Below are 118876 nucleotides of genomic sequence, written 5' to 3'. Positions count from 1 at the left end.
AACCTTCTTGGCCGTCAATCCTAGCTTGGCCACCGTTTCCGACGGCTCACCGCGTTTCGACCACGACCGTTTTCGCTTGACGTTGTCGTAGGTGATCCACTCCTCATCACCAGACACAAAAATGGGTAGATTCAGCAGCGATTCGCAGATCGAAATTCGGTCCATGGGGTTTTTTTGCGTTTACTCGTGTGATACCTATACATCGAGTACGATTGGTTGTTACAGTAAAAGGACCATAAACCCTTTTTTCTTTTTCAGCCTACTGGTCTCCATTTTCGCCTTTATCCAAGAAAAACTGTAAAATATAGAGTATTTTCTCTTTGCTAGTGTCCATCTTTGAAGTGCGCTCAACTAAACTGTAAACATATATACATAAACGATATGAAGATATATGGACAATTTAACTTAAACAATTCAGACGAACATTATGAGCGGGCAAATTTGCATTTCCAGAATTCTTCTTCTCTGCTATAATAAGCTTTTTGTATCAGAAAGCTTTTGAGTATCTTCTTGAGTTCCTCTTTCTTCATTATTTTCAATCGTTCTGGTATGCAGTTGTAAATCAATAGAGCATCGTGGTTGACACTGAGTCAACTAATTACAAGCTGTCTCAAAAATTTGATCTGTTATGGTGAAAATAACAAATGATCTAGAGTCGTATTAGGGTCTTTTTTATCGATGCTTTTACTTCGAAGCACTAGCTGAATTAGAAATATTATCAAATATGTACAGTGGTGTGACTAGAGTTGACTCATGGGAGGAGTTTACCCCTTTCAATTTTTAATTTTTTTTTTCAAATTATTATTTAAATTTTTTTATTTATTCTAACCAATGGGGGGTTGTGTCCCCAAAAACCCTCCCTTCGTTACTCCTATGAATAGTTAGATAGGTACTTTATCAGTAAAAAACTAAAAGCCAGTGGTTGTTTCGATAGAAAAATATATTAATACTTACATGAGTTTCATCACTTTATTGAGAAACGAATAATGAAAATTGACATTTATTTTCATAACATATGAAAAATAATATAAATGATGAAAAAATGTGATTATAATGATTTGGTTAATTTTTTAATCTGATTACTTATTATCTGTCATAACATAAAAATTTTTGAAGTTGATCCTAACCGAACAGCAATTTATATTATTAAACTCTTTAAAATATTATTCCTGAATCCGTTTTTACTTTTATGGCTATTTTGGAAAGATCAACCAGTAACTGAAACATATATTATCATTATTATGAATACAATTGATGAATAATGGGTTCTTCGATTCATGGTTATTCGTCTCTCATCACAAAACAAATCACAATATTCAATCATTTATAGCGCATTGATAAATACAATTATTTTCTTTTTTCCCGCATGAAGTTCTCCTTTTATTCATTTTTTGGTTCTTCTGTTGATGGCTGTGAAGCTATGAAATCTAATGCTTTTTGGATAGCAATTGGTATTGGTGGGGGTGTAGGAATATGATCACCTTGTGGCTGGAAACCATTTTCGTCAGCAATGAAGGTTAATTTTATGACTTGACCATCTGGTGCAGTATATTCAACATTTCCTTGAGCTACTTGAATCTCTTCATCCTCTTTGCCAGCATTTTTGAGAAAACCTTGTTCGTCAGCTTTTATTCCATTGCCAGTTTCGAAACTGAAAAAACATATATTAAATTTCAAACGCTATGTGATTAAACTATAATTTGTGTTCATTAGAAATTTAAACATATTTATTAAGCTCCAATATCACATAAAGTTGTCCATTGTTAATGTAAACTAATGGAAATTTTAACGAAATTTTGCGAGTTAATTTTTGTGTCATACTTAATTCTTTCATTTATTTATTAATTTATCTATGTAATTGTTGATTTATTATATTATATATTTATTTATTTATTTTACTTTGTCCGGCACATGGTTTTCGTTTAAAAAATATAAATCATTTTACTTCCGGAACAATATAATATAATATAATATCATACAGACATTTGGACAAGCATGCAAAGACACAACTTTATACGATTCAATTTCCTATAGACAATGCGATAAAAGTTAAAAAATCTTCAGAATTATCAACAAAATTATTGATCTGAGTCTAGAAAGCATTGTGATCACATTTGAGAGGAAAATTTTTTGAGGTCTCCGATTTCAGAATTGGCACTTGCAAAAAAATTTAATTTCAGATTATTCTGAAAACTTTGGTTTCGTATCTGTCTGTGTGTCCGTACAGTAACTGACTTGACTTCTACAATACTCATTCGATTTTGATGACCTTTATTCGGTTTGAACTGTCGATAAAATTCAGCTTTTCCAGAATAAGGGCGTAAGAATTATAAGTGTTGAAATACTAAAATGACTAAGTGAAGAGTGCTGATTTTTTAGGAGGGAAGAACGAAGATGCATAGTGCTACAGCAATTGACAGAGTTTTTATATTCGGAACAAAAATATTTAATTTGATGATTTCAAATCCTTAATTAATCAATAGGAAAGCTGCACGGATACTAAACTTATTCATTTTGAAGAAAGATTCACCTGTATTTATAAGATCCATCGAAGTTCACTTCCTGTTCCTGTTTGACGATCGGTATTGGTTCAGTTGAAGGAGATCCTTGAGGAGCTGCTACTACATAAGCAGCTAATGTTAACAGGCAGAACTGAATAATAAAAACAAAACGTTAAGACATATTCATCTGTTTTTATTTGGGATATTTAGGTACAAGTTAATTCACCAATTATTTCATTAGATATTTACTGATGATCAGATCGAAATTAGTTTGCAGTTAAGGAATCTTATGTTTCATACCAAAATTATTGGAAAAATACTTCCTATTTTTAGTATGTTCATTGTAAGATGAGAAAGGATGTAGGTACATACTACAAATATTAAGCGCACTTAAATAAACATCCTTTTTTGAAAAGGGTTTTATATCGAAAGAAATAAAAAATATATTCATTCAAAAAACAAAAAAAAACAAAGGTATGTCCCAAAAGGCATCTCTGGCATATAGGACTTGAGTTTGAAATAATAGGACATTTTGAGTAACTTATAGTGGCACATATATACCAGCAAGATCTTGTATTAGGATTACATTAGAAAATTTCCTGGGAAATTCCGATGTTACAACATCTGGAAATATATTTCTTACTTAGGAGAAATTTTAGTTCTTCTTGAACTATTATCAACAATTATAAAGACGAAATATTGAAAGTTGAAGTTGATAAAAATTCGTTTTTAGGAGTTTCTATCATTTAAATACCATTTGCATCTATTTCAAAAAGATATAAAGCAGAAAATTATCTATATCGAAATATTTTCCATGCTTTCATGTGTTCATGAAATAAAAATCAAAGAAAACTCTTTCGTCATGACGAAACGATAGACATTTCTATTTCTTCACCTATTCATGGAAACCTGTGAAAAAAGTATCTAATTCCTGCGTGGATTAGTTACGAATGAAGTAAGTACCAAAATTATTATCTCGCAAATTATCGATGTATCTCAGGATGTCAGCTATTATGATTTGATATTAATATGTAATAACTCGATAATGACCTTGGTATCTACAGAAAATATGACAAGAAATTACAAAATTATAGCATGTGAAATCAAATTTCAATGTCATTCGATCAACTAATAAAATAATATTTTCGAGAAAACACTTTAAGATTTTTTTATGGAAATTAACTGTAAAAGTTTGAAGGAAGTAGAATTATTGAATGGGTTTCTTTAACAATACATATAATATAGTAAATTATGAACACTATCAACATTTGTTATTCAATTCTAGTCCTTTTTTTGGTTTTTCAGAAAATTTTTCGAGAATTTTACAACTTTCTTTCAGTTTGCATTCAGTTTGACACGTTTTTCATAGCAACAATAGAGCGTCTCATAAAAAAATAATAAACAACCTTCATTAGGATAAAATTGAATTTTCAAATTTGTGGATATACAGTAATAAACTAGAGTAGAGAGTTATGATGTTTAATATTATGACCTAAAAATTTGTATGTACCGGGTTTTTCATCATAATTTGACCCCCACTTTAACTTTATTACTAAAAGAGGTACAAAAAAATGTTTTCTACAAAAGTTTCACGAAATCGACTAAGGTTTTTTAAAATGATTTCACAAAACGAAAAATATACAGAGTGGGCAACATTTTGATGGCAACTTCATTTTTTTAAATGGAACAACCTGTATATTTTTCTATATTTGACTAGCTCTCTTTCCCCTGATTTCGAATATATAACATATGTTTGGTCTATCTCTCTTATTCTGAGTACCACAGAGTTTCAAATTTCAAGAAGAATTTTATAGAAAAATATACAGGGTGTTCCATTTGAAAAAATGAAGTTGCCATCAATATGTTTTCCACTCTGTATATTTTTCGTTTTGTGAAATCATTTTAGAAAACCCTAGTCGATTTCGTGAAACTTTGTAGGTTAAAGTTAAAGGGGGGGGGGTCAAATTATGGTGAAAAACCCGGTACCAAGAGTATTAAGAGATGTTGATATCCTGGGGTGATTTACAAACCCTCGAATCTGCAAGTCGTTACCCTCAGATCATTAACACAATATATTAATGCCCTTGTAACTTGTTACATGAAAGCTATTTTAAAACGACATCGTTTTTGAAAATAAGTAATAAGGGTAAAACTATATCTTTGAAATAACTATAATTCAATATCGAAATTCGAATTTTATCTCAATTTCATTCCAGGAAAATAAAAAAATTAATTTATTCATTTATTGGTTAATATTAATTATTTTACTTCAATTTGAAAGCCATAAGTTTTTTTAGAGAAAAAATTACTATTGAGTGATATAATTCAATGATTGTATCATATTGAAAATATACCCTCAGAGGTTCTTCGTTTAAAAATCTGTGAAGATGCCTACCGCAGTTGTAGGTGAAATGAAAAACTAACTATGGATCTAGACTGAAATCTTGGTATTTCTAACTTTGTTAATAAATCCGGCTCAAAAAGCGTTCTGTATTTTATTAATTATACATATTTTGTGTTTTATTGACCAATTCCTAGCATTTTTTTTGACATAGTAGTTTTTGTAGTGTTTTGATTGAAGAAATGAATTATGATAAAAGATTTCTTTTTATGTTATCCTCAACAAAAATATTTTTCAACCAGAGGCCAGAAGTGAGTGCGGAATTTCTATCTAAGTATTTATCAATTGATAAATATCAAATTATTATTTTTTCAATAAACTTTATTTTCGTGATACTTATTTGAAAAAGTAAGTTCCGCATATCGATTCTCCTGCTTTTCTTTAAAAACAATCATTGGGGAATACTTACATATTTAAATGCCATTTTTGTTAAATACTTTCACTGTGATACCTATATGTTAGAAGTGAATGAAAACTACCTAAAAATGATGGGTGAGAATTTGTTTATATAACAATATCAATGAACCCCTTCCTACGACAAAGTTGATTCATCGGATGTCTCCAACAATGATTCTGGATATTTCACTATACCATGATAATCTCTCATCTCAATTAAGGTCAAATATCAAATTTCTTTGTCATTGGCGCTTACTTAACACTCTTGTGAAAAAAATCAGATACTTGCGAAGGGAAATCTGATATACATATATGAATCAAAATAATTATGAACCAAAACCTCATAGTCCAATTGTCATTATTTCGATAAAAAAAAAACAATAACAATTAACATTTTTTTTTATTTTTCCGTAGAAAAAAATGAGGAAAGTACTGACTTGAAGTCAGGAGCTTCTAATCGCTCGTTAATTCGTGCGCAAATTGCACCCTTGGATACAACATATCTGTATATAGGTATATATGTGGTCTTCGAGGGTTGAATTGCTGTATGAATGACGAGCGCTCAAAAGCTCATGACTTCAAGCCAGAGTTACCAAGGGCGTAGATTTTTTTTTTCTTGATGCCTACGTTTACCTATATTTGTAATGTGAGAAGAAGAGGTTTGGTAACGAAGTTTGACCAAATTACTCAAAATAGTAGCATTTTTTGATTACCGATTCGATTGTTCGCACTTCATACAGGGTGTTCCCAAATTGGAGGTACGAAAATGAGAGATTCCTTGGATAATATTAAGAATGAAAAGCCTTATAAACATGGGCCCGCAAACGCTTTGTTTTCGAGATACGGGGTGTTTCTTGTAGTTCTACTTTTTTGTGATGCTTATACAGATTTATCCAACCTTTATTAATCTTCACTGCAGATAGATTGGGTGAACAAGTTCCAAAACTTAAAAATAATTTATTCATCACAGCTTAATTTACTGGAAATTTATTTTTTGTTTTTATATTTGTTTACTAGTACTAGAGAGTAGTCTGAAATTTTTTTCTCGAAATCTGTAGCAGATACGACAAAACTACAAGAAAAAGAAACCAAAAAGTGTAATACTGGACCATAGTTTCTTTTTACATTTTTCTGAACTACCAGTTCTAGAAGAGAGAAGCGGACACACTTTACCCAGAAAAATATCACCCTGCAGATTTGCATTCAAAATCAGCATATCACATGATGAAATCTTTAAGTTGGAATATCTAATGCAAATTGAGTCAAATATCTTATGGAGGAAAGGTCCTATGGGCCAAAAATTGAAAAAAATCAAATTTCAACAACTTCTGTTGGTTCAAAATTTGAAAAAAATTACATCTCTGAAAACATTGGGTCTAGGAAAATAAAATTGATTGTTCCGTGTTTCAACACCCAAATTCCGTTGCTCATTTATTTAAGGGACACCCTGAAAAGTAGATATATTTAATACACCTAAATAATACATAATGACTCACAGTTAAGCCAAATATTTTCAACAGTATGAATTTTTCAGAAAAACCCCGACATCAATTTATGTTTGGTTTTAGTTCTCACAAAAAATATTAATGATTACGATATGGATGGAGCGAAGTATAATTTTGCAAGTTTTGTTATTCGATTTATAAATGTGCTAACAAAATTTTTGTTTGGCGTTCGTTTCGGTGTAAAAATACACTTGATGTGTGAAGAACATTAAGTGATTGAGTTTTTGAACGAATCCTAAATATTGAGATGTAAAAATTGCTGATAATTTGTATCTATATTTTTATCCATATTTTGTAGTACATATGAGATTCAACTTTTGCATAATAACAATATACTTATCAACTTCAAGAAATGCTCTTCATAATGCTACAGAATGTAAGATAAATTGCTGCGCAAGAAATTACTGTTAAGAAATCAATTCGTTCAGAAATTCAGTCCAGAACATTGAATGTTATTCAATTCTTTTAGAATTCCCATTTCTTCATTTCGTTCAAAATTAGTTTTATGATTGAGCTAACAAAATTTCATTTGACTTTTCAATTTAAAAAACTCTTAATAACTCCCGAAACCAGTTACATTGATGAGATGTGGAAGATGAGCACAACTCTCACCAATAAGGGCGACGTGTACTTTAGGGCAATGAAAGTGGCCAAATCAACATACTGCTTTATATGCTCATATCAACTAGCATACTACAGGATCTATTCTAAAGGATTGGTAAGACAATAAATTTCCTCGTGACCCTGTTCCCTAATAAATTTCTGGGAACTAGGAAAAATCTTGAGTTTGAATATACTTTATCTATAAAAAAAAATCAGTTACAGAAAGAATTAAAACAGAGTAAAAATGCTCATTTTATCAATCCACCTACAGACCACTCTGATCCATCCAATTCATCAGAAAGATAAAGAAATAAAAGCTCCAGCCAATGAGAGCAACCAAACCGGCATGCGGTGGAACGTGGACTATATTAGCCAATAGAAACCAAACCAACCAAATGCACATTCTGGTTCCAGACACGATCCCCTACATTACCAGGGTTCATTTAAAAGTACTGTCAGGAAATAAATACTCCTATCGAATAGCTGAAAACTTGGACAGCCCTTTTATAATCGAAGCATTCTGGTTTCCTTCAAGTGACTTTGGATATACTATACAAACTAGACACTAAAGTTTACATTTCTTTCCTACCCTCTGCCATTTCTATAGCTGTCGGGAGGTTAAATGAAGATTTGTCAAGCATTGTGCAGTATTGCAGAAGGAATAATCTGAAAACAAACGTTAAAGAATGTTTCTATATGCCCTTCTTTCCGAGAAAGTTTCATGCGGCGATTGAGGTTATGATAGGTTTTGCGAAGATTTCATCCTCCTGCTGTAGGTACCTTGGAGTATTTTTCCATTGTCGACTGAGATTTAGGGAGCATATCTCGACAGTGTTGAAAATTTTTTTTCTGGCACTACGTTATTTGTATCGCCAGAGACAGTTTTTAGATTTTTATTCACTTAAGTATCTCTGCAAAACACTTGTGTATTCCAAACTGAGCTATATAGATTGCAAAAAGTGCAGAATTCGTGTTGTCGCTACTTTTTAGGTTTGAAAAAGTACGATAGGGCGATCAGTGATGCAATAAATGGGTTAGAGTGGCTCAGGATCGAAAATATTTTTCTACTTCACATGAGTATTGCAGTATATCGAATTTGGAGTACGGATATTCCTCCTTATTTGAAAGCCAAATTGGTCTGCAGACGAGATGTTCACCGTGTTGCTTTAAGGCATGGACAAAGGCTCATGCTGCCTCCATTTTGGTTCAGCCATGTTTCATAATAATAATAATCTTTATTTTTCTTGATTTTTCAATCAAGGTTACATTTAAACGGCATTTCGATACACACAATAACCTGATGATTTGGAAAGTGTTACTGAATTAGCTGAATTCTGTTCATTCTCACCATTTTTATTCAAAATATTATAAAATATTGTGTAATATACATATGGTTAAAATATTTCCAAGCATATTTGATATCTCTTCATTTTCAACCTACCTCTCTATACCTAAAACTTTTGTGTCTGTCGGAATTAAAGTGTAAATTATATTAAACTTAATGCATTTTAATTTCTACCTGCTTCTGTAGACCAGTGGTGAAAGTGAACAAATTGCAACTTAGCTGACCTAGGTTCAAACCTGAATACCTTCAATTCAAAATCTAAAGAAGTATGGTGCGTACAAGTTCAGACAGACCTAGTTTGGCCATAGTATAAGAATTCCTTATACTATGGTGTGGCGAAGGGCTTATTTCAGAACCAAACAAATCGGTCCTTCTCAAGACCAACTCCCCGTAGGCGGCTGGCGAATGCTTGCCGAAACGTCGGGACCTACTAACTGAAAGTTAGTTGACAGTTATGCTGCATGCCAAGTCGCTTCTTTTTATTTTAATAAATTGTGACATCTTCACGTTTCGAGAAGGTTTTATAAATAAATGCTCTCCCTTCGCAAACTTTTGAAAAAAGGAAAGTAGCAGTTGTTCGTCATGGCTCCAATTTTATTTAGGATATAGTACTAGATGTACATGAGCATAGTTGGAAGCGGCCCAAGCAGCCAAAACTTAGAAATTTCTTCGAGACTCACTCCATTCGATAGGAAAATTAATAAATCAAAAATTCATAAAAACAAAATTTTTTTAATGCGATATGAATTTGACAAATTATTACAATAAACAACGATTATAAAATAACATGAAATTATTCGTCTTATAAGTACAGTAACAAAATAATTGAATCAAAAAAAAAATCAATACATGATTTCTAAAAATGAGAAGTATTCGTCATAAATATATTGCAAAAGCGAAAATTTCTGATAGTTTTTCGAATAATATTCAAATTATTGAAATCGATCGGTGAAAAAGAATCTGTGCAGTTTTTCCTATATTAATTAAACTCCTAATAAGCTCAAAACCCTATAAGATATCCTCTAGAGATTCGATTTGAATCGCTTGAATGAAAGATGATCTCAGTTGATTTTAGGAAGTAATTTCTTCTTAACAATCTGAACGATATAACAAAGAAAACCATTTAATTCTTAACATCAATTATCGATTTCAATAATTGCAAATATAAAAGAGATCTGGATACCTCCTTTCTAAAAAACATTGATGACTTTATTGTATATAGTCATCTCAATTTCAACAAATATGCCATATTTCTAGAAATCTGTACTGGTATCACACATTTCCAAGGCACTATTACTAGTTTACATTTTTACACTTTTTGCACAATACGTGGTATAACATATATGATTAACAAAATATAACTACCTCATTTATTTGGTCATCAGGAATTTTCTACTAGTGATGGAGACAGTGTAACATACTAGAGAGATTTTATATTAATCCTTATTTTTTCTGATAGATAGTATTAGTGATTCAATCATCAGCTGGCGCATAGGCTCTGGATTTGGATTTAGCAAACGGTTGGAGAATTTAAATGAATATTATGCAAGCTGAAACTTCTTCAAATAAATATAAATCAAACTTTTCAGTTAAAGTCGTAGAGGAACTGCTGAACTTGCGAAAAGCGACACTAATTGTGTTTAGAATAGTAAAAATATAGTTAATCTAATTCTAAAGAAGAAAAATTAATGCTCTGACAGAGAGCAAACGAAGGTGAATAACAAACCAAATTGAACTAGCAAAAGTCTAGATCAATAGATAACCACGATAAATCGGAGGTATGTAGGTAGTGATAGACCGATTTTGCTCTTCTTAGAACTCATCAGTAACGTTTATTTAGCAACAATATAAGTTAATAACTGTAAGAGTAGATGAGATCAAATTATTAAATGACACAGAACTGATATGGCATAGGCACATTAACCGATTGAGATTGCCAAAACAATTGAAGGTCGAAGAAAAATAAAAAGGAAGCAAGTCAAAATTATATTCAACAGATAGTTGCTTGCGTATTTTCAATAGACTGGAAAATCACAAACATGAATTTCATAGTAAAATTATTCGTTCCATTTTTTTGTTGGTTAGTTTAAGCGAGTAGCTGACATATTTCTTCTTCCTCTTGCAGCTGATGAAAATTTCTTAAAAGCTGCTTGACAATGATTTCATAAAAAGAATTCAGTCGCCATATTATCATCGAATAAATCATTCCAAGCACTTTTACAGCTTTCCATATTCACAGATACTTATGTTGTTGACGATAGATTCGCTAATTATTTGATCAATAAAAAATTTGCCTGTTTATTAACTGCCTTGTTTGCAACACTGCCTCCTGATCTAAAGTTGAATTCAACTAAGTATTTTGAATATATCATGTATAAGACAAGTTATGAAATTGAAATTTTGTTTAGTAATAATGTTTATGTTACATCGATACAAAATCACTAGAAAAAATCGCTTACTTTTTTGTGTGAAAAAGTAATAACTATATTATGAAAAACTATAATATATAAGATTCACTACGGCCCAATAAATTTATGAAGGTTAATCTTTCTTACATACATGGCACAAAAGAGTATACATTATTTACAAAAAAAATATATTGAATACCTATAGCATAACTATACTATAGCTGTTGCATATTCAACTGCTCCATTAAAAAAATAATCTAAAAACAAGAGAAACATATACATTCTTCATTTATGCAAATTTTCACATCCAATTCATTTCAAAGAATATTGAAAAAATGAAAAATGTGTATCATTGCTTTCAAACTCAAAGTTTCATAATATTCCCAAATTTCATATACCTATAGTAGATATAAATTCAATATGTGCGAAAAAATATATGTTATATATTCTTTAAAAATCCATTCCTAGAATAAGAAATATACAGTCTCTCCGACAATCCATAAAATCAGTAATGTTCAAAAGAAAATAAACAAGAATATTCCTATTTGTTTCATCAACTTTCGATTCTGATATGATGAAAAAGAACTGAAACTAATTTATTCAGTGACAGTTAATTGTAATAAATCTATTTTACCATTATGTTTAATGTGATTTTTCTCTCGTGCTTCCATTGAATAATCTGAATGACACTGAGTTTTAATGAAATGTATCATTTTCTTTATCTACGACAAACATATAATGTAAGTTATAATTGGAGTTTTGCTCTTTAATGCATATATAAGTTTTCCTTAGGGGGGAAATGACGAGTAATTAGAAGTTCTCTCTTTTTGCTCAATCACAAATTCTCTCAGATTGATAATACCATTGAAAAGAACTAATTCAACAGTAAGAAGTGTTTAGGTATTTGTTTTGAGATGGATGAAAAATACACTGTAAAAATTGTTCAACTAGATATAGCAACATTTACCCTGATATCAAAAATATCGAAATTTATAATAAAAAAATATGCAAACTTCAATGAACCACATCATCTAAAGAATTCAAACTAATAAAAGTATTCACTAAAAATCTTAGACTAATATATTAGTCGTAGAGTAGAATAATGACATTTATCACCTCACAATGTTACTCCCTCGACGCATACGCGATTCGGTTTGTAACTATCCTTCAGGAATAATAGTTATCATTATTGCATCATGGTGTTATCTGCTATTAAACTGCTGCGATATTCGTACTTTTGACTTAAATGAAGAAAAAAACCACACTAAACATACCTCTGATAACTTCAAATAGGAAATAATCATTGGATCTGTAAGTATCTGCTGATTTTCTTGTCGGAGAACATATGCTACGAAGGATTATTACTTGATGACAAACATAACTGTCTCGCCTCGTCAGGAAGTCTTTCTGGTTCAGAGAGAATTTCAGTTTTTGTGCACAGGTATCTCAAAGAGTTTAAGACAACTGAAAAAAAATGAATAAAGATATATTGAATATAAAATTTCTTAAAAATTTTTTTGAGGACCCGAATTTTGAAAAATTTATATTCACAGAAATTAACTACAAGCAATGATGAAATTTCAAACCCGTCATGTTATCATTGTAATGAATTGTCAATGCACGGTACTTTTAGGTGCTATTACTCTAAGTTTTATTTATTTCAAAAATCGAAACCGGAAATATTGACATTAAAGTAACTTCGGTTGTGGAGCAGTACAGTGCATCCCATTTTGGGTGAGACTGCCAGATTTCTCGCTTGTTATTTAAGATAGAGCCTTGCGGTTTTCACGTTCCTGTCCTACTTTTTCGTGAAACTCAAGTTGGTCTAATCAGATTTTGCATAACTGTTTCCGTTCAAGAGATACAGGGCGATTTTGGAAATTTATACTTTTCGGACCCCTCCTTTATCTCCGAAGTTATTAGAAATAATGCTGAGGTAAAAACTACGTCTGAATCAGAATTTTGCGTAGAATCCAGTGGCGTACTCAATTTTTTTTTTCGGGGTATGGTTTTGAAGATTCAACACAAACCTATATTTTGTTTAATGGAACACCCTATATATCATTACCTCGTTGAATTCGTTATTTTTTTCCCTTCAAAATGATGTATGATACTATATAGGTAGAATGATCAGAAATGTTAAAAAAACACTAAAACATCAAATAATGATGATTTTTTGTTAATGAGTATGGATTTCCCATATAAAAAAAAGGTTCAATTGGATAATTTTAATTTGTGATTTTTATAAATAGTAGAGTAAGCAAACAAAGATAATACACTCATCACTAACATGAAAAACAAAACGTAGGTACCTACCTAATAGCAACAAATAAATACAGTAGACTCGCAATAACGTGAACTTGCGATACCGTGAATGGCTCTATAACGTGAACAGAAATTCTGATCCATTGACTACTCTGTAACGTGAACATCGCAGAAATTCGGTAACATGAACAGAGACAGATAATCTAATTTTTTCGCTTACGAACACGTTCAGACTTGTTTGCATAGTCATAATACATTTAGTATCTCAGATTTATTGAAACAGTGAATATCGTACTTTGCGTTTACGGAATATCAGAGTGTAACGATGCCTCCGAAGTGTTTAACTCTATTTGAGAAAGCGAATATATTAGACGAACACAAAAAAGGTCTAAGTGTAACTGCTTTGTCTGTGAAATATGGCGTAGCAAAATCAACGATTTGTTCCATAAAGAAGAAGGCTGAAAAAATAAAGGACTCTGTCAATAAAACCTTGAAACCTAGCAAGAAGCGAACGTTGAGAAGACCGGAAAATCCAAAAATGGAAAGAAAATTATACAAATGGTTCCTAAATCAGAGGAAACATAATGTTCCTGTCACAGGAGATATGATTAAACACATGGCATCAAAATTACATGAAGAATTTAAAGAAACCAATAATTTCAATGCCAGTGATGGTTGGCTACAGCGATTTAAAATTCGACATGGCGTTAGATTTTTAAAAATTACTGGCGAAAAGCTATCATCGCAGCCAGAATTAGTCGATCCTTTCAAGCAGAAGCTGAAGAATTTAATTCAAGAACATCACCTAAGTAACCATCAAATATACAATGCAGATGAAACAGGCCTTTTTTGGAAACTTCTCCCTGACAAAACATTTGTTGCCCTTTCTGAAAAAGCAGCTCCTGGATTGAAGATGGCTAAGCAACGTATTACTTTATTGGGGTGCGTGAATGCTAATGGTTCGCATAAGTTGACGCCTTTATTAATAGGTAAAGCAGCGAAGCCAAGATGTTTTAAAAATTTTAAAAATCCGTTCATCTACAAGCACTCAAAAAATGCTTGGATGACGATAGACATCTTGAAGACATGGTTTTTTCATCATTTTATTCCAGAGGTGAGTGACATGTAATTTTTTTACGTTTCGTATAACATAATGATATCAAACTCAAATTTCAGGTCAGATCCTTTCTGCGAGGTCAAAAACTGCCTCAAAAAGCAATTCTCATTTTGGATAATGCTCCTTGTCATCCGCCGGCTGAGGAATTACGAAGTTCAGATGGAATAATTTTCACTGTTTATATGCCGCCCAACGTGACTCCTTTGATCCAACCCATGGATCAGAATATCCTACGTTTAACAAAACTACATTACAGAAGGAGCTTATTGAGTCAAATTGTGAGTCAAAAGGAAAACATAACCGATGCTCTGAAACGACTTACTTTAAAAGATTGTGTGGCTCATTTACAAGTTGCATGGATCAAATTGGATGCAGAGATGATTTCAAAGTGTTGGAAAAATTTGTTTGATCGCACTGAAGATTTCACTGATGAGGATAATATACCTTTGAGTACCTATGTTACAAGAAATGCTCAATAGAGAAAAAGTTGTTGTGAAAGATACAATATCACTCTTAATGGAACTTCAACCGGTAAGTAAAATCAGCATACATTTTCATTTCCTTCAAATTTTCTATATTTTAGCATGATTATAATGAAAAAGAAATTGAACGGTGGAATTGCGATGAGCTAGATATGAATGATGAAAATATTCCAGAAAACAGCGACGATGAAGATAACGATGTCGATATTGTAAGGCCCAAAGTTCCACATTTCGAAGCAGTGAAATCAATTTCCACTGTTATTTATTGGGCTGAAGAAAATTTTATGGAAATACAAGACATAATAACTTTGAAACGCCTGCAAGAAAAAGCTGTACTGGAAAATTTGAAGAGTAAACAAATTCAAACCAAAATAACACAATATTTCAAGTGTTAAAATAAATGAATTATTATAAAATACGTCACAAAATTTGCACATTGCCCTACCCCCCTTAAGATGAACACTTCCGATAACTCGAACACCCTTGATACATTTTGTGTTCACAGTATCGCGAGTCTACTGTAATACAAAAATTCATGAACATTGCATGATATCTTACAGCTTAAACTGTCCAAATTACTGTCCATTTTCCTCTAATACATAATTGACAAAACTTTTCAATACGCCTGAGTGCATTTAATATTATAAAAGGGCGGTTTTGTAAATCCTGGAAAACTGCCTCTCTTGATGCACGAAGTTCTTCGAGACTGTTATGTCTTTTACTGTAGTATATTATATGTATTAGGGAAAATGGATAGCAATTTGAACAGTTTAATCTGTAAGATATTATGCAATGTTTATGAATTTTTTTATTATTTATTTGTTGCTATTAGGTAGGTATCTACGTTTTGTTTTTCATATTAGTGATGAGTGTATTATATTTGTTTGCTTACTCTACTATAAATAAAAATCACAAATGAAAATTATCCAATTAATCCTTTTTTTCATATGGAAAATCCATTAACAAAAAATCATCATTATTTGATGTTTTAGTGTTTTTTTAACATTTCTGACCATCCTAGCTATATAGTATCACATATCATTTTGAAGGGAAAAAAATAACGAATTCAACGAGGTAATGATATATAGGGTGTTCCATTGAAAAAATTATAGGTTTGTGTTGAATCTTCAAAACCATACCCAGAAAAAAAAATTGAGTACGCCACTGGATTCTACGCAAAATTCTGATTCAGACGTTTTTACCTCAGCATTATTTCTAATAACTTCGGAGATAAAGGAGGGGTCCGAAAAGTATCAATTTCCAAAATCACCCTGTATCTCTTGAACGGAAACAGTTATGCAAAATCTGATAAGACCAACTTGAGTTTCACGAAAAAGTAGGACAGGAACGTGAAAACCGCAAGGCTCTATCTTAAATAACAAGCGAGAAACCTGGCAGTCTCACCCAAAATGGGATGCACTGTACATTACTAGAAATTTTTGAGGATAATTTTGATGATTATTAAAAAAATCAAAAAACTTCCAATTGAAGTTAGGATGCGGATTCCATTGGATTGTGATAAAAAATCAACGCGTGGATTTAATTTTGAAATATTATGATGGAACCAAAATTGAACATAGGACATTGATTCCGACAATGATGATGAAAAATTCGCTGAACTCTTACCTGGCCTGAGATCTCCTAGAGTGCAATGCTGCTCTACCCATAGGATTGTGGACCTATATAAATCCTCCATACTAGACGTAGATACTACGTTATTGAATGACACTAGAAGGGGCCTGAATATCAGACTAAACTGTGTATTATTAAGAAAAAAGCATTCCAAGATTATTCATGAATGATATTAATTTCATTTCACTAAAAATGAACGTAATTAATGAAAAGGATACGATCCAGTACTTCCAGTTTTCAACAGTCCTATTTCTCACATACTCATCAAACAATTCTTGCATTTTACCATCTCTTCTTATATTGATTGGTGCTATATTCGTGGGCAGCATAGACTGACAATTGCTAAAGAAAAATATTGTATATATAGTCATTTCCAACGTTTGCGATTATTGGGGCACCAAATATTTTTGTTCAAGAGAATTCACTGGATTTTTTGGAATAGTTTCTAACTTTTTTCTTCAATAAGCAAATCATAATAAATATAATATGGATAATAAATATCCAATGTATTAATATCTCATAAAAAATTATGTATATATTTCTACGAATTAAATATTTAACCTGGCGTTACCTATTACCTGTACCCTTATTAAAATTAATATCCATTGTGAATGAAACAAAAAACTAATTCATTGAAATTCTCAAGAACTATTTCTAGTTGCTCTAGATTTCAGGAATCTCTTATTCTGCCAAAATCAAATATTTAACATTTCCTCTATTATTCATTATCTAGAGACAGGAAATTCTGAACTGTACAGTATATTTTTGAATAAATTAGAGAAAAATTGTTCCTTTCACACCAATATGTTAAGAATATTCTACTGCAATAATTCATATAACAATGAAACCATAATCATGCAGAATCTCTAGTCCTGTCACCATGGTGTGAAATTAGCTACAATTATCTGCCTACATACATAATTCATTGTGCATGGACTCTTTAATTTTATTGGGTCGGATGTTAACTCATATATTACGTAAAGAGAAAACGTGAAGAATTTATATTTGTTGGGGACAGAAATGTTGAAAATTCAAACCTGAAGAAATTTAAGTGCGAGCATTGATGACAATTATTCTATTAATATTATATAGTTCTGGCAAGTCAGTAACTTGTGATGTAATATCTAAATATTGGAATGAATAGAGTATCCCTCCCTCTCTTATGTTTCTCTCTCTCTCTCTCTCTCTGCAAATCAGAATCTTGATAAACTAGACCAAATAATTTCGAACACGCCTACCTGTACCGCTTTCTTTCAAAGCCTTTTGGAAAGGGAGTTGTTTAAATACAATAAATATTCGACAATGAATCGTATTAACTAATAATAGAGTAGATTATCAATAACATAAAAACAGAATAATTTCTACAAATATTTAATTCTCTATGACAATTGTTTTATCAACACTATGACTTCGTCTGGCTACATTTTCAAATAACCAGACATGAAGCCTAACGAAGCCACAATGTTGGCGAAACAATTGTCGTAGACAATAAAATATTTGTGGAAATTAATTTATTTTTATTTTATTTATAGCGAATTTCCGTCAAGTACATACATTAACAAAAAAAAAATTGATATTCACCTGATTGAAGTATTCAAGCTTTCTATTTGCTGCCTCAAATTGCTCATTTCTTCTTTCAGCTGTTCCCTTTCTTGTCTCAATTGCCTGATATATTCAGCACCTTTTTGTAACATAGCTGCTTTACTTAACTGAAAAAGGATGTTAAAGAGAAAGGCTAAGACCAACTTAGACATGAAACGTTGCACTAAATACTTACCCTGGCATTTGGATTCTGATTAAGGTGGGGAATCAGAGAGTAGATTACATCGAAACCATTCTTAATGTTGTACCTTCTCTTTTGCTCAGCATGAATATGGCCTACTCTACGTTGATCTCTTGATCCGGAATCTTGTATTGGAGACCCAATAGAACCCTGCGATGATGTTGGAGAATTTAAGCACTGTGCTGCATGGTCCAAGGTTGGGCTATTTGAGCTACTGAAGGAGTTCAGCATCGACTGAAAACAACATTCAAATGAAAAAATATTCAATGGAGTTTCTTGAAATAAGCAGAGTTCAGCCATGCTGTGTCATTTGAAAAAGCCTTTTTCCGCAGTTTTCATGAAAAGAACTAAGTAATATTGTAATAATAAAAGTACAATTAAAAAAAAAAAGAAAAGCTATATGGTTGATTTAATGAATGTAAAATTTTTGTTTATATTCTACTCACATGATCTGTTGAGGGTGATGGCACAGAATTGAAGGTGACAGGAGACGTTATGATAAGTGTAGTTGCTGGTGTATCAGTCAAATATGTGGTCAAACCACTTTCTTCCTTTATTCTAATTGCACTATTCTGTACAGGACTTTGGCTCTGTCTATACAGATTAGAATTTTCAGATGCTGAAAATTATTAACATCAATTCGCATATACCTAATCTATCATATCGATAACAAGAATTTTTTGGAAGTGGGATACGACAGTAATAATCTAAAATAAAATCTCACCATTATTTGTTAACAGTTGTGTCAAAAGAACACTGCTGTTTTGTGGAGCCACCGTTTCTTCATTAGAATCTGAAAAATTAAGAACACATTACTAATCGAAAAAATGATAATAAAAAACTCTTTTTCTCTTTCTCAATAAAATTTTTCTGATGAAATGTAATTAAATTTTCTCCTGCAAAATTTTTTCAACAAAATGCAATATTACCTATTCTATCAACATCACTGATTTTTAATGTAACATTCACTGACTTGGTAAGAACATAAAAAAGATTTTGTCAATATGTTATAAGATTAATCTTTTTTTCAACTTTTAAATTCGAACTGGTTACTCCTTATTACATTAATGATAGCATAAAACTTACTGTTTGTTAGCAACTGAGTTAGTAAGACACTGTTTGTTGGGGTCAGTAACGCTGGATCACTGACTGCCGATAAGAGAGGTGGCCTTTTGATAGGTTCTCTTGTAGAAGATCTTGAGCGATGTTTGGTTCTTGAAGGTCCACTACTTCTTGAATGATGGTTATTCTCATCTTTCTGAAATGGAAATATACCATACTGAATAAAAAAGTCAAAATAAAAAATTTAAGTCATGATTTTTTTTTTAATTATTACTATGGTTGATGTCATGGTTCTTAATACTCAGAATAATTTATTATTAATGAAATTCTGAAGTGAGAATCTATAAAACTAATAAAATGAATAGTTTCTTTGTGCAAATTTTCTGCTGTTGATGAAACAACTCTGTTAAAGCTGTTCAGGGAAATTACAATGGAGAGAATGAAATGATATGAAAATAAATCTTTTTGTGAAAATGACAATGATTTCATTTGGACAACCACATGAATGATTAAAAAAAATGCTAGAAAAGAGGTTAAAGGAAAAATGAAAGGATTCAAAATGATCAATATGATAAAGAAAAAAGTTATATATCTGTAACAACATTTACAAAATATAGAATGAAATATTTGATTAATACATTAATGTAAAGTTGGGAGCTTTTGCACACTTGTTTATCTAGAGACTGACCCCATCCAATAGTAGGGCTTGTAGTAGGCAGAAAATTAAATTATTATGTATCAAATCATTTCAACCAATGTCATTTTCTACAATGATCAAGTACTTAATGAAAAATCTGATTGAAATCAGAGAAAAAGAAAAAAGAAGAAAATTGATTTTCTTCTTTTGAGCTCCTTGAAGAAAACTATTGTTTTAACATGACATTTTTGAGTATTAACTATCAGGCTGTGTCCATGCTTTCTCTGATTAATTCTTACCGATAATTTCTGATTGAAATAAGCAAAACATAAGAGGAAAATAGGTTTTCTCCTCTTGAGCTTCTTGATGAAGACTATAATTTTAACATGACATTTTTGAGTATTGACTATTGAGCTGTTTCCATGCTTTGTCTGGTTAATCCTTACCGATAATTTCTCAAGAATCGGTCTATGGTCTCCAGGAATGTGGTCCTAAAAAGGGCTCTGAGAAGAACCAAGAAGAAGAGAAGAAACTTCATCTATCTAGACTTGCATGTTACATAATTTTTATTCTCGGTCCACAAGTTTACCACCGACAATGTCCAGTATTGCAGATATTATCATTATACCAGAAAATATCTTTCCTAATGAGCAATTTGGGTTCCTAAAGGGTAGATCTTCTATCAATTGTCTTCTGCAGTATGAATAATGACTGGGATCGACATCAAAACACGAGTTGATGTTATTTATCTGGATTTCGCCAGATGCGACAAGTGGCGTCCCACAAGGCTCCGCGTTAAGGCCGATACTTTTCCTCGTCTATGGTGAATTCGTCGAACTTAGATCTTAAAGCGCGCTGATTCCGTCTAGTATTTTTTTTCGCTAGGGATGATAGTGTTTGGAGTGTTCAATGCTAGATCGCCAGAATCTTCTAAATCCACCGGCGCATCACAATCTTGGCGATACAAATACTACCTCGAATACCACCTTTCTAGTATATGGTGCTCTTCTAATCTATTATCAACTCTAGCTCAGCTTAGACATATTTATGATTGTTGAATATTCATTACCAAGAATTTAACACCGTTAAATAAATATATAAGATAGACATATAAACCTTGCAGCTGGCACAACAATTAAAGGTCATTGAAATTGAATAGAGATTTGAGCTTGTTAAGTTCAAAAAGAGAGCACTTAACAGATGTATATTATACAGTATTGGCAAAGATTCAGTAAATAATATTTCGAATTACTTGGCATCGCATTTAATTAATGTAGTTATCCAGAATAGATGTTAATTTTTTTATTAGGAAAAGCATTTGTGACCTCCACATGATTGTAGCAACCCCCCAACATGCTTCAATAGTGAGAAACCTACTTACTACTTTATAGGTAGGAGAATAAGTGTTATAATTTTGAGATTGCACTGAGGGATAGTGCATTGTGGTGTTGTGTACCTGGGAAACTGGTGTTGTAAATTTGATGTTGGGTCTAGCCAGAGGCTGAGAAAATTTGTAACCTTGATTAGAAACAGGTCTTAGATCTGCAGCTGCTTGTGGTAACTTGAACTGAGAGGCTTCACTCATGGTGCTCAGTGATGGTTGAGATTGTTGAGGATTTTTCGTTGCTGAAAAAAAAATCTGTTACATATGATTCATGATTTTTTTTCTACAACAACAGCAATTATTCAAAATACTTGAATTCGAGAAAAAACAGGACATTAAAAAAAATTCAACATATGATTATCATAGAATTTCAATCCATGTAATTGATATGTTGCAAGTTCATTTACAAACTATTCAACTCACTTGTTATATCTTCACAAATTCCTAAAGGTATATTTCGAGGTGGGTCTGAAAAATTTCTATAAATCGTATTATTCTGCATAATCTGATTCTCAACAAATTTGTTGGAACGCTCCGAAGATTTGGTTCTTGAGATAACATCAGTTTGATATGTAGGAGGAGGAGCTGTAAAATAAAATTCCAAATTAACCAATCACGTGAAGTAAGTTTATCTCAAGAGAAAGAACAAATATCTTATGAAATTATATATTTTCTGCACCTTCTAAATATACAGGGGGTTTCAGGAAAAGAATCATTAGGTGTTTATAAGAAAAAAGTTATCAAAAATCTATGTCCTAAACATCGTAACTTTTGAGCTACAGAGTGGTACTTTGAATAAAAAAAAGGTTTTCATAAATATTTTGATGAAATTTAGCAAAATCATCAAATAATTTAGATATAAGTTAACATTGAAAATTACCTGGTGGCGGTTGTCTTTGGGAATAGGTACTCTCTATTGGCAACAGCACTTGATTAAAATTGGATGACTGTATTGTTTGTGGAGTTAACATTTGTGTTTTTTCAACAGGAACTGATTGTATCGTTTGGCTATATTGAGCTTGAGATGAGCTGGATCCCTATAAGAGAAATATTAATCTTACTTCATATAGGATACAAAAAACACTGCAAATTTTACACAATCAATATTATTTCCTACTACTCGAAGAATATTCAAATCCATCTTCCACCTCTTCTCTAATCTATCTCAAATGTTGGGTTTTAGTTTTTCGATATACCGCTTGAATTTTCTATAATTCTGATGACGCACGAAACTATCTGGTCTGATTTCACGAAAATATTTAATATTTATTTTCCAATATCCGCCTTAAATTTGCTATGGTACTAGTTAAGAGATCAACATGAAATGACCACCAGAAATCTGGGTTCGAGTCCCAGGTAGGGTCATTGGTGTTATGATTCCGTCAATATCAATAAAGATCAAACTTTTTCATCAACATGAAATTTTGCACAAAATTAAAACTTTCATTTCATACATCCAAGTGCAAATTTCGAATGGCCATAGAAAACCCTTATGCTTATGGTTTGAGACCATTCCCGGTTCAAAATTCTAGAATTACAGATATTGTAACGAAATGATAAAGAGATCGGTTCAGAGAAGAAGCGCACAAAAAAATTTTTTGCAACTCAATAATAGAGAGAACAAAAAATCAATGAAAACCTATTACAATCATTGAATTAGATACACATCCAAATATGTCAAATAACACTATTGCTAAAAATAAAGTTATAAAGCCCTTACAGAGGGAGTAAATGCCAATGGAATTTTAATTGTAAGAAACAGATCTTAAATAATTTTTTAAATTTTAATTGTATTATTGCCATATTAAGCACTAAGTCCCTCCGATAAAAAGAGTAGATTAAAAATTATTGTAATATAATACCCACTGAGATTGTAGTATTAGACGTAATCAAATCCAATTCAGAATATGGCCATCCAACAGGAGATTTGTATATCGATTCATGTTGTTCTTCAGGTACAGTAGGCAGCTTTGATAACATTAGTTCTAGGAAAGGATGAATAAAATAAAAACAAGGAAAATAATTTGGTATGAAATTTTCACCTTGCTCAAAAGTATCCATATAGTCATCAAGGTTTGGTTGTAAAGGTCCCAAGCTTGGTTGAATGAAATCAGCCAATCCAGCCTTAGCTATAAGATATTTTCATTATAAATGAAATATTATATAAACAAAAAAGAGAAAGCGAAAATAACAGCTTGGAACAAGGAAACGATATTTTGGCTTGTTTCCTCAGAAAATTGCCCATAACACTATTTAATTATAATTCGGTAGTCAATAACATTATCAAATTGTACTCTAGCATTTAGTACCACCCCTTCATAAAATGGGAATGGAATGCTTTCTATTAAAATCTTGAATACCCTTTTCTTGTATTTACTTCATATTCACAAAAAAAGAGACTTTTAGAATTATTAGAAGATATGTTGACCGATTGATTTACGAGTATTTGAGGTTATTAAAAATTAATGCTCAGCCTGATAACCTTGATACTCCAAAGTATTCATACTTTTGAAACTAGTGTTCAAGAGGTCAATAAACTGCAGTGTGTAATAAGTATATGCTATTGATACTTTTGGGTATTGTCGCATCCCAATGTGGGCCTAGAGGTAAACTTGTGAAGATTCCTACTTGGGAGCACATTTAGGAAAAACTAAGACAAACTCTCCAGGATGTAAACTCAGATTATGTCATATCACAATATGTTTAGAAGTGTAGATAGTGGTATCTATGGCATTGACAAAATAATTACCAATTTCCCTAGAATCCGGAAAATGGAAAGGCTGATTTGTAATAGTTGAAAATAAGGTGTCACTCATGAGATCCATATAGTCTTCATCCACAAGCATATGTACACTTTCGTTGCTTTGAGAGTCCCAAAGACCAACTTCGTTCATTATCTGTGAAACATATTAAAACTTTAATATCAGATTATATATCACCTGACAAGAAAAGCTAAATATACACATAAAGGTTTATAAATTTCTAGTCATATAATTTTTCAGGGAATACTCGATTTGTTAAGAATATCCTAGATATAGTATAAATGAAGTTTGAACTTAGTAGGTATCAAATACACTGTCCAAATTTTCATGTGATTTCAAATATTCACTCACCGTGTCTTGGGAGTCTTTTTGATGCGATGAAGAGTGATGTCTGTGGAACATTCGCCATTTTTTGTATTCCGCAGTCACTGCATGCAATTTCCTTTTCCAATATTTCCCTTCCAATACAATTGCCTGGAAATAACATTTTATTCAGGTATCATTTGGAAAGGTATCGAAAATTTGAATATTTCAATATTTTTTCTAGATGAATGCTAGATCAGTTTCGTAATATTAATAGCTGAATTTTTCAAAATGACCAAGTGTTCATGTCAAAAAGTGGACAAAAGATATCAAAAAACTAGTAATGATCAGATGCAGTATGTAGTCTGCCTGTTTAACCAAGGTTATACAGGGTGATTCATTAGGAATGTCTAATCTCTGAATTATATATAAATTCTAGACCTCAAAATAATATAATGATTCTGCCTAACAATTGGATTTTGATGTTCACAAGAATTTTTCATGGTTTTACAATTTCTATTTGAAAACTGCCAATTTTACGACTTCAGGCATGACAATTTCTAAATTGGTCTCTACTTTAGCATTGCTAATAGGGGGCGCTAGTTATACTTAGTTGTTTTGGGGAATCAAAGCAAAATTTTTTTCATGGCTGAACTGAGTCAAAAAAAAATATTTTTTCTGTAGAATTTAACGTTCTTTTATATTTTCGTATTATTTTATTCGTAGTTCCAACGAAAAAAATTTGCTTGATTTACTAAAAACAATCAAGTGTAATTAGCGCCCTCTTTGGGCAATGGTAGTACACATTTTTTTTATACAAGAGCTCTACTATCGATCTAACATTCCACTGCTATGGATTATATTTGGCCGAAAATGGTTTATTTCCAATAATAATTCTTTGGAATCGTTAAAGGAAAATTCTCCCTAAAATTTTCAGTTTACGTTTTGGAATGTGTAGAATCGAATAAAAAAAAATCGTACGTCCACCATCTGGGTCTTTCTCGGAAATTTCAAGAGTTATTTGCATGAACACTATCCCTGTTTTATAATTCCAATTTTTCCATAGCGTGTGTTTTAAAATGTAAGTTTTTGGAGGGATTGTTTTTGTGGAAAGCCAATCATATGATTTCGATGTGTAACGCACATCAAGCAAAAATGGTCAAACTAAGAGGGCTCCCTGAGAATGAGGGACTCATTTCACAGCACCACCTTGTTCTTTAATAACTATGCTACTAGATAATATTTCTCTATGATCTTTTCTATCTTTTGATTATAAATTCCAAATAGTTTTGGATGATAATCCTGTTATTCTTAGTGAAATGTCTAGAAACACTGAAGGCGTTCACTCACTCTTGGAAAAAGTTTTAAATCGGACTAATAACTTGAGTAGTGGCCAGACTTCTTGGATTTAGAGGAGATTGGAGATAATTCAGTCGATTTCCGCATCGTTTCCGATGTCGCTCACATCAAATATTATATAGAGCCACCAAGGAAAGAGAAGATCGCCAAATCCAAGTTCGCTTCGTCTGAATTGTCTAAGCAATGGACACACTAGTAATCCTCAATCGCAACAACTGAATCCTTTGTTTAATTTACAGAGATTTCAAGCTATTTTAGTTCATTACGTAAATATTATGTATTGGAAACCATTACACATTCGGGTAAAAACAACAGTTTTCCCATTTTTTATTCAATACATATCGCATCATAATGTTGCATAAACGATAATAAATAGAGTTATTATTGGCAACTTCACAGAATGCATAAGATAACAAGAACGGACGTCCAAAATATAAATTTTGTTCTACTCATAACAAGTGGTTTTTTGATCACAATCAAATGAGGCAATAACTACCGAAAGTACACAGAGATAAGGGAGGGATATCAAACGAAATATTATTGAGTTTAATTAGGATCGAAACGAAATGAAATAATATATCATATTGGATAATAGACAATCTAATAAAAGCTCTTTATCTATGTAACAAACAGATCTACACATTCAATATTGACTTACCTCTGGCTTGCTGTGGGTGTCTACATCCAAAGGAGAAGCAAACTGGCAAATGTTGATTTGCCAGTTTTTTATAACTGAAACAGAGACCATTGTTAATTATTCCACATAAATGTTAAATGTGGACATCTTCAGATTATGTAACTGAATTTGTTGTCTTCTACCTATTATTCTTTTAAATTTCAAATCTTTAAATTTTAACGCATCTATTTGTTGATGAAAACAAACTATATAATCAATTCAATTCAATTCTTTATTGATCCCTAAGACACAGAATAATGTATAGGACAAGTCAACATCAGGAAAAAAAAATAGCATAGTTACAAACTTTGAGATGCAAAATTTGACATTAACAAGAAACAATATAAAGGATTAAATCAATGAGTCAGAAAGAAACTCCTGAGTGCTGTAAAAGCATTTATCAGCTAATATACATCTGATCTTTTTTTTGAAAGTTTTGATATCTAGCGATTTCAGCTCGTTCGGAAGATGATTGTAAAACTTGATTCCCGCAAAAGTAGGCGAGGTCTCATATTTGCTTGTGTTATGTCGTGGTATGCAGACGATGCTACTATGTCTTGTCTGATATTCGTGAACACTTCATAAGGTTATTAATGTTACATTTTACATGCAGGAGACAGTTCAAGATGTAAAGAGATGGAAATGTCAGGATTCCAAAATTCTTAAATGTCGGTCTACAGGACTCTTGAGGACGCAGATTGAAAATTAATCTAATGATTTTCTTCTGGGCATTGAAAACTCGGTCGCTACCAGAAGACCCTCCCCATAAAACTATATTATAACAAAGGTGACAGTTTACCATACCGTAGTATATACTTATTAATGCATCCATGGGTAGTGAGTGTTTTAGACGATTAATGGCCTAAAAAGACCTGTTCAATTTTTTTGCTAGATGTTCAATATGGGAATTCCATCTCAGAAACTCGTCTACATACAACCCAAGGAATCTGATGCATTCGAGAGATCTCAGAGCTCCCCCCTGAGTACTGAGAACCAACGGTTATCCACATTCATGATGAGTGAATTAGTTCTGCACCACTTATTGAAGAGATGGATCACCATCTCACATTTAGATATTAATTCGATTAGGCTATTAGCCTTGATAGCAAAAGAGGTGTCATCTGCGAAGAGAATCAGAATGCACTCTACAAGATATTCAACCATATATTCAGGCAAGTCATTCATGAACAGAATAAAAATAAGTGGCCCAAGAATTGATCCCTGGAGACACCAAGATTGTCATACTCGGTAGAAACGTGTTTCCCTACATGGACATATATGGAACGATTAGAGAGGTAGCTCAGAATCCAATCCAGGATTATGCCTCTAAAGCCTATTTGGTATAATTTATCAGCGATGAATTTATGTTGAAGACATCTCGTCAGCTCGATTAACCTAGCTGTTAAAATTCAATTAAATACCCATATTCAATACTTTGATACATTTAATTCACGCAAAATAAGTACATACTAGTACGAATATGAGGGTAGGTGATAGCCTTAAATATTGCAACTGCACAAATATCACAACAATTTCTGCCACTTTCATTGGTACGTGAAGTTTAGTCTGTAATTATCAATTGCAGCTTGTATATTTAATTGACAAACACACATACTTCACCTTACCCCAACAAAAGCAACTTAAAGGCAAACAGAAGATGGCATATTAATAACAATAAGGGTAAGGGTAGCAATTCCCAAGTTATCTGAAGGCAGAATTGATTCGAATCCAGACAACAGTTTACAGCTTAAGATTACTCTAATTCATGGAGAGACCCATAAATAATGTTGCAATTTAGGATTAGAAGTATTGAACTGCTTCTTGGGGTTTGTCAAGGTCATAGCTGGCTATGAAAGACTGCGAGATGTCATATAGCTGTTAAATTACTCAGAAGCTTGGCGTCTTATTCACATCACGCTGTTCCCTTTTGCACATTACATTAAAGTTTTTTAGATGTTAAAATTAAAACCTGTTTCAAATCATCAGTTATTTCAATCGTTCAAAATATAAATAAAAGCTTATTTTGTTCTATATCATATTAACGAAGAAGAGGATATATACTCGTTCTAATGTTGCCATAATTTCATCGTGTTGCCGATGTCTCATTCTGATTGTCATTCAAATTTGGCGCTTTCATAAAAAATAATGCTAAATTCATTATTCAAACAATCATAAGAAGATAATAAGAATAGATTGGACTGAATAATGTTTTTTACAGCATCCTTTAATCCTGAAATACGGATACAATTACGAATTTTTTTCATATCAGTTAGTTATTCGATTTCATTGCTAGTTACCAATGTCATTATTGAGTGCATTATGCCTTTGGGCATAGTCTAAATATTTTATGGCCCTCGGACATTATGTACAGGGTGGGCCAAATTGGACGCTTTTGAATGGAAAGTCCTATTTCATTTCATGAAATTTGGCATAAAACCCCAACTCCATAGCTATCGCCGTTACAGTTACCGTGCGTTTTTCGAAAATGTTCATTTTCGAAATATTGCTATGTTCTGTGCACAAACCAGTTAAAATTTTCAAAATCGGTTCACTATTCACGAAATAATGTAATACTGTACTCATCGTCAAAAGGTGATGTTAAACAAACAATTGAACCGCCCAAACTGAAGAATCTGAGAGTTTTGAAGAATTCTAAAATTATTTTCAAGCTCTGGGAGAAAGGGAGAAAGAATTCCTATGACGACTTTGTTCCGACACAACCACCTGAGGGTGTCAACAACCTCCAATATTTTTTTAATAGGAAGGCTATCTAGATGTAGTTTAGTTCAACTAGGATGTTCACAGAACAAAAAAAGCTTTTTAGCTACAATAGATCTGCCATCTCCTTCCTATAAAAAAAAATTCGTTGGGACACCCTGTATGTTTATTATGATAACATTAAATTGAATCTTCAAACCAGTTTTTGTAGTAATTAACTCTTATGACATAAAAGTTTGTATGCCCTGGGGCGATTTCAAACCCTCAGATCAGAAGCCCTCAACTTTGCAAGTACTGCTTTAGGGACATAAACACCTACTCAATGACCTTGATACATAAATAACTATACTGAACAAAATCCACTCATTTTGCAGCAGCAACGGGGCACCTTTTTATAAACACCCTCTATTATCAGAATAATTGAATATTTACATAAATAAATATTTATGCTATTATCATTAGACTATTTACATAAATATCAGATCTCTTTGATATGTAATTTTCACCATACTTTCGGATTATTAATGTCGTAGGTGTAATATTTAAATATACAAGTAATATACAGGCTTTTTTAGATTTATTAATATTGTATTGTTCTCGAACTGAAAACTACACTTTACTAGGAAATATAACAATTGTTTGTTCAGATTCGAATAATGCTTCATAACAATTAAAAGATATGGATTTATGTAATTTTTATTTACTTTTTGTATGGTGTTTTCTGTTTCGCTAATATTTTGAAAAAACAAAATAAATGTGAGTTGAACACTGAATGAAAATGTGTGGATTTCCCATTTTTCTTCTGTTTGTTTTAGGGTTGTAGGGTTTTAGGGTTTTTTTGCACAGATGACTGTAAGAATGATCTTGGATGAATGGTTCTATTCAAAAATACTGAATTCCAAATAAACTTTCGAATTAAATGCACAACAGCTTTAAATTTTTAAGGTGGGTTCAGGGTCCGTATATCTCGGTTGAGTTCGTTAATGGACAAAATCCATTCAATGAAATGTTGTTCTTTCAATAATTCGAAAAAAAAACAAGCCGATCGAACGGACAATCAGAAATGATAATAAGAAATTCGAAATTTCGTGATGATATAATATATTGTTAAATATCCGATAGGTGAAAATTTGTTGAGTAGGTTAAATTAATCGATAAATTTAGTAATGTATGAATAATTTAGCTATGTAGCTTTTACGTATATTAAATAATAATAATAAATTTTTCTCATCTGATAATCTTCGGAACCACAGAATGTATTATGTTTTCGGTTATTTGCAGAAAGTGTTGAAGGGGTGTCAAGATGCAATATATCTTCTTGTACCTTACTTTAAGGTGTAGTAAAAAGAAATACATTATTTTTGCATGAACAACAAGGCATTAATTTCCATAGTTAGAATGATCCGATTTAGGTTTTGTTAAATAATTTATTGCATTTTGTTGTATCATCAAGCCTCCATCATAGAAGCCCTCGTCCCTAATTGGCGAAAAATTGAGAAAGTCGATTTTTTCACCTGCAAAATTGTTCGACATAGACAGGGACAGATAGTTATCACTTGGTGCCAGGTCTAGACTATAAGGTGGGTGCATAAGAACCTTCCAACCAAGCTCCAGGAATTTCTGGCTTGTCACTATCCATGTGTGTGGCCTGGTCCCCAATAGGGCGTGGACTTTTTCGCCTTTTTGTATTCGAATATTCATCCATAAATTTATTCGATTATTCGAATAATTCATTCAAACAACTATTCATGCTTGATTATTCATGAGTAGTCATGAATATTAAACTATTCGTTGATTATTCAATGATTATTCAGTGATTATTCAATAATTATTCAGTGATTATTCAATGAATATTCAGTCAATATTCAGTGATTGAACTCATGTTTTAATGAACCAATAAAATCCGAGCGTTTTGATGAGTGAATATACCCTTTGCGACGTGGTATAATCGTTTTGGTGTTTTGCCTCTAGCCATATACGCTCTATTAGTGTGACGTCACACACCGCCATTTTTGGTTCTCCTATCAGTGTTCGGAATCCAAACAAATAAATTGTCATTCAAATTAGTACGGTCTCGTTGAAGGAATTGGCTTATTTTCATAAATAAGAGTATTTGAGGAACGATTTCAGTATTATTATTATTATTAAGTTTATTGAGCAAAATTTATTGATAGACCGAAAGAACGAGGTTAATACCAGTAACTTTGAATCCTGTATCATTCCCCAGATTTTGTAAAAAGCCGTGTTTATTACTTGAACCTCAAGTTCGAACTTACGGCATTAATCTCGTTTCTTCTGTCTATCAATTAATAGAAAAATCGTTCCTCAAATAATCTTATTTATCAAAATTAGCCAATTTCTCCAACGACAACGTACTAATTTGAATGACAATTTGTTTGTTTGGATTCCGAACATTGACAGGAGTTTATTTATAATTTTAATTCAATTGTATCTATCAATTTCAATATTATGTAATTTCCAGTAATTTTAATATTAATAAAACGATTTGTCCGTAGTGAATCACAAAACCTTGTTAATCATTCCTGGATAGTGAGTCAAGTGATCATTCAAACTTTCATTAGTAACTTCATAAATATCCAATTACTCACTGAATAGAAAACTATTCACTGAATAATCAGTGAATACTCAACTATTCACTGATTATTCATGAATAGAAAGGTAGTCATTGATTATTCAACTAATCAGTGAATATTCATGATTATTCGAATAATTATTCAATGATTATTCGAATATTCAAATCATTCATTCATGATTCCCAGCCCTAGTCCCCAATGGAACACAATTCCTCTCCTATTAGCCAAAGCTGACCGTTTCTGGGCGATTGCTTCCTTCAGATGGTACCATTGTTGATAGTACAGTTCGAGTTAACAGTTGTGCCGAAGGGGAGCAGCTCATAGCAGATAATTCCCTGCCGATCCCACCAAACCCCCCTGGCCATGAATCCTAGCTAGGTTTGCGGCTCACCGTGTTTCTATCTTGACCGTTTTCGCTTGACGTTGTCGTAAGTGATTCACATCTCACCAACCGCTTCAAAAATAAGTCGATTTTATTGCGATTCAGTTGCGATTCGCTATTAGGTTTTATTGAGTTAACTCGTGTGTACCCATACAGCTTCTTCTTGAGACCAGCCTTATACATATGGTTTTTTCTGTAATCTTTAGCTCTTGGACAATCGAAACAGAGCTTAGATGATGATCGGACTCGACATGCCTATGATTTTATCGACAATTGTACTTCCAATTATCGGAACGGAATCGACGAAACCAAATTGCGCTTAATATCTGTTACAGTATTAGGACATTCAGGACCATAAACACCATTTACATTTTCAGCCGCCTGCTTTGCATTTTCGCCTTTACCGAAGAAAAACTGAGTTTCTAAATTCGATTTTCTTCGCCTAAACGTGAATCGTGTGAGGATGAAAAGAAATGTTTTAATACTTACATTGAAGATGCCAGCATCTCCATATTACGTTATTTAATCTAATTTTCTCCTTCCACCGCAGTCTTATACCTCTAAACCTATTCCACTTAGGTGATGTCAATTTTTGTCTGAAAATGAAATCAATAATTAGAAAACGGTAAAACAAGAAATTTTCTAATGACAAATATACCAAGCTATAGTGTTCATATTTGGAATAAACTATCATATCAAAATTGCCAGGAATTGGTTAATGAAAAACAGAACGGGTATTATCCTTCCTAATTTAACGCATCGCCTCCAAAGTAGACCTTCTTTGAAATACATAATGCAAGGAATAATCTAATATTCAAAAAATTCGAAAAATGTTCTTTATCGACTAAAAATAAAAATTCGAGGGGTGAATTTTGGGGATAATTTATCTTCTATGAACACAGATTTATTGTTATGGATTAGAATTTATGAATTTGACCGTAGGTACGTAATACATAAATTCAGAAAATTCTAAATAGCTCATTATTGAATTAAAGACAATAAACATGTTAGAATACCAATATTATTTCTCTTCGCAGAGTCCTCAATCTTATAAATATAGGGGTTATTTGAAAAATAAAAGTTATGGGCGAATTCCTATTACAATTTTTAACACAATATTTGAAACACCCTGTGACGAGTTTTCCAAAATTCAGGTGCAGCACAATATTCCCACAATTTTAACTTCGAATCTGCTTAAAATATTGAGAATAAGAATAACGAACATAATAGTGACTACGCATATTGCCCCCTTTTTTTCGGTTTTTTAAAGATATTTTGAAAATTATTTCAACGAAAGCAACGAGTCGAATAGATAGATATTCTGAATACTCGATCATATCAGAAACGGAAAAATTTTTTTTTTCTATGATTAAAAAGTAAAACACTTTATTTCCGCTTATATTTATTGATTTAACAACAATTGTTTCGTCAAATTACATTGTCCTCTGATCCTATTTTCGAATGCTCTATCTGTTTGGCCAACATATACACATGGGCATGTACCACAGGTTAACTTATATACTCCTGATTTCTTGTTCTTACTTACTGATTCTTTATTATTTTTTATTGATTTGCCTATAGTTTATGGTTTTTTATGAATATAAAACCATAAACTCTAGGCAAATCAATAAAAAATAATAAAGAATCAGTAAGTAAGAACAAGATTTTTTATGAATATAAAACCATAAACTCTAGGCAAATCAATAAAAAATAATAAAGAAAATAAATAAATAAAATATTATTTTTTATTGATTTGCCTATAGTTTATGGTTTTTTATGAATATAAAACCATAAACTCTAGGCAAATCAATAAAAAATAATGAAGAAACAGTAAGTACAAGAAATCAGGAGTATATAAGTTAACGTCAGAAATCAATAAATAAAAGCGGAAATAAAGTGTTTTACTTTTTGATCATATTAATTTCCGTCAAGTAGATACCGAAACAATCAAGAATTTTTTTTTCTTCTTTGTATAACTGAAAGAGCATTTCAGCTCGGTAAAGAATGTCAAACAATATCATATTCCGAAATTTCATTTTTCAAATAGACTCCGTTCTCCAGATACGACTAATAGGAACTCGGAAGTATTTTGAGACACCCTATATATTTTCAATTTCATGATTATGTTTTGTTATGTTTTCGAGAAAGGAATTCTTTTAATTTCCTTGATTTATACTATAAAAATTTATGGATGTAGAATGTAGACTCGAACTAGAAGAATCAATAGAATAGAATTTTATTGAACCAATCTAATATTTACATAGTAACTTAAAAACAACTCAAATGTGAAATATCGCACCTAACTCCTAGTGAAGTTGTATTGTGCCTGAAATGTGAAATTCTTTAACATGAATAACCTAATGTGTACATAAATTGAAGATCACAAGTATTATCATAGTATCAATGCGGTATGGCAATCGATTTTTCTACAATATTTCATGCAAAAACTCTTTTACTTCCCGAAAAAAAAACTAAAAAGAAAACTGAAAATTCCAGGAAGATTATTTTTTTCCTAAAAAGTTTTCAAAAGCTTATAATTGAAAAAATTAAACAATTTTTGAAGTTTGAATATTAAAAATTACGTTAACAATACAAGCCAGATTCTTTTTTTTTTGTTATTCTATGTAAAAATCTCGAAACACATTTGAGATGAACTGAAAAATTTGAGCATTGTAAAAAAGCTAAATGAAAAATTACGCTCAAACTTTGCTTGAGTGTACAAGGGTTGTTCAATAAATTTTGCGGTTCGATAAGAGAGAGTGTTGCTACTAATCTTTTTTTTTGTTATGTTGGTACATATGTACTTCATAAGAAGTGTGTGAAGTTTCATTTCTGTCCGTTTATTTAGTATCGACATGTCACAGTGTTTTTTACAATGGAAAAATGAAATAGCGTGAAGTGATTGAATTGTTATTTTTGGGAGGTTTGAAATAAATGAAAATTATGAAAGAATGTTGAAAGTATATAAGGACTTTTCATTTGTACAGTAGAAAAGTAGAAATATGGGTTGCTGAATTTAAACGTGGTCGTACAAGCCTTGAAGATGAACCACGTCAAAACAGCAACAACACCAGAAATTAAAAAAAAAAATACAGGATATCGTATTCGAAAATCGTCGAGATTTAGTAGAAGCATTTTGAAAATGGCTAAAATCCATTATTTAAAGTTCGACTTGTAAGAGCATCAACTGTATTCAGCAGATTTTACCCCTAGCGACTTCCACCTTTTTCCAAACCTAAAAAAGTCATGCGTGGAAAGCGTTTTTCTTCAAATGATGAGGTCATAATAGCTGTAGAAGCGTATTTTGCAATACTTCCAAATTCTCATTTCAAGGATGGAATTCATAAATTGGAATCTCGTTGGATAAAGTATATTTCAAATCATAAAATCGTGTTTTCCAACAAATGCTATGAAAAGTAGCGTATTCTGCATAGTTTACTCAATTGCAAAACTATGTATTGCGCATACTGAGGAAATAGTTATTTATAATACAAGTGCAGAAGGCATTGATATTCTTCCACGAGTTCAAAATGAATGAACGAGTGGTAGAATGAGCCTTCTGTACGAGTATCATACATTACATTATTTTCTCTAATTCATTGCATTTTCATTGAAATTAATGAAATATTTCCATAAATATATTTTAGTAATTTTTGCATTGAAAAATGTTGGTTGGCAGAACTGATTTCTTTAAGGCAAATTGATGAATTGACAGATAAAGCCGTGGCGGAAAGTTCGCAGTACCAACATAGAATAGTTATTTATAATACAAGTGCAGAAGGCATTGATATTCTTCCACGAGTTCAAAATTCAAAAACGAGCCACGAAGTGGCGAGTTTTGGAATGAACGAGTGGTAGAATGAGCCTTCTGTACGAGTATTATACATTATTTTCTCTAATTCATTGCATTTTCATTGAAATTAATGAAATATTTCCATAAATATAATTTCGTGATTTTTGCATTGAAAAATGTTGGTTGGCAGAACTGATTTCTTTAAGGCAGATTGATGAATTGACAGATAAAGCCGTTGCGGAAAGTTCGGAGTGCCAACATAGAATAATAAAATATAACCATAAAAACAGTGCGTTTCTGATATATTCTCGCACGATTTTGTTCTACAAGATGTGGAAGAATGAACGGAATAACCACAGAATTAGAGAAATATTATTCCCCACGGCACTTTGCCCACACCTCCCTTGGTAGACCAATGAAATTGGGTTTTTGAGTCGTTTCTATGGAAACGCAATAAATTAGCACATACTGTCAGCGAAGGCCATTTTGATTTGAATCAAGTCCATTACTTGAATTATTGAAATTTGTGCAGTTGTAGGAAAAGTATAGTGTGCAACATGTGGAGAAAGTCCTTTCCTCGCTCGTGTGTTTGCGGCACTCGCCTTTCAGGCTCGTGCCACAAACTTCCACACTCGCGAGAAAAGTTGGACTTTCCCCACTTGTTGCACAATATACTATTTTCTTATCGAACAGCAAAACTTATCGAACAACGGCAGTTGTGCCAACTTGGCACATTTAATAAAATGTAAACTGGAGCTTTCAGTGAGTTTAAATTTCTTTCTGAGATAATTTCAAAGTGTCGTCATCAAAAATTTTAAACATTTTCATAGAAATCCCTCAGATTATTATATCATACCTGGAAGTAATATCTAGATTCTAGAATTTACCAGTTCAAGTTTTTTGAGTGGAAAATTGTTGTTTTCATCATTTTAACGAACATTTCAGTTATTAATCGCCTATGTTCTATAAACATTGAATAATCGATATGATATGTAATAGGGTCAATTGACCTTTACGCCAGAGCCGGTAACACAAAACCAGAAACTTATATATGGGCTAATGAACTCTGGATTGCGTCTCAGTACATTGTTGGAAATTGAGTATTTTTGAAATTCTAATGTGCGTCGCTATACTCGTATTAATTTATTGTAAAACTTGACTCATTTTATGTTTGATCACTATTGAATTGGAGCGGACTAAATTTGTCTAAATTGTCGTGGATTTTTTTGCAGTTAGGTTGCTGATGAATCATGGTGCTTCAAGTATCTGCAGATGGGACTTTGCGGCGTATCCCCAAGCCGGGAATGACCAAAAGAATGGAGAAGAAGCTTGTTTGCAATGATGCCGCTGTTCTCTTTTTCTTCGTCACAACTCACAGCTGATGTGACGTGTTGTTTCCAAGTGAACTTTCTGTCAAATATAACTTCCAGATTCTTGACCTCATTTTTCCATTCGATCCTCCAACCGAACATTAAGACGTGTCCGTGGAGATATTTCGGCAGAACTCGTTCTTCTCAGGATTCACTTCGATTACCCATCGAAGTCTTAAGATGGCTTCTTGCATGTACTTCGGTGACATTTTGGGACCACACGGGCTGGCAAGAATAGCTGCATCGTCAGCATAACGTGCCATTGAGGTGTTCTCCGTTTTCGACATGACGGATAAATGAATTGTAAACAATAGCGGTGACAGCAGGGATCCTTGTGGGACTCCCGCTGAGAATGCCCTGTCTGAAGACATTGAATCCGTCAAATTTGGCTCTAAACTTGCGAGAATCCAGGTGAAAGGCTACAAGTTGAACCATGAAGATTGGGAACTGGTCGCAAGCTTTTGTGCAATACTTTACCGAACGCTTTGGCCACGTCCAAGAATACAGCTACTGTGACTTGTTTATAGATTAGTCTATCCGTGATTTGTTCCACTAGTCTGATCACTTTATCACAGTGGAGTTTTGGCTTTGAAAACCGAACTGGTTCAACTATATGATCTTCTTTTCACCAGTTATGGCCTCATCTTTTCAGAATGACCTCTTCCGTTTATCTTCCCTTAGCATGAGAGAAGCTAATCGAGCAGTAGTTCTGCGGGAATTTTGCGTCTTTGCCGGCGTTGTAGAATGAAACTACGTGGGCTTTCTTCCATTCCTTAGGGAAGTGCCTTAGTCATAGCATAGCATTCAATAAGTCTTTCCGAGGGAGGTTTCGCAACGTCAAGTTAGTGATGCCGTCCGTTCCTGGTGCCATTTTCACTTTGCTTGACATCATGGTGTTCTGGATTTCGTGAACGTTTGCAAAGTCGATAAATCTGCCCTAATATTGCGGTTGATGTCCTCGATATTATTCCCGCTTCCTTCCCATAAAATCTATAGTACCTACAAATTTTACCCCGTGTCTAGGACATTGACAAACACTAATCTGCGTTTGCACTTGGTGGATTGAAGAAACATATGCACTTTTTCATTGGCTTCGCCATATTTTCTTTTGACAACTTCTGAACAATGGTTTTTTTGTCTGTCGATCTGTGTGTTTATCGGTCTTAGATCTATTAGAACTAACAGGAATTAGTCTATCTCGTCACTTTTGGCTGGTTTCGTTTGGTTGTGATCTATTGCTGGTAAGCAGACGCTATAAACGATTGCTGTCTCATATCCTGTTGATGTTATTGTAATACTTGTATATTTCGATATCTCCTATATTCATCCATGGGTAACAGCTCTTGATGCTTGAGAAAATTTCTATATTTGAGAACAAGATGTTGTGTCTGCTTATTGAAGCATGTTCAGCCGGTAAGAACTAATCTATTTGATATTTTACTATAAGGAGTAATGTCTATGGTTTGATTCAACAGGCAACACTGTTCGTGTTCTTGAATTAGGGATGATATGCTTCATTTTACCGTCTGGATGTAAACTTTTCCAAGGTCACAAGGTATCATAATATAAACGCCATCCTTAAAAAGAGGGCGAATTTCATTCTTAGCCCTTCTTATTACTTAAGATTTCAGGTTATGTATGTTTTTGGTGGTGATACATTGATTCTATGTTTTGTTTTCCGATTTTATCAATCACTCAGGATATGAAAGTCAAGTACATAAGCTTTGTCCTTGGAAATTATTTTTGAAACTATGTCCTTTGCATTTGATTTCTTGCCTTTATTGCTCGTACTTAATTTCTTTCAAGGTATAACCTTTCAAGTGATATAATTTCTGGCTTGATTAACCTCGTTTTTTTCTTTGTAGATGCTCTTGTGCCTATGTGGATAGGTAAAACCTGGGTCCTAGTTTTCCTTCTAGGTTTTCTTTGTTTCTAAAAAGTCCAGAAATTACAAAGCTATGTCTATAGTGTATTGAATGTCCCGTAATTCAATTATGTTGAACAATTTAGACGAGAAAGCTTTTGGAGTTATCAAGGGAAGTAAATTTTGAAATATTCATATCTTTTAAATTGACTACATAGACTCAAGTAATGAACAAATGTAATAAACACAATATTTTCCACTGTTTTAATTTCCTACTCCAATCATTTCGAAATTATAAATTTTTTATCATTATTATTCAATACATGTAATCACTGTGATTACAGTTTTAACTATACCAGCTGGCATTTGATACGAAAAACCTAAATTTGCATCTAAGATCTTTTTTTTTTCATTTGGTAAGCTGCTATTATTGATGAGTTGTGATATTATTCTACAAGATAGAAGAAAATACATTTCCACTAGAACTATGGATAAAACAAAATTGCAATTTCCTCGATTCCCAAAATTGATGGCACATTAGGATTACATATATTGAAAATTTTGGTATTTAGTTCTGTTCTATCATTTAAAATATTAATTCACAGAAATATCATTCCCTTGAAACCATTCCTTTGTTCCGATAACTAAAGAATAACAAAATGTGGAGAGAGTGAAGTGCTTAAACTAATACCATGAACTAAACTACAAAGTACTTAAGATGTATTAATGAATGACAATATCAGAATAAGTTGTAGCATAGAAATGCCTATGGTCCAGAATAACTCATCAATGGAAACAATAGAAGCAACAAAAAAAAAGGTCTCAAGTATCCTTTCGCATAAATCAGTAAAAAAGTTAAAATTAACCAACTATAGCAAGAATCTTGATTTTGCAAGAAAAGTAGCTGAAAAATGACATTCGATATCACCAAAATCAACACTAACCCTTTAGTATACACGGGTCACCTCTCTTAGCACCCTGAATAATGAAATACTCAAAATTTATGTTGAAACTAATTCAATAAGAATTTTTTGCTTATTATTCCTGACATGGAGTGCTGTAATTTCTTTTCATTGAAAAGCAATTCCAAGATAGGATATTGTTCCAAATATTTTGACATTCATTATCATTTCATTCTTTCATTGTTACCTACATTTTCAGCTCGAGCTTTGTCACTTTGTTATTTAAAAGACAGATTATATAAAAGGAGGCTCACCTGTATGCTAGTGTCATACATTGAAATAGTTTTGATAAACTGGTATCTATTTCCAAATGTTGTTGTGTTGTGTTTTTCAAAACATCTTTCACTCCAGTAGAAAATTGCTTTACAGGGACTATAGTAGTTGTGTTTGAATTTTCTTCTGGCACTGGCACAGCTACCTCATCTTCATCATCTTGCTCTTCAGCTTCGAAGTGCGACACCATAAAATGTCCAGAATGAATTGTTTCTCGTTCTGGTTTATTAACTTTTAGTGATTTGATATTTGTACCGAACATTTTTCAAATCTCATTTGAAAACGTTGAAAATAATTATAAATAACACAAAAGCACGTTTCCTTCAAAAACTACACGAGCTGCTGTTATCACAAATCTGTAAGATCAAGGACTGATTAGAGGGTCACTTGTTAACACAAATTATTCTACACATTTCCATAAATGACCTGAACACATTTCTTTAAATCGTAGAACTTGATGTCACTGATTATGACAATAAAGTAAATGTCTAATTCAAACAGATTTATTTCTTCGTCGATTTAGTGAATTAGAAATTCAAAAAAGCAGATAAAAATAATAAGCACTATATACCATGTTTACAGTGGAAACTTTCATGAAGTAAACGAATTAAGACAGTTGAATTGAAAATAACAAATTACGTAGTGGAATATCAGCTGTCAAGTGTCAGTGTCATCATCACAGAGCATTATTGAAAAATAAATTTCATAGATCTGGAATTGTAACGCCCGTTACACACTACGCGATTTTTGTCGCGACGGCCAAGCAAAAAATCGCGGTGACCTTCATGTCAGAAATGCGACTGTTTCATCGAGTAGATAAAAATCACGTACAATATGTGTTCTAGCTTTCACACAGTAAAAGTAAAATCAAAAATCGCTGAAGACGACAGTCTGATTCTCAATGTTGAGGTTCCATTCACCACCTCAAACGTTGAGGATAGTGGGCCGCAAAAAAGCAAACATTATAGTAAAATCATAGAAATCAGGCAGCGATTTCACGTGTGGGAACACGTCCCGTAGGACTAGTTGTCTGAAGGGTATATCGTCGTTCTTTGAATCGCCTCAGTTGACCACAGTGCTGCCAACCCTACCTAAATTTAGGTAGATCTACCTAAATTCGAACTATTCTACCTATCTACCTTTTTTGAGCTCGATCTACCTTAATTCAGCTCCGCGTGAACTTAACGGTTTTAGATCAACGACAAACCGTTTTACCAGTAACGTGACTATGAAAAAAATTTATTCCTTATTAACGCTTTCACATCTTAATTTTTACGCACGCCATTGGATACAAAGATCTCCGGATATCAGCGGCGGAGTTTCAGAAACATACAGATGCAAAGAAAGGGCCGAAATGGGCAATAAACTAATAAATAACGATGGCTGCGCCTCAATACGCACTTGCTTGATAGAAAAATAGCGATAGAAAATATGGTTGCATGTACGTAGGAAAAATAGATAGGTTCGTATTGCTCGCAGATTAATTGAATCGATCCTTATGCTTAAAAAAAAAACAGAATAAAATAAGATCGTCGAAAGGAATAAGATGAGACCCTCTGAATGCATGGAAGCCTGCTGTCGGGAAGCAATGAAAGACCCTTTTGGGTGTTAAAATAATAAAAGTTTTTGGACAACAAGCGTTTTCTTGCAAATTATCCACATCTGTTGAAATGAAATATTTGAAAGACTATTTATTCTTTCGTGTTCAAGTAGTGAAGAACTTTCTTTAAAGCAGGCTGTTTTAGTAGAATTGCTGAATCGGGATATTGCGAATTTGACGAAACAGAAAAGGTGTCGTTTTGTATAGGTAAGTTTTTTGCTGAATTTATGGAAAATATGAGTGCCAGTGATAGTGGAGGCGAAGAAACAAGTCGTGGTCCATTACCGAAGAAAAGCAACCAGACCTATAAGAGTGATTGCGAAAAATTATCATTATTTTATATATATTTAAATTTTAAATTATTACATAAATATATTTCTTTGTTTTTCAAATTTTTTTTATTATGTAAATTCTTATATTTTTTATTAATTCATCAATATTTATCATTAATAAAGTATAATTCTATGGACTCAGTTCTTTCAAAACTCCTAAAAAAAAAGGAAAAAATAATCTACCTAAATTTGGCAACATCTACCTAAATTTCGAACCTCTATCTACCTCTATTTGAGCTCAGTGGGTTGGCAGCACTGGTTGACCAGTTAGTCTACTCTAAGTTTTTCTAGCTTCTTCTATCTACACACATTACCATTGTTAGAGTAAAATTTATTTGACTTAAATCAAACTATGTAACTGAGTAATATGCTCAGTCATCTCAAGAATCGTGGACTTAGAAGAGTTTATAAAGTATAAAATTCCTACTTGATGAATCTTCAAATTAAATTCTTCAGTATAAAATCGACTGGTTTCAAGAATTTTAAAATATGAGAAACTCTAAAAGACTCATCCATTATGGAACACTTCTTTAAATCATAATATACAAAAATAACTCAACTTTTTAAAAAGGTATTTATTCAATTCCATTAGAACATAATTTTTTCGAAATTAAAACTACAATTTATGTCAATTTGAATCTTCATCAGATTCCTCAATATTCATTACTTTACTTTGCTTTTTTGACTTCACCTCAATATCAGACCCATCTTCATCTGAAGAATAAATAGTAGCAGCTGCAGCTTTATTATTGGCTGCTCCCTGCTTATATTTATTTTTAATGGCATTAAGGGAAATAGCTCCATCATCATCACTTCCTTCTTCTTCGTGCCTAGATGCATTGAGAGAGCGCGAGGTTTCTTTCCTTCTTGGTTTAGAAGGTCTTGCAGTCTGTCTAAGTTTTTCTTCTTCTTTCTTCAATCTTGTATATCGATCTTGATCAGGATCAATACCAACCTTAAAAAGAATTAAAAATAATAATTTCACATAAACACCAATAGAAGTAAGGAGGATAAATAGAAATTTATTGAGAACTTGAACCTACCAAAAAGTATCACTAAAAGTATATATTTCAAATTCATACAATTTATAATGATGTGTGAAGTAGAGGAACAGATGAATATACTAACAAGTGATGGATGTTATGAGAACGTCATAACGAAGGATAGAGAAGATGTCACTTTGAATAAATTACTGAAGTAGTTTCATTTTGGTGAAGTACTGACAAAGAAAGTGCAACACCCAGAAGGAACTGTTTGAATTCAATTTTTTTTTTGGTAAAACATAGATAGATTTGCAGAAAAAAACGAAGGGTTTACAATTTTTTTTAATAAATTTGTTAATAATGTGTTTGTCCAAATCTATACATTCCCCAACACATCTCGGCATTGATGTAATAAGATTTCTATTTCTTCTTGAGGGATACTATCCCAAGCTACCTGTACTTAATGTCTCAGAAGGAACTGTTTAAATTTTAATTTATTTTTGGTAAAACATAGATAGATTTGCAGAAAAAAAAACGAAGGGTTTACAATTTTTTTTGATAAATTTGTTAATAATGTGTTTGTTCAAATCTATACACCCCCCAACACGTCTCGGCATTGATGCAATAAGATGATCTATTTCTTCTTGAGGGATACTATCCCAAGCTACCTGTACTAAATGTCTCAGAGCCGCCAAAGTCCGTGGGGGCTGGGGTAAATTTCGAAGCTTTATTTCCATGATGTCCCAAACATGCTCTATGTGCGAAAAATCGGGGATCTGGGCGGCCATTGCAAAAGATTTACATGGGTCGCTTCGAAAAAGTTCAAACTAACTCTCGCAAAGTGAGTTCGGGCATTATCTTGCTGAAATATTGGATTCTTGAGCCGTTTAAGGTGAGGGAGAACATATGGCTCTACTATTTCTTAAAGGTAACGCACCGCTGTCATGTTACCTCGAATAAAGTCTAAAGGTGACCTACTAGCATGTGCAATAGCACCCCATACCATAACGCCTACTGTCCGGTGTACATGACGCTCAAAATCAAACTGAGGTTCACGTCTTTCTCCCCGACGTCATCTAACCCTTCTTCGGCCTTCACGTGCACCCAAGCAGAATCGAGATTAATCAGAAAAGACGACCTGATATCATTCCACATTCCGATGTTGACGTTCTCTGCACCACTGTAATCGTTGACGGCAATGCTCAACTGTCAGAGGTAACACAAGATGGGGTCGATAATGCTGCAGTCCAAAAGACCTTATCCGGCGGTAGACCGTTCGGACAGTTACAGGATGGCCTTGTACTCTTAACCACTCATCAGTTAAAGATCGAGTTGTCGCAAATCGGTCTCTAATAGCCATAAGTTTTAGACATCGATCTTGAACTTCATTTGTGCCCCTTCGACGTCCGGTGCCTACTCTTCTTCAATTTTGGGCATTATCAAACCATACTTAACAACATCTCATAACAGTAATTGGATTTCTATTCGTAAGGTTAGCGATTTCTCGAAATAACAACCCTGCCTCCCGTAGACCAATAATTCGACCTCTTTCAAATTCACTTAGCTGGCGACAAATTCCGCGTTCACGTGATCCAGGCATTTTAACAACAACTAAATATCAACTTTGGATCTCCGCGAACAGCTGGTTCATTTTGAAATTTAAAAAACTTGCAAAAAACAATCACAATACGTAACAAAAATTGTTTACATGAAAAAACCTTCACGATTTTTTTCTCCAAATTCAATCCTTTACTCCTCCTTATACTATCTATGTTGAATTTCATTAAATTATTTTAAATTCGAACAGCTCCTTCTGTGTGTTACAGTTCCTTTGTCAGTGAGTATATTAGAGTAAACTCACATATACATATACTGAAAAAGATTGAGAGAATGGAAAGCTTTAAAATTTTTACCTGAGATAATATTTTGATCCCTGAAGTCTTCTGTGACCTATCAGCCAGTGACAAAGTCATCTTTCTATGTGTGAAACTCTCGGTTGAATGAGGTCTAAAACTAAGCTTTGTCCTGAATACGGCTTGTCCTTGTAAACCGGTACCTTGTCGGATGAATAAATGATTATGATCATTCTGTAGAGGTTGCTTATAGACATCGAAAATTTCTGAACCTAAATGCAAGCTATATGATCCATCTGACCATTTTATAAATCTTGCATTCGATTCTTTTTTGAAATTTCCATCTTTATCCATAACATCTCGCCATCTTATTGTATTTTCTACCTTAAGTTTCAATCTGAAAGCAAAATTTTAGTGTCCAGATTTTGAAATTCATCTAAGCATATTTTGTAAAACACTAATTTCACAAAGAAATTTTCATCGACCCTACATTACACTATGCCAGTCTATTTTGATGACTATTCTCATGTCTTTAGACAGATATCTTGCACAATTGCACTATTCATTTTGGATGCTTGTTTCAGGTCTACTTACAGTGCTGAAAATTTCAAAGTAATTTTTGAGGTTATGTTTATGTTTTGTTCATGAATATGGAATTAAATTTCAAAAGACATTACTTATAACTGCTAGAGACACTTTCCTTCCTAATTGTCACGTCAAACAGAAGAAAATTGTGTTGGTCAACCTGATATTTTACATTTCGGTGAAAAATGTTTAATTGAATTTCACATACGACTTAAGCGTCAAATATAGACCCAAAGACAAGCGCATTTCAAGCATAGACTGTTAGGTACAAAATGACACAAAAAATGCCATAAAAGTAGGAGCAAAGGCTGTAGGTAATCATACAATCAGTCCTATTGAAGTTGAATATTGGAAGTATTGATCAACACATAATTTTATTTTTGTCCTTTCATAATATGTATTATTCCTGCTGATAGAAACTTTTTTTTACCTTGCTCTTCCTTCTTCATCAAGAGTTTCTTCTTCATCAATTTCATCCTCATAGGTTTCAGGATCATATGGTCTCGTCTCAACTGATAAAAAGTTTGGCAATTTTACGAAATGTATATCTCTTCCTAGATCACAGCTAATTTTTGGAATTTCCACATCAATCCTTGTTTCAGGAACAGGTTCTGGTTCGTTTTCTTTCTCTTCATCTTCTTTTTGGGCTTCTTGGTCTGATACCTCTTCATTATCAGATCTTTGCTGTGGTGCATCCTCTTTATCTGAAGTATCCTTTTCTTTTTCTTCTTCACTACTAATGTCGTCAGCATCATCACCGAAAATTGCAGCTGCACTGACACCTATGAAAAATTATATATTGATTTTAAAATCATTTTTTTTTAATGTATATTATTTTGCAGTATTTGAATAATTCAATTCACCTTTATCTTTTTCTTCTTCTGCCTCACTGTCTGAATCAATTACCCTTTTCTTCTTTAGCGGTGGTTCCTGATTTTCATCCTCTTCTTCGTCCTCCAATTTTCTTTTCTCTACAATCGCTTCTTCATCTATTTGCAAATTATTCGGAGAGTTAGACCTGCTTCTACCAGATTTAGAAGAAGATCTGAAAATTATGAAAAATATAAAAATCTCTGAAATAGTTTAAAAGTTTGATTGAATTTCAAATTCAATGATAGAGGTGAATGTGGCAACAAACATTTCATCATCAGCTTTCAAGAAGAAATACATATTTTCACGAACAGGACTTATTAACTAATTTCTTCAACTGAAAACGAAGACATAACTTGTTGCGACAGATGGTAGACACCCTTTATGAATATGTTAATATAGAACTTATAATAAATATATAAAAAATCTTACCTTGACCGAGATCTATTTGATTTTTTACTTTTTTGTGAGCCAGCTGATCCAGACCTTGAAGAAGCATTACTTTTGGATCTTGACCTCGATTTATTTGATTTTCCTGATCCTGAAGAGCCTGACCTTTTTGATGCAGATGAACCAGACCTTGACCTGCTACCTTTTGATTCAACAGATTGTGACCTATAGAATCATGAAAATAATTGAAGAATATTTTGCCTACAATATAATGATACAAAAATCGAAATTATCTTTAAATCCTAAAATTAAAAAAGGCAGCTTCCTACCAAATATAAAGATCTTCAAATTAGCCTGGTGATTTTGAGGTTAAAAGATTTTTTCTCAACCAAATGCAAATGACTGGCAGAAATGCTCACCTCGACTTATGAACAGATTTGTTTGATTCGCGAGAACCAGACCTTGACCGTTGGCCAGATTTATTTGAAGCTTTAGATCCAGGCCTAGATCCCTGTTCAGATTTATTTGAAGCTGGAGAATTAGACCTCGATCTTTCGGCTGATTTGTTCGATGCAACTGAACCGGATCTAGATCGCTGATTAGATTTATTTGATTCTTGTGAAGCTGATCTCACAGATGCTGCTGACCCAGACCTGTTAGAGTGTGCCGATCCTGATCTATTTGAACGAACTGATCCAGACCTATTTGAATGAACAGAACCTGATCTATTTGAGTGTGGTGATCCTGATTTATTAGAATGAGCTGATCCAGATCTATTGGAATGAGCTGATCCAGATCTATTGGAGTGGGGAGATCCAGATTTATTTGACTGAACAGAAGCAGGTCTAGATGTTTGACTTCCTATGAAAATAAAAATATTCAGTTCTTCATTACATACTTCACATATTACATTATTAATATATAAATAAATAAATAAATAACAATTATGGTTCATTTATTTTGAAGTATTCCCCCTTCATTTTAGTGGAGAAATTGTAGACGACATTAACTCCCCAAGATAAAATTTACTTTAAGAATACATACATAAAAAAGCTGTAAGACGAAACATTATATAATTTTTTTTTTTTTTTGTGATACTCACCGGATACATGTGAACCTGAGCTATGACTTCTCTGAGAAACTGAACCGGCACTATTAGATCTTTGAGATCCGCTTCTATTGGACTGAATACTTCTTGATCTTGATTTTCTAGATCTGGCCGGGCTTTGTGATACTTGCGAATTGGGACTCTGGGGAGAATGAGATCTTTGTGAACCACTACCACCCGATCTATTAGACTCCACAGATGGAGACCTAGATCGATCACTATGCGACTTGTCATATTCTGGGGATTCTAAATTATGACCCGGTGTTGGAGCTGGCCCATGATTAGATATTGGACTACCACTTCTGCTTCTACTACTTCTGTCCGAGCCACTCTCGGAAGCTGAAGACATATTGAATTGTTTTTTCTTAAATTCTTAACTAAAATATCAATTCATAACAACAAAATCTTCTTGAATTTTTGAGTTTATTTACATCTACGAATTTGTAGGTTATTTTGTTATCAATTTTATTCTATGGTTTTATTGTCCAGATGTCAAGGAACATCTGATACTTCCTGATTCAACAGCAAAAATGATTTTATATAAGTAAAACTAAACAAATTGTTTCATGATGTATTATATGAAATTGTTTCTTGAATATAAAAATAATGTCCTTATTTTGCTCAATAATATTGATTTTTTCATTTGAATTCGAACTCATCACTAGATAACCGTGAACGTCAGAATTCTTTCCACAAACGTCATGTGAATCACAAGATAAATACTTCGAAGGGAAGATTATTGAATTGCATTTTTGAATTTATTTTGTTATTATTTGTTGTGTATCACCACGAGAAGAAGTATTCACTTCAGATTGTATCGAGATGTGAATAATCTATTAGTTTGCTCAATCTACTCTTATTTATGGTTTCATGCGGTTTCAAATATGGAAAAAAGTTAATGATGATTTAAATGAATAAAACCAATATTAAATAATTATAATACGAATTAGTGTGATCAAAACTTGAACATGGAGACATCCAAATCTATAGTTGACTGGACGGTGGAAGACACTGCAGTATGGCTAGGAAAAGAAGGTTTTGATAAAGAAGTTATATACAATCTTTGTGATACAAACAGGATAAATGGAAAATGTTTATTAGCTATAAATGAAGCAGATTTCACCCAAGAACCTTTGAATAAATTGCCATTGAGGGATAGAAAATGTTTATATATCTCTTGTAGAGCTCTTCAGAAAGAAAACCAAAGTTTATTACTACATCTAGGACTTCTGGACCATCATAATTCTAGTTATATTACTCATAATCATCACCAAAGAAATGAGTATACTGAATATATAGATTATGAACGTATATCACCTCCAGTATCAGAGGATGGTAGAATGCAAAAATTAAAACCAGAAAAAATAAAGGCATTAATTGCCTTTCTGTATTTGGTTGTTGTTACTTGGATAACAGCTTTTGTGATGGTCATTGTTCATGAAAGAGTACCTGATATGCAAAAATATCCACCACTTCCAGATATATTTTTAGACAATGTACCTCATATACCATGGGCTTTTGATATGTGTGAAGTTACAGGTACATTTTTATTCACAATGTGGGTATTTGTATTGTTCTTCCATAAACATAGGTAAGTTGATGAATGTTTCATATTGAATCATTTTTCTCTCAGAGTTTGTGACTTTTACAAAAAAAGGGTTTATTTCCAATAAAGATATTTTTTTGTGTAATCTGATAAGGAGTGTATCTTGACCTCATTAAGCTGAAGGACTTAGATCAATCACCTTAAATACAGTTATTTATTTATTTCCAATAATAGACCTTTGAAATCATTTGAAAAATAAATTGAAATTCCTGAAATTTCCGTAGTTCACATTTCAGTGTGTGCTGAATCGTAAAATGGAACAAAAACATTGCACATTTCGCAGTATGGTTTATTATTTTTTCGAGGCAAAATATTTCAAAACTTGAAAAAAGTTTTGATATATGTATTTATTAATCACATCTCATATTAATATTTATATACAGTTCAGTGGCCTCCAAGGGCGCGATCTTCAATGAATGAACGTATTCAAAAGCCTTCTGCATTTGAGATATATAGAACTGTCCTCTATAGTGGACTTCAATCAGCCATATTAACCATCAATGACTACTCAATTTGGTTTGTTTATTTGCAAAAGTTTCTTCACAATGGCTATTTGAAATTTTAGAAAAATTATTTAAAGCCCCCTACATGGTTGAATTTAAAGCAGAGATGTAATGAAAACATTTGAACAGCATCACGATTTCTAAAACATAATTTTTCGTGAATGCCCGTTATATCCAAAAACAAAGTAATTAAAATTTCCTACAAATTTGTCTCATTAAGTTTTTTGTCCAATTAACTGTTCTGGCTCAAACGATTGTTGAAAATTATCGTATTTTATCTGTCTGCAAAAACTCACTTTTTAGGATAGTTTTGATTTCATCGATTTCATATGGTTTTTGGGTTTCTGAATCTGAAGTTTGCCACCAAAATTTTGTGACGAAACTTCGAAAAAAAAAATCATTTTTTGGCGGGTTTTTGTATATATCAATTTTTCGTGGATAACGTTCGAATCTGAGTATTCTATTGTATAAATACTACGACGGTATATACATATATTCATTGAAACCAATAGTCAATACATGCAAGGAAATAAACTTAATTTCAAAAAGTGATTTTGTAAATACTTTTTTCTAAAAAAAAATTATGGGTTTATTGTTTAAGCCCATCTGGATTGTATCTGAAGAAAAAAATATTGAGTGAAAGATATGCCATTGATATTAAAATAAAATTTTGAAGTGAAAAATGTGAGTTTTCGTAGAAATAGATTAAATGCACACATTTTCAACTATCTTTCGAGCTAGATCGGTTTATCGGACAAAAACTCAATAAAAGAAATTTTCAAGAAATATCATTCACTTTGATTCTGTCATTCACGAAAAATTGAGATTTTCCGAGTAATATGCAAAAAACGCCAAAAAAATACATTTCTTTCAACTTTTTTTTTGCATTTTTTTTAATGTTCCGTCACGAATTTTGGTGGCAAACCTCAGATTCGGATTCGGAACCCCAAAAAATATATAAAATCGAAGGAATCGAAACTACCCCAAAACTTTCCTGTGAAAAATACACATTGACTGTACTAATGTGTAATCTAATAATAAAAAGATAGCGCATAGAGAGAGAAAGGAATCGACTCTAATAGAACGCTCGATGTTTATACCACGTGACCAGAGGCTCGACAAAACAAACGATGTTTTAATTGATTGATCATATTGAACCAATCGATCATTGAACCATTTTAAATCACGTGATTTGGCTTTCTTTATCATTGGTTGAATTTCAAACATGCTTTATTCTCTCCCTTATGGTCACGTGACATGAGGCTCAGTCTTTCTCTCTCTGATGTTGGAGTCAATGCTCCGCAGCGCACAACAGTTCAAGGGCGCATCTATGTAATGTCCATTGCATAGGACACCAAAAATTACTATATCTCTGATAACAACTAATTACGGTCTCATGAAATAGTTTTGTCAAATACCATTCGGGTATTCAATGGTGCAAAAATCCTCGTCTTGGACTCGATTTTTTTTTCCACCAGCACTCATACTTTTTGTAAAATTATTACTTAGCTACGTGTTTTCTCGATTTTTTTCCGAAAAATTAGATGCCAATAAACATCCAAAACGATAGGTATGATGATGAAGGACGATATTTATTATTTTCCATTATTTTCGAAAACTACAAATATGTATCTCAATGACACAATATGTTTGTCTAAATATAATCCTTTACTAATGAAATTGTTCAAAGTACAAGTTCTTTTTTCTATTCATATCAAAATAATTGACGCATTGGACGGTTTTGAGTGATGAGCGTCAATCATAAATATCATGAAGATATTATTCCATTGATTGTACTTTGAACCTGCAGGTGCTTTTTATCACTATCCACATCCGTTGGATTCCTATCCTATTATACTTTTAATCGTTGATCTAGAAAATGTTCTATATTAATTTCAGAGATAGGTTTCTTCACTACTATAAACATTTTTGTATTATGAATGTTATTCGGAATTAACATCTTGCATGAATGATATCTAACCTAGACTAATATAGCCTAGCGATTGGACATCCAAATCTATAAATACTGCTCTTCAAAAGTTAGGGAAGTATGAATTTTTCGAACTTCACACGTATATAATGTCTGAAATTTAACTACATAAAAACACATTGGCAGTTTCTGTAATTTTTTCTTACTTTACTATGCTACTTAAAACAATGATTTTAAAAGAGTAAATATACAGGGATAGAACTTTTTAGAGGGGCACTACAGGAATATCGAAAACCGTTAGAGATACAGGGTGGCTTAAACGACAAAAAAGTTGCATTATTTAGGGATTAGTGTGTTGGTGTTAACAGATCCAAAATTCCCCCAATGGTTCCCGAGATATCTCGAAAAAACTGAAAATAGAGATTTTCTTTTTTTCTGTATAACTCATTCATTTCTGAAGATAACTTCACGAAATTCGATTTGTTTTGTAGTCATTATCCAATATAGATATTCTAATGGTGTCGTCAGGTTTTTTCTGTTTTCCATTATTTCAGAGACGCGATGGTCATTTATTTTTCTTATGGACACCATATTGGTTTTCCTTATGAGGCGATAGAGAAAAAAATTACGAATTCAACAATGTATCACACTACAAAATATTGAGTCTAGGTACGCAAATTTGAAGAGTTGTTATGTGAAATCATCACTTGACTATCGCTTCTCTGAAACAATGGAAAACAGAAAAAACCTGAAGACATTATTAGTATCTCTATATTGGATAATGGTTATAAACTAAATTTCGTGAAGTTATATCCAAAAACAAATGAGTTATACAAAAAAAAATCGATTTTCAGTTTTTTCGCGATATCTCGGAAACCAATGGAGATATTTCGGATCTGCTCACACCAACACACTCATCCCTAACTAACGCAACTTTTTTGTAATTTTAGCCACCTTGTATTTCTAACGGTTTTCGATATACCTGTAGGGGCCCTCTAAATAGTTCTAACCCTGTTTATCAATATTTTCTTAAGTTCCCTTACTTTTGAAGAGCAGTATATATATAAAAAATGATCTATGGATATTATGTAAGGGCATCACGTTCAAACGATTGCATCAAATTGGATAATTCTTTTTTTGCTTTGTTCATTACTGTAATGAGAAGATTTATACGACAAAATATTTTCGAAAAAATTGTACGGAACAGAAAAAAACAGCGAACAATAATTTGACATTTCGAAGGATGTATTTTGGGTTGCCTGACAGAACGTGCGGAGCTGGGGCGGGCAGCTAGTATTTTCTGAAAACAATACATTATTTCTGGAAAAAGACTTCACTCTGTATGTCTCAAGAATGCTTCTTTTCGAAAATTAAGAGAATGATGGTGGGTTTCATAAAATTTTTATCGTGATGATTTGCTCGATCGAATCATTTCTTTGTTCATTATCAGCTCATTTTTGACACTTCCAAAGATTTCTAACTACATTTAACGAGTTGATCGGTTAATCAAAATCTAATGAAACCTCTCGTGCGAGTTTAATTGGCAAATTTCAATTATTCTTAATATTTCTTTGCCTATACTTCAGATATTTCAATGAAATTTTGCAGGATTTGGGAATTATAGGCCAATTAATAGAGCAATTGAGTTGCTAGATTGCCAAACCAATTTTAAGAATCTATTTCAAACGTTTTATGGTATACTCGAAGATTAATTATGATTCATTTAAATTCATATTAAACCAATTTTATGAAATTGATGATAAACATAGAGTATAGCGGTTGAAAATCAAATCGAAAACAACCAAATCAAATTCTTATTATACTAATAAAATAAATGGGCACAAGCCTAATAAGCACATCGGCAAATTAGCAAAAGGTTGACATTACAAATTTTAAAAATTACCCTGTTTTTTTGTGTTTTCAAGGTGTATCTCAAATTCGCCATCCGTGACAACATGGCATTGCTAAATTAAATATACTCTAGCAACAGTGTTTTACTGTTCTTTAAAAAATCAGTAGCGTGCAGAAGATATAATCACTGCACAACTGGAAATGAAATTTGATACTCCACTCTTCATTTATATTCTTCATTTTTTCATAAGAATCAGATTTAGATAGAACGGGCTATCACTTTGACTAAATATCTGTTATTTTTGAAAGTTGTCTGAATGATTGTCTTAGACTCACTGATGAAAAATTCAAAATGAAAATCAATTCTGATCGTCCACTATGTACAGGATTTCCCAAATTCGATGCTCACTGAAAGCATCTCGAGAACTATAAGACTCAGAGAAAAATCTTCAAGGACTCCCGATCTCTTTCTTTCGAAATAATAAAAGCATATCATAGTTCATGAATATTTTGATTCGTTTTCGAGTAACAGGACGTTTCTGAAAAATGTCTTGTTTTTTTGGCGATATTGAGTTTTTTGACTTTATATCTAAATATTTTTCATTTATTTGGATATTTATTTAATTCTGTGTTCATTGTATAATTGAAATTAAGTCACATATGGGGTGTCCCATTTAATTTAAAATTAATTATCGTTTCAGATATATGTATAGAGGAGAGTTGGTATTTTTTAAATGGGACACACTATGACTTGATTATAATTATACAATGGGCACAAAATTAATTGAATCTCGAAATAAATTAAACATGTTTCTATAAAAGGTGTCCCATCAAAAATGGATGTTGAAAAACTCAAAACTCAATATCTTCGAAACGGATGACATTTTTTAAAAACTGATAACTGCGTTGAAAAATATTGTGTGTCCCATTTACGAAAAACCAACTTTCCCCTTTACATATCTCTAAAACAGTAATATATGTATATGATCTGTTATGAGTATCATATAAACCATAAATATTACTGGGAAAAAGTTATTCTCGATTGAACATGTAAGCTTACGAGCCAATTTCTCGTCATTTGCGGGAAATTTTAATTTTCTGCTTCAATATGAAGAGAAATCTGAGGCTGAGGCTCATCGAATGCTCTCAAATACCTATGGTGAGGGTGAGGCCACTATTAGTGAAATAACGTGACGAGAGTGATTTCAATCCTTTTTTGACATCGAAGACCAGCATGGCGGTGGAAGAGAGGTCTTGGAAGATGCAGAATTGGAGCCATTACTTGATCAAGACTCGTGTCAAATGTAACAAGAATTGGCAGGATCATTGGAAGTGACGCAACAAGTCATTTCAAAACGCCTGAAAGTCATGAGAATAATTCAGTAACAAGGAATTTGGGTGCCTTACGAGTTGAAGCCGAGTTTGTTTGCTTGTTAACAGCTGCTTGCAAGGCAAAGACGGAAGGTATTTCTGAATCGTATTTGGATCCATTCCTGGATAGCTTCAAAAGACGACGAGTTTTTTCAACGCGGGATTCGAATGGGAGAAAGTAGTGGCCAGCAATGGACAATACTGTCATCATAATCATAAATGTATAACCAGTTATTTACAATAAAGCCTCGAATTTCGGAAAAAAACGGCGGAAGCAAAGTTGTACGCCCATATAAAATACGAAAAAATACCACAATATATTTCAAATATTTTTAAAACATGAACAACAAATAAACTTAAGCTTCTGAGAGGTATCACTGATGCCTAGAAGAGTCGGGATAGAAAACATTGAACATATTATGCAGGGCCAAACCTACAAATTAAGTTCTCCTAGCCTTTCAAGCGTAGTTGGATCCATTGAAAAACACCAGAACAGCCCTTATGTGGTGATATTTTGCATTCCATAATTTTTTCTTTCAGATTCATACTCATGAGGAGATTTTTTGCTCTATCCGGAACTGTATTTTTATTACGGTGTGTTACCATGCTCATCACTTCATTGAGCGTTCCTGGTGCTCATCTTCAGTGTACACCTCAACCACTGACTAGCCAAGATCTTGCTTCCAAATTGTCAAGAGCGTACTTCATTTGGCGAGGGGCTGGAATGTCAATTCAGGGAGTCAGAACATGTGGCGACTACATGTTTAGTGGCCATACTGTTGCATTGACTATGATGAATTTTTTCATTACGGAATGTGAGTATTTTTCTCTATTCCAGTATCATAATGAGTTTATCGCAGTAGTAGAAACAGTGCTGTAATGAACTCAATACAGCATTGTTTTCAGTTATATTTTTCGTTTTGTGATTGTCTACACTGACTTCAGAGCCTGTCAAATTTCAACATACGTCAATACGCTCCATTAGTGATGACGTCACACACCGCCATTTTAGTTCTCCTGTCAGTGTTCGGAATCCAAACAAACAAATTGTCATTCAAATTAGTACGTTGTCGTTGAAGAAATTGGCTTATTTTCATAAATAAGATTATTCAAGGAACGATTTCAGTATTAATTGATAGACAGAAGGAATGAGATTAATGCCGTAAGTTCGAACTTGAGGTTCAACTAAAAAACACGGCTTTTTACAAAATCTGGGGAATGATACAGGATTCAAACTTACTGGTATTAACCTCGTTCCTTCTGTCTATCAATTAATACTGAAATCGTTCCTCAAATACTCTTGTTTATGAAAATAAGCCAATTCCTTCAACGACACCGTACTAATTTGAATGACAATTTATTTCTATCTATCTATCAGGTCCCCAACATGGGGATATGGGCTCAACCGAGGTTATGTACCCAGTTTCAAACTTTATAAAACAAATCAAAGTTTTTCACAACAATCACAAACTCATTTCAACAATTTGCACTATGCAAATAATATACCCTTCCATCTTATTCTTCAAACTATACAGAAATTTTTGAACAACACTCATATTTGGAGCACCAAAATGGGACCCAGGGAAATGTAGTCATCTTGGCGTAACGACCATTTTGGAACTCACGACAATTTATTTGTTTGGATTCCGAAGGAGAAACCAAAAATGGCGGTGTGTGACGTCACACTAATAGAGCGTATTAGTATTATTATAGGATATAATTATTATACGATATAATTTGGATATAGTGAAATGATTTGCAACATTATTCGTAATTTCTTTTAATCTATTTCATCAGACATAATTCACGAATTTAATGCGTAGGTAATTATAAATTATTTCAAAATTCGAAACGTTAGATTCAAATTTCGTGATCTTTAAATTTCCGTAACAGTCACACCAACCGCCAAGATACAAAACAAAAGTTACTAGGTATATAATCTGAATTTTTCATTGAATTTCGACAATATTACTGACTGAAATAGAGAAAATATCGTCTAATACGCGTTGCAGAAGACAATACCAAGACTCACGAATTTCGCATTCGTATTAGTGTTCATATGTATTGACGTGATCTACATCTGTATTTGATCAAATAAAGGATATTATTGGAATATGAGCCCATTCTGCAACTTGTTGTAGAAAATACTATTTATTGATAGAACAAATTGAATAACTATGAATAGTGGTTTGTTCGAATATTTGACACACTCACGGGCGTAGCCAGGTTTCAGTTTCGGGGGGGGTTTTACATATTATAAAAAAAATATTATGTTTTTCTTTTTAAATATATCAACTTTAAAAGAGCCAACCCATTCAGTCTATTTTCACTAGTTTTATTTTTCAAGTATGTTTTGAGGAAAAAAGCATTTTCGAAATCACTTTTTGAAATTTTGTTTATTTCTTTACATCGATTCCTATAAATATATTCAGGAAAAAAATACCGTCGTAATATTTATACAACAGAGTACTCAAATTCAAATTTATGAGTAGAAAGTTTATATGCAAAAAACCGGTAAAAATGATAGTTATCACCTTTTTTGCATTTTTTTCAATGTTTTATCATGAAATTTTGGTGGCAAACTTCAGATTCGAATTCTGTACCCCAGAAACAGAGATAATAAATCGAAGAAATTAAAACTATCCCATCAACTGAGTTTTAGCAGAGATAGATATAATACGCCAATTTTGAACTATCGTTTGAGCCAGGTTTTTCGGACAAAAAACTTTATGGAAGAAAACGTCAGAAGATTAATTTTTTTTGTATTTTTTTTTTAATATTCCGTCACAGAATTTTGGTGCTAAACCTCAGATTCGGATTCAGAACCCAAAAAAATAAAGGGTGTTTTTTTTAGAGCTATAGAACTTTAAATTGCAATAAAACAACGATGGATTATTCGCTTGATATGAATTTGATTTATCCGCAAGATAATCTTGTGGCATTACATTTCAAATATGAGTTCTGGCATATGACCGACAAGGCTGACTCGGATGTAGTCCAATCTGGACGTCCAATTTTCGATGACTTTTCGAACATTTGTGGCCGTATATCGGCAATAACACGGCGAATGTTGTCTTCCAAATGGTCAAGGGTTTGTGGCTTATCCGCATAGGCCATTGATTTTACATAGCCCCACAGACAGTAGTCTAGCGGTGTTAAATCAAAAGATCTTGGAGGCCAATTCAAAGGTCCAAAACGTGAAATTAGGCGGTCACCAAACGTGTCTTTCAATAAATTGATTGTGGCACGAGTTGTGTGACATGTTGCGCCGTCTTGTTGGAACCACAGCTCCTGGACATCATGGTTGTTCAATTCAGGAATGAAAAAGTTAGTAATCATGGCTCTATACGGATCACCATTGACTGTAACGTTCTGGCCATCATCGTTTTTGAAGAAGTACGGACCAATGATTCCACCAGTCCATAAAGCGCACCAAACAGTCAGTTTTTCTGGATGTAACGGTGTTTCGACATACACTTGAGGATTACCTTCACTCCAAATGCGGCAGTTTTGTTTGTTGACGTAGCCATTCAACCAGAAGTACGCTTCATCGCTAATGGACGTAGAGCGCGATACGTATTCCGCACAGAACCATTATTTTCGAGATAAAATTGCACTATTTTCAAGCGTTGTTCAGGCGTGAGTCTATTCATGAATTGCCAAACCGAACTGAGAATAAATCACTTGACAGCTGTTAAATCCGTCGCCATCTTGAACAGTAATGCCAACTTAAAGTTATATACCTCGAAAAAAAACACCCGTTACATACGATCGAAAAAATCAAACTAACCCATAACTTTTCTTTGAGGGGCACATGTGAGCACAAATTGACTGGATTACGTAGAGGTAATATAATTCAAATTTCACATTACAAATTAATTGAACTGAGAGTGATAATTTCATTCACTTTTTACAAATTCCATTAAAAAATATTTTCGAGATTTTGAAAAAAAAAAAAGTTTTTTTTGACATCTTTAACATTTCGGGGGGGGGGTTTGAACCCCGAAAACCCACCCCCCTCCCCCCCGGGCTACGCCCGTGGACACACTGGACTTTGAATTGAATTGAGCCACCCAGTATACAAAAAAAACAAGACTTCAGTTACGTCTTTTGTTAATTGGATGATGTTTGTATTTTCAATCTTTTGAATTTAGTATCAGGCAACCGTGTGAAATATCAAATCAATATAGCACGAAATTTTGTTCGTATTAATATTTATATTGGAATCCAAACAATCACATTACTGTGATTCAATTTGTTTGAAATGCTTGGTAGGTAAATGACTATTGAGATCAGGTCAAGAAGATAAGATATGTATTGTATTGTTTTCTTAATAGGATAGTTTTACAATGAACCTTGGAATGAGGAACCGTTGTTTAATAACAATTACAATTAGAAGATTATAATTCCTATTCAGATTTAATATTTAAGGTCAATCATTGTCATTTTCAGGAAATTTAGGCAGAGAGAAGGAATAATTCAATTAAATCAGTATATTTTTGTTAAAATTATTTAAACCCTGATACTAGCAATGAAATACTTGTTGTTTAGGGGTCAGCAATGAATAAATTCGAAAGAATAATAATAAGAATAATCCTATTATTGAAACATTTTTTGAACGAATATTCTGGGATCACCTCCTTATAATGAATTCTCATTTATGTATTCTATTGACTGGAAAATGTTCTTTTCAACTAGAAATCAGAGTCTTAGAAAGAAAAAGCTGAAAAAATGCCTTTTTTCATATCTGTTTCTGGCCTGACGTATGTCAGTCAGTCTGTTGTTGATGCAAAATAAACCAATTATAATTCGAATTATGTCACGTCAAAGAGATTAAAAGTGTAGATCAACCTAACATTTTGTTATTCTTGAGGAAAACTTTCAGTTGAATTTCATGCCTGACGCATATTCAGCCACGGATTTAAACAAAAAATGTCTAGTGTAATAGTGAGATTAAAGCTATTCCCGGTACTTCTTTGATAGAAACTAAAAAATTAAGTTAATTGATTTCATTTGTTTTCAGATACTCCTCGGCCAATTTACTACGTTCATACAATATCCTGGATGTTGAATATGTTCGGTATTTTCTTCATTCTTGCTGCTCATGAACATTACTCTATCGATGTGTTTGTTGCTTTTTACATAACAAGCAGACTCTTCCTATACTATCATACTCTCTCAAATAATCAAGCTTTGATGCAAAGAGATTCCAACAGAACCAAAGTTTGGTTTCCTCTATTCTCGTATTTTGAAAGTGGAGTTGAAACCATCATACCAAATGAGTATGAAACCCTTCGTGATATAGGTAAGAATTTGTGGAATTTCTGCAAAGATTCTTGCAACATTGTTAAGGACAAGATAATACCAGTAAAAGAAACTGCTAAAAGATCCTTAACAAATGTTAATCACCATTCACTAGTACAGAGAATGGGTAGCTGTACATCTTCAGGTAATTTAAGTAACAAAGTTGATTAAATCATATTTTTGAATATATGTATTTCAAATACAATTAGAAGAGCCGATATTGTTTCTTTATTGTTAATTATTTTCTTGTTAAATTTTATAATATGCAATACTGGCATCATTTCTATTTGTGATTTTCCATATATGTTATTTATTTTCACCTCACCATGTTATACCTATCAATTTCCTTTAGTGATTTTTGTGCAGTATTACTTATTATAATAAGATGGCAGGTTGTATTCTTCAATCTACCCTTTGAAGTTTCAAATTGCTCTCTGCACTTTTTCCCTCAATTATTCCATTAACTTTAAAGATTCTTAACATATTTTATGGAAAATTAGGATTTGGGAATTCCCGATGATGCTTATGTTATTGTTGATAAAACAACTCAAGTTAACAATGAATTGTTTGAAAAATTTTAGTTTGCCGCTATATGGAGAAAAGAAATTTGATTTTTTTGATAATTTGGTTGGATTCTAACTTGGGAGAACTCTCAAAACTACAAAAAATGATCAAAAATTTTAAATTCTCACTCACTTCATTGTTAACAGTGGAGGAATAGATATTTATTTAATCTTCATCAAGTGTACTTTACCGAGGCTGGTAAATTGAAGAATACACTCATTCCACAATTTAAATTTCTCATTATAATTCTATAGATCTATTGCATAATCACAGGAACTATGGTGAGAAATAGTTGTATTTTATCTTGTTCTTATATTAGACAGACCAAAAATTTTTCTTTTCGTTTGAACCTTCTTACAATAATGTTTTGTAAATTAAGGCTGAGGAATATAATTTATTGAATGTAAATATTTCCTGATGTAATATTTGCACACAAAATTTATCTATAAAAATTAACATCATAGATGTTGATATAAATTAAAGAATTTTTACTGTTTGCATATGATGAGCTATTTTTTATTCCTTCGTTTATATTTTCTTAGTTTCGAAATTTTCTTTGGAATCTTATTTTATTTTCCAAAACAAAGCAATAGTTGTATACTAATTATCAAGATTTCATCAAAATTTTTCCCCAAAAAATTTTGATTCGATATGTGCCATATAACTCTATATGAAACTTTGTTTTGGATATAGAAAGCATTAATTTTAAAATTCATTTAATGAACAGGATGACTGACATAGATATTTTTGAAAATCAAATTTACTTGGCATGTCAGAATTTTGAAACCAATCTATTTGTTATACTTTACTCTGAAATACTCGTATCTTAGCAATGCCTAGCAGTGTAAGTATATTTTAATATAGAACTGAATCCCAAATGGTCTAGTGGAATGAAAAACGACTTAAGATGTGTATGCAACCAAAAATACATGATGACAGATAATTGAGAATTTCGATTGAAATAGAGTAAATTTAAAAACGAACTGAAAAAAAAAGGTTTAGAGGCTGACTTACAAATAAGAAAAGTTCCGATTGTTAAGATACCAATATCTTCTTCATAATCGCTTCAAGGTATACATACATATATCTTTTCAAATTTCTAGAGGTTACTTCAACCAACTCACTCACTACTGTTTTCAAAGTTTTTCCAACAAAGAAGTGATTTGTGACATACCATAAATAAAATGAAGAATGGTAAAAAAATAATAAAACCAAACGTCAATGTCAAAAAAAAACTGCGTTAAAATAAACGGATAACATTCAATGAACTGAATGAAAACTGAATTCTCCCGGGGACATTGAATAATCTCCAAGGTGTTTCGATGATCTAGTTTCTCGAATCTCTGATACAAACTCCTGACAACTTGAATAGAAACGAACGAATCTGATTGTAATATGAGAAATCGGAATGTTTCAGTTCTATCGCATCCACATTTGGTATTCTGTATCCAGTTCTTCTTCTATCAATTTTATGTAGTTCGTAATTGATATCTATAGTAATTCTACTTGAGTTCATAGACTATAATAACATTATCCTATGTCTATGCTTGAGTTACAGAATACCAATTCGAATCGATTTCTATTCGATGGGTGCATTTCTATTCGATTTGAAGTTACAGAATAGGGAGATAGATAGATCTATGAATTTTATGTAGTTCGTAATTGATATCTATAGTAATTCTACTTGAGTTCATAGATTATAATAACATATTATCCTATGTCTATGCTTGAGTTACAGAATAACAATTCGAATCGATACGATTCGACGGGTGCATTACTATTCGATTTGAAGTTACATAATAGGGAGTACAGTCCATTCAGGAATTATTGACATCCCGGGTGGCTTTGGAAAATCGAAATTAAGTTGGTACTGGCTCATTCAGTAACATTTCGAATTGCAGATTTCGGGTTGGCATTGGAAATGTCATTGACAGGAGGTTAGATTTCAGTTTGTTTGTGTTAATGGTTTTGATCGAAGAAATTTTGAAACTTAAAAGTTGTATCAATTTCAAACACACATTGATTAGTTTATTTGAGTATTTCTCACAGTACTGTTTGAAAAAAGAAAAAGGCAAGTCATTACAACCTGGATTATTAGTGGAAGAAAACCTGTGCAATACGATTTCACCTTCAAAGAATCATTGAATGATTTTATTGTTACCAGAAGCCGAGCCAAAAGCAACCAATATATCAGCCTGGATGAAATTTGACCAAAAAGCATCTGGATTTCAATCAATCAAAGACAACATTACATAAACTTAATTGGTGACAAGTTCAAACAGTTAATAAAAGGAAAATTCTTATTGATAAACATCAAGAATCATTGTAAAATGCACATTTTCAATGAAAAATAACAAAAAACTGAAAAATACGAGGGGGCGTTAAAGTAAAGAATTACCGAAACTTGGTTATTTGAAAATGCCAACATTATTCAACAGTGGACTCTAGAAAGAAAACAGAATGTTTTTCAAGTATATTCAAGGGTAAAAGTAGAAGGAGCACTATTTTGAATGTTGGATATTTAGATTTTTACCTGGATGTTTTGTTTTGACAGTGGTGATTATGAGGATTATATAAATCTATGAAGAGAGAATTATTTTATAATTGGATTGCTAAACAAAGTCTTGGCATTGCATCTATAGTTTATTTATATTCTATATTGAAATTAAGCATTGTTATATCTGTTTTTTGTTCTTCAATGAGTAATCCAAAAATCTAATAAATTCCAATTATAGAATTTTTACTGAGTATTTAATCAAAAAATATATTCAGAAGAGTAACTTCCAAGAATTTCTTCACCTCTTACCCACTTGAAGATAATAATAGAATGCAATAAAATTTTGAAATTCACAAATTAAAAAGGATTTCATGCAAAAATGCTTTTAGTGAGTGAGTTAAAGCTGTTATGGGCAAAATAATTTATGTAATTTAACAGAAACTAGTATAAAAGCATTTCAATAAAAAACAGAAAACTTGAGTACAAATAGTACCTATATTTCTCATACAAGTTTAATCAATCATTCATGTTATGAACAGTTTCAATAAATAGTGACTTTAGAAAGTAATTTACACATCGGCTGATAAATTGGTTCCAATTTTGAAAGTTACAGTACAACTGTGATGTCAAAATTTTTCATATACTAAATGGATTCTTTGAATTTTATTTCTGTCTTATTATGATATGGCTCTTCCATTCACTAAGCTACACTATTTAAATTTATCAACCAGTTTTTTCTGTTTTCTTCACCAGTTGAGACACCACAGTTAAAATGATCCATAAGAGTTATTTGATAAGAATTTTGCAAGCAGGTTGGTATCCAGTGTCCATCAGTAATGCAACAATTTTTGAAGAGCCTTTGGTGAAAAGGAATATGCATATTTTAATGATCTTCAATGGGATCTTTCATGGGCGACTCTTAAATGAATAGATATCTCTTCATTGGATTTCCTTGAAATGATATAGCATTTCACTATATTTTTACGTTATATAATCTGAATTTCAATTTATGGAATCATGACTGTATGCGTCCCTTCGTAATAATCGTAATTTCGAAAATTCAGGATCTTTCGGATACAAAAATTATGAAAATAATTTAAACTGGTTATTTCTATGATGAACCATAGCAATTTTTAGTGATATTTTTGTAACCAGAAATAAAGCCGCGACTAGACGTTCATGGCCTACTTCGATGTCAATAATTCCTGAATGGACTGTAGATAGATTACTGAGAAATCGACTCTAACAGAAAGGTGGGATTCGCGATGTTTACACCGTAAGTGCTTCCCAGTCATCAACTGGAGCTCCTCGGTAAAACTCTGAACCGTACCTACCAGTCCGCATTTTTACTGTTCCTGTAAGCAGGGCCGCCGCCAGACATTTTGTTTGGGCCCCGCCAAAATAACCAGGAATATTTGATTATACAAGGGTTGTCTGAGTTTCCAGCAATTCATTAAGATTCAGGGTATTTAATTGCCTAACAGTACTTTTAAATAAATCCTGGTTATTATAGCGGGTCGTATCTAGAGACTGTGTAGATTGGTTGTTTCTATTGGCTAATATAGTTCAGGCCCCACCGCATGCCAATTTGGTTACTTTCATTGGCTGCAGCTGTCACTTTTTCATTATCTTTCTATTGTTTCGCATAGACCAGTGTGGTACGTAGATTAATAAAATGAGCATTTTTACTCGGTTTTGATTCGTTGATGTAGTATATTAAAACTCACTTAAATAGGCCAGTATATTTCTAATATTCAAGAACTTTCCAAGTTACCAGAAATTTATGAGGAAGCCGGGTCATCAAGGAATTTATTCTCTTAACCTTTCGAATAGATCCCAGCATGCCAGTTGATCGTCATATGAAATAGTATGTGTCGATTTGGTCACTTTCATTGCCCGAAAAGTACACTACATTTTCTGATCAATTTTATCAAATACTATTTTGCCTTAACTTCAGACAGATCTCTTCTAAATCCATCTGAAAGAAACACTTTTGTACGCTCATAATTTTATGTCACGACCATGTCATCATAGTTGATAATGTTTCTTGCTAGTATATTAGGTGTAGTGGAAAGAAATCCAGTTTGATAGATGGATGGCTTTAGTTATCTGTATCTTGCGTTGTATAAGTCCGGTCGGGTTTTAATAAATGGCATTAGAAATATGAGATTCTAACTATAATCTAAGAATCTTAAATAGATTGGCCCTTGAGCGGTATAGTGCAGTGCAAAACATCGATTCCAACATTAGAGAGAGAAATATTGAGCCTCATGTCACGTGACCACAAGGGAGAGTATAAAGATGTTTGAATTTCAACCAATAATGAGGAAAGACAAAACACTTCTTGCGTTTCACCTTTCCATAGAATTGATTTTCCTCTCCACCCTCTCTCTCTCTATGCGCTATCAGATCATTGACAATACTTGTTGAATAATGCAGAACTATTCCAAGTCACAAAAAGCTTATTTTAGAGGAGAAAAATTTTTATATTTTATTCGAAAGTAAACACATCCTGTGCCTCATCTTTCTGTCAATTTACCCCCCCCCCCCTCTCTCTCTATACGCTATCTATTTATTATAGATCATTGACAATATATTTAAGACTGTTGCCCAGCAATGATAACTGTCAAGTATTATACTTCATTATCCGTCAAAATTAATTCAGCATGACAAGCGTAACTAGGCAAATTATTCATTGATTCAAATGGATTTTGAAACGTTTGAAAAAAAAATTAATTCGGAGGAGAACAGCACAAGCCCGCCATAAAAAGTGACACTTATTCTCGTCCTTATGAAATAATATACTATTATGGACTCACTCTTTATTTTCATTCGAAGGTATTTATTGTATTTTCATTGAGATTTTTTTTTTATTTATTATGTATTTGAGCCATGAGTTGTAACCAACCAGTTACTTGATTATTGATAGAATGACCTCGGAAAAATACTGAATTAGTTGTTTCAATAAATCCGTTTCAGTGGCGGCTAGTGACAGTATAAGATGTGAGGCACATCAGAAAAAAAAATTATTGTAATATACGTAAACGGGCACATTTTATCTTGTGACATCTAATTTGTCAGTTGCATAATAATCATTAGACAAAATTTTATTACTATTAATTAATGATAATATAAATCCTGAAAAGGTTGAGAAAAAACTTCAACCTGCTGCATTGAACTCTACGGATTACTTGAAACCATTTCGAGTATATGTGTATGGCAATGTGTGAACATTGCTTGCAGTGCTATTTATTTGATTTCTGCCTGTAAACCGTTTACTTTTCCCGACAGTGGGAATTTGAGACGATTTGATCTATTTCGCCTTCTGGTAGTAATTAAGTCGATTAACAAAATGAAAAGTCTTTTCGAAAAAGTTAACACGAACACGGAGACAAACTTACAAGAGACAGTCAAAACACAGCAAACGCTACCACCAAATCACAACAAAGCGAAAACTAACCCAATTACCCGCTTCCCAATCAACCCGAATAGTGCAGAGAAATTGCAGTTCACCCTTTGGCCCTCTCGAGGGGCGGATCGAGGCATGCCTCAAATCTATTAAGAGTCCTATAAAATGACGTGGAAATCTTCTGTTTTGACAATGGTTGTGTTGATGGCAATTTTGTTGATACATTAACCAGATAGTTAATTAATATCGTATGATATTACACACCTGGAAATCGTACTTCTTCTTCTTTTTTGAATTTTCATTACCAAATGCAGGTGTTAGCCAATTATATATTATATATTATTCTATTAAGAGTCGCCTTCAAAGGCATAGGAATATTCTCGGATTTAGTTGAGTCGATGTAGATAACGCGCTAGACAAGAAAGCGCGCGAGGCATGCCTCGAACCGTTTAATTCTCAAGAATCGTGAGATTGAATATTAAGATACAGATACCCAGTGCCGTACCGTATGATGTGAAATTGAAGATGAAATGGATTAATAAAATATTCTATTAATTCGATTAATACGTGCAATTTCCAGAATTTATTTGACGAAGCACTGCCTCATTGGACAAGCCGCCACTGATCCGTTCTACCTGTACAGTGCATCCCATTTTGGGTGCACTGTACAGGTACAGGTACGGCACTGGATACCCAGTGCCGTACCGTATGATGTGAAATTGAAGATGAAATGGATTAATAAAATATTCTATTAATTCGATTAATACGTGCAATTTCCAGAATTTATTTGACGAAGCACTGCCTCATTGGACAAGCCGCCACTGATCCGTTCTACCTGTACAGTGCATCCCATTTTGGGTGAGACTGCCAGGTTTCTCGCTTGTTATTTAAGATAGAGCCTTGCGGTTTTCACGTTCCTGTCCTACTTTTTCGTGAAACTCAAGTTGGTCTAATCAGATTTTGCATAACTGTTTCCGTTCAAGAGATACAGGGTGATTTTGGAAATTGATACTTTTCGGACACCTCCTTTATCTCCGAAGTTATTAGGAATAATGCTGAGGTAAAAACTACGTCTGAATCAGAATTCTGCGTAGAATCCAGTGGCGTACTCAATTTTTTTTTTCGGGGTATGGTTTTGAAGATTCAACACAAACCTATATTTTTTTTAATGGAACACCCTGTATATTATTACTTCGTTGAATTCGTTATTTTTTCCCTTCAAAATGATATATGATACTATGTAGGTAGGATGTTGAGAAATGTTAAAAAAAACGCTAAAACGTCAAATAATGATGATTTTTTGTGAATGGGCCATGAATTTTCTATGTTTCAATAAGAGGATTATTACTTTCGATTTTTAAAAGTAGTAGTTCATTGATGACACAAACATCCTTGTTGTTATTATGGCTACTATGCATTTGGGAGCATTGTTTTATCGAGTAGGCATTGGAGGGAAAAAACCAATCTGATCTAGCTGTCATCGCTATAAATTATGGTTATCATTATTGATTCTTCTTTTCTATGGGCAATCCATTGCCCATTAACAAAAAATCATCATTATTTGATGTTTTAGTGTTTTTTTAAAATTTCTGAACATCCTACCTACATAGTGTCATATATCATTTTGAAGGGAAAAAAATTACGAATTCGACGAAGTAATGATACATATGGTGTTCCATTAAAAAAAACATAAGTTTCTGTTGAATCTTCAAAACCATACCCCGAAAAAAAATATTGAGTACGCCACTGGATTCTACGCAGAATTCTGATTCAGACGTAGTTTTTACCTCAGCATTATTTCTAATAACTTCGGAGATAAAGAAGGGGTCCGAAAAGTATCAATTTCAAAAATCACCCTGTATCTTTTGAACGGAAACAGTTATGCACAATCTGATTAGACCAACTTGAGTTTCACGAAAAAGTAGGAAAGGAACGTGAAAACCGCAAGGCTCTATCTTAAATAACAAGCGAGAAACCTGGCAGTCTCACCCAAAATGGGATGCACTGTATATTAGGTTGAAAAGGTATAAATCTCGAGCAAATATGAATATTTTTAGATAGTATCAATAATGTAGCATTTAACTGCATTTTGATGATATGCTTTTCTGTTGATGTATTCCATTCGTTATGAAAATCATTCGAAAAAATGCACACAATTTCAATTCGCCAGACCTACTACCTAAGGAAAACCACTATAATTCATAAAGGTAACGCTACCAATAAAATATTCTGAATTAAGTATATAGTTATTTTAATCAATAACATACTGTAACACAAAAGGTTAATATCTGATTGTTGATGCTGATAAAAAATTATATCTGAGATTATATGAACTTATCTAGTGGCTACATTGACGGGATCATTTATTTATTGGTTTTGAGTAATCCAAATGCAGATTTCGCCAGAAAATGATCAGCAAAATCGGGAGGCATTTTCAATCTTATCAATATTTTCGAATATAAACGTAGAAAGAAAACATTTTGGCTACATTTACCTCTATTAAATTCTGGAGTTCATTTATCACCTGTTTCGTATGATAATTGATAATGATATAATAACTTTCGCTTAGATAAAATATTGTTAGAATACAATATAGATATGACACAATACTTTACCTTGTTAACCTGGGGAGGACAGACAACGTATCGAAACAAAAAGATGTTTTAATTTTTGATCCCTATATTAGTTTTATAGCTGATGTTTGTTGAAAATAATTATGACGGACGACCCTGAAGTTATAAGGTGTGTAGCTATTGGTGATGGTTATGTAGGAAAAACAAGCCTTTTGTCAAGGTAAGGAATATTTTTTTATTTAGATTACACTTTACTTTGTTCGTAATATACAATTTATTTATATTTATTTTTATTAAGTGAAAATAATGAGTTTGATTTTATCAATTAAATTCAATGGAAAGTTATGCTTTTATTACATTTTCGAAGTTTTTCGTTACTATTATATACACTGCGCTACAAAATTAACGCACCACTAAAAATGAAGGACCAATTCAAACTTCGTTTTCTCGTGAACGGTTCGATCGATTTTTGTAATTTTGGAGTGAAAACGTAGGAGTTGCTCCAGTTATCATGCTCTAATATAAAATTTCAACAATAATTCATCTTTCACCACATACGGGGTGTAAAAGCGATACAATGTTTTTTTTCAAAATTTGAAACGTCTAGTGGGAGCTCCAGCCAAATCGTCGATTGCAAAAATTGATCAAATTGTAGCCCATATTTTCTCAACAATTTGTTTTTTGATTCATTTCATTATCCCTGTCATTAGAAAAGATACACGGCTTCCAAATGTACCCATCACTTCATTGCAAAAATAAAGAACAGTGGCTAATTGAAAACAGTATATCAAGAATATTAGTGAGAACAGTAGTAAAATGATCTAACATTATTAACACAAACATCAAAATCAATATCATGTATTTTCACCTCCACTTCTAATGATGGCTTCACATCTTCTATTCATACTGGAAATCAAACTTGTAATATGATATTGCTTAATATTATTCAATATTTCTGTGAGCATATTATCAATATCGTTAAGGCAAACAAGTTGAACATTTTTAAGTTGTCTACCCATATTATACCACAAATGTTCTATTGGTTTGAGAACTGGGTTGCATGCAGGCCAATTCAATATCCACCAACCATTGTTGGTAGCTACAGACCAATTTCTACTTCGTTTAACTTCTCCAAATTATTTGAAATTATTGTCTACAATAATGTTGGGTTCATGGCCATTAAGGAGATCTTGCGCAAGCAATTTGACGGTATTTTCCCAGCTTATTTGCGAAGTGCTCGATTCCGGTGGTCTGGTTGATACAATATACACAGACTTTCAGAAGGCCTTTGACAAGGTTGCAAATGATCTTCTCATATCGAAATTACGCAACAAGTTTAGCTTTTCCGAAAGCTTTCTCAAACTCGTTCATACCTGGCTGATCGTTGTCAGTTCGTCCAGCTGGAGGGCGTACGGTCATCTGAGTTTATACCCACTTCTGGGATACCTCAGGGCTCTAATCTTGGGCCACTCTTGTTTGTGAATGATCGGATGGATGATCTTGATTTTCCGCATCTGATTGTCGCGGACCAAGTCCTATAACAGACATGAATCAAAAAACGAAATGTATGCTTTTAGCGATTGGGCTGGAGCACCCCAAAGGGTGAAAAAGTCCAAAGATGCTAACATGCTGATTATTCAAACTCACGCTCGAATGAAGTTCTCATTAGCAGTTTTCACAAAAACTAAGAACTAAAATCAAATTTTTGTTACAGACTGAGTGGAAAAAAGATGAATGAATATTATGCATCTACTATATTTGAGAATTCGAAAGTATCTTTATATCATAAAAATAAAAAATATGACCTCCTTCTCATTGATACTGCTGGTAAGTTTTATGGACCTTCATTAATCAAATGAGAAGATATTATAACAGTTCGATTATTAAAGCTGCTGATACTGTTTTTGTTTAATATAAGAATTATTTAGTGATTTGAAAGCGATTAACACACTAAACTGCTAATAGTGGGTTTCCTAAAAACCTTTTTGAGCTGATTGCATTCTAAACATCTTGATCAGTTCATCCAAACATACTGGTATCGCACTGATTAGATTTTGTTCAAGGTAATTCAGGCGACTTAAACTTGGGATTATCGATACTTCCTTTTCATTCCGTAGTTGACGCTTATCGCTATTCAATGAAATGGCAATATATCCATGAACACAACAGCGAAAAACTACTATTTCCTTTATAGACCCAGTATAATAATGTAATGGTAATATTTCCATGAACAGCTGAATTTTATGTGAGTACCACCAAATCCTTGGAAGCGAGGAAGATCTAAGAAATCATGGAAGAAAGGGATAACCAAGGCTATGAGTAATAGAAATGTACGAATGGCCAATGGAACGATAGACACGAGTGGAAATTAGACATTTGACAACGTCGTCGAATGTTCTAAAACCGATATTATATAATATATATTATTGGAAACGATTCGGAAACGGAGTGGAGTACCGACAATCATCTTGAAATGCAAAAATGGCGGTCCTTGGTCCCTTCCAAATGTCGTCAGTTTAAAGCCTTTCCAAGAGTGAGTGGACAAACTCTTGTGGTATCACGTTTTCGTGGGGATTATTAAAACACTAACGGCAGACGAGAAATTTATTGTAGTACAGCCCTTGGAAATATCCTTGAACACTCTTCTAACTCAACTGGTCATCACCTCGTAACTTACTCCACTGAACTCCTTTTCCCGGTTTCATACCTAGATTACAAACATAAAATCATATTGTACACCGTGAATTTCTTCTTCCTTTTCTTATTCTCTAAGTTGTATGCCTGCGCAATGGTATCATATTACCTGCACACTAATTAGGGTAGAGGAAAGATATTCTCTATTGTATCTTTCTGAAAAACCTCATGAATGAGAAAGTTGTATGCACAAGTACACTAATGCAGGTAGTTGAAGGACAAAGACCAACAAGTTGAGGACGGTGACGTATCGATATTTCGGCGTCTTCTTCAACTCTTCGCGCTAAAACAGCAATATTCTCTTCAGTATGCACATTTCTTCTTCTTGTCGCTGGTTTTTCATCGAGAAGAAAAAAATTAGTGCGAAAACGATCAATAAATGCACGAATTGCTTTCTCACTAAACCGATTAGGTTGACCTTAAAATGGATTTATTTTATCAAAGTTAATTTCCACAATTTGGAAATTAATCTGGTTTTGAACGATTCATGATGAATTGCCAAACCTTACTGAACAGAAATTTCAACACAATTGACATTCCTAACTGTCAAACCATAGACAACAATTATCGAAACTTCTCATGCAGCTAAAAAAATACCCGTTACTTACTACAATTTCTTGAAATTATGAATTGTATTTTAATATAATTTGTTTAAGGTCAGGAGGAGTACAATATCCTAAGGACACAAGCCTATAGTTACGGTGATATATTTCTTCTTTGTTACTCTGTTGACAATATGGATTCATTTATAAATATTAGAGAAATGGTGAGTTGTTATCCTCTTTAATCTTCAGTTACTAGTTCTCCAAAACTAATGAAAATAAAAAAATATGAAAAGTTTTTAGTGTCTAATATTAAAAAAAAAGATATCTCAAACTGAATTGAAAACTTTGCAGTGGTTACCTGAGGTGAAGAAATGTAAAGAAAATGCTAAATTTCTCTTGATAGGTTTAAAGAATGATTTGAGAACCGATCTCGAAACAATTGATAGGCTGAATATTACAAAGAAAATTTTTGTGAGTCAAGAAGATGCGGAGAATATGGCTATGAAATTGGGTATGCCTCATATTGAGTGTTCATCAAAAAAGCAAGTGAGTATTGATATTATTTCAATTTAGAAATTTGACAATTTGAATTTACAGGAAAGTTTCGATAAGATGATCGAAGAAATTATAGAATTAGGGAAGATGAAGGTTCCTGAATTCTACAGTTGCATGGATTGGTTGAAGAATGTGTTGTGTTTTGGGGACTAGAGCAGTAATTCTTATTTATTCCCAGTGATCTCATTTATGTATTAGTTGGCACATAATATTGTAAATTATTTGAGTTCAGGGTAATACAAATTTTATTATCACTCTTCAATTCTTTTACAATACGAATGCGCGGTGTGTTGATTCCTGACACTTAGCCCTATGAGACTCTCACGCACGGCCGGCTGTGAACCACACTTTTAATAGGGATGCGCGTATTGGAGCACAGGGGCCAGTAGGCAGATTACGACTCGTGTCAAACGCAGCCTGATGTTAGATCATAGACTACAAGTTAGTCTTTGGTTAGATGGTGTACTTGAGCAGTTTACAACTCGGAAAGTGTGTTTGCATATTGGAGTTCGGTCTCGGGTTGAGGTTTGAACCCTCTAAACCCCCCTTTGTCTACGCCCGTGTTTGATTAATTGAGCGCTGGCACTATCAGTTTAATAAACACATTTTCTCTATTTCAGTATCGTTATGACTTCATTACAGTTCCAAAAACAGTGCTGTAATGAACTCATTGTAGTTGTCTATACTGACTTCCAATCCTATCAAATTTCAACAAACGTCAAAAATTGTCAATATAATATAATTTGGATTAAGTGAAATGATTTTCAACATTATTCGCAATTTCTCTTAATTCTGGTGGTGTTGATACGATTTCGTCAAACATAATTCACGAATTTAATGCGTAATTGTAAATTATTTCGAAATTCGAAACGTACGATTCACATTCAAATTCCGTAATCTGTCCATTTTCGTAACAGTCACACCAACTGCCAAGATAAAATACAAAAGTCACTAGGATATATAATCTGAATTTTTCATTGAATTTTGTCAATATTTCACAAAACTGGATTGAAATAGAGAAAATATCGTCTAATACTCGTTGCAGAAAGCAATTCCAACACTCATGCGTTCGAATAGGAGCCTATTCTGCAACTTGTTTTAAAATATACTATTGTACTACTATTCCCCAAGCGAGGTCCCAGGGAGGGTCAAGGGGGTCATAAACCGCCAATATCTCTTTGATGTGACATTTTTTGCTTTAGCTACAGCATGAAGTCGAATTTTAAAATAATAATTGGAAATCATTTTAATGGTTTTGGTTTCCTTTTTAAGGTACCGCAATTTGAACGTTTCTCCACAATTGAAAAAATTATTCTCCAAAGCTAAATTATTTTTAACAGAAAGTCAGTTTATTATGTGGTTTTTGGCCAGAAACGTTGAACTTTGAAACAAGCAATGTACTTTTAGCCTCCTAAAGCCACCTAAATATTTTCCATGAACAAGATGAGTTTTTTATCAGACGAGTACGAATGATCAGTTGTTTTTTCAATTTAACCTAACTTGTAGATAACACTTCGGTCCGCATATTGTGAACAATAAAGATAATATTTATATGAGATATATAGGACAAAATGTTCTCCTTCAACATATAGATGCACCTACAGGTTACCCTACCGATAATATGGCCGTAATAACTATTACAAGCTTCGGTAGTCCAGTTCTTCATCTAATAGTTATGCTATTATTTATTCATGGAATGAACTTCATTATTTCACAGTGCGACCAAATACCTGAGGTAAGACCTATTTTGCTTACTTCGAATCACGAATGAGATATGGAAGATTTTTTTATGGATCGCATAAAAATATTAACAACATATTTGTTACACAGAAAAAAGATCTCAGAGTTATTTTTGGCCTCAGGTATAGTTATTCTTGTAGAGGTTTATTCAAAGATATCAAGATTCTCACAGTGTATGCTGTTTATATCCAAGACTAAGCAACTTTTCGAAAATGATTTGAGTTGAAGCGGTTATGAAAGAAGAAACCAACAATTTTCAATAGATTAACACAATTAGCTTAGAAGGAAAATAAATATAAATAAATTCAAACATCATTTTGTGTATTGCTTTTTTAAATTTATTTATTTTTTTTTTTTTGGTTTAGGAGAATTGCATATTTTTCTTTTATCACGATTCTTCTTCTTGCTAATTTTAGTAACAAGAAATGAGCATTTGTTCTAATACATTCTATTATGCTAAAGCTAAGTCTTCCAATTTCATGTTCTCAGAGAACACCCGTTCCCTAGCTGTTGCACATATGAGAAAGATATGGAAATAAACATTGAAATCTAGTCGGAAGTTTTCTTTATTTCGAAATTAGCTCATAAACTGAATTATCCTTCATTCTCATTAATTTGATTCAATAATATCGGTATGCTAACTGTTTATATTTTATCGTTGTTGTATTTACTTCGACTTTTAGAACATTTCATTATCTTTCATTTATTGCGTGTTCTTGAGATTCGCGGCTGTTCATATTTTCGCCATTGTATTTTACTTTCAACTCGATCTATATTCTCATTATTACATAAAGCATTTTCGTTAATATTATTTATTTGTCCAATCTCTCTTAGAATAGACTTCTTTTGTAGTTAGTTGTAGCGATTTAGAAGTATCAATAGGTATTCGACCATTCATCAGCCTGAATCATTTTTAGTTCTGTCTGCATATCCTAGTAACAGCATAACGTTCTAAAAATCTCATTCGATGAGAATATGTATGGATATTCATTTTCGGCCTTAGATGGTCCCATATAATCATGATTCTCACTTCATAGGTAATGGGTATTTTAAAACTGAAAAATCTATTTCATTTCCAATATATTTTTCGACTTACACATTCTGCTTCACAATATTGGATTTCACAATAATAGTCTTTCCATTTATCGCATTCAAGGGCGAGATCTTATATAAGATCTCGCTCAGACTACAATGAAAAGATATATCAGAATCGAAGTACACTATACGAGTGTGTCACAATATTATAAAAACTTTACAATTTACCTATTGAATCGTAAATAATAAGAACATTTACAGTTATAAAATATTCATCAATTTAATTCTCCAAATGATTAATCTAGAAACAATGAATGAGTAGATCCTATAATGGGATAAACATTAACACAAGGTGCTGATGATAGTATGATCTAATAATGAAGCGAGAGATGATTATACATAGTGTCATTACTTGAAAACTTCGTTGCTTCTCATATTCTTCTGATGGATCATTTCCTAGAGCAATAGATACTCCTTGGAATTTGATAGGATTCTAAGATTCTGCTGAAGGAATATGAATGAGGATACAATTAATAGCTTTGCAGTTATGCAAGTTCAAACTTCGAAGCCGTTTTTGTACAAAAGTTTTTCGAAATAAAATTTAGAGGAAGCATCGACATAATTGTAACCTCATTGCAAGAAATCAGGGTAATGACAAACTTGTTCCATACAACCCAAATCACTGCGATGACGAATAAATATGTTTATATTGTCAATATACAGATAACCTTTTTCTCAGCACCATTTACTAACTATTAACAATGATTACTCAAAACTGACTAAATTTCAGTTCAGCTTCACAACGAAATATATTGCGAGGGCTATGCCCCAGGCACTGTTTTGAGGTAAAACGTTGTTCGACAGTCTTATCACAGAAACAAAAACAATTATTCCACACACTACCCAGAGAATACTCGATAACAAAATAAATACAGCACGAGAGCAAAAATTCAGATTTTGGCACTGTTCTAGTCATTGTGATGAATCGGAATTTCAAAAACTAATAATATCTTTACATAAAAAACATTCTTCAAACGTCAACTGATTAAATTCCTGAGATGGGGGGTTTGAAAAAGGTTTTCCTAAGGAAAGATATACAATAGGACAACACGTAGACGAGGTGAGATCCATACTGTGCGAAATAACTATAGGTTAATATCTACTAGTTGAAATTATTCCCCAATCTATTGCACTTATAAAATGAATAATATACTGGTATTCAGGAAAAAAACGAGTTCGCGAGGTAGGCTATGGAATTCCTAACGCATGCATCTTCGCTCTAACCATAGGTCTGATCCACAATAAAGGAAGGAAAATTTTAGTTTGAGTTTCAACGTATCTATTATGTAAGCTACGCCATTGGTTAGGAAGTCCTACTTCGAGCTCGTTTTTTTTTTTTGAACATCCGATATTTTCTATTTTCACTGAAAGTCGTAGTAGGAAGAAGATAAAATTGGAAGAGAGACATCTCTAAATGATTTTTCGAAATGTGTTGATCATCCTGAAGATAACACTTCATAGTTTTCTTCTGGTGATTGGACAACATTAGCTATGACGTAATTCTCTTGTAATAAACGTAATTTTTGAATGACACTGGAATCTCTCGGAATAATTTTTAAATATATTTCAATTCTGATGTAAATTGATCTGAAACTGATTCAAATATAAAGAGATGATGTCTCCATTCAATTTGGGAAAATGTATCATCATAATTTCAACTAGTCATATTATTTCATAGATGATTAAATCTGTAACTACTAAATTAAAGATATTTTACCATAACATAAGATATAATGATCAGTCTGCAAGTTCATGAGCATAGTCAGTCTTTCTTCAAGAAGGCATATTCAGAGACAGTACCTCTTTCATCCACTCTACTGTCTACGCCCATGTAACAATCCTCCAAGAAATCTAGATACAATGCTAGAACGATGCTGAAAGCGATTTTCACCCAGTATACGGACACCCTGTGATTACAACATACGGACGCCAATACAAACATACATTCATTCATATTACGAAGCACGTGCATAATGGATCACCGAGCTATATCTGACAGGTGACAAGTCTTTAGACGATTCCATAGATTTCAGAATCATTTTAGATCTCTTTCTAGGCGGCAAACTCAGCTCTGGATCTGGTGAAACGGAAGGTGCAGGAGAAACAGGATTGGAACTAGGCGGGGTTAAGATCGGATCCTCTTCGGAGTGGATCTCGTCAACTGCTAAAGCCGCTTCCACACGTCTTCTGATATCGTCTCCTGCGTTGATAGGGGTGTATGAGACGGTTGGAGAAGCAGTAAGATAGGCTGGATGTCTCAGAACCGCTATCACATCTTGAGGGCTCTTGATAATATCGAAAACGTCCGAATTGCTGTACCTATCTTCCTGCTCTGTGACTGACGCTGCAGCTGCCAAAAGCTCCACTCCTGCTGACGAAGGGACGCCGTAATCTTGCGAAATGTAGCTCCTATCTCTGGCGTAGAAGTAGTACTTTATATTCGAATCGTAGTTGATTGGTATTTCCTGTTTCGGGAGTGGACTTGCAATTGGAATTTCCCTAGTGTCTTTCTCCACGCTGGAACAACTAGACTCGTTGGAGTTGATGGATGTGGGAGGTGTAGGTGCACTTTCCGAATGACTCTTGATGTGAGCCTCCATCGATTTTTTAGAATTGAAGGTGTCGTTACAGATTGTGCATTTGTACACCTTTTCACCATAGTGGGCCACTTGATGTAACTTTAGAACGTGGTTATAGCCGAATGATTTTCCGCAAATTTCGCAGGAGTAAGGTTTCTCGCCTGTGTGCGTCCTGGAGTGAACCTTCAGTTGTTTGCTACAAGTGAATCCTTTCTGGCACACTTGACAAACGTATGGCTTTTCACCTGTAATAGAAGGATTATTTTGTAGATCATTTAATTTTTTTTTTCATTTTGTAGTAATATTTCAAGTCCAAGATCTTCGACAGTTCTAGGAATTTGATAACTTCTTTATATATGAATGCTCTGAATTGCCTTTTCATGTGCAAATGCTATATGTTCGCCAATTGATTATTGTGTATCTTTTATACTCAGTTATATAGGAAGTGATAGGATCGGAGAAAATAATTTCCTCAACTTAATTTTCCCATAAATAAATGATTTCAAGCATGTTCTGGTATCTCAACGTTTTATCATAAATTTTTCGTCTCTTGAAAGCGTTAAAAAAATCGTCGAAGTTGCTATAGTCAAAAGTATCAACACGTTTGCATCTTTGATAGAACAAGACATGTATTGATCGAGAGCTCGAATCAGGAAAATGAATGTGCATGGTGCAGCAAACAACTAATGTATTAAATTTCATCCAAATAGCTCTTATAGTTTACTAACAGTTTTCAATGCAGAACCTGGGGAAACTGTTCAATCTATTTACGTGGAACTTGAAATAAAAATGGGTTGCTATAACGCATAGAGCCTCCTAGCGTCTACAATTTCTTATGCAAGAAAGTTAACACATTTTGAACTTCGAAAATATAACCATTATCTGCTATAATCGTGATGAACTTGAGTATTTCCCAGAATTTCGTTAACGAGGCAAAATTCAAAGATTCAATAAAATATAGTCTTCTGGGTACAAAAAAAAGGCATTGTAAAATTTATTGGGTTTTAACTCAGAATTAAAAACATAGACAGAGGGAGCGCAAGTTAGTGCGCAAAATATGTGCTAAAAAATTTGACAGATGAAGAAGAATTAAAAAAAACATTTCAGGGACCAATCTGAAATGCCTCCATTCTTTCTCCACAAAGAGCATACTTCTTACTTGCCAAGTGAAGTTAATGAAAGTTTTGTAGTTACTCAAACAATATTGAAAAAAAAATATCTAAAAACACTACCAACTCACAAAAACGCCAATGACAGATCGTGGGGAAGAATACAAAATTGATGCAAAAGCAGATAGAAACGGTTTCATATTTAACCTACATTTTTGATAATATTAAATCATTGTTCATTCGAAAATGAATCAGAATATGACAACGCCAAGATAATTATATTGGGAACAGTTTAAAATTGGGTATACTTCCTTTATCTATGTTTTGTTACTCCGAGGGACAGTTTTTCACATGTAAATAAATAAAAGTTTCCCATGATGCAGGTTTTATTCGTAGATGAAACCTCAGAAATGAATTTATTTATTCGCATGTGAAAAAACAAGGTAAAAATGGGAATTATGTATAGAAAAGTATAACTGATAAATGGTATTCACGGTTTTGCTGGCACATGGGTTCTTTTTTAACCTAATAATAACTGTATACATATTCTCTTTAGAGTATTTCACTGATGTAGCGATTTTCCTCAAATTTAAGCTATGCTCTTAGAAGATTCTTGGTTTTATGATATTCAGGATATAACTGAATTGGAAAAATGAGATATTCTTTGGATAATTTTAAGAAAAAAGTTTTATATACATAGGCCCGCAAACGCCTTCGAGATACCTGGTGTTTCTTGTTCATGATGATTATACCAGTTTATTGAATCTTCATTAATCTTTGCTAGATATTGGGTAAATGAGTAGTAAAACTTATAATTAATTTATTTCATCACAGCTTACTTACTGGATCTTTATAGTAATTTGGATTGTTCTGAGGATTACCAAAGAATTGTTTGATTTTTATTTTCGAAATCGATAGCAGGTACAGCATAACTACAAGAAACCAAAAAGTGTAGTACTGGACCAAAGTTTCTTTTCACAATTTTCTAAACTAGCAGTGGTCCACCAAGGAAAATTCTTAAGAAATGGGCACTGTTCCAGAAAAAATATCGCTCTGTAGATTTGCATTCAAAATAGGCATATAACATTATGAAAACTTCGAGTTAGAATATATATGCTTAATTTGAGTTGAATATCTTATGAAGGCAAGGTACTATGAAAAAAAACTTGAAAAAGATGGGACTTAAACACCCTGTATCTCGAAAACGAATCGTTCTCGGGCCAATGTTTATAGGATTTTTTTCTTGAAATGATCCGAGGAATCTGTCAATTTCGTTTTTACGTCCAATTCAGGAACACCTGTATATACAATGTTTTTTTTTTTCAATTTTGATCAAATTCGATTTGAACAAGTATAAATGAGTAAAGTGTTACACTAACATACCTGTATGGGTTCGCATGTGGATAACAAGTTGTCCAGACTGAATGAAAGTTTTTGAACAGACGGTACACTTGTGTGGTCGTTCTCCAGTGTGGATCCTCATATGCCTGTGTAGTTTTCCCGAATGCTCGAAAGCGCGAGAGCACACTTCGCACTTATAGGGTCGCTCTTTGGTATGGATCCTCCTGTGGACGCTCAGGTTTTCTTTGACACTGAAGCTCTTGTTGCAGAATTCGCACCTGAATGGTTTCTCACCAGTATGGGTACGATAATGTCTAGTCAGTCTTGCAGGTACTGCGAAGGTCTTGGAGCAAATATTGCAACGATATTGATCCTCCGTAACTTTGACACCGTGAGTTCTTTGATGAGTCTGGAAAAAAAACAAAAATTGATTTTTTTTTTACAATTTTCGCATGTTGATTCTATCAAGAAAGTACTGAGAATTGATCATTACAAACGCCAAACATAAGAAATTTCTGGTAAAACTTTTCTCTCCATATTCAAATTGAAACAGACCGAAATATGTAGAAATATATTTGTTGAATGTAACATCTTAACTTTGTAGGTACCTATAATAGCTTATACGTACGTGTAATGTACAAAATTCATAATCCATCTGAAGTCGAAATGAAACATGCCCATAATACAAGGAGCAAATTTTATTTGAATGATTAGGTATTCACGGCTTTGTTTGATATTCAAGCTACTTGGCTTGAGCTTGATTTGAAATCAACTCAAGTTTAAGTCAAGTAGTAGTTTCTCAATGTCAAGTCAAGTAGTTAATTATTAATTATTAAGTACTTGACTCAACATTGGAAAACTACTACTAGACTTCAAGTCAAGCTCAAGCCAAGTAGCTTGAATATCAAGTTAAGCTATTCGACTTGGGATTGACTTGAAATCAATTCAAGTTCAAATCAAGTGAAGTATTTATTTATCAAGTACTTGACTTGACATTGAGAAAATAACTACTTGACTTGAACTTGAGTTGATTTCAAGTCCGCCAAGCCCAAGTCAAGTAGATCGAATATCAAGTCAAGCCATGAATCCCTAAGTCATTCGTAAATTTGCTAGATACTCGAAAACTTTTCGGGAATTAGATGAATAATAAATCGTACAATTATCTCAATGGGTTTTCAAGATATGATCTTTAGTTTGAACCATTATACCCATAAAATTTGTCGAAACAAGTGGCCTACGTTAAAAAGTACCATAGATGACAAGTGGGATATTTCGAAATCAGAATTTCATGGAGATTATGAATAGAATATGAAAATTGTGCATTCTCATTCCAGAAAAAAGGGTGGTATTTTCCTAGCCGAAAATTTCCAAGAGTTGTAGACCTATCGAGCACTAATGACTCACTTCGTATATTCAAATCATATTGAAATGAAAGATGAACTCACCTGAAGGGCTGACTTAGTAGGGAACATTTTTTGGCAAATCATACACACGTTCTGCTCGCTTGGTTTAGCAGATGCTTGAGTAGCGGTAATTGGAAGATCAGGGCTGCATACTACTTTTTTGACCAATGGGACCTCCTCCACCTTAGGCTGGATTGCAGGTACGGAAATGGAGGTCTCGTTGTAGAAGCCTACCATCTCAGGCATTTGCCAGTTTTCTGGAAGAGAAGGAGTAACCTTAATTTTGGAATATCTGATTTGTCACTGACACACAGCATCAGCATTGAAACTGATAATTGGTACACCATCAACACTAACAATGTACCAGAGATTTTTACTAACAAGCCGATCAAAGGCTCAAAGATATACGTAAAGTCACTATTTGACCTGTAATTATTCAATGTATTTTTTAATCTTATATTGATCACCCCTTTCACAAAATTCTAAATCATATTATTTTGCTATTCTTTGATATTTGTATTCTTTGTGTTGAAAATAGTTTTAGGTTTTTTTCGTTTTTTCATATTAGTTTTGAAACAGAGTTTATAAAAGAAATGTGTGCTCAAATACAACAAACAACACAAGAAAATTGATGATAATATAAAGAGGTTTAAAACACACTAGATGCAGTTGATACCATTTAGGTACAATTCAAATAAAAAAACATAAAAAGGAAAGCTCATAAGCACAGCTGAAAACAAAACAAAGAAGAGATGGGAATTTAGAAAAAAATTAACAAAAGGTAAAATATTGATACAGGATGATTGCAACTTGAGTACTAATGCTTTTAATGAGAATTTTATATTAGTTGGAAACACGATAAACCAAGATTCGTATATATTACCTAAGTAAGAGGAATTGAAAATTTTTATTCAGACAAAATTTTCAAATACCACCCTTACCTATTTTTTAGAGAAAATTGTATTTGAGTTCATAAATATAATAAAGAGAATAAAATCCAAAGAAATGATTGATGTATATGATATGACAACAATTGTCTCAAGAAATGAATTTTTCCACGAGAACTAAAAATTGCAGAAGTGATAACTATCTTTAAAAATGGAGACGGAAAAAAAACTGAAAATAACTGTTTAAGAGTTAAAGAGTACTGACAAGAAAAAAAATTCAAAAAATGTTTGAAGGAATATGTACATCTTAAAGATGTTGACATGGCATGTATATTGATGCTGTAAATATATAATATTATTATTATAGTAAGTTTTAACCTTGTCTAGGTCTACCTTGCCTTTATACCTACACAATTGTAAACATATTATGATAGGTTGACCTTATGTTGAATAAATTAAATAAGATTTCTCAATAAGAATTATGTAATTCATTGTTGAGTTCATTTTAAATAACTTAATTCTAGGATTTTCCCTGAAAGCTTTGAGGTTGAAGAAAATCTTTACGAATGGAAAAGAAGGGAGAAAGAACAAATCTCACATAGTTCAATATCAAATATTGGGATCCGCAATCATAATCTCAATCATCTCAAATAATCACAAAATGGTGGGAGGAGAAATTGCATTCGCCAATTTGTAATCATGCCATACTGACGTGTATTTCTGTCTGAATAATAATTTGTGAATTTCATTTCGTATCGAACAAAATAACTCAGATAGGTACTCAATATAATGCAGGTAGTACTGTTAATTTGTTGACTATTAAACACGATTTCGTTGAATACATTCTAATATAAATTCACGTCTTGAAACCCGAACATACGTGATAGCTGTTTGAATATTTGCTGAATCCTTTTATGATTAAATGTCCTCAGAGATCAATGAACGTAAAGATAACACTTGAGTTGTAACCAGAAATGAGCAACAAGCTCATTCATGCATCCACAATTTTTTATTCAACCATTAGGTATAATCAATCATTCTATTGGTGTTTCAGATTTTGAGATGGACATATCAAGAAATCATCAATAGTTAGTCAAGCTGGATTGATTCTTATTATTCGAAGAGATAAACTCCAAAAAAATCTATTCTCCTGAAATAATCACAATTTGAAATTTAGGGACCAATTTTCGAATCAACAAAGTCTCTTCTCTTTTTATAAAAAATTCAAAGTATAGAAAGCAATCTCGAAATCGACAAAATCTTTTCATGAAAATTTTCATTTATTGATTCATAGGTAGAAATACCTAACACAAATTGTTCAATGGGATATAAGTTCATTAGTTCTTCATTAAACCAATATTGAATGAATATTCCACCATCAAAATTATACAGTATAGCAACCAATTTCGTACTGAACATTTCGCAAATGGTTTTGTATTATTTGATTTGATTTTTGGTTTCTATATGACTCTAAAATACGAGAAATTTCTTTTTTTTCCTGGATTAATTCGGAAGTTTGGTATTGAATATATATTATTATAAAATTCTAAAGTTAAAATCTTTAGAAACTATATTAGGTACCTGACTTTTTCAGAGGTTTGCTTTTAATGCAAATGAGTTGAATATACTGAGAGATATTTTTTCTTCTCAGATTTCAATTTGAAAATAAATTATAAGGCAAAAAGCTTATGAGAAATTCATGGAACTGAATTTTCATTTCAGAAATAAATTCTGAAATTCTTTATTAATATTATTCCCAGTTCCTTGCTGAATACTGGAATACCTATATCAATGCGCATCAAAATGGCGGAACTACTGGAAAAATCTCAAGGAAAATTCAACGTTGAATAGAAAGGAAATTCCATTTGGTTCAAAATTTATTTACAAATTGATTTGAAAATTTTAACTTATTGAAAAGGAAGAAAATAGTAAATTCGGTCCTCAACATATGGAAAACTTATATCGAGTTGCATTATGTTTCAAAATAATATTCTTCAATATGTTAATTGTGCGATTCTTAATACCCAATCTGAATCAGACTTACTGATTTGAAGACTATAGTACTATTCAATAATTTTTTATTGTAAGCAGAAGGGACTGATCATCATTGACATATTTACGAAATAAAGTGAACAATGAACTCAAACGAAAACAAAGCCTTTGACCCAAAATAGTGAAATGAAATAGAGACATGCGCACTTTTCACTTTCCATTTCAAAAAAGATCGATATTCAAATCAAGAAAAAGGAGCGATGTTATAATCAAGTAAAAATATAAAGCTACCATAAGAATTGAAGATACTCATTGAGAAAATTCAATTAAGGAAAAACAAACATATTAAGATAATAGTTTATGCATCAATTTTTTTTTTACAATTCCATGTGATAAAATATAAACAACTCAGAGAATATAGGTCAAGCTTCCTGTTTTTGATCACAACAAGTAACCCATTTTAAAACAATAACAAACAGCGCAGACGAAAATAATTTTAAAAATTTCGGAAGGTATGAGTGAAATATTGAATTATGAATGAAAATAGAAAACATTGATTTCTACTAACCATTTCTTTGAGTAGTTAATTTCGGCGTATTTTTCGTATACAAGTCTTCTTGGTTTCTTTTTTGGGCCATATCATTGAATTTTGATCACTAAAAAAAAAAAATCACGTAACACTTGATGCACGGGTCCGCATACCGTGCGTTGTGAAAACGCAACTTAACAAGATAAAATGCAGCCTTTGAATGCACGCGCAAGGGAAAAGTTGACAAGTGCGTATACTGAGCGAGAGAATAGTGTTTTCAGGCCCCTCCTATTGCGTGTGCAATGCGTAGGACCAATATTTGGGAGTGGTGGGGGGACGACATTAGGTCGGTTTTTGACCTCGGAGTTCTTAACCCGAAAATCCCAACTAGCACCCCCTCACTTTCGTTCGTCAATATTACGCAGTCAGGGACGGACTGGCCTTCATAACTTAGTGTGATCAAAGTTTCAAAGCAATTTTTTGTGCATGGAAAATTGGTTTGCATCTTAGAGTAATAAACATAGATAGAGGGAGCATATGTCATTTTCAGTAAGCAAATTTTGTCCCCAACATGAACTATCAAATTTGACATGAAGCGCGCGGAAATGAAAACATATCAATGATAAGATATTTCACTCAATTCGCGAGTTTCTTCATAAAAAACGCACTTTTTATGTCCCAAAGTGAATCAACGTTTCATATTAACTCAAAATATATTGAGATAATTACCTAAATATATCAGATTTCCAGAAAACATACTTCAAACGCACCAAACGACGTAAAACAACCGATGACACTAGGAGAGCAAAAGTTTCCAAACCTTAGATTTCATCAGGTAGATACAGAAAATAATTAATATTCTGCTTATTATAAATTCGACAATTAGGAGAAGAAAAATATCGGATTCTAAATATTCAAATGTGCACATTTAATTGAGAATCACTCAAATAAATATATTTCATTGAATATAATATACATTCATAACAATATAGTAAAATTGTGGATTTGAAAATATATCACAATCCGGCAACGTAATCTAACCATGTTGGGGATATGTAAAAATTGCGTATAGTCCCTCTATCTATGTCCATTACTCTATGGTTTGCATTCGAACATAAACTCCGTAGGTACTTATGAAAATACCCTGCGATTGAGCGTATGATAAACGAAAACTGGAAAGTCCATGACTCATAATGGTTTGTTATTTTCGATAATAAACCTTGGGAATCGTTATGGGGAAAAACAAAATGTAAGCCCTCTGAAATCAACACACTTGGCGTTGAATAATAATAGTAATAATGCTTATTCATTGTGATACATAAACATACAATTTTCCATCACATTAAAGTGATCCTATGGCCTGGACAATGATTGCAAATCATATGTCAAAACTTGTCTATAATAGAATCCAAAAATAGAATGTGAAAATTCCGTTCGTTTTACGATCAGAGCTTTTCTCGACAACTATAGCAGCTATTTTGATGAAATTTGGTAAATTGGTTGATCCTAGTTCGATAAAAAATTCTGAAATAAACAAATAACAAACAATAATTTTAATTATGTCCGGAAATCTTGAGGATACATAATAATAAAATAATAAACATATCTTGATATTATTAGATTCGATTTAATTCATGGAGTTTCCGTTGCACTGCGACCTAATGGTCTATTGTGCCCCCCCAACAGAGCTATCCTCTCCATTACGTGATATATAGTTCGCCTTCTAGTTCCAGAGTTATAATGAACTCCAGTTTCTGGGATAGCTACTTCCCCACTTTTACACAAGGCCGTAGCCAGGGGGGTCCGGACCCCCCGAAATTTTTTCAGAATACAGGATTATAATTTCACCGAAAATTGTCTCAAATTTTACTATTTTATTATTATTATTTTTTTTTTATTTTATTAATCGCAAACTTCGCAATATTTGTCTGGAGTTCAACTCAAGGGACCTTCCCAAAATTTTTTTTAGCTACGGCCTTGCTTTTTCAAGGTTCTTCTCCAGAGCATATTTTGCTTTGGCTACTGATGGCGAAGCATTTCGTCACCAGGTGATCCGGAGTTTCTTGCTCTTCCCCACAGAATCTGCACTCGTTATTTTCTGCTAGACCGATTCTCATAAAAGTGTGAAATCCAGTGAGTAGGTGAAGTATATATATTCTTGCTAAGATCCAGAACTTCTTGGAACTTGCAGTTTCAAAGAAACTTTTCAGAATAAATAACCCAGGAAGATTCCGTCAGAGTGTTTCTCTTTCAGTTTTTCCTTCTCCAGAAACTCTTGTAGGTACATTCATATTAATTTCATACTGAATACATAATTTACTACTCATCATAGTTTTGGAGTTATGAATTTTTTTCTAATTTGAATTTTCAGAAATAATTGTCCTCAATTCGAACTAAATATTCATTATAAATTTTCGTAACAATATAATAAAATAAAAAAAATTCCATAAAAATAAACCTATAGTCAATTTTTTTTCGAATGCCCCCCTAAAAAGAAATAACTCTGTACGCCCTTGTATATGCAGATCCGTTTAATTTTTATATAAAATATATTCAAATTTACTTGAAGAAATTGTACAATTGTTGAATAAGTAGTAAATAATATTCTAATTCCTTTAATTTTTTTGTTGGTACATATAATGAGATGTTTGGGAAGTTCTATACCTATAGAATTACTTAATTTATTTTTTCGGCAACCGTCCGGGAAGTGCTCACTTCCTGGACGCTTTTTCTCTGAGAAAGTAGCATTTCCCAGCCTAGTCCGGAAAGTACGTACTTCCCGGACTAGGCCGGAAAAGAATCATAGAATCCATAGCAACCGAGATAACGGCTGACAGTTCATATGGAATCAGTTGTCAAAAATTTGCATGTTTTTTTATCGCAATCGCAATAAAATATGGAAAGCAGTAGCGATAGTGTTATTTTACATGATTGCCGAAAAAATATTGTACGCAACACGCCCGAAAATGGTTTTTTTGGACTCACAGACTTCCAGGACTCGCTTACGCTCGTCCTGGAATTTTGTCTATTCGTCCAAAAAAACCCTAATTTCCGGACTTGTTACGTAAATTACTATTGTAAGTCTACTGACAGAAAATCATTTGCTATATGTATATCATTCATCCCCAAAATTAGGAAATTTGTGAAAAATTCATTTCTCATCATAAATTTGGCGTCTCATAATAATGAACATGTTATTAATTTAATACTGAATAGTTCACTTTTACCGCAAAGTCTTTGTTCTGATATTTCCGGAAAAATTAATTTAAAAAATGTTATTCGAGTTTCTGAAAATATTATTAGTGGTTGAAACTTCACCGCTAGATATCTATCATAAAATTTGCAGTGTTTTAAGAAAGTTCAATACACAATATTACTCAAGAAAAAAATTACGAATAATTTTTTTTTAAACCAAAACTTTTTTTAGGCGAAACTTTTTTGCATTGACAATACTCATAATAATGTTACTAAAAATCAAAAAGACTTTGCATCATCAAAAATATGTATCTAATATATTTCAAGTTTCATAAAAACATCTTATAGATTATCTTAAGAATTTCAGCATTATATAGGAAAATAGACCTAAAAAAACCCATGTTCATAAGAACTAAAAATAGATTAATCTCGCCAAACAAAATAAATTGAAACTCAACATTATTATTGCTGACTTATCGTTTCATGTAAATCCTTTGTATATAAAAATCAAACAATAGGTGCATCTGATTTCCGCAATTTATAACTAGAATATTGCAACGACTGATTACAATTACTACATCATTGTCATTTTGTTAATATCGTTCATTGTTTCTCTCATCACTCCAAAATGTAATAAGGATGAAACCACAGCTCCGAATCTACGTCGATTCAACAACTTCGATCAGATATCCAATTTGTTCAACAAGCCACACGCCATAAAACGTTCATAGTACCCAGTACGAATGAAATTTCACCGAAGGTCAAGGAAGACATCCGTCAGTAGTTCCGCCTTATAAAGTGGTGAAAGTTGAACGAAAGAGTTTCAAAGGCCGAAGCCATCCAAAATTATACATGTCTAGTCCTATGGCTCACGATCACCTGCGCGGATAAAATCACAAGTGAACTTTTTATGGGCACATGAATAACAATATCATTGTCGTTGGAGAGACATAAGCATCCAAAAATACGAGAATAAGAAACCTGGACCGGATTCGTTGTGAATATATGGAAGGATGTGATGCTAGAAGTTGAAATATGGAAAAATCTTCAAATCAAGGCCTGAGATGCAATACTGGAAAGTAAAAGTCCTTTCAGAAAAATAGTTATTTTTAATCCCGAGGTGAACGGTTAGTATAATTCGCTGAGGGATTAAAAAACACTTAAGTCACTTTGGAAAAATATTTAAGAGATTCAGTAACAAATAAATTAATTTGTAAAAAACGTGTCAGATTGCCTGAGGTTTTTTTTGTATAAGGATTGAATTTTTTTTCCCTATACGCCTCTACTATAATTTTTCCAATTTTATACTATTTTCTAAGTGGGAGACTTTTCTACCTTCTGCTAACACTTTTTTCTTCTATTTGGATTCTTAAAAGAAGTATTTCCTCTTATCTGTCTTACTTATTGGGATTTGTATTATTAATTCCCTATTCTCATGCAGTTTCAGCGTCTGTATATTATCTTCTTTCTTTATTTATTATATAAATATTTTCTCAATATTTAAATTTTCAATTCTTCTCTAATTTGTTGCTTGCTTATATACCAAGGCGCCAACCGCTGTTTTGATTACTGTATTCACTGTACTTTCCAATTGATCTTTCTTATTGTCTTTCGTATTATACCACGTCACTCTTGCATACGTAATCCTTGGTATAAGTACTATTTTTATTATCTTCAATTTGTTTTCTAAGGAAAGTTTACTTTTCGGATTGAGCATCGGGTAGTCTCCCGTGCAATTGTTCTGCCTTTTTTCTGTTTTCTTCTATCAGCTGTTAAAGTTCATTATATCTAGAATTTCTGGAATTACTCCCAGATATTTTACTCCCTTTTTCCATTCTGATTTCTATTTTGAATTATCAGGTTGCTGTCTTGTAGGAGTAGTGTGCTAGTAGTATTGTTACCCTAGTAACGGGATATCACTCACTTTAAATCTTTAGGTATTAAAAGTACCATATTAGTCCCTGAAATTAGGGATTAAAACTACTAGTTCAATCCCTGAAGTGTATTACATATATTTTCGAATTTGGAGTCGTTTTATGGATATATCCTCGCCACTGGTTGAAATCAGTATTTTTTGTTATCACTAAATACAGGGCGTTCCAATAAGAAGTTTCATTTTGAAATTAAAAAAACGAATATATTTTAAGAGAAATCAATGGATTATTTCGTTGCAAAGAGGGAAGGTATGCCATTAACGATGAAAAACGATATCAGCCAAATGGCCGACATGGCTCCAGTTACAGCAGCATATCTTTTTCATGAAATTTTCCATGATCAATACGAACATTTGCCGCTGTATATCCTCAATAACTTCACAAATTTCATATTTAGACTGTTGAATCGATTTGGGAGCATTGGCATATACCTCATCTTTCACTTGGTCCCTAAGCAAGAAGTCTAAAGGTGTTGAATCACAAGAACTCAGTGGCTAATTTTGATGATCTTTTCGAGAAATATCACTGCCATGTAAGTTTCCTTGCAAAATGATTATTTCGTTGCTTATGTGGCACGTAGCACCGTCTTGTTGCGAATGAACGTCGTCCACATCAATATCATCCAATTCCGACCATAAAAAATCATTAATCATAACTAATTCCAAAGATGAACGAAGAATCGAGAAATCTGGGTTTTCGTCAACACCACAAGATACAGCAGCAATATTTTCAGTTGTTCTTGAGCGACTCTCGGGGTTTCTATTCCTGACATCACTAACTTGTCCCAACAGCTCAAATTTTTCCACCGGTTGCATTATTGCTGGCCAAGAAGGTGCTTCACTACGACCCGAAAGTGCTTTACTTTTGCTAACTAATGTGACTACAAAATTTTCACCATTTTGTAATGAATTTTAACAATTTAACGGCGTTGTTGAAACGTATATCGTTTCGGAATGGCGTAGTTTACTTGTCAAATGTCAAAAAATTACAGCTTCAAAAGTGACAGCTTTCCAGTTAAAGGGCTCAATGAAACCTCTTATTGGAAAAACCTTTGCCGAGAACGTATAAACATTCTGATGTGATTAACAACTTCGATATGGAAACTGTCATAATCTTCACATCTTACTCGAATCTTATGAATCGTATGGAAATGAGAAAAATTATGATAAAATTTGACAAGCTGTTTATATACCCTGTATATCATTGCTCCATTTCAAATATACCATTCAAGAGATTATTTCAAGTATAATATTTGACCAGAAATAAATTCCGAAAGGACTCATCACAATTTTGTAATATCAAATAATACAAATCACTTATATTAAAAAAAAACTAAAATCTCGAGAAGCGTGATTGAAGATTTGTTTGAAGCATCTTTTAGTCTTCATTCAGAAACCGAGATTATGAAAAAAACAGGCTGCTAATTAACAGGAAAACTAAACAGAATACCTCATAAATAAATTAGATTACTATCTCTTTCTTGCCTAGAGATATGGAGCACCATCGTTGCATATAATTTTGTTTATGTGTATGTTGCACAAAAGTATGATGCAGTTTTCGGTTTTCGAGTCGGGAATGATCTCAAATAATTGTGTTTACTCACTTATGAAAAATTATACATGTATAAAGTTCTGTGGCGCATGAATGAACGAATTAAAGTTCCCTATAATAGATATAAATGGAAGAAATAATGTGAAATTAACCGTGCCAAGAATACAATACCAATATTCCCCAAATATAAATTCATACCAAAAGACCATCAAATAAAGGTAAATCGAATAAAAACTAAAGACCGACGGCGTCCAAACTTTAATTTATCAACTAAATAGCGTTATTCACGAATGAAGAATTAATGAATAGCGTTGTCCCAGTCGAGTCACCGAAATAGATAAGGAGTGTTTCAACATTTAAAACACGCGTAGCGATAAAGCCTGATTGTGGAAACATCTCAATTATTGAATAAATTATTGAACCGCCATGGTCGTCTGGCCCAGATCTTTGATTTATTAACAAATCCATTAGTACCGATCCGAACAGGAAAATTATTGCACCTGTTTTTTAATTATGAAAGTGTGCCAATTTTAGGACATTTCTGACCGATCTTAAACCAGAATGGTGAACTATCCTAGAGAAGACAAAACAATAGTAAAAAAATTCGAGAAAAACACTGATTTAGTGTCCGCCGATTTCGCCACTAAAGACCACAGAACAAAACTATATATTCATATGAAATTTGATTCATTATGTCATTGGTGCCGGTTAGTTTATTTAGATGATGGGTTCTGATGATACGATCTTGACATTTCCATTTTTGAATATTATTATCTCAGTAGCATATTATGAATTAATTCTGCTTTTTACTCATGGGCGCCCGCAGAAATTTTTCTCAGGGGGGGCAAAATGAAAATTATTGAAAAACGTCCATGATTGTATAGGCGAAATCAGTATTCCGTTTTTTTCTATTTCTGTATTTATATTCATAAGAGGGGGGAGGGCTATGCAAGAAAAAAAAATTCAATATCTAGTAATTTTGAATTCTTTGGCAAAAAATTGAACAAAGAAAAAAAGCATTACATGTTCTTTCGAGAATCTCGTTTCAAGGACAGGAATCAAATGATTTAAATAATGGAAGTAATCTTCAGCTGAATCTGCTTAATAATTAGATCTGTACATTTGTCTACCGCAAATTCGTGGTTTTCCAATCTCTATATTGAGACTGAGCAATAGATGATGCTTTGGAAAAAATTCTGTGAAGCATGCATCATCGGAGCGATGTTTTCCACATATTTCAATAATTAAATTTATATGACGGTGAACATCCACAAAATTAATAGAAACACCTTGTAGTGTATTTGCTATTGGTTCCAATATATTTGAATATTTACTTGCTACCGTCAAACAAACCACAAAAGTGAAAGAGTTTATTGCAGTCCATAACTGAGCAGCTCTTTTTGTGGTTGAAGAATTCATTGAAATTTCTCCAGATTTTATAGCAGAAATAGTTTTGAGAGTGGTTTTCAAAGAAAACTCGCAAATATTTATATTCAGCTGATCAACGAATTTCACAAAACAAAGGAATATTTGGAATCAGATTTCTTCTTAAAGTACTCTCTCGAAAAAAGAATATAATGTCCTTAACGGTGCCAATGCTATTACGAATTTCAGTAATTTTACTGATGTCATTTATTACTAAATTCAACCTATGGTAGGCACAATGGAAATAAATTACTTTCTTGTACTTATCTCTTATGATCTTTAGAACCCTGTGAATTGCACCAGCCATTGTTGAGCATCCATCATAACCTTGTGCTACAAGTTTGTCCAAATTCAAACCAGATTTTTTTATAAACTCAAGGATTGAAACAGCTATGCAATCAGCATTCAATTTGTTCAATTGTACGAATCCAAGAAACTCTTCATTCACTATAAAATTTTCATTTTGCTCATGTATACATATCGTATTCCAATAGATAACTGCTCATGTCCAGAAATATCAGCAGACTCGTCAGCCATTACACTGAAATACTTCGAAGAATTTGCTTCTTCTACAATATTTGTCATTGGTACATGCCCAGCTACCGAAATGATCTCATTTTGAATTATGTGAGGAGTATATTTTGAGTTAATAGCTGCGTTGAATAAATGGATCTCGAAATCTTTATCACCCGCGACTGGTCTGAATTTCAAAAAGATCACTAATTGCCAGAGTTCTTGGTGCTCTCTCCTATAGGCATACCGTGAGTTCCGCAAAAAACTATTGTTTTTATAATCGGTTAAATTTTTTTTTCTTTTTTCTGCAACACTTTTTTTCTTACCTTCATCTATTGAAGACAATAGGAGCGTATATATAACATGAATTTATAAAAAAAATGACACGCATGGAGTGCGTTCGGTTCCATGTTATTTCTTTACCCAAAAAGTGCTCAACGCGTCTAAAAAAGTTTTCAATTCAAAAAATACCTCTGCTATATGCTCTACTATATGTAGATATAGTAATTCCATTGAAAACCGGAAAATTGTTGTGAATCCATCATTTTCCTTTTTTCCTTGCCCTTTGGATTGAGAAAGTATTATTGAAGGAGTTGTGCTGAAAAATGAATCAAAATCTCAGGGGGGGCCATGGCCCCCCCTGGCCCCCCCCTGCGGGCGCCCATGTTTTTACTGCCGATCTGAAGAGGCTATATACAGGGTGTTTCATTATAAACTGGACAAACATATATTGTCGTGTAGATGACACCGCGAGAATAATTTTTGCCTTATGACATATACCTCATTTTCGAAGCATAAGCGAGATACAGGGTGTGCAACGTCATTTCTGAGTAATATTCTGTTGAGTGTGGTCAGTTATGTATAACCTTTAAAGTTACGATTTTTTGGTCATATCAGAGTATTTTGAGTGCTCAATTCAAAAAAGGTGAAGAACTCTAAAAAAAAAATCATAATGGCAGAAAACATGTAACTTTCGAGATTTTTTTTAATTTAATTTTCTGATTCAATTCAACGTTCTAAAAATTTCTGTGAAAAAATTCGTTCATAAAGCGAACAAAACATGTCTTGGTGCAGCGAACAAAAAAATTTCATCCGAAATTGTTGAAATGTTTCACGATTGAATTTTTTTTATACCTAACATTAATATGAAAAGAGAATCGAAAAATATGAAACGATTTCTTCATTCCATTCATTTTCAACATTTTCAAATTGATAAATATTTTTCTTTAAATGTGACCAAAGGAAAAATCTGACGATGTTGAATCCGGCGACCTTGGTGGCCACCGAATATTTTAATTATCTAAAGTTCACAGATTATTATAGATATTATATAAATAGGCACTAGGTTAATTTGACATATGAAACTTTCGATGATTTTTATAGTTGATAAAAAATTTATATATCTTGTTAGATATTTTTGAAAAGGACAAAAAAGCGATTTTATTTGTTATAGAAATTATTATGGTTTACTTAAAAAAAAAATTTTGAATACTTTCAAAACAAATGACTAAAAATTAATGATAATACCAGTGGGTTTCCACCAAATTAATTCTCCCAATTTAATTAATCAATTAATTAATTCAATTGATCGAGCCCAAAAATGTGTCATTCATTTTTTGCTAGCTCAAAGGGATTCTGAGATCCCCTAACCAGACAATGAATTTGAGACACCTCATACAATCTAAAAATCGAATAAAAAAATCTGTTTGCTAAACGCTGTGTTCAGATCTTCTCTTGGAAACGATATAATATGTATATAAAAAGAGATATATTCGCATAAAATATTATTCAAAAAACGGTTGCCATGTCATATTTTAGCTCAATAATCGGACCCCAGAAATTTGAGAAGCAAAAAATCGATGAACCATTTTTAATAAAATAAAAATAAAACTTATCCATATAAAATTGTTAAATTTAAAATATGTATTGCTAATTGCTATGATGATAATCAGTACAATATTTTTTACCTCAAAGTCACAGTACTTGGAATTTCGGAGTTATACATTTTTTAAATTTTATTTTCGAATTCGAAACTCGGTGCTAGATATTCATTAAAATCATTTTACATTCATAATTTTATATTTTTTTCCGTAAGTCGAGGCATTTAGAATAGGTATTTGCAAGTGGAAATAATAAACGAAAAATGTTTTCTGGACGACAAGTGGTAGCAGCAGAATGGCATCAATTGTCATATCACCAAATTTTTTTTTAATCGTATCATCTTTCGTACTTTTCTTTCAACAATCGGCCACCAAGCTCTTGCGTTTTGATACCTTCGGACTTCTAGCATAAACTGTCTACTACAGAATTGAGCGCCGAAATGTCGCCACATGTGAGTAATATGATTATTAAAATTGTGATGTTTCATTCATAACTATCACTTGTCAACTCTTCAATTCAGTAAACATCACAAGCGCTTATCTACAGAAAAACATGTTTTATTGATATATCCATTAGAAGCACTTAAATTTCATCTTACAGATTTTTCAATATTCCATCAAAATGTCAGAAGTCATTGAGAAGACCTCATTTCCTAAAATCACGTGAAAGTTATTCTTCGGATTTTAGAAAATTCGAATTTATCGATCAACTCGTTGATATTTAGTTTCAAATCCATTATGTAAATTAAATAATTAATCAATTAAAACTAGAGATTAGTGAATCTCCCAATCAGAATGCTAATAGGTGGGTATAATATAAACTAACGTGTGTGTAAGACTTTACTCATACGTAATCATGCCAAAGACTGGCGAATTTCTCTTCGAGCCAAAGCCATAGACACGATTTCATAGAACGATCTTGTAGAAGGTCATCAACGAGAAAATAGTATCTTTCGGTGACTGTACTTGACCCATCTCAACTCAGAGAATGTGATAGTTGGAATTGCAAGGAATTGTTTACAACAAATGGAGGGTGTTGTCATTATGTATTTTTTTCAAAAGGTTATATTGAGCGCAACAGGTCTGGCTTGATTATCGGAATGATATCTTGTTTGTTTTGAACTTGTAGAATCAATTGCGTATTATTAATCGAAGCAATCATCGATTAACTTCGCAATCTAATTCAGCAAAACACTATTAAAATTAAAATTTTGATAAAACAAATCAGAAAGTTTTTGAGCTTTATTTACCGTAAGCTATTTTATCACATATGTTTCGTGATTTTATATAATACACAACGGCAAATGAAGGTCAAACAATTTCCTATCATTATTATAGAACTTCCGATTTTAATTGTGTTTTTCTGACATTGATTGCAACGAATCTCTTATTTCTCAAAGCGCATAGGTATATTTATATTATCAAAATCGAGACATTAATGTTGAAATGCAATTTTATATAATATTTGTTGAAATTGATTGAATTTAAATTGTTTTCAACTGAATTCAATAAACAACACAATTATTATATATACTACCAAAAATGTTTGGTAGTAAAAACGAAGAAAGTATTAACTTAGTTAATTATTAAATCAGTGAAGGCTCCATATTTGAATTTTAGTAAAATTCGTCGTGTTATAACTATTTTTTTGTATTTATTTTTTTATTTCAGAGGATCGGTGCCAAGTAAGAAATCAAAGAGAATTTGCAGAGTAGTTTGGAGCAACAGCATAATTTTTCACATTGAAAATTTCATAAAATTCTTTGTAAAAAGTTTCAAGTAGTGACTAAAATAATATTATATATTCTATGAAATATACAAATGTTTAGTAAAATTTTTTTAACTTAGATTCATTTTCCTCTGAAATAGAAACTGTTAAAACTATCATATACCTAGTAAATATAAATATAAAAATTTTAAAATAAATATCTACCTCATTTGATCCTTCCGAAATAAAAAGGGGATTCTCAAAAATGAAATTCCATTCCCAAATTATAAGGGAATGCAGTGTAATTTATTGCATTCAGTATCAATGAAGCAATATTTATTCTAAAGATTTAAAATTTTTGATTTAAGCTTATTCCGAAATGTAAATCGAAAAAATTCCAGGACGTTGTTGAAAAATTTTTGCAGAATTATCCTAAATATCAGTATTTAAAATTAATAAATAAACATACTAGAAATGACGTTGTGAATGAACCAGCATTGAACAGCACAGTATACTAATGCATAAACATGAGAGTTATCTGTCAATCGTTACTAGCTCTCGAATAACAACTAAATCAAACGATTCAAAATTTCACCATTTCCATTTCGCACATAATACCTCAACCTTGCACACGAATAAAAAGAATGTTCAAGTCTCAAAATCAACAATCACTCCAAGTCCTGATGAGCTTAATACGCCCCAGATATTCCGAGAATCTGTGACGGTTCAAGCCACGAGGCAGAGCAGCATGTGTGAGGCGAAGTACTAGTGCATTTCGATCGGTATCCAAAGTGCGCCGCTCCGAAATGAACTGGGAGTACACGAGCCGGCAGGCCGCAGTCATTCGCCTCCACGTGTAGCTGTAACCGCTTTTTTACAACGATCGCCGACCTCGACAACTTTGAGAGACGTAGGTCGTCAAGTCAGTCCGCCTCGCCGACCAGTTTAGAATCTTGCGACGTTGCCGTAACGTGCCCAATTTCGGATATCTCACGACAATTTTCGAAATGTTCTTGTTTATTACGGTCGATAATGAGCACTTAGAATATTTTCAATTGGAAATTTTCGTCGAATTGAGATTCTGCCTTTCATGTTTTAGGGTCAAACACAATTTTGAATGATTTTCCCCGAATGGGTGATGTGCCATGTTGTACTTTCTTGATGTTTTTCAATATTTAAAGCTTTTTTATTAGATAAATAAATTAAAATGCAATAAATAGTAATAAAATTAGTATTTTTGTAATGAAATAATTTCATTAGTTTTTCAGTAGAGAAAATAACGTCAAAAATAGTTAAACTGAATAAATCTATTTTAAATGTATTTATAACCACTATTTATTGTTATGATTAAAAAGAATGTCTAGACAACATATCCATGCATATTATCAGTTTCTGTGAATAACAAAATTAATTGAAAACATCAACGGAAATAATTTACCAATGGGTATCGAGAAAATAGAAAATATTACAGAATTTAACTGCAATGCAGAGTTGGCAACATTGCAATCATTAGAATTATTGAATGATACTTTTATTCTGGTGAACCTAATTAAAACCTAATGAAATATTGAAAATCCTGTGAAATAATAGACAAGCCTGAAATCAGGGCATATATTGAAATTCGCTGCGCCTATAGCGCAAGCGTAAAATATAAAAAATTCTTTGAAATATCATTAGTTAAAAAACATTATTACTGACATAAAGATCAAAAAGAGACTGGGGGATAAATCTATAAATATTTTAAGAATTTAGATCAATTCATAAATAACGAGAGAAATTGCAATGGAAAAATAATCAGGCCAAAATAACGCTCAATATAGAGATAGGTCATGAACTGTTTTAACATCCTTTAATGACAGGGAACTTTTGATATTTCATTATCGTCTTAGAATAGTTGTTTCTACTCACTTATTCTCTTGATTCGAGACAAATCTGGATGCTATCACAAGAACCACCGTAGAAAAAAAAATTACACAATTATTGAATTGCGATGACAATTCCAGTGGTATTCACACCTAGTGATGACTTTCCAATATTATTCAAATATAGAACAGTTGATTTTCTCAATTAAGCACAGGTCAAAAATAATTCCGAACCATACTTAGACGAAATCAAACTGAATGTTTTTACCTCCCTTCAATCAAACTTCGAGCACCCGAACGCTGGCGGAGTGAGCCGAACCTCTATTTTTCACTCCTCCGCTGCCCGACGGCCACGGTCGCTTCCTCGTGGAGTTTACAGCACGTGGAGGCGAAGTACTGCGGCATTTCAATCGGGCTCAGCGCCTGTTATAATTGTAGAGATAAACAGTATTTTTGTTGACTTATTACCTACATTGTCGCTGTGTTTAGATCGGTTGATTGGCGGAGAGCACTATTTGTTCAAGATAAGGCGAATATGATGGTTGACTTGGGGCAACGATGAACTTTTGCTTGATCTATTGGATTGTCATTGCAATTGGTTTTAGTTTAGTACGTAGTTGGGAAGGTGTATGCAGTATGAGGGACTCTAATAAAAAAATATTTGGTTTTAATTACCTTGCAAAGTGAATATGCTAACGATGATCTCTGTGTTATCCATATTGGGTAGGTGGAAACGCAGCAAATTTTGAACTACTCTCTTATGTTTAAGTTTCTATCAATTTCCCTGATCTCTTAAAATATAGGGGGACTCATCCCTTTTTTTTTTGGGCTAGGAGAATGATTCAAATTTTGACGGAATCGCCAGTACTCAGCGCATGAGCTTGAATTATTTTTGACTCTACAGGCAGGTCAGAAAGTGGTGAAATACGATACCACCCTGTTTTTTTCAAATGAGAATGAACAATTTTTTAAGTCATAATCTCCATGAAATACTGATTTCGAAATACCCCACTTGTCATAATTTATCTACGGTAGTTTTTGATATAGGCTACTTTTTTCGGACAGATTTCAAGGATATAAAGGTTTCAACCATAGAGTAATAAACATAGAGATAATTGAATTTTTTTTTTAATTCCCGAAAAGTTTTCAAATTTACTACGAATTTACGTATCACCTTCAGGTGGTCCGAAAGACATTACAATGTTTTTAAAATGACCTTTAAAACTTTTCAATAAGTCCATTCATATAATATGTAAATGGTATGCCCTGCATTTTTTGCTGTCGGATACACTAGTGAGAGGTCTTCATTTTTTGTTGAGGCATGTTGTGCCTAAAACGAATAATTTTTTAAATATATTGCACTTCACGTTAAATTTGAAGAGTAATCGCTATTTGAGTCCATTTATATGCGTTATTCCAAAATCTAAAATTTATAGTATTAATAGAATAGCAATAATCAAAATGGAGTTTCTAATTTCTTCTTATTTCTTGTTTGAGAATCGAGATGATTATTTGTTATATACTTAGTAACAATTATCAAATTGTTATGAGATTTAAGTATGTAGGTATACCACCTATGTAGAAGCACTTCTTTATATTATAATTATAACCAAGTCGATCAATATTTCTGTTGGTATGGTATAGTATTCTTCGACTATTATCACATTTCAAACTTGAAATTTAAACAAGAAAGTGAGAAAATAAATAATGAAATTATACTATAGCAGCGATTGAAAAACCTATTTAGCCGAGAAGTTTCAGATTTGTGAAAACAAAATGGAATGGATTTAGCACCAAGGTAAAACACTGTCTAACAAGAACCAGACAATTATGAATTTCTCTACTAAAAACTCAAAAAAAATTATAGAACACCCTGAACTTTTTCCAAAACTCAAATATCTTCAAATAACGCACGTTTCAGTCGAAAAAAAAGAATTTGTATAAATAATACATATTTTGTGTTTCATTAACAAATTCTCTGAACTGCACTGATATGTTATCAACAATTTTACTAGGCTCTTGAGGTTTTTCGAAATTTTCATAATTTCCAAATTATTCAATGATGAAAATTTTTTGCAAACATATTTTCATGCGGTAATTTTCTGCTGAAACATAAGATGTATCTACCCTTCGGATTTATATATCGCACTCCCTACCTATAGAACTGAATTCCCCTGAATCCCCTATATCAATCATCATTCCACCCTTACACACTCTGTGATCCGCCTCTTCGTCAATTTCCTACAAACTAGGGAAGATTTCTGGAAGTTGAGCTCAGCTGATTTGTGAATTAATTTCCTGCTAAGTAATAATCTACAACTCCTCGTTTCAGAAAACTTCCATTGTAAGCAGGATTGTCAGGAACAAATAATTTCTATGTTCAATATTTTCACTTCATTTCGCCATAGATATATGGCATAGATTCCAAACTATAGTCTCTAATCAGTCGATCGAAGTTTTCTGAAACCCACCACATGAGTATGAACCTGTATAACTTGAGAGGTCTACTTAGAATTTTTGTGAAACTTCCTAGACTATTTTTTATTGCTCGCTCATCTGTTATTTCGACAGAATTTGTTAATTTTCGTTTTTTCGAACACCTTGAGGTTTGACTATTCTTCAATGAATCTGGAAACCTTGTAATTTAGAAGATATTCAATTCATTCCCCACATCGTAATTGAATCTGAAAGTTTGTTTTTTTTTCAAGTTTTTTTCTCATAGCACCTTCCTATTCACATGATATTTAACTTAAATTTGGCAGAGATATTCCAATTTTAAGTTTTCATCATGTGATATGATTATTTTGAATGCAACAGTGCCCGTTTCTTTCTCCAGAACTTTTTTTTGGTGGATCACTGGTAGTTTGAAAAAATGTAAAAAAACTTTGGTCCAGTACTACAATTTTTGTTTCTTGTAGTTTTGTTGTATCTGCTACCGATTTCGAGAAAAAAATTCAGACAACTTTCTAGTACTAGTGAACAAAGGAAATTCAAATTATTGAAAGCTCTGATGAATAAATTAATTATAAGTTTTGGTGTTTTCTTTTACAATCTGTAGTGCAGATCAATAAAGATTTGATAAAGTGGTATCATCAAAGCATCACAAAATAGTTGGACTACAAAAAAAAACCTGTATCTTGAAAACAAAACCTATGTATAGATTTTTTTCTCTTAAAATTATCCATTTTCCTTTGTATCTACAATTTGGGTTAGGTTAGGACTGTTTTCTCTTTCTCTTCTTTTTTCCTTTGTACTTCCAATTTAGGAACACCCTGTACACAAGGTATTAGTGAATAAGTGCGACACACTTTAGGAGGGATTCTGAATAAAAAATAATAATAGTTCTATAATTTTGTTCGTAAATGTTTCATATTAATCGTATTCCGAGATACGGGGTGTTAAAGTTTTCCTTAAAAACTGATTATTTATTTATTGCTCTGAAACCGGTCGAGATACTCAAATGAAATCTGGTGGGTTTCAAGAGGTATTTATTGTTAATTTATTGACATTTAATTGAGAATTTTATTTTTATCATCGGAGTAAGGGTGACATGTACCTAAGTACATGTGTTACATGTGAGAAAAAAATCTTTCATGCCGTTTTTCCATATGAGGTGCCTTTTTAATATCTTAAAATAAATATCTTAATACATCGACGCTAGAATGAGAAAAATTTTTCGTCACAAACTGAACGAGGAAATTAAAAATGATTTTTAACTTGAAATATTTCAATGGCATACCATTTTTTTCTTTCAAAATAGAGCAATAAATTTAAATTCGTAATACGAGGCATTTGCTGACAGAACTGTAATTATTTTTCATACAGAATCCCCCCTGAAGTTTGTCGCATTTATTCACTAACACCCTGTATTTCTTTCATGAAGAAAATATCGAAAATTCAAACTATAACTGCCTTTTGCAGAGCGCCAAAGCTTTCAAATGTTTCTTCGAAAAGTATTTTTGATAGATACTTATCATAAAGTTTCTTTGAAAATTTAGGGAGACTCTTATAACATATTAGGTTGTAACAAGTAGGGTCTCTGAAAATTTCAGAAAAGATACTCCTCGCCATCTACAGTGTTTCAAGTTGAAAGTTATTACAATTTTCACCTTAGTTAAGAGTTACTTCTTTTAAAAAAATAAAATATAGTTACTTAGATACTTCAAAGTGACTAAATTACTATAAAGTAACCAGACAACTCAGCGTTTGATTTACTCATTATTCAACTAAATTTATTTTTCTCAATAAATACTGCTTGAAAAAAAAAAACTCAGCGTCTTTTTACAAATTCCGCTGAAATTTAAACAAGTACCGAAGATTCATGGATATTCTTCCCGCATCTAAAAATTTAAGACCGTCAACGGATATCCAGCGGACACGTTATTACCTATCGTAACAAGAATCACAATTCCAAAGAAACAACACAGTCCAAGACAAGGAACAATGAATTTATTTGATCGTGTAATTATTCCAACGAAATGCATCCAAGCCATTAACCCTGTACTCCACGTGTAGAAAGAAAGGCCCTAGTACTTCGCCTCAACGCGCTCGTTTTCGAGGCCGATGCCTTCCTAGCGTCCCCACGAGCGCTGCGCGAACACGTTAGGCGCAGCCCCCACTGCATGGATCGATCTTCGAATTTCGAAAGTTTTTTTCGATTATTAGGACTACTGCATTCTCTATTACCGTCAAAGTGCATTAGAAACATTAGGAAACGTATACAATTGGATAAATAATGGAAAATTTCCAGCCGAAATTCGTGGCAGGACCGATGACCTACGATCTGCAAAATTCCATCGCTTCCTGACCAATCTCAACCAGAGTTGGCTGTGCCTGGTTCGTTCCTTCGTTGCAGATTTGTTTTGATAAGTAGGCGAATGAGAATGTTAAGATGGGTACGGACTTCGGTTTTGGTTTATCGTATGCACTATGCATTAATAAACTCATTGATTGGTTTGCGTCGGATTTTTTCTGATATCTTGGAAATTTTCACAGTTTACGTAAGGGAATGTGTAGGATTCAAAAATCGAATAAAATAATATATGTCGAAAATAATAAACAACATATGAATTAATTGAAGAGAAAATAAAAAATACGCTTTATTGATAAACCGATTTGAAAATTTTTCCATATACATATATATACATTGTTAAGGAATGAATTATTTAACAGAAAATTCCACACATGTGATTTTTAACCAATCAGAACGTGTATTTCTGATAGATCACCATCGCAACAGCGAATTATACTGGAAATTTTTTTGACGTTTATAATGACAGAATATTATTTTTTTGACAATCTAAATTTTATTTGATCATATGATAATTTTGATTCATTTCAACTACAAGCTTAGATTTTTTCTAAATTCTTTGGACCATTATGATTAATGTTTATATTAAAAACGCAATTATTATATACTATGGCAGGTTGATTGGAAGTTGCTTGTTCTTGATTTAGAGTTCTTGATGAAGACGAAAATTGATGTTGTTGGAAATAAACACATTTGGTGTGGAATTTTCTTATCGAATACCACACGAGGTCAATTTAAATCCGGAAATTTTTTCTCGCTCATGAATATTTTTTGGAAATTATCCCTCGTCTTCGAAGTATACTCTTCGACTAGGGATAATTTTCGAAATATTCATGAGCGAGAAAAAAATTCCGGAAATAATTTGACCTCTAGTGGTAGGTATTACTAGTAAAAATTCCACACATGTGATTTTTGACCTATCAGAACGTGAACTTCTGACAGATCACCATCGCAACGGATGAATTTTCGTGGAAATTTTTTCCTCGTGGGTACCCAACAGCGAATTGTACTGGAAATTTCTTTGACGTTTATAATAACAGAATTTTTTTTTGACAATCTAATTTTTATTTGTTCACATTATAATTTTGATTCATTTCAACTACAAGCTTAGATGTTTTCTCAGTTCTCTGGACCATTATGATTAATAAGATCTGAAGTGGTGATCCAAAATTTAATTTCACTATAGATTGGTGGTGTAGGATCAGAGAAACAGGAAAATGATACTCTGTTAGTTCACCGACGTTTCGGAAAAATTTATTTCCATCCTCAGGGCTCATAACGGTGCTTGATGTCCTCCATAAAACCCATATTAGAGATGATGTTGTCAAAAAATAACCATAAATTATTTCACAAGATCTGAAGTGGTGATCCAAAATTTAATTTCACTATAGATTGGTGGTGTAGGATCAGAGAAACAGGAAAATGATACTCTGTTAGTTCGCCGACGTTTCGGAAAAATTTATTTCCATCCTCAGGGCTCATAACGGTGCTTGATGTCCTCCATAAAACCCATTTTAGGACATCAAGCACCGTTATGAGCCCTGAGGATGGAAATAAATTTTTCCGAAACGTCGGCGAACTAACAGAGTATCATTTTCCTGTTTCTCTGATCCTACACCACCAATCTATAGTGAAATTAAATTTTGGATCACCACTTCAGATCTTGTGAAATAATTTATGGTTATTTTTTGACAACATCATCTCTAATATGGGTTTTATGGAGGACATCAAGCACCGTTATGAGCCCTGAGGATGGAAATAAATTTTTCCGAAACGTCGGCGAACTAACAGAGTATCATTTTCCTGTTTCTCTGATCCTACACCACCAATCTATAGTGAAATTAAATTTTGGATCACCACTTCAGATCTTGTGAAATAATTTATGGTTATTTTTTGACAACATCATCTCTAATATGGGTTTTATGGAGGACATCAAGCACCGTTATGAGCCCTGAAGATGGAAATAAATTTTTCCGAAACGTCGTCGAACTAACAGAGTATCATTTTCCTGTTTCTCTGATCCTACACCACCAATCTATAGTGAAATTAAATTTTGGATCACCACTTCAGATCTTGTGAAATAATTTATGGTTATTTTTTGACAACATCATCTCTAATATGGGTTTTATGGAGGACATCAAGCACCGTTATGAGCCCTGAGGATGGAAATAAATTTTTCCGAAACGTCGGCGAACTAACAGAGTATCATTTTCCTGTTTCTCTGATCCTACACCACCAATCTATAGTGAAATTAAATTTTGGATCACCACTTCAGATCTTGTGAAATAATTTATGGTTATTTTTTGACAACATCATCTCTAATATGGGTTTTATGGAGGACATCAAGCACCGTTATGAGCCCTGAAGATGGAAATAAATTTTTCCGAAACGTCGGCGAACTAACAGAGTATCATTTTCCTGTTTCTCTGATCCTACACCACCAATCTATAGTGAAATTAAATTTTGGATCACCACTTCAGATCTTGTGAAATAATTTATGGTTATTTTTTGACAACATCATCTCTAATATGGGTTTTATGGAGGACATCAAGCACCGTTATGAGCCCTGAGGATGGAAATAAATTTTTCCGAAACGTCGGCGAACTAACAGAGTATCATTTTCCTGTTTCTCTGATCCTACACCACCAATCATTATGATTAATGTTTATATTAAAAACGCAATTATTATATACTATGGCAGGTTGATTGGAAGTTGCTTGTTCTTGATTTAGAGTTCTTGATGAAGACGAAAATTGATGTTGTTGGAAATAAACACATTTAGTGTGAAATTTTCTTACCGAATACCACACGATGTCAAATAAAATCCGGAAATTTTTTCTCGCTCATAAATATTTTTAGAAAATTAAATTAAATAAATAATTTTCAAAATATTCATAAGCTCGAAAAAATTTCCGGAAATAATTTGACATCTAGTGGTATTACTAGTGAAAATATATATCCAAAAAAACGAGGAACGCACTGACGCGAAATTAGTAGCTTTTGAGAGTTCTTTCAATTATTATGTGACAATTTCGCTCTTGTAGACCACATTACTGAAAATAGGTATACGTATATGAGATGTGATTAATGGGCGCATGAATGTACCAACGCTCGAAAGCTTCTGCCAACACGTTAGTGCCTTCCTAATTTTTTTCGATGTCCTGCTTAAATTTTCTATGGTTTTGATGATGCTATCAATACAAAATTTTGCATGGAGCTTGACATTGTTATTCTTTATTTACTCAACCCGATCGGATTTGTTGTTATAGAGATATTGGGTATTTATTTTCTCTAATTTTGTGGATAATCCGTTGATTCTGCAACTACTTCACCTTGTAGAACAAAATCGTGCTGGAATATCTTAGATTTAGACAGATTTCTTGGTTATATTTCATTAAGTATTATATGCTGGCACTCGGAATTCCCCTGGCGTGGATTTATCTATTATTTTTCAAATTTGTAATACAAAAAAATGTTCTGCCAACCCACATTTCGCAATGTTAAAATCCCTAAACGATATTTATGGGAATATCTCATCAATTTCGATGAAAATTTAGTGAATTAGAAAGAAAAAATATAATTAGGTTGAAGGATTTCGGTGGATGGCCAATAAAGAACAATTATTATTATCAATGTATAATACTTGTAGAGAAGGTTAATTCTATTCTCAGCATTTCAAAAACACGCCACTTCTTGTCTTGTTTTTGAACACGTGAACACGTGATATCAATGTCTTCTGCACTTGTATTATAAATAACTATTCCATTACTCTTTCCATAGTTATGAATGCTCTGATGATATAATCAGTTTGAATTTCTATAACTTTATGAATTTAAATGTACTGATGACATTATCATTTTGAAATTTTGCGTGAAGGTTGAAATTGTTATTTTATTGTATCTACACCCAAAATCTCAACTGATGACGAGATCAACCTGAAATTTCACATGGATCTTCAAACATTTGAATGCGATGCATTTCATCAGAATCTACAAGGGCTATTTTCATTTGGTACAAAATCAATTCCTATATACCATTTTGATCATCCTAGTTCAAGATGATCTGTGAACTGATAAGGGAAAATAAAAAATAAAAAAATTTCAAAAAAATATTTCTCAGAAATCAGATAAGTAATATGAAATTGAAAACATGTATGATGATTCTTAATAATTTTTTTTTCATCCAAGTCCTACCTCTTATTAACTATGAACTAATCCTGCTTATACTTATTCATATTTGATATTTTAATACGTTAACTTGTGGGGAATGAATTTTCAGAAATTAAGTTCTTGATTTTTAGGCTTCAAAATTGTCTTTCAAATATCAGCGCTATTTGCACGAATTTGCTCTTTCAAACGCCTCATGAACGTCAAATGCTTTTCTGATCGACTTCTAGCGAAAATCTTGAGTAAACAAACTTTTTATCGATTCTGATGGGCTTTCTCCGGTTTTGGTTCAGTTGGAAGACGTCATTGCAAGACTTACTAAGTCGTATCTAAATATATTTCATGTTCGAGTTTTTCAAATGATAATTGGTCATAACTCTCATGAAAGTACTATATCCCAATAATAATCAGATCCTTGAATTATGAGGGCTGCATTTTCGTGAACCAAATTGAATTTATGATATGTTTGACACGTTATGATAATATTTTGATATATAACGAAATGTTATGATAATATGATGACACTGAATAGAATTATCTTACGACACAATATCTATTTTAAAAGTATTTTATTCTAAATTATTGCGATATTTTGTCGTTTTGAAAGAAATATTAGAAGAATAATTCCTTGTATGTAAATATGCTCCTTGAAGATATGTATTTGAAATTTACTATTTGTCTCATAATCATTTGAGTAGTTTGTCATAATCTTAATCAATTTCCGTTCATTGTTGAAATAGTTCGAAATAACAGTACATTCAACAAAAAGATGAATAAAATAATTGAATTCGACAATAGTGACACTTGTTATCGCATCAATAAATTTCGATAAAACATCCATTTTGTAACGTACCTCTCAATCTACGCAATTCTACGTATAATGTGCATGGTCTTATCACAGCTTTTAAAAGCGAGTGAAATAATAATGGAAAAAAGTGATTAGACTATTGGAACTCGAACTAGTTTGAGAATGAAAATATTTCCGTTTGATGCAACGAATACATAACTTGACTCATTCAACGTAGTGAAAAACTATGCAAACATTCACAAGAATTTTTTTTGAATGTATACAGGGTGGCCACTTTTTCAATGGGATTGTATTGGTAACTTTTAAACCATAAGAGTTAGAAGGTCGGTCAAATGGAGAAAAAGTTGCATGCATAGAAGCATTATCAAGCAGTTCAAACAAATCGAAATTATCAGGGCCGGTTATTGAGATATCATAAGAAAAGTAAATTCTGTCATTGTGGTTTTTCTTTCTTTACCACTTTATTTCAAATATTATCAAAAAATGTTACAGGAAATTTTTTATTCGACAGTGAATTGTTCTCAATTTGACGTAATCAGATTTCGTATCCAACGTTTCGTGCTCTCTAGGCCACCCTCAATCTCATTTTTTTCAATACGGACCTGTATATTTTATGACACTTTTCGAAATAACTTTTAACGCTGAATTCAACGATTTATCATACAATGTCATTCAAAGTTGATTTTCAGGTGATTTTGACCCTTATCCAATTTTCTTTGGGTCGGATCTGTATTCTGTATTACATTCAGGTACCTTTAGTTTAATTAACAACATGCAATACATTTCGATGAGAAAAGCAACTTACTCATCTTGAACTAAATGGAACATATCAGAATCAAATCAAGAAACAAGTAATAATTATTTACATATCTCAATTCATAATAATTAAACGAATTATCATTTAATGAAAGAAAAATCGAATGATTATTCGAAAGTAAATGAAAATGAATGAAGTAAGTGTTCGAAATGTCCACCAGTTTGTAAAATGCACTTAACGATTCTGGAACCCATACTTCTTATACATTTGCTTATTTCGTCTTCTTGAATACCTTCCAATACATTCTCAATCTTCTCTCGAGAAATCACTATTGATGGATTTGTCATTTGTTCCGTTGATACAAATTACAGAATCGAACTTTATTTTGATATCATTACGATATAAGTTTTGCAAGGCTTGGTATTCAAATTTAAAATCTCTTGACTATTTTATTAACAGCAGTTTTTGATAAAAAAGGTACCTGAATGTAATACAGATCCGACCCAAAGAAAATTGGATAAGGGTCAAAATCACCTGAAAATCAACTTTGAACGACATTGTATGATATATCGTTGAATTCAGCGTTAAAAGTTATTTCGAAAAGTGTCATAAAACATACAGGTCCGTATCTATTGAAAAAAATTAGGTTGAGGGTGGCCCAGAGAGCACGAAACGTTGGATACGAAATCTAGTTACGTCAAATTGAGAACAATTTACTGTCGAATAAAAAATTCCTGTAACATTTTTTGATAATATTTGAAATAAAGTGGGAAAAAAAGAAAAATCAAAATGACAGAATTTACTTTTCTTATGATATCTCAATAACCGGCCCTGATAATTTCGATTTGTTTAAACTGCTTAATAATGCTTCTATGCATGCAACTTTTTCTCCATTTGACCGACCTTCTAACTCTTATGGTTTAAAAGTTACCAATACAATCCCATTGAAAAAGTGGCCACCCTGTAGACCACAAAGAAAACAATTCCTGCTGAATATTGTAACTTCTGTGGACCGAAATTTCAATGCTTGTATCCAATAGTAAAGTGTATTGTAGGTGCTGACGAAATGAAAATTTCAATTTTCACATTAACTCTATAGGAAATTCAAAAACATATTGAAAAAGAATTATCCAATATTTCCATCACAGATCCCATTAGGTTGAGATTTGGCAAGTAAATAATAAATAACAATTTCAAGGTTTAAAGGCGTCCACAAACTAACGCGGTAAATGCGAATATTCGTACTGCATCTGAGCTTGAATTTTTCTAATTTATTATCGATTGATACTTCATAGTATAACCGTTACTTTGATTGATAGTTTGATAATCGGAAGTACCGATTATCAAACTATTAATGGATAATAAATTAGTAGGATCCAGGCTCAGATGCAGTTCGAATATTTACATTTACCGCGTTAGTTTGTGGAAGCCTTCAAACCTTGAAATTGCATCAATAATAAACCCATCCGTCAAATTGGTAAATCAATGTATGACAATATTATTTTGGTGATTGTAATTTTTTTTTTCAGTGTTAACCTGTACCAAAAAGACAGGTGCTTAATTCAGAAAAAATCAAATCCTTAAAAATTGAATGAGGAATTCGAAATTGATTACTTTCAAGAAAACCAGTGGCGTAACAATTTTTCTTGAAAAAATGTCCTATCATGTGCCACTGACAGGAAAAAAAAATAGTTTCCATCCCAAAACTTGCTACCTTGCTGAAAATGGACGCCTAGGAAATTCCATTTCAGTATCTTCAACCTTTTGGGTGAATTATTGCACACTCAGAGCAATTCAAGAACTATAAGACTTGGAGAAAAAATCTACCCCCGATCTCAGAAAATCTTCAATAACCCCCGATCAGAAAGTATATCTTAGATATATTGATTCTTTCTCGAGTTACATAGTGTTTATGAGAAGTGAAAGTTTCAAATGTTTCGCTATCTCTTGGTTTCTGTTTGAGATATTCATAACATTAAACACATTTTTTTTCCAGTAATTTTCATGGTTTATATGATACTTGTGATAGATCATATAAATCGATTAAGAATTTTAGTTTCTTCTGTGTTTTCTGCAAGTCATAAACTACTCCGCACAGTTAGAAATTACGATTTTTTCTCATTTAAAGTTCTTCTTCGATACCTCATAAAATATTCATTTTAGGTATAGGGTTTGCTTGAGTAACCCGCACTATTTTTGTACGTAGAATCGACTGAATTAATAAAAATATAGGTTCTAATTTGAAAATCTTGAGTTTTGATGAATTTGATCATGAATCCAAGTTCATGAACTTCTTATAAACACCCTGTACATTTTTCGTCCAAACAGCGAACAGGTTTATAATATTACGTATTTGCAGAATCGAAAATGATGAAGGCTTTTGCGAAAAAAACTTCTTCTGCAGAAATATTCCAAAAATGTGAGTCCCTGTTGCCACCATTTTTTTCATAAGAATCCCAATATCTCATGAAATGTTGAGGTTTTACCCGAGATATGTCATATTGCCGAAATTGTTATCAAAAAAGCAATCTAATATACTAGGCGTGCCATTTGAAATAAGGAAGTAGTAGTCTTTTTCCGGTATGACCGGAAGTTGTAGAGATCTGAAAATATTTTAGGGAGAAAGATCATTACCTCAAATTCCAATGTGCAAATTTTCAGCACAAAACTATGATTAGTTTTCCATAAACGCAATCGCGGTGAATCACCGCGTATAATGTGATCTCCGAAAGTTCAATTGGCTTGAATGAACGAGCTCTCGAAGACTTCTGATAACACATCAGTTCTTTCAAATTCTTTTTCATCATTCACTTGTTCTTTTATTTTCGAAGATGTCAACCCCAAATCCGATGATGGCTGACAATAGGAAGTGAAACCGATCTTGGCCTACTAGATTCCGAATAGCCATCGCTCATAGACTAAAAAACATAGATAGGGGAACTATACGCAATTTTTACATGTCCCCCAAGATGGTTAGATTACGTTGTCGGATTGTGATATATTTTCAAATCCATAATTTTACTATAGTGTTATGAATGTATATTATATATTGAATGAAATATATTTATTTGATTGATTCTCAATTAAATATGAAAATTTGGAATCCGATATTTTTCCTAATTGTCGAATTTATAATAAGCAGAGTATTTATTATTTTCTGTATCTATCTGCTGGAATCCAAGGTTTGGCAACCTTTGCTCTCCTAGTGTCGTCCGTTGTTTCACGTCGTTGGGCGAGCTCGAAGTTTGTATTCTGCATTTCTGATGTATTTAGGTATTCATCTCAATATATTTTGAGTTGATATGAAACGTTGATTCACTATGGGACATAGGAAGCGCGTTCTTTTTGGAGAAACTCGCGAATTGAGTGAAAAATCATATCACTGATATGCTTTAATTTCCGCGCGCTTCATGTCAAATTTGATAATCCATGTTGGATACAAAATTTGCTTACTGAAAATGACATATGCTCCCTCTATCTATGTTTATAACTCTGAGTCTTGAAATAACGAGCTCTAAAAAGCTTCTGACACTACATCAGCTCTTCCATATTTTTTTTCAGCATTCGCTTGTTCCTTTATTTTCGATTTTTGAAGAAGTCAACCCCAAATCCGATGTTAGCTCACAGTAATGCTAGAGGAAGTGAAACCGATCCTAGGCCTACCAGAATCCGAATAGCGCCATCGCCCTAGCTCTAGCCACGGATGAGTTCGAAATTATTATCCGAATCATCGTAACCACATCCGGAAATAACCGTGACAACGGCCTGGTCAAGGAAACCCGCGATGCGGATGCATCCCAGCAGGTTCATGAACATTCCTCAATCGAGTGGGCCGGGTAGCAAACACAGAGAGTGGAGACTTTTCAACTCTCAATGCACAGAAACTAGGACAAGTGTTCGGCGTTGGGCTCGGGATGTAACACGGGCACGTGGACCTTCCTTCCTCTTCTTTCCACGTGCAGGGTCGTTGAACTCCGAATTTTGGGGTCCAACCAACCTAACCGAAAGCCAAGTTGGCCCCCTCTGTATATGCTTTATTGCGCTGGATGCGGCAGCTTTCCCTTTCTCCTATTAGATCGATACAAGAAGACGATTCCGAGGCGAAATTTGTGAAGGGGAGCGTGGTTTTTGGCTGTTTGATGGTATTGTGTTCTTTGCTCGTCGTTGTTTATACAGAAATCGAATTTTTTCAGGTGGCACGTCTTTATTTGAAATGGTTCGGGGTTTTGACAGGTGCTTAGAGTTGGTTAGACAAACGTAAACAATGAAGTCAGGTGCTAGATGTATTTCAACACTGATAGTACATCATTCGATGAGTACTTGAGTTCATGGGAATGTTTCTGAATTGAAAAAATATAGTTCTTGAAGATGTACACTACCTTTCTCACTAGGTTCTTCAGTGCAGATTCATTTTGATTCTGTACTTGATCGATTTTATCAATTTGGAAACAGACTACCAGTTCCTTATTTCAAAGGGCACACCCAGTATATTATTGCATCATTTGATAGCTTCTTTGATAATAATTTGGGCAATATGACATATCTCGGTAAAAGAGTTCGTGAGTTGATGGGATTCTTATGAAAAAAATGGTGGCGACGGGGACTCACATTTTTGGAATATTTCTGCCAAAGGTGGTTTTCGCAAAAACCTTTTTCATTTTCGATTCTGCAGATATGTTGTATTATAAGACTTTTTGCAGTTTGGATCAAAAATGTACATTTTTGAAATCAGGAAAAATCAAGCTTTCAGAAAATGACACAAAAATCTAGTGTTCCCATTTGAAAAAACATAACTTTGGGTCATAGCTTCGTAATTAAAAACCCTTTTGAAAATACGAGCACGCCACTGGATTCTACGTAAAAAAGTGCCTGTATAATGTTTTAATTTCAGAGCTCTATTATCAGTATTAGCGGAGATATAAATGTTTTTCGATATCGCCATTTTTCCAATTTTCGCTTATAACTCGAAAACAAAAGAAGGTGGCCAAAAATGAATACAACCCTTGTTAGTTTCTCAGAAAAAGAGACCGAGAAGTGGGTATCAGATTTTGTCTATCTCATCTGGTTTAAAAGTTGTAGTACTAAAACATCGAAATTTGCCCACCCTGTACAGTGTGTTTATAAGAAGATCATGAACTTGGACAACTCAAATTCATCAAAACTTAAAATTTTCAAATTAGAATCTCTATTTTTTATTATTTCAGTCGAATCAACGTACAAAAATTAGGGGTTACTCAAGCAAAACCTATAAACAAAATGAATTCTTCGTAGAATCGACTGAAATAATAAAAAATATAGGTTCTAATTTGTAAATCTTGAGTTTTGATGTATTTGAGTTGTTCAAATTCATGATCTTGTGATAAACACCCTGTACATTTTTCATCCAAACTGCAAATAGCCGTAGTACAGTTCGTATTTTCAGAATCGAAAATGAAAGGTTTTTTCGGTAAATAAATTTCTGCAGAAATTTTAAAAATTTGGTAGTCCCCGATGCCCCTATTTTTCCATAAGAATCCCATAAGCCTACGGTAAGGCATATTGCTGAAATTGTCATAAAACAAAACTATCTAATGATGGAATAATATAATGGGTGTGCCATTTGAAATAAGGAAGTTGAAGTCTGCTTCCGGTTTAATTGAAAGTTGTAGAGATCTGAAAATATTTAGGCCACAGCGATGAACCACCCTGTATGTATATTTTTTTTTAGAAAAACTCTATTTAGATTGCATGTATCTTTTCATCGAAATGTAAAATTCCAAAAATTTGGAAATGAAAAGATCATTGGATTGATCGAGATTGAAAAATCTTTCGATTTTCAAAGTACTCTAAAACAAAAACTATTGATGTTTTGATAGAAAAAAAAAACAAGCGAGTTTATACTAAACTGCCATACGAAGGATTCTTCCAAAAATTGAAAAAAATCGATCAAGTGATTTCCGCACAGAAACAAAATAAATCTGCACTGATGAACCTGATAAGAAAGGTAGTGAACAGGGTGTCCCAAATTTGATGCTCACAATAAGCATCTAAAGAACTATAAGACTTATAGACAAAATCTTCCAAGTACCCCGATCTCTTTTTTAAAATAATAAGATATCAGAAAGCAGATCATAAATATCTTGATTCGTTCCCGAGTTCTAAGGCGTTTAATGACTTTCTCAAAAATTTCGCTATATCTTGGTTTCTGTTCGGGATATTCAAAAAATTCTAAAACTTGTTTTCAGTAGTACACCCTATATTTTTTAACGCAGTTTTTTAGTTGCAGATTTGTCAGAAAGCATCCCGTTACCCCGTTTATCGCGAAAAAATTGATGTAAAAAGCACAGATACAGTTTTAAAATATTAGAGAAAAAAACCTACAAAAAATCATAAAAAAAGATATATGATTTCGTGAGAAAAATAATAGATGAATAAAATAGAAATAGATAATTCCAATAATATCCAAAGAAAAATACCACTACTACTTCAGATAAATAGTAATATGAATGTTTGTTGAATCTTGTACTGACTGCTCGTGATTTTGGAAAAAATGTCTGGAGCAAATTTAACTTGAATATCCATATAAAGTCCTATTATCATTATTATTAGAATCGAGAAATTTTACCTGTTTAAATTTAACTTCGAGATGTATTCGACATGACTATTTCATGAAAAAATTAGTCGAAAAGTAATAAAATAATATTTGATAAATACAAGAAAACAACCAAGTATATAATTGCAACATGTTGATTTTTTTATTAATTTTTAAAGTAAAAATTACAATTGTTGCAGTTAATTATTTGGGGATTATCCTTTCGATTATAGCAGATGGAATCCGATCTGATGACTGATCTGATTGATTATATTTTCTGAGGATTGTGATTGGCAACATATACATCATTGTCCATATAATTCTGAACATGTTTCAAATGATGTTCTGCATCTAGTTGAAGATATGGTTTCAATAAGTTTACCTGCACTTGAATGCACCATAATTTTAATTAACTCTTGTTAATTAACTCCTCTTTTGGACAAAGCTGAAAAAGCAGATGCTCTATGGTTCGTTGCTTTCGTTCTCATTTCAATATTTTTCGCAGATGTTGTTCATTTTTATATTGAATTTATCCCTAGAGGCATGTATTTTTTTGTCATATTTTGCCAATAAAAGTTTAAATTCCAGCCATCTAGTGAAGTTCTCCAGAAGATCATACTTTTTTTGGAAGGTAGTAATGAATTGAGTGATTAGCAGACGCATTACCACGGCAACCCAATTCAATGGAGTATACAGGGTGTTCAACCATTGACTCGACGCTCTATTACGTTTAAACGTAATTGTCGATTTTTTTTTGTCACAGTATTATTAGGCTCAATTAGAGGTACATTTTCAAACTGTTTGGAAATACGCAGGGTGTACCAAGAAAGCATAAATGACCAAACATATGTTTTTGTTTTCAATAGAACATTTTTTATTGAATTTTCAGATTGCATGAAATAAATGAATCCAAGTTAGTTGCAAGTTTCATATACATAAAACTCACTATTTTTGAGATATTTCGATTTTTCAACTGATTTGAATGCAAGAAAATGGAAGTAAATACTAGACTAGAAGAACGGGAGGTAAGTACTGACTCTTTGATAATTGTTGAGAACTCTACTAGGTGTTCAAAATGGGACAATTCATTGAGGCCTCATTCAAAAATTAATATCAGGCTTATTCCAAGTGACACACCCTATATTTCACTTCCACATTTACTAGAGAATTTCATTATATTCGAAAATCTCTATACCGAATAAGAAAATAAAATATAGGGTGTGCCATTTGAAATATGCCCGATATTAACGTTTGAATAGGTCATGAATGAGTTGTTTCATTTTGAACACCCAGTAAAGTTCTTAAATTATTTATTTATTAT

The 118876-nt window shown here is 32.7% G+C and overlaps 6 protein-coding genes across 16 annotated transcripts; 2 read left to right on the top strand and 4 right to left on the bottom strand.

Annotated features, from left to right (window-relative positions):
• Positions 1–929: 929 nt before the first annotated feature.
• On the bottom strand, positions 930–5569 carry LOC123678741 (endocuticle structural glycoprotein SgAbd-4-like). Its single transcript, XM_045615902.1, has 3 exons — positions 5312–5569; positions 2531–2652; positions 930–1651 (listed from the first exon to the last, which is right to left on the bottom strand). The coding sequence occupies exons 1-3, from the start codon at positions 5324–5326 to the stop codon at positions 1381–1383; spliced, it is 408 nt and encodes a 135-aa protein (XP_045471858.1). The 5' UTR covers positions 5327–5569; the 3' UTR covers positions 930–1380.
• A 3898-nt stretch (positions 5570–9467) lies between these two features.
• LOC123678738 (carbohydrate-responsive element-binding protein) lies at positions 9468–41268 on the bottom strand. Of its 7 annotated transcripts, XR_006747285.1 has the most exons (20): positions 40559–41216; positions 32805–32911; positions 26604–26677; positions 24635–24757; positions 24271–24418; positions 23564–23650; positions 23388–23506; positions 22402–22558; positions 21945–22106; positions 21519–21763; positions 19525–19696; positions 19163–19231; positions 18885–19057; positions 18433–18672; positions 18237–18364; positions 16874–16997; positions 16650–16779; positions 12434–12623; positions 12276–12379; positions 9468–11881 (listed from the first exon to the last, which is right to left on the bottom strand). XR_006747285.1 is itself a non-coding variant. In XM_045615897.1 (19 exons), exons 2-19 carry the CDS (start codon positions 40837–40839, stop codon positions 12508–12510), a joined length of 2655 nt encoding a protein of 884 aa, XP_045471853.1. In that variant the 5' UTR covers positions 40840–40933; positions 41149–41268; the 3' UTR covers positions 9468–12507. The 7 variants fall into 7 exon arrangements, 3 of the variants coding, with proteins under 3 accessions (XP_045471853.1, XP_045471854.1, XP_045471855.1); XR_006747283.1 differs by having other exon boundaries at positions 12276–12623; XR_006747284.1 differs by having other exon boundaries at positions 9468–12379.
• Positions 41269–43069: 1801 nt separating this feature from the next.
• On the bottom strand, positions 43070–48760 carry LOC123678739 (another transcription unit protein-like). The gene is made up of 7 exons (XM_045615900.1): positions 48293–48760; positions 47610–48051; positions 47233–47415; positions 46794–46975; positions 46361–46712; positions 45406–45742; positions 43070–43464 (listed from the first exon to the last, which is right to left on the bottom strand). The coding sequence occupies exons 1-7, from the start codon at positions 48645–48647 to the stop codon at positions 43138–43140; spliced, it is 2178 nt and encodes a 725-aa protein (XP_045471856.1). The 5' UTR covers positions 48648–48760; the 3' UTR covers positions 43070–43137.
• Positions 48761–48986: 226 nt separating this feature from the next.
• On the top strand, positions 48987–61927 carry LOC123678740 (ceramide phosphoethanolamine synthase-like). The gene is made up of 3 exons (XM_045615901.1): positions 48987–49889; positions 56100–56374; positions 60583–61927. The coding sequence occupies exons 1-3, from the start codon at positions 49267–49269 to the stop codon at positions 61032–61034; spliced, it is 1350 nt and encodes a 449-aa protein (XP_045471857.1). The 5' UTR covers positions 48987–49266; the 3' UTR covers positions 61035–61927.
• Positions 61928–69700: 7773 nt separating this feature from the next.
• On the top strand, positions 69701–73954 carry LOC123678444 (rho-related GTP-binding protein RhoQ-like). Of its 3 annotated transcripts, none has more exons than XM_045615473.1 (5): positions 69701–70126; positions 71621–71733; positions 73257–73366; positions 73497–73687; positions 73743–73954. In XM_045615473.1, exons 1-5 carry the CDS (start codon positions 70050–70052, stop codon positions 73759–73761), a joined length of 510 nt encoding a protein of 169 aa, XP_045471429.1. In that variant the 5' UTR covers positions 69701–70049; the 3' UTR covers positions 73762–73954. The 3 variants fall into 3 exon arrangements, with proteins under 3 accessions (XP_045471429.1, XP_045471428.1, XP_045471430.1); XM_045615472.1 differs by having other exon boundaries at positions 73497–73691; XM_045615474.1 differs by having other exon boundaries at positions 70098–70126; positions 73262–73366; positions 73497–73691.
• Positions 73955–76503: 2549 nt separating this feature from the next.
• On the bottom strand, positions 76504–100730 carry LOC123677687 (zinc finger protein 73-like). Of its 3 annotated transcripts, none has more exons than XM_045614361.1 (4): positions 100490–100730; positions 83010–83224; positions 81607–81973; positions 76504–79359 (listed from the first exon to the last, which is right to left on the bottom strand). In XM_045614361.1, exons 2-4 carry the CDS (start codon positions 83211–83213, stop codon positions 78491–78493), a joined length of 1440 nt encoding a protein of 479 aa, XP_045470317.1. In that variant the 5' UTR covers positions 83214–83224; positions 100490–100730; the 3' UTR covers positions 76504–78490. The 3 variants fall into 3 exon arrangements, with proteins under 3 accessions (XP_045470317.1, XP_045470319.1, XP_045470316.1); XM_045614363.1 differs by lacking the exon at positions 100490–100730 and adding an exon at positions 99051–99261; XM_045614360.1 differs by lacking the exon at positions 100490–100730 and adding an exon at positions 86415–86666.
• Positions 100731–118876: the final 18146 nt, after the last annotated feature.

The sequence above is a fragment of the Harmonia axyridis genome, chromosome 4 (assembly GCF_914767665.1).
Source record: "Harmonia axyridis chromosome 4, icHarAxyr1.1, whole genome shotgun sequence".
Taxonomy (NCBI): Eukaryota; Metazoa; Arthropoda; class Insecta; order Coleoptera; family Coccinellidae; genus Harmonia; species Harmonia axyridis.
This window is presented reverse-complemented; position numbering and strand designations above follow the sequence as displayed.

Bases quoted from the DNA above. Each gene is read 5' to 3' on its own strand.
- LOC123677687 (XM_045614360.1), bottom strand. From the start codon at position 86,484: ATGGCCCAAAAAAGAAACCAAGAAGACTTGTATACGAAAAATACGCCG. The intron at 83,225-86,414 runs GTTAGTAGAAAT...CTTCTCTTCCAG, and splicing joins ATTAACTACTCAAAGAAATG to AAAACTGGCAAATGCCTGAG. The intron at 79,360-81,606 runs GTATGTTAGTGT...CTTCTATTACAG, and splicing joins CCACATGCGAACCCATACAG to GTGAAAAGCCATACGTTTGT.
- LOC123678741 (XM_045615902.1), bottom strand. The intron at 1,652-2,530 runs GTGAATCTTTCT...ATGTTTTTTCAG, and splicing joins GATGGATCTTATAAATACAG to TTTCGAAACTGGCAATGGAA.
- LOC123678738 (XM_045615897.1), bottom strand. From the start codon at position 40,839: ATGTTCGGTACAAATATCAAATCACTAAAAGTTAATAAACCAGAACGA. The intron at 23,507-23,563 runs GTGAAAATTTCA...ATCCTTTCCTAG, and splicing joins TATGGATACTTTTGAGCAAG to AACTAATGTTATCAAAGCTG. The intron at 16,998-18,236 runs GTGAATATCAAT...ATTTTTCTTTAG, and splicing joins AGCTTGAATACTTCAATCAG to CAATTGTCAGTCTATGCTGC.
- LOC123678444 (XM_045615472.1), top strand. From the start codon at position 70,050: ATGACGGACGACCCTGAAGTTATAAGGTGTGTAGCTATTGGTGATGGT. The intron at 71,734-73,256 runs GTAAGTTTTATG...AATTTGTTTAAG, and splicing joins CCTTCTCATTGATACTGCTG to GTCAGGAGGAGTACAATATC. The intron at 73,692-73,742 runs GTGAGTATTGAT...TTGAATTTACAG, and splicing joins AGTGTTCATCAAAAAAGCAA to GAAAGTTTCGATAAGATGAT.
- LOC123678739 (XM_045615900.1), bottom strand. From the start codon at position 48,647: ATGTCTTCAGCTTCCGAGAGTGGCTCGGACAGAAGTAGTAGAAGCAGA. The intron at 46,713-46,793 runs GTGAATTGAATT...AATTTTTCATAG, and splicing joins AGAAGAAGAAAAAGATAAAG to GTGTCAGTGCAGCTGCAATT. The intron at 45,743-46,360 runs GTAAAAAAAAGT...TTTTGCTTTCAG, and splicing joins GATGAAGAAGGAAGAGCAAG to ATTGAAACTTAAGGTAGAAA.
- LOC123678740 (XM_045615901.1), top strand. From the start codon at position 49,267: ATGGAGACATCCAAATCTATAGTTGACTGGACGGTGGAAGACACTGCA. The intron at 49,890-56,099 runs GTAAGTTGATGA...TTTTTCTTTCAG, and splicing joins TTGTTCTTCCATAAACATAG to ATTCATACTCATGAGGAGAT. The intron at 56,375-60,582 runs GTGAGTATTTTT...ATTTGTTTTCAG, and splicing joins GAATTTTTTCATTACGGAAT to ATACTCCTCGGCCAATTTAC.